Below are 144,179 nucleotides of genomic sequence, written 5' to 3'. Positions count from 1 at the left end.
TATGCTAAAAAAGAAATGGAAGACAGTCTTAAGATATGGGAGGTGATTAAATGCTTGGTGGTGATTCTTTTCATACTGAGGCCAGAAATTGGATAAAATCTGTGATTTTCCTCCTGTAAAATGCCATTTTAGGTAGCAATTTGCTCAGTGTAGGCACAATTACATCATTTCTCCATTATGAGTAACCTAAGGAAGTATTTAAAAGTTAAGGGTTTCTCATTCATTTTAGAGTTTAAAAAAATCCACATGTTCCTTGAGAAAAGTCTAAGAATAAATGCATTCAGGAAAATACAACTAGCTATACAAGAAATGTTCCAATTTAATGTTACTATCCTGATGAAGAAATAAATGTAAAGTACAAATTCAGATTAATGAGGGGACCTTCAAGATGACAGAGGAGTAAGAGGTGGAGATCAACTTCCTCTCCACAAATACATCAAAAATACATCCACATGTGGAACAACACCTACAGAGCACATACTGAATGCTGTTAGAAGTCCTCAGACTTCCCAAAAGTCAAGAAACTCCACATGACACTGGGTAGGGGAAAAGAAAAAAAGAAAAAAGAAACAGAGACAAAATAATAGGGACGGGACCTTCACCTCAGGGAGGGAGCCGTGAAAAAGGAAAAGTTTCCACACACAGGAAGTCCCTTCACTGGTGGAGACGGGAGATGGACAAGGGGAAGCTTTGGAGCCACGGAGGAGAGCACAGCAACAGGGGTGCAGAGGGCAAAGCAGAGAGATTCCTTCACAGAGGATCAGTGCTGACCAGAACTCACCAGCCTGAGAGGATTGTCAGCTCACCCACCAGGGCAGGAGGGGGCTGGGAGCTGAGGCTTGGGCTTCTAAGGTCAGATCCCAAGGGGAGGACTGGGTTGGCTGTGTGAACACAGCCTGAAGAGGGTTAGTGCTCCACAGGTAGCTGGGTGGGAGTCCAGGAAAAACTCTGGACCTGCCTAAAAGGCAAGAAGCCATTGTTTTGGGGTGCACGAGGAGAGGAGATTCCTTCCCTGTCTGCCCATAGAAGGCAGAACACCGCCTAAACGAGCTCCAAAGATGGTTGTGAGCCACGGCTATCAGCTCAGACACCAGAGACGGGTATGAAATGCTAATGCTGCTGTTGCAGGCAACAAGAATCCTATGTGCAATGACAGGTCACTATCCACACGCCCACCCGCACCCAACCCAGGAGCCTGTGCAGCCCACCACGGCCAGGGTCCCATGATCCAGGGACAAAATCCCTGGGAGAACACACAGCGTGCCTCAGGCTCTTGCAATGTTATGCCGGCCTCTGTCATGCAGGCTCACCCTGCATTCCAATTATAAGTACCTTACCCCTCCCTCCACCTGGCATGAGTGATCCTGAGACCCCTAATCAGCTGCTGCTTTAATCCTGTCCTGTCTGGGCAGGAAGAGAAACCTGAGGGCAAAGTATATGCAGAGGTGGGGACTAAACAAAAGCTGAACCCCAGGAGATCTATGAACAAAGAAGAGAAAAGGAAATTTCTCCATCCAACCTCAGGAACAGTGGACTGAATCCCCACAATCAACTTAAGGTACCCTGCATCTGTGGAATAAACAGGTATTGCCCAAAGTTGAGGTGGTGGAGTTTTGGAGAAACTGTAGACTGGGGTCTTGAAACTGACTTGTTTCTGATTTTTATGTTTACCTTAGTGTAGTTTTTAACATTTGCTATCATTGATGGATTAGTTTATTGATTCAGTTGCTCTCTTGATTTTTTTATTATTTTTGATTTTAATGATTTGAACATTTTTTATTTTAATAATTTTATTTTTTTTAATATCATTTATATTTTTTTCCTTTCTTTTTTCTCACTTTTCTTCTGAGTCATGTGGCTGGCAAAGTCTTGGTGTTCCAACCTGATGGCAGGCCTGAGCCTTAGAGATAGGACACCCTATTTCAGAACATTGGACCAAGAGAGAGCTCCCAACTCCATGTAATATTAACCACTGAGAGATCTCCATCTATATATTAAGACCCAGATCCACCTATCGGCCAGTAGTTTCCAGTGATGGAGGTCCCAGGCAAAACAGCTAGCAAGACAGGAACAGAACCCACCCATTAGCAGAGAGGCTGCCTAAAATCACACTAAGTTCACAGACACACCAAAACACAACAGCAGATGCAGCACAGCTAACCAGAAATTCAAGATCCAGCCCCACCCACCAGAACACAAGCACCAGTCCTTTCCACCAGGAAACCTACACAAGCCACTGAACCAACCTTACGCACTGGGGACAGACACCAAAAACAATGGGAACTATAAACCTGCAGCCTGCGAAATGGAGACCCCAAAAACACTAAGTTAAGCTCAATGAGAAGAGAGAGAAACAAACAACTGATGAAGGAACAAAGTTAAAACCCATCAGAACAAATAAATGAAGATGAAATAGGCAGTCTACCTGAAAAAGAATTCAGAGTAATGATAATTAAGTTGATACAAAATCTTGGAAATAGAATGGAGAAAATACAAGAAATATTTAACAAGGACCTAGAAGAACTAAAGACCAAACAAACAATGATGAACAACAAAATAAATGAAATTTAAATTTCTCTAGTAGGAAACTATAGCAGAAGAACTGAGGCAGAAAAATCAATAAGTGACTTGGGAGGTAAAAGAGTGTAAATAACTACCGCAGAGCAGAATAAATAAAAAATAATGAAAGGAATTGAGGACAGTCTCAGGACCTCTGGGACAATATTTAATGCACCAACATTAAAATTATAGGGTTCACAGAAGAAGAGGAAAAGAAAGGGTCTGAGAAAATATTTGAAGAGATAATAGTTGAAAATTTCCCTAACATGGGAAAGCAAAGAGTCAATCAACTCCTGGAAACAAAGAGAGTCCCATACAGGATAAATTCAAGAAGAAACACTCCAAGACAAAACATAATCAAACTATCAAAAATTAAACACAAAGAAAAAAATTAAAAGCATCAAGAGAAAACCAACAAATAATATACAAGGGAATCCCCTTAAGGTTAACAGCTGATCTTTCAGCAGAAACTCGTCAAGTCAGAAGGGAGTGGCAGGATATATTTAAAGTGATGAAATGGAAAAAAAAACCTACAGCCAAGATTACTCTACCCTGCAAGGATCTTATTCAGATCTGATGGAGAAATTAAAAGCTTTACAGACAAGGAAAAGCTAAGAGAATTCAGTGCCACCAAACCAGCTTTACAACAAATGTTAAAGGAACTTCTCTAGGCAAGAAACACAAGAGAAGGAAAAGACCTATGGAAACAAACACAAAGCAATTAAGAAAATGGTAATAGGAACATACATATCAATGATTACCTTAAATCTAAATGGATTAAATGCTCCAACCAAAAGACACACTGGCTGAATGGACACAATAAGAAGACACATATATATGCTGTCTACAAGAGACCAACTTCAGACCTAGGGACACATACAGAGTGAAAGTGAGGGGATGGAATAAGTTATTCCATGCAAATAGAAATCAAAAGAAAGCTGGGCGGTGGGAAAGATGGAGACGCAAGCGGGGAGAGATATGGGGATATATGTATATGTATAGCTGATCCACTTTGTTACAAAGCAGGAACTAACACACCATTGTAAAATTATTATACTCCAATAAAGATGTTAAAAGAAAGGAAGGAAGAAAGAAAGAAAGAAAGAGAGAAAAGAAAAGAAAGCTGGAGTAGCAATTCTCATATCAGACAAAATAGACTTTAAAACAAAGGCTTTAACAAGAGACAAAGAAGGGTACAACATAATGATCAAGAGATCGATCTATGAAGAAGATATAACAATTGTAAATAATTACGCACATAACACAGGAGCACCTCAATTCATAAGACAAATGCTAGCTGCCAAAAAATGGGAAACTGACATTAACACAATCATAGTCGGGCACTTTAACACTCCACTTTCACCACTGGACAGACCATCCAAAATGGAAATAAATAAGGAAACACAAGCTTTAAATGACACATTATACAAGATGGACTTAGTTGATATTTATAGGACATTCCATCCAAAAACAACAGAACACATTTTCTTCTCAAGCACTCATGGAATATTCTCCAGAACAGATTTTATCTTGGGTCACAAAGCAAGGCTAGGTAAATTAAACAAAACTGAAATCATATTAAATATCTTTTTGGACCACAGTGCTATGGTACTACATACCAATTACAGGGAAAAAACTGTAAAAAATACAAACACATGGAGCCTAAACAATTCAGTACCAAATAAGCAAGAGATCACTGAAGAAATCAAAGAGGAAATCAAATATACCTAGTAGCAAATAACAATGATAACACGACCACCCAAACCTATGGGATGCAGCAGAAGCAGTTCTAAGAGGGAAGTTTAGAGCAATACAATCCTACATCAAGAAACAAGAAAATCTAGAACAACCTAATGTTACACCTAAAGCAAATAGAGAAAGAACAACAAGAAAAAAGAAAAAAAGAAAAAAAAGAAACCTGCAGCAGAAAGAAATCATAAAGGTCAGATCAGAAATAAATGAAAAAGAAATGTAGGAAACAATAACAAAGATCAATAAAACTAAAAGTTAGTTCTTTGAGAAGGTAAAAATAAATGATAAACCAGTAGCCGGACTCATCAAGAAAAAAATGGAGAAGACTCAAATCAACAGAATCCGAAATGAAAAAGGAAAAGTAATACATGACACTTCAGAAATAAAAAGCATCATGAGGGATTATTTCAAGCAACTATATGCCAATAAAATGGACAACTTGGAAGAAATTGACAAATTCTTAGAAAAGTACAACCTTCCTAGATTAAACAAGGAAGAAATAGAAAATATAAACAGACCATTCACAAGCACTGAAATTGAAACTGTGATTAAAAATCTTCTAACAGGCCAAAGCCCAGGACCAGATGGCTTCACAGGCGACTTCTATCAAACATTTAGAGAAGAACTAACACCTATACTTCTCAAATTCTTCCAAAATATACCAGAGGGAAGAACACTCCACAACTCATTCTATGAGGCCACCATCACCCTGATACCAAAACCAGACAAGGATGTCACAAAGAAAGAAAACTACAGGCCAATATCACTGATGAACATAGATGCAAAAATCCTCAACAACATACTAGCAAACAGAATCCAACAGCACGTTTAAAGGATCATATTCTATGATCAAGTGGGGTTTATCACAGGAATGCAATGACTCTTCAATATATGCAAATCAATCAATGTAATATACCATATTAACAAACTGAAGGATAAAAATCAAACTTAATCTCAAGAAATGCAGAAAAAAGCTTTCAACGAAGTTCAACACCCATTTGTGATAAAAACTCTCCAGAATGCAGGCCTAGAGGGAACTTATCTCAACATAATAAAGGCCAAATATGACAAATCCAAAGCCAACATCGTTTTCAGTGGTGAAAAACTGAAAACAGTTCCTCTAAAATCAGGAACAAGAGAAGGATGCTCACTCTCACTACTATTATTCAACATAGTTTTGGAAGCTTTAGATATAACAATCAGAGAAGAAAAAGAATTAAATGGAATACAAATCAGAAAAGAGGAAGTAAAACTGTCACTGTTTGCAGATGACATGATACTATACATAGATAATCCTAAAGATGCTACCAGAAAACTACTAGAGATATCAATGAATTTGGTAAAGTAGAAAGATACAAAAGGAATGCAGAACAATATCTTGTATTCCTATACATAATGATGAAAAATCTGAAAGAGAAATTAAGAAAACAGTCCCATTTACCACTGCAACAAAAAGAATAAAATAACTAGGAATAAACCTACCTAAGGAGACAAAATACCTGTATACAGAAAAGTATAAGACACTGATGAAAGCAATTAAAGATGATACAAACAGATGGAGAGATATACCCTGTTCTTGGATCGGAAGAATCTACCCTGTGAAGATGTTTATACTACCCAAAGCAATCTACAGATTCAATGCAATCCCTATCAAACTACCATTGGCATTTTTCACAGAACTAGAACCAGAAATTTCACAATTTGTATGGAAACACAAAAGACCCCGAATAGCCAAAGTAATCTTAAGAATGAACAATGGAGCTGGAGAAATCAAATTCCCTGACTTCAGAATATGTTTCAAATCTACACTAAGCAAGACTGTACGGTACTTGCACAGAAACAGAAATACAGATAAATGAAACAGGATAGAAGGACAAAGATAAACCCATGCACAAGTGGACACCTTACCTTTGATAAAGGAGGTGAGAATACACAATGGAGAAAAAGCCTCTTCAATAAGTGGTGCTTAGAAACTGGAACGCTATGTGTAATATTATAAAATTAGAACACTCTCTAACACCATACACAACAGTAAACTCAATATGGATTAAAGACCCAAATGTAAGGCCACACATTATAAAAAACTTAGAGGAAAACCTAGTCAGAAAGCTCTATGACATAAATCACAGCAAGATCCTTTTTGACACACCTCCTAGAGAAATGGAAATAAAAATAAAGAAACGGGACCTAATGAAACGTAAATGCTTTTGCACAGCAAAGGAAACCATAAACAAGCTGAAAATACAACCCTCAGAATGGGAGAAACTATTTGCAAATGGAGCAACTGGCAAAGGATTAATCCCCAAAATATACAAGCAGCTCATGCAGCTCAATATCAGAAATACAAACACCCCAATCCAAAAATGCTCAGAAGACCTAAGTAGACATTTATCCAAAAAGATATTCAGTTTGCCAACAAACACATGAAAGAATGCTCAACATCACTAATCATTAGAGAAATGCAAATCGAAACTACAATTACGTATTATCTCACATTGGTCAGAATGGCCATCATCAAAAATTCTACAAACAATAAATGCTGGAGAGGGTGTGGAGGAAAGGGAACCCTCTTGCAATGCTCGTGGGAATGTAAACTGATACAGCTACTATGGAGAACAGTCTGGAGGTTCCTTAAAAAAATAAAAATAGAACTACCATATGACCCAGCAATCCCACTGCTGGGCATATACCCTGAGAAAACCATAGTTCAAAAATAGTCATGTACCACAATGTTCATTGCAGTACTATTTACAATAGCCTGGACATGGAAACAACCCAAATGTCCATCAACAGATGAATGGATAAAGAAGATGTGGCACCAATATACAATGGAATATTACTCAGCCATATAAAGAAATGAAATTTAGTTATTTGTAGTGAAGTGGATGGACCTAGATTCCGTCATACAGATTGAAGTATGTTAGAAAGAGAAAAACAAATACTGTATGCTAACATATATGTATGGAAACCAAAAAAAAGAAGAAGAAAAATGGTTCTGAAGAATCTAGGGATAGGACATAAATAAAGACACCGACTTAGAGAATGGACTTGAGGACACAGGGAGGGGGAATGGTAAGCCTGGACAAATTGAGAGAGTAGCATTCATATATACACACTACCAAGTGTAAAATAGATAGCTAGTGGGAAGTAGCTGCACCACACCATGAGATCAGCTTGATGTTTTACGACCACTTAGATGGGTGTGATAGGGAGTGTTGGAGGGAGATGCAAGAGGGATGTGATATGGGGATATATGTATACATATAACTGATTCACTTTTTTAATACAACAGTAACTAACACAACATTATAAAGCAATTATATTCCAAAAAAAGATGTTAAAAAAAGAACAAATTCAGTTTACCATTAACATCCTTCACCTAAAGTACCTAGGAAATTGTATTCTAGTTGTCTTGATCTTCACTCTTCTCTTAATATACTTAATATACTTTCTTGTCTCCCAGTTCCATATATTTGCATCCTCTTTTTCTTTTACCTCACAAATATCATTCTTCAACATCATTGTGCATTTACTTACTTATGTATTCTGACATTCGTTTCCAAGATATTTATTTTTCATCTTGCATTGACTGGAATTTGTGTAAAATCCTCTGGCTATAGAATGTAGCTCTGAAAATCTTACCTTTCTTTTGTAAAATCAGTTGAAACTCCATTTCCTTCACGAAATCTTTGAGATTCACTTTATAAGAATTAATGTCTTCATCACTAACACCTATATACCATGTTTTTATTAATCTCTATTGTTGTGTGTGTGTATTTGTGTGTTGTAAATTATACTCACTATAGTACCTAGTAAAGTTACTTGTACTAATAGGTACTTAATAAATATGCTTGTGAAATAAAATTAAAAGTGGAAAAGAAAAAAAAAATAAAATTTTTGCTAAAGTTGAAGATATCCTGTTTGTAATGTTCCAGTCTACATTTCCAAAAAAGGTCTTATTTCTTAGAGGATTGTACTTTATAATAGTTTACTGCAGCCCTTTTTATTATCTGTTAATAGTTATTTTTTAACCTCAGGGCATAAAGACTCTTTTTTATTTGTTGAAATATTAATTTCCTTACCAGATTTTGTTTGGTTATATTAGATAGCATATTTCTGAGAACAAATATGGCTTCTACTAATTTTATTATTCTTTAATTTTTTGTGGGTGAATAACTATATTACTACTTCTTAATCTTTACATCAAAATGTTATCATTTAAAGGAGTTTTTATAAAAATGGAAATACCCAAGTGCCATCAAAAATGTCAACTCATCGAAAATATTTATTTGAGGCATAGTCAGCAAAAGGTGATGGTTAGGAATACATCTAATGAATACTGTTTTTGCTTACTCAACATCCCTAGGCCCTTCATTTGGTAATAATACCTACATTTTGTTTTTAGGAGTCTCCATTCTATCTCAACACACATAGTTGTGGTTGAGTTACCCTCTCCCCCATTCCCCTAAGCCCTATGCATAATCTTTTTACAATGTTTGGGTGGTCAGTCATAGCACTATGTTTTCTTAATCACAGTGATTGGATAAGGAATGTTCAAAGAAACTAAGCCTAATCAAAGTCCTCTCTGGGAGTTTTGCTGTAGCATATTAGAAAAAAGATACTCTTTGGCTCCAGGGGTTGATAATCTAGTAGAATAAAAATAGTGAGAAATCACATGTAGGGAAAATCTCCCTGAAAATTATGGCAACATGGAGGAGAGCAAGACTAAGAAATGGAAAGAGATAGATTACTGACAACTATTAGTGATCTCTTGGATCCAGTTATGCACTCTGTGTAGGAGATCTTTAAATTTCCCTTTAGATGCACACCACTTCTTTTCCCCCTCTACTTTGTGCCCTGGTAGGGTGACCAGTAGGTATCGCATTAAAGTTCTTCCTTTCCATCATGCTTCTCTTTGAAGCAAAATGTTATTTCTTGAACTGTCTGTATAAAGTAAGATAAAGTATCTTACTAGTCAAAGAAAAAGAGCCGGCATTCACCAAGGAAAAACTGATAAATATTTATGTGTATTAAGCCAACAGTTTGTTCCTTATCTAAATAAGAAAGGAAAAACTTTTGACAAGATGTAGGTAGCCAAGCCACTGATGGATGTAATAAGAGTCTTACATTCCCAGTCATCCTAGGCATGAGCTTAGTTCAGGGTTAGTAGCCTGAAATCTGTTAGCTTGACTTCCTTGCCAAAAAAATAATAAACAAAAAAAAACTAGACTTAACATTTTGAAAAGTACTGGAAATACTTGTCAGTGCTCCAAGAAATGCTATGTGCTAGTGGAAGCACATTCCCTTCAGGGCAACTAGGCTTGCCATTGAAATCAAATCAATTTTCACAAGATTTGTAAACTCTCATAACTTTTGGCTAATATGCTAAGAATTACCTGCTATTTTCTTGTCAATGAGAAGGGAAAGAGGATTTATCAACCACCTACTGGGAAAATCTAAGACTGTAAAATGGACTATACTGCAGTTTAAATGTTTTCTCCCATATTTTTTATCTTCTATAAATTCATATAAAGATTATTTTTAATTGATTTATTTTGTATACAAAGGGTTTACAAAATTTCATAGAATATTAATCTTAAAATATTTTTCAGACATTAATTAGAAATATTTATCTTTAAGATATTACTCATTAATCCAAAGGATTATGAGGCATTTAGGTACCAGGTTATTAATAGAACTATTTAGATACTTTCATTATTTTTATATTTGTCCTGTAGATACTATTATTCCTCCCCAAACATTTGTAGGCATTTCAACACCAATACTCTGTTAAGGGCTAATATATTATAAAAAGACTGATGATTAATAGGTAAAATAACATTTCTGTCACTTTAAAAAAAGTCCTGAAAAATATTACATTTATTTACTATTTTGTGTGTACTAGTTTTGTTTCCTTTATTTTAATTTTTATTATTACATAATGTACAGCATATTAAAATTATAATAAGCTATATAGTTAACTAGTTTATCTCGTCAATACCTTGTAAGGGAAAAAAAGTTAAAAAATAAAATAAAGCTTTGCAAATACTAAGACGTCTAGTTTGTGTTCTTTCATAATCTCTATGCTCCCTTCTACCAGAAAAGTAGCTTCGTATAGAACTCATAACCTGCTTTATATGGTGAATATATCCTTATCTTTATTCTTTTAACCATTAAGCATCTGTTTCTCAACATATGATTTACTTTTTTTCTGTTTTTAAACTTTATACAAATAGAATCATATGGCGTATATTTAACATCTCATTTCTATTTCTCAATATTTGATATGTGAGCTCTGTTCACATATCAAATATCTGTAAGTGTAGTAATTATTTGCATGAATATACCACTATATATATATATATATTGGATATTTGGTGTTTTCAAATTTGGAGCTATTATTAATATCTGCTAAGTATATATCTCTTTCTGCAAATTGAAATTGCTAGACCATATTTCATAGATCTCTTCAGTGTTATTAGATGGTGACAAATTATTTCCCAACTTAGTTGCACCAATTTAAACTCTCACGACAGTATGTGAGAGTCTTGTTTGCTCCATATTTTCAATACTTCTCATGGACAATGGAATCTTACAGAAAATAAATTTCTCTTATTATACCCTACAAATTATATTTGTTTGATATAATAATAATATTTAATTGGCTGAGGTAAGAACATAATGCCTTAGATAATCATTTCCAGGTCACAAAATATAATTGTATTGCTAAATAATTAAATAAAATAAGCAATGTCTGCTACCATATCCTTACCAGATAATCAAAGAAACAATTATTAGTTTTCTTTTCCATGTCTGAGAAAAATTTACATTCTCTTACTTGAAATCCTTTGCAATTCTGACTCAATAGTCTCTATGTCCTTGTTCTTGATTATTTGAAGTCACTTGGCAACAAAATTTTTAAAACACTATTTATGGAGAGGGGTGATGTTTTATGTGGTTCTATACTGTGCATAAATCCACAATACATAAAAAACCTACCTTCTACCCCTAAGGGGCCAACAATTGAACTGAAGAAATTGAACAGGCATCCATGATACTTAAGTTGTTGACAAAGAAAAAAAGAGACATGTTGTAAAGACATATTACATTATGTAACTTTTTTTGCAATATACAGGTAAAAGAATCAAAGTGGAGAAGATCTTGTCAAGGCTCAGCATGGAGAGGTGCTTTGTGAGTTAAGTTTGGAAATAAATACTGTGCACAGTCTCCTTCTGAAGCTGTATTATATTATCATCACTATCATTTGTTGGACACTAGCTGTGAATCAGGAATTGAATTGTATACTATTTTATATATTATTTATTTTAATATTTGCATCAACCCTATAAGATAGCAAAATATTCTCAATTTTTCACAATAAAATAACTGAAGTTCAGAACTGTTGAAAATAAATTGTTCAAGTTCACTCAGCTAGTAAATCATAGAATCCCTTTTCAAACCCAAGCACTCTTTTAAGCAAGCTTTTAAGCCTGCATTAATACTTCTTCTTAATACAGCACAAGAAAGACAATTAATTTTTGTGGACTAAGCACGTTGCTATAAGGTCAAAGGAGGAATTGCATGAAGTCTGATTGGTGGTGCCATGGGTGGCTTTATTTTTCTAATTTGTTTACACATATGTGCACACCTATATTTTTCCATCTTTTCAAATTATCTATATGACATATTACCAAAAGTTTCAGTATCAATCATGTTGTGTTCCAATTCTCAAAGAATGGAGGAACCTGATGTTATGGCTATGCCTAATATAGATTTATATATTGTCACACATCAGCTTGAAATATCATGGAGTAAACATAGCATGAGTGTTTCACTTTAAAAATTCACGTTTTCCAAGAACACATATTAGTCATGAAAACTGCACTAGCATAGTCATTCAAGTATTGGAAAGTAACTGGAAGAAGCTTCAAGGATTTTGGTCTCTCCCTTTCCTCCACCCTATATTTCTCTCCTCCATTTAAATTATTTAAGAAACATGTTTGAGAATGCAAATTTATATTTCCTTATATCGCTTTAACTGTGGCCCATGTGTAGCTTGGTGTCTTCTGCCTGATTTTCTCAAGATTATTGTGATTTTTTAAAAAAATTTAAGTTTGCTATAACATAGCGCAATTTGGAAATTGACTAAGTAATCAAAACTAATGTGAACAGTAAAAGTATAAGCAGATCTCAAAGCAAATTTGTATGGGTAATTTATTTGTATCAAGAATATAAGAGGTTACTTTTCAAATAAAAACATATATATATATACAGATATTGTATATTTTATGATGATGCATACTGATTATTTTAATTTAATTTAATTTAATTTAATTTTATTTTTTTGTAGTATGTGGGCCTCTCACTGTTGTGGCCTCTCCCGTTGCGGAGCACAGGCTCTGGATGCGCAGGCTCAACGGCCATGGCTCACGGGCCCAGCCTCTCCACGGCATGTGGGATCTTCCCAGACCGGGGCACGAACCCATGTCCCCTGCATCAGCAGGAGGACTCTCAACCACTGCGCCACCAGGGAAGCCCCATACTGATTATTTTTAAAGTGCAATATATATACATATACATGCACACATACATACAAAGACACTATATGCTCTTTACTGCCTTAGCTTTAAATTGTATAAACATTAATATGTCTGTAATAGATACATCAGTACCTATTACAAAAAGGAAACTTCAAGTTTGTATTAAAGAGGCAACGCAAATCTTGTAGGTGACTCTTCTTTCAAGATAGTTGAAGGCAGTGTATAGGCATATATTTCACTGAATGCAAACTGTAACTTCATGGAGAAAGTATTGGTTGGTACAACCAAATCAGATTGTGTGTATGGAAGGCACATAGATCTATATGACTGTAAAATTACCACTTTGTGCCTTTTAAATTTTGCATAACATAGACCTATTTAATTTTATATTTTTTAAATGAATGTGAAAATTCCCTCTACCTTTCAATGTTATCTATAATTATTTCAACATATATATTTATACAATCAACCTCTATGGAGAAGCCCTACATATTATATATATATATTCACCATGGATAGTTGAGTGTTCAGGTCATCTGAGAGCTGAACACTTAAAAACTTCTGATATGTTTCATTTTAAATATTTTGATTAGAAATCTTTCTTAAATATGAATTTACATACTTACCCAAAATATATCATATACTCCATATGACACATACTGATTATTTAAAAGTGAAACTTTACAGTTTTAACTGTGTTTAATGGCAGTTCCTCCTGATCTGTGGTCTCGAAATAAATGTCCAAGAACTTCCCATTCTCAAATTTGTATGAATTTCAGCTTATATATACCCACAGCCTCTCCTTATACTCTGATGAAATCTCTAAAGTCTTACTAGAATATAAAGAACTAAACTTGATTTTACTTGTCCTACTTGTTGAATCTGAAGCTTAGGTGAACATCTTTTGAGACTGAAACAAACAAACAAACAAACAAAAAAACCTCATGATTTTGACCAGAAATTAGTTGATTTTAAATTGATCATGGTGCTTTCAGTCCAGGAGAAGAGAAGAATTCTAGTTGCTGAGTGATTTTGGAAGGACTCTCAAAATGCACTCTTCCAAAAAATCCAGAAGAATATCAATGTTGAAAAAGCATCATTTCTACCAAAGAAGTGATATCATAGAAGTTTTTAGAGTGACATGCCTGTCCTTTCTACCTACTACTTACTACTATTATACATTAGATGTTCAACTTTGCCCTGGCCATAGAGAAATTTCTTCCCTTATAGAGTTATCACAAAGGGACTGCTTGCATGGACCCAAGAGTAAACAATGACTAGGGTTCTTTAATTTACATTTGCATGTATTGCATTTGTTTCCAATGCATGTCTCAACACTCACTGTGCTTGTGATTATGCCAGTTCCTGAATATTCTAACGATGGTAATACATTCCCTGGAATTGAGAGTACGTCACCAAGGCAAATTCCCTTTTCTTTTTTGAAGGGTTCTTCTTTGTGAGATTTATTTTCTTGGCATTCCTCACAATCAAACCTCACATCTGACCATCTAATTACATCAAGGTACTTCTATATAAACATGTAGTTAACCTTGACTCCATTCATACTCTCATACAGTATTTCAAATGCATGAAGGCATATTTTTGGCTTTACCTTCAAAATATATCCAGAATCTGACTTTTTATTACCACTTCCACTCTTATTTCTGACCAATCTGGCATCAAATTTTCACCTAGATTATTGTAATAGGCACCTAATTGTTTTACCTTCCTTTACTCTTGACCACTTACTGTTCATTGTCAACATAGAAGATGAAGTAATTTAAAATCTAAGTCAAATAAATTTATTATTTTTTACATAGAGCTGTCCAGTGGCTTCCCATCTTGGTGAGAGGAAAAGCTAAAATTGTTACAATAGTCTACAAGTCCTTACTCATTTTGATCCCCGGCTAATTCTCTGACCATAACTTCTACTAGTCTCTCTGCCATGTATTCTTCTAAACACACACTGGCCTCTTTAAAATTTCTCAAATGAGTCAAGCACATTCCCACTTCAGGACCTTTACATTAGGCATTTCTTCCATCAATAATGCACTCTTTGATATTTAAATGGCTCATATCATCACCTTTTTCAATTTTCTGCTCAAATGTCACTTTTTAAAAGAATTATACCTGATAATCTTACTAAAATCCACCCCTCTTTCACACTTTCAGTTCACCACCACAGCTTTATATTTTCTATAATCTTTATAACCTTTTCTATCTTTGTTTCTATCTATATATCTATATCTATCATCATCTATCATCTACCTATTATCTACTTATCAACTATCTGTGTTTACATTTTACTTACTCTTTTATTTATTGTATTTCTCACCTTACTATAATAAAAACTCTATGACAGCAGAGATTGTTTTCTGATTTTCATTGATGTATTTAAGTATCTGTCATATGACAGATCCCCAATAAATAATTTGATAAATAAATGATCTTTAAAAGTGAAGGAACTAGCATATCAATGTTTATGTTTTATCTGTGAAAAAGACCTTTGGCCTCCTTGTGAATTTTTCTGTTCTCTCTGGAGCACATAGAGAGGCAAATTAAGAAGAGTAGATTTTGTAAACTTTCACACACACACAAAAACACACTTACCTCAGTAGTGCAATCACTGCTGATTTATTGAACATTTAATTAACTCAGAACCAATAATTTTCCCTGAAAAAAAATGACTCTTTTTTTACCACTAAAGTTAAACAAATTGGTAACTTTTAAATGATGAATTATCTTAACAAACAAAAAGGAATGTGTGAAAATTCAAATTTACAAGGTAACCTATTAAAAAACTAAACATTTTAAAGCAATTAATTAATTTTTTTAAAAAAAATTCTATTACATTAAATGTCCTCAAATGGAAATGCTCTCAAATTCCTGGACTTTCTTATTTTTTACCTTTCCTTCTGATAATATCTCTGGTCTTTTCTGAGGTCAGCCAATTGTCTCTCAGTTTTCATTGCTGTTAATGCGCTATATGGAGTACTTGTGTTTCTTTCTTTTAATCTGTAAATTTGCTATTTTAACATTTCATTATAGAAATTTTCCAATATTCACAAAATTAGAGAAAACTGTACAGTGAAACCTCATGGACATATCCTCCAGCTTTAATAATTATTAATATATCACTATTCTTGTTCTATCTATCGTATCTCCAGCATTTTGTTTTCTGGCTGGACAATTTTAAAGCAAATCTAAGGTAATCACAGAATATATCATTTCAACCATGATTTTTTAGTATCTTTCTAATACATAAAGATTAAAAATATTACATACCAAGCTTCACAACATTGAGAATAATGTTCAACATTATCTCAGACCTGAATAATATTCAATTTTCTCTATTGTTACAAATTGTCTTATATAGTCAAGATTCAAGTAAGTTCCACAAATTGAAAACAAATTTGTAACTTATCAAAATGGTCTTGAATAAAGCCAGGCTCTTTAAAGAAACCCTCTACTTTAAACAAAGTGCATGAGCTTTAGACTTTGCAACATAATTTATTGCTGTCCAAAGAAGTATTTTATTTTGTTAATTTCTTGTTTTGAATTTTTATTTTTGTTCCAGTTATGTGCCTTTGCTAAATATCTGAGCTGTGGGTAGTTGAAATAGTACTTAACTAGATGAAACACTATTCTAAATACCTGAGTAGCAATGTTACATTAAGCAGCATATATAGCATACACAACACACACAGAGGTGTGTGCGTGTGCATGTGTGTGTGTCTGTATAATTTTCGAGAATTGTAACTTCCTTCTGTTTTTTCTCATTATGATTGAAAGCTCTGTTAGGAGAAGAAACTGAAAATTTTGTTCTGTAACTACCACTACAAAAGCTCATAATCAGTGCTTATAAATACTTGTAGATATAGATATTTGATACACATATTCTTAGTCATCTATAAAAATCCGTACAGCCTTATGTATCCCAAAAGTTTGGAACCAGACACTTTCTTCTTATATATCAAATCCAGCAAGGTGGCTTAAGATATTCATTTGCCTAGCAAAGTGAGTGGAAACGTCTATCTCATATGAAATAGCTAGAACTTATCATAGGTCTCTTTCTATATATGGGTTCTTAGAGCCCATAGAGGGAATTTTCTTGTTCATAAAACTATAAACTATTATATCCTATGGAACTAGAGATTTAGATAATTAATGTCTAAGTAAATTATAATGCTTTGTGAAGCATACAGTAGTTTGAAGACTTTACCTTGAATGCAATTTGTAGAATTTTTGTATGTACATAATCATTGGCATGACGTTAAATTTGAAAGTCAGATTGTTTAAAGGAGGATTACCATGTTGTAAAAACAAGCCCTGACTTGAGGTTTACACTCTTATTTATAACCATATCTTTGACTGAGTTTATGATTCATTTTTATAGTAATAATGTTTCCTTAGAAATAATTGAAATGAAGACAGCATCTCAAGTGAAGGCTATGTAGGATAGAATGTATAACAGAAGCAATAAAAAATAATAATAAATAATAAAAATAAAAAGCAGCATGCCTGGATGAAACATGCTGTGGTTTTATTAAAACACTTTATCTCCACAGTCCCTGTTTCATAAAATGAATGACTGAAAACTTAAAAATAATAGTATTTGGAGGTCATATGTCTAGACTTTATTAATATCTTGACAATAATCCTCAGAATGCATGAAAAGTAATAAATTAATTTTATATGGAGAGAAAAGGATATATATATACCTTTCAAACATACAACTGATGCAAATCTGAATAATGCCTTATACACACACAGCCCCCCACACAAAATTATCCTAGGTATTAATCCCATATGATGAAGACAAGAATATTGAATATTTTGTCATAAACTGTGTTTTATTTTAATAAATATGAGATGAAATATGTGATGAAATTTAGGCTTTTTCACCATACACAAGATCGAAAACTCAACAAAATATTGATAAGAACTCTATTGTTTTAATGGTGATATAAAAATATTTTTCAACCAACTGTGTGTTTTTAGCTCAATAGATATCTTGGGGCAGAACTGTAGGTTTCAATATTTCTGATCTTTAGCATAATTATAATTTCATTTGGTATCAAACTGCAATTTTGCCCAATTACCTCTCATAATGTGTATGTATGTGTGTGTGTTTCTATTGATGTTATTTTTAACTTCATACTGTTGTACATAATGAGTAGAAATAACCCATATTTTGTTGTTGTAAATTATATCTTTTATGTGAATAAGCAATAAAACTTTACAAATTGAACAAGTTAAAATGAGATCATTTGAATTACATCTATTTTGACAGATAATACATTTGTAGTTTTCTTAGAAAATACAAATATTAAGACACTAAAAATACTTGTTGAAAGAGATATTTTAACATTTTATAAAGACAAGAAATTATTAGTAATTTATAGAAAATTATATTTTCATACTCTTCAAGATTGATTGTTAACTGACAAATTCTCATGTCTACTAAAGTACTTTATATTAATCCTTTCCTTAGAAAATAGTTTTATGAAAGAGGTAACTATTACTTTGACAGTTTCATGCCATATTTTAAATGAGAAAATCAAAAGTATGATGACAATAATTAACGACACTGTACTGTATATTTGAAAGTTACTAAGAGAGTAGACATTGAAAGTTTGCACCACAAGGGAAAAAATATATATAGCTATGTGAGATGATGGCTGTTAAGGAAACATATTATGGTAATCGTTTGACAATGTATACATACATCAAATCATTATGTTGTACACTTTAAGCTTATACAATGCACTATGTCAATAAAGCTGGAAAAAAAGTAAGAAATCATGTCAGAGAAAATGTTTAAAGTTTTAAAGTCATTCTGTTATCATTAGGTATTACAATGAATGAAATTCATCTTTCAACAATATCTATTTTAAAAATTAGGGATCACTATTATTTGAGAATTTTGTATGGCATAATTACGTTTTTCTTGTTTTAATTGTTTCATTCACAGTACATTTAGTCTAATACGAGTCTTAGTTGTTATTGTGATTAATAATTTGAAGCTTGTTAGTTACATTTTTAAGGTAGTAGGCAGTTGAAATGTTATGTGCTCTCTTGAAGAAATTCCTTTATTGAACTTTCTCTAATAAACAAGGCAGAAGATGGCGGAAGAGTAACACGCGGAGATGACCTTCCTCCCCACAGATACACCAGAAATACAACTACACGTGGAACAACTCCTACAGAACACCTACTGAACGCTGGCAGAAGACCCCAGACCTCCCAAAAGGCAAGAAACTCCCCACATACCTGGGTAGGGCAAAGCGGAGAGATTCCCGCACAGAGGAGCGGTGCCGAGTGGCACTCACCAGCCCGAGAGGCTTGTCTGCTCCCCCGCCAGGGCGGGCGACGCTGAAGCTGAGGCTCGGGCTTCGGTCAGAGCGCAGGGAGAGGACTGGGGCTGGCGGCGAGAACTCAGCCTGAAGGGGGCTAATGTGCCACAGCTAGCCGGGAGGGAGTCCGGGAAAATTCTGGAGCTGCCGAAGAGGCAAGAGACTTTTTCTTCCCTCTTGGTTTCCTGGTGCGCGAGGAGAGGGGATTAAGAGCGCCGCGTAAAGGAGCTCCAGAGACGGGCGCAAGTCGCGGCTGAAAACGCGGAGCCCAGAGACGGGCGTGGGACGCTGGGGCTGCTGCTGCCGCTGCCAAGAAGCCTGTGTGCGAGCGCAGGTCACTGTCCACACCGCCCTTCCGGGAGCCTGTGCAGCCCGCCACTGCCGGGGTCCCGGGATCCAGGGGCGGCTTCCCTGGGAGAATGCACGGCGCGCCTCGGGCTGGTGTAACATCACGCCGACCTCTGCCGCTGCAGGCTCGCCCCGCACTCTGTGCCCCTGCCTCCCGCCCGGCCTGAGTGAGCCAGAGTCCCCGAAGAGGCTGCTCCTTTAACCCAGTCCTGTCTGAGCGAAGAACAGACGCCCTCCGGCGACCTACACGCAGAGGCGGGGCCAAATCCAAAGCTGAGACCCAGGAGCTGTGAGAACAAAGAAGAGAAAGGGAAACCTCTCCCAGCAGCCTCAGAAGCAGCGGATTAAAGCTCCACAATCAACTTCATGTACCCTGCATCTGTGGAATACATGAATAGACAACAAATCATCCCAAATTGAGGAGCCAGGAGTCAGTGCTGTGCCTCTGAGGTGGGAGAGCCAACTTCAGGACACTGGTCCACAAGAGACCTCCCAACTCCACATAATATCAAACGGCGAAAATCTTCCAGAGATCTCCATCTTAACACCAGCACCCAGCTTCACTCAACGACCAGCAAGCTACAGTGCTGGACACCCTATGCCAAACAACTAGCAAGACAGGAACACAACGCCACCCATTAGCAGAGAGGCTGCCTCAAATCATAAAAAGTCCGCAGACACCACAAAACACACCACCAGACGTGGACCTGCTCACCAGAAAGACAAGATCCAGCCTCATCCACCAGAACACAGGCAGTAGTCCCCTCCACCAAGAAGCCTGCACAACCCACTAAACCAACCTTAGCCACTGGGGACAGACACCAAAAACAACGGGAACTATGAACCTGCAGCCTACAAAAAGGAGACCCCAAACACAGTAACATAAGCAAAATGAGAAGACAGAAAAACACACAGCAGGAGAAGGAGCAAGATAAAAACCCACCAGACCTAACAAATGAAGAGGTAATAGGCAGTCTACCTGAAAAAGAATTCAGAATAATGATGGTAAAGATGATCCAAAATCTTGGAAATAGAATAGACAAAATGCAAGAAACAGTTAACAAGGACCTAGAAGAACTAAAGATGAATCAAGCATCGATTAAAAACACAATAAATGAAATAAAAAATATTCTAGATGGGATCAATAGCAGAATAACTGAGGCAGAAGAACGGATAAGTGAGGTGGAAGATAAAATAGTGGAAATAACTGATGCATAGCAAAATAAAGAAAAGAGAATGAAAAGAACAGAGGACAGTCTCAGAGACCTCTGGGACAACATTAAATGCACCAATATTCGAATTATAGGGGTTCCAGAAGAAGAAGAGAAAAAGAAAGGGACTGAGAAGATATTTGAAGAGATTATAGTTGAAAACTTCCCTAATATGGGAAAGGAAATAGTTAATCAAGTCCAGGAGGCACAGAGAGTCCCATACAGAATAAATCCAAGGAGAAATACACCAAGACACATATTAATCAAACTGTCAAAAATTAAACACAAAGAAATCATATTAAAAGCAGCAAGGCAAAAACAACAAATAACACACAAGGGAATCCCCATCAGGATAACAGCTGATCTCTCAGCAGAAACTCTACAAGCCAGAAGGGAGTGGCAGGACATAATTAAAGTGATGAAGGAGAAAAACCTGCAACCGAGATTACTCTACCCAGGAAGGATCTCATTCAGATTTGATGGAGAAATTAAAACGTTTACAGACAAGCAAAAGCTGAGAGAGTTCAGCACCACACAACCAGCTTTACAACAAATGCTAAAGGAACTTCTCTAGGCAAGAAACACAACAGAAGGAAAATACCTACAATAACGAACCCAAAACAATTAAGAAAATGGGAATAGGAACATACATATCGATAATTACCTTAAATGTAAATGGATTAAATGCTCCCACCAAAAGACACAGACTGGCTGAATGGATACAAAAACAAGACCCATATATATGCTGTCTACAAGAGACCCACTTCAGACCTAGAGACACATACAGACTGAAAGTAAATGAATGGAAAAAGATATTCCATGCAAATGGAAACCAAAAGAAAGCTGCAGTAGCAATTCTCATATCAGACAAAATAGACTTTAAAATAAAGACTACTAGAAGAGACAAAGAAGGTCACTACATAATGATCAAGGGATCGATCCAAGAAGAAGATATAACAATTGTAAATATTTATGCACCCAACATAGGAGCACCTCAATACATAAGGCAAATACTAACAGCCATAAAAGGAGAAATCGACAGTAACACAATCATAGTAGGGGACTTTAACACCCCACTTTCACCAATGGGCAGATCATCCAAAATGAAAATAAATAAGGAAACACAAGCTTTAAATGATACATTAAACAAGATGGACTTAATTGATATTTATAGGACATTCCATCCAAAAACAACAGAATACACATTTTTCTCAAGTGCTCATGGAACATTCTCCAGGATAGATCATATCTTGGGTCACAAATCAAGCCTTGGTAAATTTAAGAAAATTGAAATTGTATCAAGTATCTTTTCCGACCACAATGCTATGAGACTAGATATCAATTACAGGAAAAGAGCTGTAAAACATACAAACACATGGAGGCTAAACAATACACTACTTAATAATGAAGAGATCACTGAAGAAATCAAAGAGTAAATTAAAAAATACCTAGAAACAAATGACAATGGAGACACGACGACCCAAAACCTATGGGATGCAGCAAAAGCAGTTCTAAGAGGGAAGTTTATGGCAATACAATCCCACCTTAAGAAACAGGAAACATCTAGAATAAACAACATAACCTTGCACCTAAAGCAATTAGAGAAAGAAGAACAAAAACATCCCAAAGTTAGCAGAAGGAAAGAAATCATAAAAATCAGATCAGAAATAAATGAAAAAGAAATGAAGGAAACGATAGCAAAGATCAATAAAACTAAAAGCTGGTTCTTTGAGAAGATAAACAAAATTGATAAACCATTAGCCAGACTCATCAAGAAAAAAAGGGAGAAGACTCAAATCAATAGAATTAGAAATGAAAAAGGAGAAGTAACAACTGACACTGCAGAAATACAAAAGATCATGAGAGATTACTATAAGCAACTCTATGCCAATAAAATGGACAACCTGGAAGAAATGGACAAATTCTTAGAAATGCACAACCTGCCAAGACTGAATCAGGAAGAAATAGATAATATAAACAGACCAATCACAAGCACTGAAATTGAAACTGTGATTAAAAATCTTCCAACAAACAAAAGCCCAGGACCAGATGGCTTCACAGGCAAATTCTATCAAGCATTTAGAGAAGAGCTAACACCTATCCTTCTCAAACTCTTCCAAAATATATCAGAGGGAGGAACACTCCCAAACTCATTCTACAAGGCCACCATCACCTTGATACCAAAACCAGACAAGGATGTCACAAAGAAAGAAAACTACAGGCCAATATCACTGATGAACATAGATGCAAAAATCCTCAACAAAATACTAGCAAACAGAATCCAACAGCACATTAAAAGGATCATACACCATAATCAAGTGGGGTTTATTCCAGGAATGCAAGGATTCTTCAATATACGCAAATCAATCAATGTGATACACCATATTAACAAACTGAAGGAGAAAAACCATATGATCATCTCAATAGATGCAGAGAAAGCTATTGACAAAATTCAACACCCATTTATGATAAAAACCCTGCAGAAAGTAGGCATAGAGGGAACTTTCCTCAACATAATAAAGGCCATATATGACACAGCCACAGCCAGCATCGTCCTCAATGGTGAAAAACTGAAGCCATTTCCACTAAGATCAGGAACAAGACAAGGTTGCCCACTCTCACCACTCTTATTCAACCTAGTTTTGGAAGTTTTAGCCACAGCAATCAGAGAAGAAAAGGAAATAAAAGGAATCCAAATGGGAAAAGAAGAAGTAAAGCTGTCACTGTTTGCAGATGACATGATACTATACATAGAGAATCCTAAAGATGCTACCAGAAAACTACTAGAGCTAATTAATGAATTCGGTAAAATAGCAGGATACAAAATTAATGCACAGAAATCTCTGGCATTCCTATATACTAATGATGAAAAATCTGAAAGTGAAATCAAGGAAACACTCCCATTTACCATTGCAACAAAAAGAATAAAATATCTAGGAATAAACCTACCTAAGGAGACAAAAGACCTGTATGCAGAAAATTATAAGACACTGATGAAAGAAATTAAAGATGATACAAATAGATGGAGAGATGTACCATGTTCTTGGATTGGAAGAATCAACATTGTGAAAATGACTCTACTACCCAAAGCAATCTACAGATTCAATGCAATCCCTATCAAACTACCAATGGCATTTTTCACAGAACTAGAACAAAAAATTTCACAATTTGTATGGAAACACAAAAGGCCCCGAATAGCCAAAGCAATCTTGAGAACGAAAAATGGAGCTGGAGGAATCAGGCTCGCTGACTTCAGACTATACTACAAAGCTACAGTAATCAAGACAGTATGGTACTGGCACAAAAACAGAAAGATAGATCAATGGAACAGGATAGAAAGCCCAGAGATAAACCCACGGACATATGGTCACCTTATCTTTGATAAAGGAGGCAGGAATGTACAGTGGAGAAAGGACAGTCTCTTCAATAAGTGGTGCTGGGAAAACTGGACAGGGACATGTAAAAGTATGAGATTAGATCACTCCCTAACACCATACACAAAAATAAGCTCAAAATGGATTAAAGACCTAAATGTAAGGCCAGACACTATCAAACTCCTAGAGGAAAACATAGGCAGAACACTCTATGACATAAATCACAGCAAGATCCTTTTTGACCCACCTCCTAGAGAAATGGAAATAAAGACGAAAATAAACACATGGGACCAAATGAAACTTCAAAGCTTTTGCACAGAAAAGGAAACCATAAACAAGACGAAAAGACAACCCTCAGAATGGGAGAAAATATTTGCAAATGAAGCAACTGACAAAGGATTAATCTCCAAAATTTATAAGCAGCTCATGCAGCTCAATAGCAAAAAAACAAACAACCCAATCCAAAAATGGGCAGAAGACCTAAATAGACATTTCTCCACAGAAGATATACAGACAGCCAACAAACACATGAAAGGATGCTCAACGTCTTTACTCATTAGAGAAATACAAATCAAAACTACAATGAGATATCATCTCACACCAGTCAGAATGGCCATCATCAAAAAATCTAGAAACAATAAATGCTGGAGAGGGTGTGGAAAAAAGGGAACACTCTTGCACTGCTGGTGGGAATGTGAATTGGTACAGCCACTCTGGAGAACGGTATGGAGGTTCCTTAAAAAACTACAAATAGAACTACCATATGACCCAGCAATCCCACTACTGGGCATATACCCTGAGAAAACCATAATTCAAAAAGAGACATGTACCAAAATGTTCATAGCAGCCCTATTTACAATAGCCCAGAGATGGAAACAACCTAAGTGTCCATCATCGGATGAATGGGTAAAGAAGATGTGGCACATATATACAATGGAATATTACTCAGCCATAAAAAGAAATGAAATTGAGCTATTTGTAATGAGGTGGATGGACCTAGAGTCTGTCATACAGAGTGAAGTAAGTCAGAAAGAGAAAGACAAATACTGTATGCTGACACATATATATGGAATTTAAGAAAAAAAATGTCATCAAGAACATAGGGGTAAGACAGGAATAAAGACACAGACCTACTAAAAGATGGACTTGAGGATATGGGGAGGGGGAAGGGTAAGCTGTGACAAAGTGAAAGAGCGGCATGGATATATATACACTACCAAATGTAAGGTAGATAGCTAGTGGGAAGCAGCCGCATAGCACATGGAGATCAGCTCGGTTCTTTGTGACCGCCTGGAGGGGTGGGATAGGGAGGGTGGGAGGGAGACGCAAAAGGGAGGGGATATGGGAACATATGTATATGTATAACTGATTAAATTTGTAAAAAAAAAAAAAAGAAAAAAAAAAAAGAAATTCCTTTATCCAGTGAGGCATAGGATCTGTGAAACTATATCTACATCTGGTTTCCTGTTTAAAATAAAAATCCTCTTATTATATATTCTTGTAAAAATATAGAGATTCAATCAAAGGACACTAAATCTGCATAACAACATGCTGATGAATTAAATTGCACCTTAAAAATGTTTTAGGTACCTCTGAAATGCTAACATAAAAAGGGGTGTCACTTTGAGCAGAGTCCATTTTCAAAATTCAATTAAAATTAAAATAATTCTGCATGTAGTACAATAGATGACTCATAGGAATACTTCTGCAACCTCTCCTTTGTTTTAACAATTTCTTGAATCCCAGTTATTCATTCTGTAACTGTAAAATGTAAGTCCTGACAAAACACTATGTCCCCTGCCCATCTGTATCTGGCGCTATAAAGTGTCCACTTGTTTTTTGCTTTTTATTTTTTTAATTATTTTTTAAAATTCTTATATTTTCCTTTTGTTCAGTTTAATATATAGTTTTTTTCCCTACTTTAAAAGTAGGTTACTGGAATTTTGTAGTTCCATCTGACAAAAGGAATTTTTTTAACAAATTTATTGTAGTATAATTGCTTTATAATGGTGTGTTAGTTTCTGCTTTATAAAAAAGTGAATCAGTTATACATATACATATGTCCCCATATCTTTTCCCTCTTGCATCTCCCTCCCTCCCACCCTCCCTATCCAATCACTCTAGGTGGTCAAAAACCACCAAGCTGATCTCCTGTGCTATGCGGCAGCTTCCCACTAGCTATCTAATTTATGTTTGGTAGTGTATATATGTCCATGCTACTCTCTCATTTTGTCACAGCTTGCTCTTCCCCCTCCCCATATCTGCAAGTCCATTCTCTAGTAGAACTATGTCTTTATTCCCGTCTTACCCTTAGGTTCCTCATGACCTTTTTTTCCCCTTATATCCCATATATATGTGTTAGAATACTGTATTCATTTTTCTCTTTCTGACTTACTTCGCTCTGTATGAAAGACTCTAGGTCCATCCACCTCACTACACATATCTCAATTTTGTTTTTTATGGCTCAGTAATATTCCATTGTATATATGTGCCACATCTTCTTTATCAATTCATCCAATGATGGACACTAAGGTTGCTTCCATGCCTTGGCTATTGTAAATAGAACTGCAGTGAACATTTTGGGACATGACGCTTCTCAAATTATGGTTTTCTCAGGGTATATGCCCAGGAGTGGGATTGCTGGGTCATAGGGTAGTTCTATTTATACTTTTTAAGACACCTCCATGCTGTTCTCCATAGTGGCTGTATCAATTTACATTCCCACCAAGAGTGCAAGTGTTCCTTTTTATCCACACCCTCTCCAGCATTTATTGTTTCTAGATTTTTTGATGATGGCCATTCTGACTGGTGTGAGATGATATCTCACTGTAGTTTTGATTTGAATTTCTCTAATGATTAATGATGTTGAGCATTCTTTCATGTGTTTGATGGCAATCTGTATATCTTCTTTGGAGAAATGTCTATTTAGTTCTTCTGCTCATTTTTGGATTGGGTTTTTTGTTTTTTGTTATTGAGCTGCATGAGCTACTTGTAAATGTTGGAGATTAATCCTTTGTCAGTTGCTTCATTTTCAAATATTTTCTTTCATTCTGAGGGTTATCTTTTGGTCTTGTTTATGGTTCCTTTCCTGTAAAAAAGCTTTTAAGTTTCGTTAGGTCCCCTTTGTTTATTTTTGTTTTTATTTCCATTTCTGTAGGAGGTGGGTCAAAAAGGATTTTGCTGTGATTTATGGCATAGAGTGTTATGCCTATGATTTCCTCTAAGAGTTTGATACAGCCTGGCCTTACATATAGGTCTTTAATATATTTTGAATTTATTTGTGTGTATGGTGTTAGGGATTGTTCTAATTTCATACTTTTACATGTACCTATCCAGTTTTCCCAGCACAACTTATTGAAGTGGCTGTATGTTCTCCATTGTATATTCTTGCCTCCTTTATCAAAGATAAGGTGACCATATGTGCGTGAGTTTATCTCTGGGCTTTCTCTCCTGTTTCATTGATCTATATTTCTGTTTTTGTGCCAGTACCATACTGTGTTGATTACTGTAGCTTTGTTGTATAGTCTGAAGTCAAAGAGCCTGATTCCTCCAGCTCCATTTTTCGTTCTCCAGATTGCTTTCGCTATTTGGGGTCTTTTGAGTTTCCATACAAATTGTGAAATTTTTGGTTCTAGTTCTGTGAAAAATGCCAGTGGTAGTTTGATAGGGATTGCATTGAATCTGTAGATTGCTTTGGGTAGTAGAGTCATTTTCAAAATATTGATTCTTCTGGTCCAGGAGCATGGTATATCTCTCCATCTATTTGTATCATCTTTAATTTCTTTCATCAGTGTCATATTTTTGTGCATACAGGTCTTTTGTCTCCTGAGGTAGGTTTATTCCTAGATATTTTATTCTTTTTGTTGCAATGGTAAATGTGAGTGTTTTCTTAATTTCACTTTCACATTTTTCATCATTAGTGTATAGGAATGCCAGAGATTCCTGTGCAATAATTTTGTATCCTGCTACTTTACCAAATCCATTAATTAGCTCTAGTAGTTTTCTGGTAGCATCTTTAGATTTCTCTAGGTATAGTATCATGTCATCTGCAAACAGTGACAGCTTTACTTCTTCTTTTCCAAATTTGATTCCTTTTATTTCTTTTTCTTCTCTGATTGCTGTGCATAAAACTTCCAAAACTTTGTAGAATAATAGGGGTGAGAGTGGGCAACCTTGTCTTGTTCCTGATCTTAGTGGAGTTGATTTCAGTTTTTCCCCATTGAGGACAATGTTGGCTGTGGGTTTGTCATATATGGCTTTTATTATGTTGAGGAAAGTTCACTCTATGCCTACTCTTTTCAGGGTTTTTATTATAGATGAGTATTTAATTTTGTCAGAAGCTTTCTCTGTATCTATTGAGATGATCATATGGTTTTTCTCCTTCAGTTTGTTAATATGGTGTATCACGTTGATTGATTTGTGTATATTGAAGATTCCTTGCATTCCTGGAATCAACCCCACTTGGTCATGGTGTATGATCCTTTAAATGTTCTGTTGGATTCTGTTTGCTAGTATTTTGTTGAGGATTTTTGCATCTTTGTTCATCAGTGATATTGGCCTGTAGTTTTCTTTCTTTGTGACATCCTTGCCTGACATTGGTATCAAGGTGATGGTGGCCTCGTAGAATGAGTTGTGGAGTGTTCCTCCCTCTCCTATATTTTGGAAGAATTTGAGAAAGATACGTGTTAGCTCTTCTCTAAATGTTTGATAGATGTTGCCTGTGAAGCCATCCGGTCCTGGGCTTTTGTTTGTTGGAAGATTTTTTTTTTTTTTTTTTTTTGCTGTACGCGGGCTTCTCACTGCTGTGGCCTCTCCCGCTGCGGAGCACAGGCTCCGGACGCGCAGGCTCCACGGCCATGGCTCATGGGCCCAGCCGCTCCGCGGCACGTGGGATCCTTCTGGACCGGGGCACGAACCCATGTCCCCTGCATCGGCAGGCGGACTCTCAACCACTGCGCCACCAGGGAAGCCCCTGTTGGAAGATTTTTAATCACAGATTCAATTTAAGTGTTTGTGATTGGTCTGTTCATATTTTCTCTTTCTTCCTGGTTCAGTCTCAGAAGGTTGTGCATTTCTAAGAGTTTGTCCATTTCTTCCAGGTTGTCCATTTTATTGGCATAGAGTTGCTTGTAGTAATCTCTCATGATCCTTTGTATTTCTACAGTGTCAGTATTTATTTCTCCTTTTTTCATTTCTAATTCTATTGACTTGGGTCTTCTCTCTTTTTTTCTTGATGAGTCTGGCTAATGGTTTATCAATTTTGTTTGTCTTCTCAGAGAACCACCTTTTAGTTTTATTGATATTGGCCATTATTTCCATCATTTCTTTTTCATTTATATCTGATCTGATCTTTATGATGTCTTTCTTTCTGCTACCTTTGGACTTTTTTTTTTTTTTTTGCTATTTGCTTTAGGTGCAAGGTTACATGTTTTATTTGAGATGTTTCCTGTTTCTTAATGTAGGATTGTATTGCTATTAACTTCCCTCTTAGAACTGCTTTTGCTGCATCCCATAGGCTTTAGGTCGTCGTGTCTCTAATGTCATTTTTTTCTATGTATTTTTTATTTCCCCTTTGATTTCTTCAGTGATCACTTGGTTATTAAGTAGTGTATTGGTTAGCTTCCATGTGTTTGTATTTTTTTTTACAGATCTTTTCCTGTAATTGATATATAGTCTTATAGCATTGTGGTCTGAAAAGATACTTGATACAATTTCAGTTTTGTTAAATTTACCAAGGCTTGTTTTGTGACCCAATATATGATCTGTCCTGGAGAATGTTCCATGAGCACTTGAGAAAAATGTGTACTCTGTTGTTTTTGCATGAAATGTCCTATGAATATCAATTAATTCCGTCTTGTTTAATGCATCATTTAAAGCTTGTGTCTCCTCATTTATTTTCATTTTGGATGATCTGACCATTGGTGTAAGTGGGGTTTTAAAATTCTCTTCTATGATTGTGTTACTGTCGATTTCCCCTTTTATGGCTGTTAGTATTTGCCTTATGTGTTGAGCTTTTCCTGTGTTGGGTGCATAAATATTTACAAGTGTTATATCTTCTTCTTGGATTGATCCCTTGATCATTATGTAGTGCCCTTCTTTGTCTCTTCTAATAGTCTTTATTTTAAAGTCTATTTTGTCTGATATGATAATTGCTACCCCAGCTTTCTTTTTATTTTTATTTCCATGGAATATCTTTTTCCATACCCTCACTTTCAGTCTTTATGTGTCCCTAAGTCTGAAGTGGGACTCTATTAGACAGCATATATATGGGTCTTGTTTTTGTATCCATTCAGCCAGTCTGTGTCTTTTCGTGTGAGCATTTAATCCATTTACATTTAAGGTAATTATCAATATGTATGTTCCTATTCCCATTTTCTCAATTGTTTTCTGTTTGTTATGGTAGGTGTTTTCCTTCTATTGTGCTTCTTGCCTAGAGAAGTTCCTTTAGCATTTGTTGTAAAGCTGGTTTTGTGGTGCTGAACTCTCTCAGCTTTTGCTTGTCTGTAAAGGTTTTAATTTCTCCATCAAAGCTGAATGAGATCCTTGCTGTATAGAGTAATCTTGGCTGCAGGTTTTTCTGCTTCGTCACTTTAAATATGTCCTTCCACACCCTTCTGGCTTGCAGAGTTTCTGCTGAAAGTTCAGCTGTTAGCCTTATGGGGATTCCCTTGTGTGTTATTTGTTGTTTTACCCTTGCTGCTTTTAATATGTTTTCTTTATATTTAATTTTTGATAGTTTGATTAATATGTGTCTTGAAGTGTTTCTCCTTGGATTTATCCTGTATGGGAATCTCTGTTCTTTCAGGACTTGATTAACTATTTCCTTTCCCATACTAGGGAAATTTTCAACTATAATGTCTTCAAATATTTTCTCAGTCACTTTCTTTTTCTATTCTTCTTCTGGGACCCCTATAATTTGAGTGTTGGTGCATTTTATGCAGTCCCAGAAGTCTCCGAGACTGTTCTCAATTATTTTCATTCTTTTTTTCTTTATTCTGCTCTGCAGTGTTTATTTCCACTATTTTATCTTCCAAGTCACTTATCCGTTCTTCTGCCTCAGTATTCTGCTATTGATCCTTCCTGGAGTATTTTTAATTTCTTTTATTGTGTTGTTCATTGTTGTTTGTTTCCTCTTTAGTTCTTCTAGTTCCTTTTTAAATGTTTCTTGATTTTTCTCTATTCTATTTCCAAGATTTTGGATACCTTTACTATCATTATTATGAATTCTTTTTCAGGTAGACTGCCTATTTCCTCTTCTTTTGTTAGGTCTTGTGTGTTTTTACCTTGCTCCTTCATCTGCTGTATGTTTTTTGGTGTCTCAATTTGCTTAACTTACTGTGCTTGGGGTCTGCTTTTCGCAGGCTGCAAGTTTGTATTTCCTGTTGTTTTTGGTGTGTGTCCCCAGTGGATATGTTTGGTTCCGTGGGTTGTGTTGGCTTCCTGTTGGAGGGGGCTAGTTCCTGTGTTCTGGTGGATGAGGCTGGCTCTTGTCTTTCAGTTGGGCAGGTCCATGTCTGGTGGTGTGTTTTGTGGGTGTCTGTGGCCTTATTGTGATCTTAGGTGCCCTATCTTCTAATGAATTGGGCTGTGTTCCTGTCTTGCCAGTTGTTTGGCATGGTGTGTCCAGCACTGTAGCTTGCTGATCATTCAGTGAAGCTGGGTCTTGGTGTTGAGATGGAGATCTCTGGGAGATTTTCACCATTTGTTATTACGAGGAGCTGGGAGGTCTCTTGTGGACCAGTGTCCTGAAATTGGCTCTCCCACCTCAGAGGCACAGCCGTGATGCCTGTCTGGAGCACTAAGAGTCTTTCATCCACATGTCTCTGAATAAAAGGGAGATAAAATGGAAAGAAATACAGAAAGAAAGAAAGAGGATCAAATAAAATAAAGTAAAGTAAGAAAAAAATAAAGTTATTAAAATAAAAAATGTTATTAAGAAAATAAATTTTAAAATGTAAACAAAAAAAGAAAAAGAAAAGAAAAAAAAACAGATGGAGAGAACCCTAGGACACATGGTGAAAACAAAGCTATACAGACTATATCTGAAACAGAAGCATACACATACACAATCACAAAAAGAGGAAATTTGGAAAAAAATAATATATCTTGCTCCCAAAGTCCACCTCCTCAGTTTGGGATGATTTGTTTTCTATTCAGGTATTCCACAGATGCAGGGTACCTCAAGTTGATTGTGGAGCTTTAATCCACTGCTTCTGAGGCTGCAGAGAGAAATTTCCCTTCTTTTTTTTGTTCGCACATCTCCGGGGGGCTCAGCTTTGGATTTGGCCCCGCCTCTGCGTGTAGATCATCTGAGGGCATCTGTTCTTCGCACAGACAGGATGGGGTTAAAGGAGCAGCTGATTCGGGGCTCCAGCTCACTCAGCCAGGGGGAGGGAGGGGTACGGATGCATGGCAAGCCTGTGGCGGCAGAGGGTAGCATGACGTTTCTCCAGCCTGAAGAATGCCGTGTTTTCTCCCAGGGAATTTGTCCCTGGATCACGGGACCTTGGCAGTGGTGGGATGCACAAGGTCCCGGGATGGGAGATGTGGATAGTGACCTGTGCGAACACACAGACTTTCTGGTGGTGGCAGCAGCAGCCATAGCATCTCAGGCCCGTCTCTGTGTCTGCACTGTTAGCCGCAGCTGGCGCCCGTCTGTGGAACTCCTTTAAGCAGTACTCTTAATCCCCTCTCCTCATGCACTAGGAAAGAAAGAGGGAAGAAAAGGTTTCTTCCTTCTTCAGAACGTCCAGACATTTTCTCTGACTCCCTCCCATCTAGCCATGGTGCACTAACCCCCTTCAGGCTGTGTTCACGCCACCCAGGCCTCTGCCTGCTATCCGACCGATGCCCGAGCCTCAGCTCCCAGCCCCTGCTTGCCCTGGTGTGTGAGCAGAGAAGCCTCTCAGGGCTGGTGAGTGCTGGTCGGCACCAATGCTCTGTGCAGGAATCTCTCCGCTTTGCCCTCCACACCCCTGTTGCTGTGCTCTCCACCGTGGCTCCGAAGCTTTCCCTCTCCGCCATGCACCGTCTCCACCCACGAAGGGGCTTCCTAGTGTGTGGAAACCTTTCTGCCTTCCTTGCTCCCTCTCACTGGTGCAGGTCCCATTCCTATTATTTTGTCTCTGTTTTTTCTTTTTTCTTTTGCCCTACGCAGGTATGTTGGGAGTTTCTTGCCTTTTGGGAGGTCTGAGTTCTTCTGCCAGCATTCAGTGGGTGTTCTATAGGAGCAGTTCTACGTGTAGATGTATTTCTTATGTATCTGTGTGGAGGAAAGTGATCTCTGCATTTTACTCTTCTGCCGTCTTCCTCCCTTCTCCCTCATTTTTAATATATTCACTTAACTACTCTCATGGCACAGCAAGTGTAGCAGACATATCTAAAGAAGTTGTCTACATAATTTCTACATACTTCTAACTCATCTACATATTTTAGCAAATTGATCAGTAAATTACCTAATTGGCACACTAATAAACATTAGAAGATTTTATGAAAATAATATAAAAAATAGAAAATATGCCAGTTTCTAGTTTTTTTTAAGCTTGTCTATAATATATCTTACAATAATAGAAATAATAATAGCATATATATAGTAATTACTTATTACATGCTAGAAATCAGGTTACTTATATCACATAATCCTCAAATTCATGATGCTGGAATAGTAAATATTATCATGTTTTACAACTAAAGAAACAGACTTTAGGGCTTCCCTGGTGGCGCAGTGGTTGAAAGTCTGCCTGCTGATGCAGGGGATGCGGGTTCGTGCCCCGGTCCAGGAGGATCCCACATGTTGCAGAGTGGCTGGGTCTGCGGGCCATGGCCACTGAGCCTGCACATCTGGGGCCTGTGCTCCACAATGAGAGAGGCCACAGTGGTGAGAGGTCCATGTACTGCAAAAAAAATAAAATAAAATAAAACAGACTTCCTCAAGATTATAAATTATTATGTGGTGGTTCAAAGAGTCAAGTCTAGTTATACTTTGATGTTTAATCTCTTGAAACTCCCCTTCAATATGATAGAAAAATATTTAAAGCAATCTATAAAACATAACAGTTCTTGAGAACCAGAAAGGAATGTCCTCTGTGGATCAAATTTTGGAGGGAGTATGAGAAGTTACATGTGAGATAACATTGAATATATTGAGAAAAATGGAGAGAAAATAACCCCAAATATTAGAGGTAATAGGGATTATTTTCAAATGAACACCAAAGAAGCTACATGCTTAGAATAAACAAAATATTGAGATTAGGAAAAGGAGCAATTATCAAAATAATTTAAAAACTGTTTTAGAACAGTTGACCCCATTGAGTTCATCTCCTCTCCTATGTATGGCTGTCAGCCATGGCTTCAGTGCCCAAGTAAGTCCCCCAAAACCGCTCTTCAAAGAAACTGAATGATGTCAGGGAAAAACAAAATCACAGTGTGAGTGTTGAGGTCTGCAAAAGAAGCAAGTTTGAGAGTGAAATATGCTCAGATCTCCACAAAAATTACTAAGGAAAGATAAAGAAGTGTATTCTGCTCTAAGAAGAAAATATGTTGTTCTACCACTGTACCTCCTATCTTAGACCTTTTGTTCATTTTTGTTTGCAGCAAGGTACAGAGCAATTAAATCAGCAGACTTGCACAACTGTAAATAGCCCAATTAATTTTATGATAATAATTTCATAATAGTTACAAAGGGAATGAGCTCAGCTATTCTTCAGAGCCTTTAAATATGTGGAATAATAAGTGAGGCAATATGAATGAATGGAAATCATGGTTTAGTTCCATGGCTGTGATGATATCAATAGGTAAAATAGAGAGTTATGATTCCAAAGAGATCCCTAAACTCCAAAATTTAGTGTATGTTATTTGATTTAGAAATCATGTTATCTTACTCTTAGTTATCTATTCAAAGTCCACCTAGAGGAGAAATCAAGGTGGTGGAGTAGGAGGATGCACAGCTGACCTCTGCTCACAAACACATCAAAGATACATATATATGTGGAGCAATCCTAGCTGAAAATTAAATGGAGATTGGAAGAATTATTCTTGTACAACCAAGGCTATAACAAAGATCCACAGAGAAACAGGTAGAAAGAGAAGAGTAACAATCAGCTCAGGACCTATGCACCTGGGAGGAGACACAGGAGAAGAGGGGGATTACACAGATTGGGATACACCCTGAGGGGTGAGCAATTCTAGCCACATATTGTGTGCCCCAGCCCTGGGTTATGACACCAGAAATGCAAGTTCACTAAGTTGGTTATAAAAACAGTGGGACTAATCGGAAGGCTATAAGAAACATAGACTCTGTTCATGAAGAGCATGCAGACAATTGATTACTCCTGAAATGAGATGTTTCAATCAATGAGAAGTAGATTGAAACTGCCCAGGCCTCTGTCCAGTTTCCCACAACTACCCTGGCATGCACATCAGCCTGAGCCAAGTACCTGCTCCAACCCCACTTGCGTTGTGAGACAGCTCCACCTTAGGGTGAGGGCTGCCTTGGCTGTGGGGAGTATTCAGTTGTGAGGGATGGAACCTGTTCAGGCCCAGAAAGGAATTTGAACATGGTGGAGACAGCTATTACTGGTACTTACAGAGGCAGCACATAGGGTGTGGTTTGGGACTCTAAGGCCAGAGCCATCACAGCCTGTGCCCTGACACATGCTGAGTGCCAACTCCATCCCCCCTTGCTTGATCACAGCTTTCCTCTGGTGTGTAGGAGCCGATGCTGGGAGTGAGGAAAGCACATACTAGAAGGAATAGAGTCAGCTTGGACCTGAACCTCAGGTGTCCTGCTACTGCAACGTCGGACCCAACTTTACTGTAAATAGGGTGATGTTGGCCAATGAGCAGAGAAGAAACCCCAGCTCACACCTGGATCTAGCTTTAGCCCCTCCATCTCTAGCCACACTTCCTACAAAGGTGACAGCTGCCATCACACACTGAAGAAATACTTGACATATGCTCACATTAGATCCAGCTCTCCCACCAAAGTTACTGGGCACATGCAAATGGTAAAGGGGCATTCTCACAAAAAGACACACCTTTGAGAATGAAATAGGTAACTGTTTCACATAATTCCATAGACACAGAGAAAATTGAGCAAAATAAGAAGACAGAGTAGTTTGTTTCACTTGAAATAACAAGAGAAAATCCTGGAAAAAATAATAAAACAGAAATAAATAATTTATCAAAGAGTTCAAAGCATTAGTAATAAGAATACTAACTGAATTAGGGGAAATAATGGATTAATTTTAACGAGGAGAGAGAAAATATAAAAAAGAACCAGTCATATATAGTAGTGTGTATATGTGAATCCCAATCTTTCAATTTATCCCTCATCCCTTTCCCCCTGGTAACCATAAGATTTTTTTCTACATCTGTGACTCTATTTCTCTTTTGTAGATAAATTAATTTGTACCATATTTTTTTAGATCCCACATGTAAGTGATATCATACAATATGTGCCCTTCTTTGTCTGACTTACATTACTCGGTATGACAATCTCTAGGTTCGTCCATGTTGCTGCAAATGGCATTATTTCATTCTTTTTTATGACTGGGTAATAGAAAAATGATAAGAACTTACTGTATAGCACGAGGAACTCTACTCAATACTGTGTAATGACCCATATGGGAAAATAATCTCAAATAGAGTTTATTATATGTATAATATATATATATATATATATATATATATATATATATATATATATAATATGTATAATATATACATATATTATTATATGTATAATATATACATATATTAATATATGTATATGTATAACTGATTCATTTTGTTGTACAGCAGAAAGTAACACAATATTGTAAATCAACTATACTCCAATAAAATTCTTTAAAAAGCATAAAAAAGAAAAAAAGAAAAAGAAAATTACAGACCAATAGCTCTGATGAATACAGAAGCAAAAATCCTCAACTAAATATTAGCAAACCAAATTCAACAATATATTTGTTTGGCCAAAAAGTTCTTTTGTGTTTCCCATAACATTTTATGGAAAAACCAGAATGAACTTTTTGGCCAGCCCAATACAAAAAAGATTACACTCCCTGATCAATTCCATGGATGCACGACTGGTTCAATATCCTTAACTCAATCAATGGTATATACCATATTAACAAAAGAAAAAATTTAAATCACATGATCATCTCAAAAGATTCAGAAAAAGTATTTGATAAAATTTCAACAGCCATTCATGATAAAAACTCTCATTAAAGTGGGTATGGAGGGAATATATCTTAACAATATAAAGACCATTTATTATAAGTCCACAGCTAACATCATATTCAGCAATGAAAAGTGAAAGCCTTTCCTCTAAAATCAGGAACAAGACAAGGATGTCCACTCTTGCCACTTATATTTAACATAGTACTGGCAGTACTATCCACAGCAATCAGACAAGAAAAAGAAATAAAATGCATCAAAATTGGAGGAGGGCCTTCCCTGGTGGCACAGTGGTTGACAGTCCACCTGCCGATGCAGGGGACACGGGTTCATGCCCTGGTCTGGGAAGATCCCACATGCCGCGGAGCAGCTATGTCTGTGAGCCATGGCCACTGAGCCTGCACATCTGGAGCCTGTGCTCCACAACGGGAGAGGCCACAACAGTGAGAGGCCAACGTACCGCAAAAAAAAAAAAAAAAAAAAATTGGAAGGAAATAAGTAAAACTGCCACTATTTACAGACCACATGATACTATGTATAGAAAAACCCAAAATCTCCCTCAAAAAAACATTAGAACTAATAAACTGATTCAGTAAAGTTGTAGGATACAAGGTTAATATACAGAAATCTGATGCTTTTCTACACTCTGATACTGAATTATCAGAAATAGAAAGCATGAAAACAATCCCACTTAAATTTGCATCAAAGGAAATAAAATACTTAGAAATAAACTTAACCAAGGAGATGAAATCTGTACATTAAAACTATAAAACACTGATGAAGGAAATTGAAGATGATGCAAAGAAATGGAAATATATCCTGTGTCAATGGATTGGAAGAATTAATATTTTTCAAATGTCCATACTACCCAAAGCAGTCTATGGATTTAACACAATCCCCATCAAAATACTCATGGCATTTTTTTATAAACTAGAACAAATAATCCTAAAATGTATATGGAACCACAGAAGATGCTGAATAGCTAAAGCAATCTTGAGGAAAAAGAACAAAGCCAGAGGCATCACACTTCCAGACTTCAATATATACTACAAAGCTACAGTAATCAAAACAGCAAGGAACTCACAAAACAAACAAACAAATAAAAAACAGACACATACATCAATGGATCAGAAATGAGATCCTAGAAATAAACCCATATCCTTATGATCTATCAATTTGTGACACAGGAGGCAAGAATATACACTGGAGAAAAAACAGTGTCTTCAAAAAGTGGTGTTGGGAAAAATGGACAGCTACATGTAAAAGAATAAAATTAAAATACTTTTTCTAACACCATATACAAAAAATGATCAAAATGGATTAAAGACCTAAATATAAGACCTGAAACCCTAAAATTCCTAGAAGAGAACATAGGCATAACACTCTGGCATAAATTGCAGCAATATTTTTTTAGATCTTTCTCCTAAGGCAAAATAAACAAAAGCAAAAATAAACAAATTAGACCTACTTAAACTTAAGTTTTGCATAGCAAAGGATACCATCAACAAAATGGAAAGCCAAACTAATGTTGTGACCAATAAAGGGTTAATATCCAAAATATATAAACAGCTCATATAACTCAATATCATAAAAACAAACAACACAATTTAAAAATGGGCAGAAAACCTGAATAGATATTTTTTTCCAAAGCAGATATACAGATGACCAAGAGACACATGAAAAGATGCTCAACATAACTAATTATTAGAGGAATGCAAATCAAAACCACCATGAAATATCAACTCACATTTGTCAGAATGGTTATAATCAAAAAGTCTACAAATAACATATGTTGGAGAGGATGTGGAGAAAAGGGATCACTATTACATTACTGGTGAGAATGTAAGTTGGTGCAGCCACTATGTAAAATAATATAGAGGTTCCTCAAAAAACTAAAATTAGAACTACCATATGATCAAGCAATTCCACTCATGTGTATATATCCAAAGAAAACAAAAACGTTAATTTGAAAAGTTATGTGCACCCTAATATTCATACCAACATTATTTATGATGCTAAGATATGGAAGCAACATAAGTGATCATTAACAGGTTAATGGTTAAAGAAGTTGTGATATATATATATATATATATATTACTTAGCCATAGAAAAGAGTGAAATTCTGCCATTTGCAACAGCATGGATGGACATAGAGACATTATGAACATTATGCTTAATGAAATAAGTCAGAAAGAGAAAGACAAATACTGTATGTTATCACTTACATAAGGAATCTAAAAAAAATAATATAACAAAAAATAAAAAAAAAAAACCTCACAGATATAGAGAAAAAAGTAGTGGTTAGAATTGGGAGACAGAATGGGGGAGGAGCAAGATAGGGTTAGGAGATTAATAGATGCAAACTACTATGTATAAAATAGATAAGCAACAAGGTTATATTGTAGAGCACAGGGAAATATACCCATTATTTTAAAATAATTTTAAATGGATTACTTCTATAAATATATTGAATGACTATGTTTTACACCTGAAACATATAATATTATAAATCAACTATTCTTCAATAAATAAATGAAATAAAAGTTCTTACATAAAAAACACACAAACACAAATAAACCCTACCAGGCCAAGTGTTACAAAATACAGCATGTGGCAAACCAACTATATTTCAAGAGAATAAATTAGGTACCATAAGAAACTACTTCATTTATCTTAAGCCATCATGATAAAACTGCCGAATAAAATCATGTTCAGCTTTTTATTGCAAAATAAACAAAACCAAAATAAAGTCCATCTAAATGTTATCTGTCCCCCACACACCCAATGTGAAATTAAGGAGTCCACATATAGTCTACCTCTGCTTAATACATTCTTGATTTCCATTCAGTATATTTATTATAACACCATGAGTATAAGGAGGAGGTCTCATATTTGTGACAAATAGTAATCACATTTATTATGTCTATTATTTATCAAGACCTTATTTAGATTCCATCTCTCAGTGGTTCATCACACTTTTATGATTAGAGGGATGTAGAATCTTCTGAGCTTTCTGATATTATCTAACTTATACCATCTCCATATATCAGACACTCATTCCCTTGTTCAATTCATGCAGTATTGTGGCTTAAGTTGTTGTGTATGTGTTAATGGATCCTATGTTAAAGACTGTTAGCTGTCCACCAGAGTCTATTCTCTCCTTATTTTACGATAATAGATTGCTACTGGGTACATGACTGTCCAACATTCTTTGCAGTTAAGTTTGGCCACCACTTGCTGAATAAGGTCATACCATGGCAATTATCCAAATTTGGCCATGTGGATGATGCCAGTACTGAAGATGTAACGAACCTGAGTTCCTCAAAGACTTTGAAGAGAAGAGCTGACTTGCTAAGAGGGTTCACATTATGCCTCTGCTCAAAATTCTTCATTGGATCCCAATATTAGAGTAAAAAACAAAGTCTTTTTAATAACATATTCAGCAATACACTTCTACAGATCAACATGGCTCATTTCTTCACTTCTTTCAGATCTTAATTCAAAATTCACCTTCTTATTTCAGCTCTCTCTAGCTACTATCATTAAAATTGGGCCCCTATCACATTTCTTAGCCTTTGCCCCACATTTTTTTTCTTTATACTTACCACTACCTGAAAATTTTAATATTTTATCTAGTTTTCTTATTTCTCTCTTACCCATAAGAATGCAAGTGCCAAGCAGTTATATATATATATATATATATATATATATATATATATATATATATATATATACATACACACACACATATATATATGTATATATACATATACATGGTACAGGTTATTTGGATTCAAGAAGGCAAAACCAGAAATTGTCAGGATTTCTATAAGGGTTAGGCCTAAAATGGGCACAGCATCATTTGGACCCCATTATGTTCATCAAACCAGTGTAATGTAATGGTCATTTAAAAAATATATAGACTATAATGTCATTATAAAAATATTCATATAGCACACAAATGTATATATGTATACATTTTATCTACCAATCCCATTTTCACTTTTTATAACCATTATTTTGAGCCCAAAGTGACTGTTTGATATATTTCTTCTTAGTTACTTTTTCTGTATATACAAATATAAAACTATAATTTTTAGAAATGCAGACAATGTCATACTATAAATATGATACTATAATACATATTTTAGTTCATATTGGACTTTACTACTTTTTAAATCAGGTTTGTTGGTTCATAATTTATATATAGTAAAAATAACCTTTTTGCAGTGTGCAGTTCTCTAAATTTTGCCAAAAAAATATGATCATTTAACTACTGTCATGATGAATTGAGAAAATATTTCCATCATAAAGATAATTATGAGACAAAACTGTAAACCTAGGAAATAATTGAAAGACTACACACTTAAATCCAAATGAAACAGGTTACATGGTAAAACTTTTAAAAACAAAATATTATAAACACTATAAATTAAGATATTTCTGATTTCCATAATAATAGATTAGTTTGTAGTAGACCAAACCTCCTGCTGAGACTAACCAGAAAACATGGGCATAATAAAAATATAATTTATTTCAATGAACTGAAGAGATGCCATGCACACAAAAAAATGACAGGACAAGATGTCTAAGGAAGTGGAAGACCAAAATAATGCCTGATATTCATCATTTAGTTCTCCTCCCAAGGCCTATGCTGATTCACAAGTGAGAAGCAGAAAAACCAAATAGACCACTGGAAGTCTTATGAAGCTAGCAGAACAAAAAATGCATTTAGGGTTTAGCAAGTTGGGGAAGCATTAGTAAACATCTCATACTTTCTGTTAGGACATCCCAGATCACACCCTAGATGTAGGAATAAAATAGAAACAGAATAACTTTTAAGAAGACTTAAGTCCAACTTTGAACAATTTCAAATTCTGATTAGATTAGTAATCTATTTAACCCTGCCTATCTGCTAGAAACAAAAGTAAACCATCTATGGAGAAAAATAAAACTGTACAGACTCTCTAATTATCACCACAATTCATTCATACTCAGAAAAAATAAATAACTGAAAAACAAAAGAAAAACCATATGAGATTGAAATATTCATGTTATCAGAGCATATGTGTTATCTATTGCCACATAATAAATTGTTACAAAGTCTAAGCTCATACTGCTCACCACACAACAGGCCAATATGTTGAGAGAGAAGGTATTGGGGCAAGAAATATTGACTTTATTCAGAAAACCAGAAAACCAAAAAGATGGCAGGTTAATATCCTAAAGAACCATCTTAACTCAGAGTAGGTTTCTTTTATGTTAAAGGAAAAGAGGAAGTAGGAGGGTTCAAGATTAAAGTGTAAAGGCAGATTGCAGACTTCTTGGAGCCACCTGACCTTCAAGGGAAGTATAACATTTCTTTGTTCTTCTGCTTGCCCATGTAGGCTGGATCGGAGGCTCATGGAGAACTTCAAGTTGTTAGCAGTTATTTTTACTTTACCATTTTCAACTCTGCTTATTCACAAGCTTTCTAGGCTGAAAGCGAAATTATCTACAAGCAATATCCATAGCTAACCCAGGACTGATGGCTGGAAACTTTCTTCAGGGAACTTAATGAGCTATTTGCATGGAAACAGCATTTCTCTAATGTTTAAATATTGAAGTAATAGAACACATAGGCTAAAGAATGAGGGAAGCAGTTTCAACATGGTGTTAATTCTGTTCTTCCTCTGTTACAGAATCACCCCTAAAATGTAGCAGGTTTTTAAAAAAAACATTTATTATCTCACACAATTTTGGTGGGACAGAAATCTGTGAATGGGTTAGTTGGCAGGTTCTTGCTCAAGGTCTCTCATGAGTTATGGTCAAGATTTCAACCAGGGCTGCAGCTATCTTAAGATTTGACTGGGAGTATGGATTTTCAAGGTGGCTCACTCACATGCTTGCTAGTTAGTGCTGGTTATTAGCAGGGGACCTCAGTTGTTCACCACATAAATCTCTCCATAAGACTATGTGAGTCTTTAGAACATGGTAGCTACTTTTACACTAGATGAGTGATATGAAGTAGAGTAAGGCAGAAATTGCAAAGATTTTATAATTTAGCATTAGAGGTCAAACACGATGATTTCCAAAATAGGCTATTGGTTAAAATTATCAGCCCTTATCTATGTGTGAGGGAACTACTAAAAGGTGTAAATGCCCGGAAACAAGTATCATTGTGAGTCATTTTGAAAACTAGCTAAAAAAAATTAATGTGATTAATTTAAAACAAAACAAAATAATTAATTAAAAAATTATACAAAGGAATCAAATGGGAAAATATGAGGCTGAAAACACAATAATTGAAATTAATAACTCAAAAGACATTTCCACTTTCTGACCAGATGGAGTAACAAGGACCAGAATTATCCTCCATCCTAAATAAAACAACAAAAGTAGATGAAATATGTGAAAATAATGGTTTTCAAGATGTACGACAAAGAAGACTGAAAACAAACAAGGTGAAATCTACAATTGTCCCAGCTTACTACTCAGAGAGTTTTTATCTCTAGAAAATTTCTGGATGTAAAAAAAAAAAAAAAAAAAAAAAAAAACATTTAAAATGAAAAGTAAAATGGATGGGATTCATGATATATTAGACATTGCAGTCATAAATATTAGTGGACTTCTAGACATATTAATAAAGTAAAACACAGAGAACAAAAATAATCAAAATCAAATGAAAAGAACACAAGTGAGGTATGAGACAGCTTCAAAAAGCCTGAAATATGTGTGTAGTCGGAATGCTGAAAAGAACAAAGAGACAGAATATATATTTGAAGAAATAATTGTTGACATCTATCCAAATTTGATGACAGCTATTAAACCACAGCTCCAAAAAATTCAATGAATCACAAGCACCAGAAACCTGAATAGACCTGTGTGAAGTTACATCATAATCTCTAAAATGGTCACATTCTCATAGAATCTTCAACATATTAACTTTGAGGGAGACACAATTCAGTCTATATTATCTGCCCTCTGGACCCCCCAAAATTCATGTCCTTCTACTATGCATCACTAACTGCATCATTACCCGCATCATTAACACCCCAAATTCTTAACCCATTCTGAGTCCCAAATATCATCTAAATATCATCTAAATCAAGTGTGGGTGAGACTTGACATATGATTCAACCCGAGGCCAAATTCTCTCCAGCTATGAATCTGTGAAACCATACAAGTTTTCTCTGCCCAAAATACAATGGTGAAACGAGCATAGGATAGGTATTTCCAATACAAAAAGGATAAATTAGAAAAAAAATAAAGGAATCACATGTCCCAAGCAAATCCAAAACTTAGCAGGGCAAATTCTTTTGAATTTTAAGGCTTAAGAATCATCATCTTTATTTCAATCCACTGTCCTTTTGGCCTACCAAGATAGACCCTTCAGCCCTGGGTGGTGACCCTGCCCCCACAGTCCTAGATGGCAACATTGCCACCTCAGCCATAGGGGGCAGCTAAATCTCCATGACCTTGGAGGGTAACCCCATTCCCACAGTCTATGTCCCACCTCTGCCTCTGAGGCCCTAGGCTGCAACAGCCTGGCCTGCTGAAAATAAGGAAATGGTCCTGCCTTCTGAAACCAAGACAGAGACAACCTTGCACTCCCTGGGGCTCGGTCCTTTTGAACCATGTTGGCAATGGTAAAGCTACTTATTTCTGAATCAGCTTTGGGGGTCATCCTTCCCTTTTCTTGAAGAATAATACATGCTTACAGGAGGATAGCTCTATTATCTTATCCCGTACAATCCTAGAAGTCCAAAAGACTGCCTTCATTTTGTTCTGTCTGTCTCCTTTAGTCCAAGCTGACACTGTTTCTTTCATATAACTTCATCTCTATTCCTGGCTACTACTGAGATGGCTACTTAAATCTGTGAGTCTCAACCATAACCTCTTTATCATATGATATTCTATCCATACCCTTGATGTTCTTTCCAAAATATGCTTTCATGTTTTTTGCAATATGGCTAAGTTAAGAATTTTCTAAATCTTCAAGTTCCGGTTCTTTTTTTACTTAACAATTTCTTCCATTTATCTTCCTCCTTTAGCACTTTACTATAGGCAGCAAGGAGAAACCAGTCCAGGCCTTCCAGTCTTTCCTTAGAAATCTCGACTAAATATCCAAGTGTGTCACTTACAATTTCTATTTTCTACAAAATACTAGAATACAATTTGGTCAAGTTCTTTGACACTTTATAAAAAAAATATTATGCTTCCTCCAGTATCCAATAATATGTTTCTGATTTCCTTCTGAGACCAAACCTAAACCACCTTTAATGTTCGTATTTTTACCAACAGTCTCATCAAAGCTATCTAAAATTTTTGTAAAATGCACCAGAAAAACTCTTCATGACTCTACTTTAGGTTTCTTTCACTACTGTTCCTCACCCTTATTATCCATTCCCACACATGTTCCTTGGACTTCTGTCTATATAAATTAGAAAATCCATGTAGTTATTTTGGAGTGTAGCATGCCTCTTCATGGGTAAATTTTGTATCTCAGGCTGGTGGGTCAACTGTAATGTGAGTATAGTAATAGGTTTGGAAGCACATAGGGCTTGCTGAGGAGGGCTTTGCATAGAATTAGCAGTGTCTTGTAAGTCAACTACTTCAGTGGAGACCCTTATAGTTTCCTCAGACAATGAAGGATTCATCCTCTTTTTTGTTAAGATTTTTATTTTTTTTTGATGTGGACCATTTTTAAAGTATTTATTGAATTTGCTTCAACATTGCTTCTGTTTCACACATTAGCCCCCTGGCTATGAGACAGGAGGGATCCCAGCTCCCCGACCAGGGACTGAACCCACACCCCCCATATTGGAAGACAAAGTCTCAACCACTGGACTGCCAGGGAAGTCCCCAGGATTCATTCTCTTGGATGGGGCTGGAAAGGCTGCTTCCACTGGGGGCAGAGAGTTAGCTTCCACAGGCAAAGAAGACTCATCAAAATTTAGGATCTTCCCACACATCCCCATTTCAACTTTCAGGATTCCATTTCTTCCTAATCAATGCCCTTAATTCAAGACACCCTGAGAGGCTGGGAGTTCAACATGCATTTGCAAGATTTAGGGTTTGATTTTTAGTAATATCGGCCCTGAAGCTACATGACATAACAGTCTTCTTCAGGGCACACATAGAAAACTTCAGGTCATCTATGCAGCACTTCAACTATAAATTCAAACCCCTGAGCACATCCTTTTCTTTCCCCACTTTTCCCAGTGACATTAGGGGCAAAGGACCATACTAGCCTGTTAGTTTTTACAAAAATATTCAAAATTATTATATACAGTCACTCAGATCCTTGCTTCTTATAAGTGGTTGACTCAGAGTATCCAATGGTGACATTTTGCATATGTCTGTTGTCAGATCACACCATGAACTATCAGTATTCTATTTACTACAGGAAAGAGTCATTAGTGTATTTAAATCTAATCAGATTAGAGAGCCAATTCCAAACATCCTAGATCCAACTCAGAAAAATCTTTCTTTTTTTTAAATTAGTTTTTGCTTTATAACAAAGTGAATCAGTTATACATATACATATGTTCCCATATCCCTTCCCTCCTGCGTCTCCCTTCCTCCCACCCTCCCTATTCCACCCCTCCAGGCGGTCACAAAGCACAGATCTGATCTCCCTGTGCTATGCGGCTGCTTCCCACTAGCTATCTACCTCAGGTTTGGCAGTGTATATATGTCCATGCCTCTCTCTCGCTTTCTCACAGCTTACCCTTCACCCTCCCCATATCCTCAAATCCATTCTCAAGTAGGTCTGTGTCTTTATTCCTGTTTTACCCCTAGGTTCTTCATGACATTTTTATTTCCCTTAAATTCCATATATATGTGTTAGCATACAGTATTTGTCTTTCTCTTTCTGACTTAATTCACTCTGTATGACAGACTCTAGGTCTATCCACCTCATTACAAATAGCTCAATTTCGTTTCTTTTTATGGCTGAGTAATATTCCATTGTATATATGTGCCACATCTTCTTTATCCATTCATCTGATGATGGGCACTTAGGTTGCTTCCATCTCCTGGCTATCGTAAAGAGAGTTTCAATGAACATTTTGGTACATGACTCTTTTTGAATTATGGTTTTCTCAGGGTATATGCCCAGTAGTGGGATTGCTGGGTCATATGGTAGTTGTATTTGTAGTTTTTAAAGGAACCTCCATACTGTTCTCCATAGTGGCTGTACCAATTCACATTCCCACCAACAGTGCAAGAGTGTTCCCTTTTCTCCACACCCTATCCAGCATTTATTGTTTCTAGATTTCTTGATGATGGCCATTCTGACTGCTGTGAGATGATATCTCACTGTAGTTTTGATTTGCATTTCTCTAATGATTAATGATGTTGAGCATTCTTTCATGTGTTTATTGGCAGTCTGTATATCTTCTTTGGAGAAATGTCTATTTAGGTCTTCTGCCCATTTTTGGATTGGGTTTTTTTTGTTGTTGTTGTTATTGAGCTGCATGAGCTGCTTATAAATTTTGGAGATTAATCCTTTGTCAGTTGCTTCATTTGCAAATAAATTCTCCCATTCTGAGTGTTGTCTTTTGGACTTGTTTATGGTTTCCTTTGCTGTGCAAAAGCTTTGAAGCTTCATTAGGTCCCATTTGTTTATTTTTGTTTTTATTTATATTTCTCTAGGAGGTGGATTAAAAAGGATCTTGCTGTGATTTATGTCATAGAGTGGTCTGCCTATATTTTCCTCTAAGAGTTTGATAGTGTCTGGCCTTACATTTAGGTCTTTAATCCATTTTGAGCTTATTTTTGTGTATGGTGTTTGGGAGTGATCTAGTCTCATACTTTTACATGTACCTCTCCAGTTTTCCCAGCACCACTTATTGAACAGGCTGCCCATTCTCCACTGTACATTCCTGCCTACTTTATCAAAGATAAGTTGACCATATGTGCGTGGGTTTATCTCTGGGCTTTCTATCGTGTTCCATTTATCTATCTTCCTGTTTCTGTGCCAGTACCATACTGTCTTGATTACTGTAGCTTTGTAATATTGTCTGAAGTCAGGGAGCCTCATTACTCCAGCTCCATTTTTCGTTCTTAAGATTGCTTTCACTACTCGGGGTCTTTTGTGTTTCCATACAAATTGTGAAATTTTTTGTCCTAGTTCTGTGAAAAATGCCAGTGGTAGTTTGATAGGGATTGCATTGAATCTGTAGATTGCTTTGGGTAGTAGAGTCATTTTAAATATGTTGGTTCTTCCAATCCAAGAACACGGTATATCTCTCCATCTATTTGTATCATCTTTAATTTCTTTCATCAGTGTCTTATAATTTTCTGCATACAGTTCTTTTGTCTCCTTAGGTAGGTTTGTCCTAGATATTTTATTCTTTTTGTTGCAATGGTAAATGGGAGTGTTGTCTTGATTTCAATTTCAGATTTTTCATCATTACTGTAGAGAAATGCCAGAGATTTCTGTGTATTAATTTTGTATCCTGCTACTTTACCAAATTCATTGATTATCTCTAGTAGTTTTCTGGTAGCATCTTTAAGATTGTCTATGTATAGTATCATGTCATCTGCAAACAGTGACAGCTTTACTTCTTCTTTTCCATTTTGGATTCCTTTTCTTCTGTGATCGCTGTGGCTAAAACTTCCAAAACTAAGTTGAATAAGAGTGGTGAGAGTGGGCAACCTTGTCTTGTTCCTGATGTTAGTGGAAATGGTTTCAGTTTTTCACCATTGAGGACAATGTTGGCTGTGATTTGTCATATATGGCCTTTATTATGTTGAGGAAAGTTCCCTCTATGACTACTTTCTGCAGGGTTTTTATCATAAATCAGTGTTGAATTTTGTTGAAAAGTTTCTTTGCATCTATTGAGATGATCATATGTTTTTTTCTCCTTCAATGTGTTAAATATGGTGTATCACAATGATTAATTTGCGTATATTGAAGAATCCTTGCATTCCTGGAATAAAACCCATTTGATCATGGTGTATGATACTTTTTACGTGCTGTTGGATTCTGTTTGCTAGTATTTTGTTGAGGATTTTTGCATCTTTGTTCATCAGTGATATTGGCCTGTAGTTTTCTTTCTTTGTGACATCTTTGTCTGGTTTTGGTATCAGGGTGATGGTGGCTTCGTAGAATGAGTTTGGGAGTGTTCCTCCCTCTGCTATATTTTGGAAGAGTTTGAGAAGGATAGTTGTTAGCTCTTCTCTAAATGTTTGCTAGAATTCGCCTGTGAAACCATCTGGTCCTGGGCTTTTGTTTGTTGGAAGATTTTTAATCACAGTTTCAATATCACTGCTTTTGATTGGTCAGTTCATATTTTCTATTTCTTCCTGATTCTGTCTTGTCAGGTTCTGCATTTATAAGAATTTTTACATTTCTTCCACATTGTCCATTTTATTGGCATAGAGTTGCTTGTAGTAATCTCTCATGATCTTTTGTATTTCTGCAGTGTCAGTTGTTACTTCTCCTTTTTCATTTGTATTTCTACTGATTTGAGTCTTCTCCCTTTTTTTCTTGATGAATCTGGCTAATGGTTTATCAATTTTGTTTATCTTTTCAAAAAAACAGCTTTTAGTTTTATTGATCTTTGCTATTATTTCCTTCATTTATTTTTCATTTATTTCTGATCTGATTTTTATGATTTCTTTCCTTTTGTTAACTTTGGGGGTTTTTTTGTTCTTCTTTCTCTAATTGCTTTAGGTGCAGGGTCAGGTTTTTTACTCGAAATGTTTCCTGTTTCTTAAGGTGGGATTGTAATGCTATAAACTTCCCTCTTAGAACTGCTTTTGCTGCCTCCCATAGGTTTTGGGTCATGGTGTCGCCATTGTCATTTGTTTCTAAGTATTTTTTATTTCCTCTTTGATTTCTTCAGTGATCACTTCGTTATTGAGTAGTGTATTGTTTAGCCTCCATGTGTTTGTATTTCTTACAGATTTTCTCCTGTAATTGATGTCTAGTCTCATAGCATTGTGGTCGGAAAAGATACTTGATACAATTTCAATTTTCTTAAATTTACCAAGGCTTGATTTGTGACCCAAGATATGATCTATCCTGGAGAATGTTCCATGAGCACTTGAGAAAAATGTGTATTCTGTAGTTTTTTGATGGAATGTCCTATAAATATCAATTAAGTTCATCTTGTTTAATGTATCATTTAAAGCTTGTGTTTCCTTATTTATTTTCATTCTGGATGATCTGTCCATTGGTGAAAGTGGGGTGTTAAAGTCCCTTACTATGAATGTGTTACTGTCGATTTCTCCTTTTATGGCTGTTAGTATTTGCCTTATGTATTGAGGTGCTCCTATGTTGGGTGCATAAATATTTACAATTGTTATATCTTCTTCTTGGATCGATGCCTTTATCATTATGTAGTGTCCTTCTTTGTCTCTTCTAATGGTCTTTATTTTGCAATCTATTTTTTTCTGATATGAGAATTGCTACTCCAGCTTTCTTTTCGTTTCCATTTGTGTGGAATATCTTTTTCCATCCCCTTACTTTCAGTCTGTATGTGTCTCTAGGTCTGGAGTGGGTCTCTTGTAGACAGCATTTATATGGGTCTTGTTTTTGTATCTATACAGCCAATCTGTGTCTTTTGGTGGGAACATTTAATCCATTTACACTTAAGGTTATTATTGATATGTATGTTCCTATTCCCATTTTCTTAATTGTTTTTGGTTTGTTATTGTAGGTCTTTTTCTTCTGTTGTGTTTCTTGCCTAGAGAAGTTCCTTTACCATTTGTTGTAAAGCTCGTTTGGCGGTGCTGAACTCTGTGAGCTTTTGCTTGTCTGTAAAGGTTTTAATTTCTCCATCAAATTTGAATGAGATCCTTGCTGGGTAGAGTAATGTTGGTTGCATGTTTTCTCCTTCATCACTTTAAATATGTCCTGCCAGTTCCTCCTGGCTTGCAGAGTTTCTGCTGAAAGATACACTGTTAACCTTATGTGGATTCCCTTGTGTGTTATTTGTTGTTTTCCCCTTGCTTTTTAAAATATGTTTTCTTTGTATTTAATTTTTGACAGTTTGATTAATATGTGTCTTGGCGTATTTCTCCTTGGATTTATTCTATATGGGACTCTCTGTGCCTCCTGGACTTGATTAATGATTTCCTTTCCCATATTAGAGAAGTTTTCAACTGTAATCTCTTCAAATATTTTCTCAGTCCCTTTCTTTGTCTCTGTCCTCTGGAAACCCTATAATTCAAATGTTGGTGTTTTTAATATTGTCCGAGAAATCTCTGAGTCTGTCCTCAGTTCTTTTCATTTTTTTTCTTTATTCTGCTCTGTAGTAGTTATTTCCACTATTTTAACTTCCACCTCACTTATCCGTTCTTCTGCCTCAGTTATTCTGCTATTGATCCCATCTAGAGCATTTTTAATTTCATTTATTGTGTTGTTCATCATTGTTTCTTTCATCTTCAGTAGTTCTTGGTCCTTGTTAAATGTTTCTTGCATTTTATCTATTCTATTTCCAAGATTTTGGATCATCTTTACTATCATTATTATGAATTATTTTTCAGGTAGACTGCCTATTTCCTCTTCATTTCTTAGCTCTGGTGGGTTTTTAACTTGCTCCTTCACCTGCTGTGTGTATTTCTGTCTTCTCATTTTGCTTATCTTAGTGTGTTTGGTGTCTCCTTTTTGCCGGCTGCAGGTTCGTAATTCCCGTTGTTTTTGGTGTCTGTCCCCAGTGGCTAAGGTTGGTTCAGTGGGTTGTGTAGGCTTCCTGGTGGACGGGACTGGTGCCTGTGTTCTTGTGGATGAGGCAGGATCTTGCCTTTCTTGTGGGCAGGTCCACGTCTGGTGGTGTGTTTTAGGGTGTCTGTTGACTTATTATGATTTTAGGCAGCCTCTCTACTAATGGGTGGGGTTGTGTTCCTGTCTTGCTAGTTGCTTGGCATAGGGTGACCCGCAATGTAGCTTGCTGTTCATTGACTGAACCTGGGTGCTGGTGTTGAGATGGAGATCTCTGGGAGATTTTCGCCATTTGATATTATGTGGAGCTGGGAGGTCTCTTGTGGACCAGTGTCCTGAAGTTGGCTCTCCCACCTCAGAGGCACAGAACTGACTCCTGGGTGCAACACCAAGAGACTTTCATCCACATGGCTCAGAATAAAAGGGAGAAACTGTAGAAAGAAAGAAGTAGTAGAAGTATGAAGAAAGAAAGAAAGAAAGAAAGAAAGAAAAGAGTGAGGGAGGGAGGAAGGAAGGAGAAAAAGAAAGAAGATAAAGTAAAATAAAATAAAGTATGATAAAATATAATAAAGTTATTAAAATAAAAATAATTATTAAGAAAAAACAAACAAACAAACAAACAAAAACGGACAGATAGAACCCTTGACAAATGGTGGAAGCAAAGCTATACAGACAAAATCTCACACAGAAGCATACCCATACACACTCACAAAAAGAGCAAAAGGGGAAAAAATCATAAATCTTGCTCTCCAAGTCCACCTCCTCAATTTGGGATGATTCCTTGTCTATTCATATATTCCACAGTTGCAGGGTACATCAAGTTGTTTGTGGAGCTTTAATTCGCTGCTTCTGAGGCTGCTGGGAGAGATTTCCCTTTCTCTCCTTTGTTCTCACAGCTCCCGTGTCTCAGCTTTGGATTTGGCCCCGCCTCTGCGTGTAGGTCACTGGAGGGCATCTCTTCTCCACTCAGGCAGGATGGAGTTAAAGGAGCAGCCGCTTCGGCGACTCTGGCTCACTCAGGCTGGGGGAAGGGAGGGGTACGGAGTGCGGGGCGAGCCTGCGGCAGCAGAGGCCTGCGTGACATTACCCCAGCCCAAGGTGCACTGTGCGCTCTCCTGCGGAAGCCTTCCCTGGATCCCGGCACCCCAGCAGTGGTGTGCTGCATAGCCTCCCCGGAAGGGGGGCATGGACAGTGACCTTCACTCACACACAAGTCTCTTGGCAGTGGCAGCAGCAGCCCCAGCATCCCACGCCCATCTCTGGGGTCTGCACCTTTAGCTCTGGCTCGCGCCCATCTCTGAAGCTCCTTTAAGCAGTGCTCTTAATCCCCTCTCCTTGAGCACCAGGAAACAAAGAGGGAAGAAAAAGTCTCTTGCCTCTTTGGCAGGTCCAGACTTTTCTCCGGACTCCCTCCTGGTTAGCTGTGGCATACTAGCCCCGTTCAGGCTCTGTTCATGCCGCCAACCCCAGTTCTCTCCCTGTGCTCGGACCAAAGCCCGAGCCTCAGCACCCAGCCCCGCCCACCCTGGCGGGTGAGCAGACAAGCCTCTCGGGCTGTTGAGTGCCAGTCGGCACCGATCCTCTGTGCTGGAATCTCTCTGCTTTGCCCTACCCATGTACGTGAGTAGTTTCTTGCCTTTTGGGCGGTCTGAGGTCTTCTGCCAGCATTCCGTAGGTGTTCTGTAGGAGTTGTTCCACATGTAGATGTATTTCTGGTGTATCTGTGGGGAGGAAGGTGATCTCCACGTCTTACTCTTCCGCCATCTTCCCTGGAAGGCTACTGTTGCTTTTAATTCAGAAAACTCATTCTTAAAACAATTATTCAATTCCTCTGGAATCACTCTCCAGAGAAACAGAATGAATGTGTGTGTGTGTGCGTGTGTGTGTGTAGATAGATAAAGAGAGAGAGAGAGAGAGAGAGAGAGAGAGAGAGGAGATAGATAGAGAGATTTATTATTACAAATTGGTTTACATGATTAAGGAGACTAAGTTCCAAGGTCTGCAGGCAGTATCAACATGCTGGAGACCCACCCAGGAAAGTATACAGTTTACATCTAGTGTGAGTCTAAAGGTGTGAGAACCAGGAGCCCCAATGGTGTAGTTCCTGTCCAAAGTCTGACAGGCTTTTGATCTAGGAAGAACGAGAGTTTCAGTTTGAGTCCAAAAGCAGGAAAAAAAAGCTGATGTCTTAGTTTGAAGAAAGTCAGGCAGAAAAGAAGTCTATTTTACTTGAAGGAAGGTCAGAATTTGTGTTATATTAAGGCCTTCATCTGATTAGATGAAGCCAACCCATGTGTAGGTGAGAAATATGATTCTCTCAGTCTAAGGAACTAAGTGTTAATCTCTTCCAAATACATCCTCACATAAACACACAGAATAATTATTGACTAATTATCTGGTCACCTTGTGGGGCATTCAAGTTGACATATAAAATTAACCTTCAAAACTTGTTACATGATTTACTGTAAATGAGCTTGTGCCTAATTGGTGTTACTAATTACCACAGGACATATGAGGCAGAAGCTGTTAAGTGAACATCAAAGTATTTTCTTTTTCTATAGAATTAGAGTTCTTCCTGGAACAGCTTACCTTGCTAGAGACAGCAATTGCCAGGCCCCCTAACACCTAGGTTTGGTCAAGTAATTAGTCTCTTGTCAATGAAATGTGAGCAAAAGTAATTATGGTAAGTTCTTCACTTGCTTCAATTGTTTAAGAAGGAATTTATGGCCTTGCACTGTACTTGTGATTTTCCTGTTCTTTCTCCCCTTCCCTGACCCTTGCCTGACATAGTGCTGCTCAGTGCAAACTGAGCAAGGAGAAGGCAAACGCAGAGCTATTACTCATGAAGGATTGCATGGTGGAAAGCTGCCCACCACACTAGAACAACTGTCATGGAATGTTATGTGTCAAATAAATTTGTTGTACTTGAACATTGCATTTTAAAAATTTCTTTGTTAAATCTATTTAATATTTTATACATAGATGCCACAAATGATGATGATAATGGTGATAGTTATTATTAAAAAGCTTACTTTACTAATCACTAAGAACAAGGTGCCAGGTACTCTTTCGTGTTTAAGGTGCATTAAATTATTTAAGCCTCACAACCAACATATAAAACAGATACTATTTATTATCTCCATTTTATCAATAGGAAAATATGACAGAAATACATTGACATTTTATAAATTGTGTAGTATCACATAGTTATTAAATGGTGGAAGTGACATTTGAGCCTAGCTGTTGGCACCAAAGTCCCTGTTCTTAACTAGCATGCTTAGGCTGAAAGTTAACAATAGCTATAATTTTCAGATATGAATTAAACACAGAAAGGGTGATCAAACAATGTGCGTGTGTGTATGTGTAAATTGAAAGGCAAATATTAGGCACAGTTTCTCAATTTAGAAGCTAATATTTAAGAGGAAAGTAAGGATTTAATAAACTATTACTTAATACCTTTGTCAGAGGCAAAACCATGAAAGATGCATGGCCCAAGAGGAGTGAATCAGTAGTCATTTTTAGTCTGACATTCCATTGAATTCAACAGACCATAATATCTTCTGTGCTAACAGATAGTTGTAAGATCATTGATTTAAAAATATTTTCTCAAATACAACTACAGCATGATTTACAGCACAGAAGGTCACCCATTAACATATGCCTTATTTTATTATTCCTTAAATTGCAATTTATGTATCTGTACTTCTGTATAGTTATTTATTTTCTAATGAGAAGGAAGTATCTATGAGTCCAGAACCTAAACATTTTATTGAGAATTAATGGTGCATTTTAAGCAGGTTGGTGTATAATCATTCCTTTATTCTCCCTCTACAATTTTTAACAAGTGTACAAATTTGAAACTTTCACTCGAAATTATTTCTTCCCTTTAAAAAACAGGTGCTATCATGTGACATTTGACTACTTAAAATCTATTTCACAGCACTCTTCTGCAGGGTTTCAGTAGTTGCCTGTGACATATCTTGTTGCTGTGATGATCCTGTTGTGATTCCTAGGATGCTTTGCCATCTGTCTGTGCCAAATCCATTTGCCCCCACACCATGCAAAATGGCCTCCTCAGCTCTGGGCAAATTTAACTAAGTCAGTGGCTCATCTTCTCTGAACTGGGAAGGATTATAGCAGTTGCTGGCAAACCTCCACTGCTGAGAGCCCTCCCAAATGAGGCTAAGTTTGTTGATTAAGAAAAAAAAAAACACGCTGAATAACCTGAATATCAGGCTTACAAAGATGACTTCAGTATCTACAACTTATAATTAGAAATTCCTTGGCAGTAGATGTAATCTTGCTGAAAGAGATTTGCCAATTTCTAAGTATTCCCAGTAAACCAGAAATATTTGAGTACCATGGCCTTTTCCCCCTTCATTTATTTACATCTTCTGGAAAGTCAATAGTAGCAAGTTCAGGGGAACTTGATACTCTGTACTTACCAATAAATTAACAGCTCACTGTTATTTCTGTTTGAAAGATCATTATTTTCTTCCCCCTTTTGGATGACTTTAGAGCTATAATTCAATTATGGTTTTGGCTTTATCTCAAATTCTCTTTCAAATTCAACTACAATTTAAAAATCTGATTTACTTATAAAAAAATGCTTGAGAGAAATATTATAATTTCTTTGTGAACTATCCTAACATCTATGTCTATCTCTGCTTGAAAAAAAATTAATCAATTTGAAATTAGATATTTTTGCTAGACTTCATTATTGTCTCTTTCTCTTGAGGCAAATGTATGACCAAGTAGCATGTCTTCTCCTAAACCTGTTCTAATTTCCATCCTCCCCTATATCACTCCAGCAGATTATGAAATTTCAATTTCATTAGTTAATTATTCTAACAGTATACTAAATATTATTCATTTTTGTCTTGGAACTCAATCTAGCTTCCCTGTATTTTTCATAAAGTTTAATTATACTAGATACACTGCTCAGACAATATCCTACAATGCCATCATATTTGACAGAGAGAAAAAGCCTAAGTCCTTATGATGGCCTATAAGACCTTTTGTGACTTTTCTTCCCCACTTCTCCTCTATCCCTTACTATTCTTTCTCTGGCAAACTCTGCTCCATTAGCCTTCCTGCACTTAGTCTTACATGTCAAAAATTCTGCCCAGGAACTTAAATTAGTAGCTCTCCTGCCCTGTCACTCTTCCTCCACGTATCTATATTCAGTCTAAATATTTGTTCACATATCTCCTTCTCAGTGAGGACTCCTCTGATCTCTCAACCCTAGCCCATACTCTCCATCTCCTTTATCTCACTATCTCTCTTTTCTCCTTAGTATTTATCATATATCACATATTTTATAATTGACATATTACTTATTTTTTATTGTTTTCTGCTTGCCTCTCCATTATTAAATATGAACTTAATGAGGGTAGCTATCTTCTTTGATTCTGCACACTGATATACTCCTAGCCCTTTAAACAGTACTGGGCACATAGCAAGCACTCTATATATATATATATATATATATATATATATATATATATATATATATATATATATATATATTTAAAGAGTAAACAAATTCATGAATAAATGCTCTTAGCAAAATTTTAAAAAAGCAGTAAGGTGGGGAATTACTCCCCAGAAATTAGTACTTGTTAACACAATTTTATTTTCTTGATAACCAAAATCCTACCTTTTAAAATTGTTGTTGGAGTATATTTGTTGAATCTAAATGCCTCAATATAATGAAATATCACCTTCTTTCCCTAGCATTTTATTAGTATGATTTCTTCTTTTTTTTTGAAAGTTTAATTGCTTAAAATTCTTAAAATCTGTTACTTCAAATTGGTTAGGGTAGAAAAAAATATAAGGTCTTGGTGTGTTAATACTGCTTAGTTTCAAGGAAATAATCTGGAAAATGATGATAATTTTAAAAATAATTACCATTTATTAAGCATAGATATTGAAGGCTGTTAAATTATTTACATAAATTTTGTCTCATGTTAGTCCACAATGTTTCTATCAGGTAGGTACTCTTATTTTAATTTTGCAGGTGAAGCTGATACTCAAAGAAAATTGATGAACTTTTGTCTGAATCTATATACCTAAATGTATGGTAATGTTGGGTTTGCCATTGTGGCTTTCTGACTACAAAACCAATACTTATATAAAGAAGTAAGCTGTAACTTCTCAGCTCCAAGAGAGGGATATGAAACTTTGAAAAAATTTACTAAATTTGCACTAGGGTACACAACATATACCTTACAAATGAGATATATATTAGGATGATTTCATTCTGACTGAGAAAATAGATTTTCCTCTTTAGGCGCAATTGGACAAATATTGGCTGAGCATTATCTGCTTGTTAAGACTTGTGATAGATGCTGGAAGGAGAGGGACGAGACAAGTTATGAGGATGAATTAGGCATTATTGTGCTCAAGTACTTTTATTTTTACTAAATAGAGAATGAGAGATCTGAAGTGTAGAGATCTTATCCTTGCCTTCTGTATCTCTGCTAACTGTTGTCCCCTTTCCCCAGTTCTCCTTGTGCATAAGAGATAAAACATTTGGGTAAGAGGTGGTAAGAAATAATGTAAAACATACAAAGAATACACAGAAATAATAAACATAGAAGTTCATTAACTGAAAATAATAAAGAACTCAATAACTTAGTATTATCCAAAAGTGATTTAAAAGTACAAATGCTCAAATATGGTTATGAAAGTGGAGGGATATAATTTTAACTTTCTTTCCACTGTTACTCATGTGGCAAGGCTATTCTCTTTTGTCTTCATTCTCTTCATAGCATATTTAAACAAATTTTATTTAATAGTTCATTCAGTTTACATTTGAATATGAATTCCATGTGAATTTGAATTTCATGACATGTGTCCAAACTAACTTCAAACTAATGAAGTAATATTCAACTCCAAAAATGATTTCAGCTATATTTCTTTTGAATGAGTTATTTCACAGTTGAAAATGCAGAATTTGGGGGAGTCATGTTAAATCTTCAGAGATGTCCCTAGTGTACTAGGAGATCAAATTATTTATACCTTACTGGGATTATGAAGTGACATTGGGCTTGTTACAAACATAAGATAGTAATGATTGTAAACACACACACACACACACACACACACAAACCTTTAAATAAAATATCCTTTATATCTTTAAAACACTTGCAGTTTGTGTTGAACCCTTTCTTCTTCATTATGTTTATTCAAGTTTATTTTAGCTCATTAATTAGCACTGTTTTGAGGAAGAGCAGTAATATATACTATGAAGAGAAAATTGAAAAATATAAACTTTCTGCATATTAAAAATAATTTATAGAGTTATGGCTTAACGTCACAATTTTAACATTCTAAATTCTTAGATCCAAATGTTTAGTTGTTCCAAAATTGTATTTTCCTCTATTTACTTTCCAAAACAGTCTATATTTCCTTATATCATATAGTAGGGCTATTTCCAGATGGGAGCGAGGCCTGTGGCAACTAACCTAGGGCAGCTGCCCAAGATAATCACACTTTAAAAAATCTGTATTGGAATCTTTCATAAGATTCTTGTTATATAATTAAAGACTGAAACTTAAAAATTAAATTTTAATTATGTTAAGACAAGAGAAATAAGTTTCAATGCTGCTTGGTCTACTCCCCAGTTTCCACAAGCAGAGGATATAAGAAAGCCATTTTAGCTGTCATGTCCAAAGAACAAACTTGGAATATTGTTTCTTAATAACATAGCTATCATTTTAATCTGGTTAGGAAGTGTTGTGGTAATTAAAACATTTATCTAAAACTCTGGTAAAATTAATAAACAGAAACCTGAATTAAATAGAGTTGGGAGACCAGAAGAGGGAGCTCCCATGCTCTGTGACAATAGCAGATTCCAACAAGAAGAAAAAATAATCCTCTTCTTTTTTGGCAAGGACTCAGCCAATAAAAAGCCATGAATTCTTTGCTTACTAGTACCCTCTCAGTTTCCCTTTCCTCTCTATGCCATGTGAGAACTTGCACATGGTTTGCCATGGTTGCAGACCTCAAATTGCAAATCTGCTGATCTTAAGTAAACCAAATTTTGCTGAAGCAATATCTAGCAGTCCATTTATTTCAGATCAACATTTTAGTAGCCCATAAGGGGACCAGAGAAGACCCGTGATGACTCTAGGACTGGTGAGGAAATAGGTGTGGTATCCACAATTTAACCCATTGTCACTGCTTTCTCACTGACCTTGGGGTTGTTTGAAGGTACATCTGTCTCCTGAATTTGAGCTCATGACCTCTTTGCTTTTGAAGCTTTCCAGGTTTGATTTGGGATCTATTTTAAGGTTTTGTCTTTCCCATTAAGGCCTTGTTCTGTGTATAAGTACTCATTTGGCACTTCATTCTGATTTTGAGGTCAGACTGTTTAAACAAAACTGGCAGAAAATGCCTCTGGCTCATTCCTTCAAAAACAGGGGCTGTTAATCTGAAACTGTGCCAGGTTTACAACCTTCAGTCTATTCCTCTGGAAGAGACAATTCTCCGTTGGCTGGCTAAAAAAGCCTTTGGCCTGGCTCCTCTGAGACCAAGCTGTCTCCTTAGACCTGGCTGGGGTTAGTTTGCAAGTGTTTGAATTGACTGGTTTATGCTGTAAGCTATTTGAATTGTTTGAATATTGATTTTTACTCTAGATAAAAATCTCTGAGATCCCAGTTATCTAAATATTTTGAGGGTACTCTTTTCCTACAGTAACACTGGCCAATTTTTATGTTTGAAAACTGGTCCTTCTTCATGCACATTTCTAACTAAATGGACCAACCTGACCAAAGACAATTTAGAATATTAATGGTCATTGTGGGGAACTTTTAAAATCCCCAAACTTAATTTCCTTAAAACTGATATGGACTACAATAGCCCCAAAATTCTGAGTTCTCTAATTAAATGGACCAACCATTTGGTTGGTAGTGAAACACTTATTTCAATTGGTATTTTGAGGCTTCCCAATGTCATCAGGAGTCTAAAATTGCCTCTGAAAAAAATAAAATTTTAAGATAAACTGAGACAGACAAGGAATTAAAGAAATTAAATTAAAATGAGCCCTGAAGCCTTAGGGTCTTCTTCCTTATCTTCTTTATCTCAGGCTCCACCTCCAGTGCCAGCTTATCTCTCTCCCTTGTCTCCTCTTGGCTAGCCTCTGTCCCAGGCACCATCTTCTCCCTTTCCTTCTACACCACCTATACCTCCACTATACCCTCAAATCCCCTATACTAATTATCTCACCAAACTTTCCTTTTTTTTCTGAAACTCTCCCCACTCCCCTTTCCTCTTATTTTGTCAGAACCTGTACCTTTAAAATTAAGTTTTGTAACAATCCAGAAGCTAAGCCCTTAATTTCTTATATTCCCTGGACTAATGCTAAACTGTAAGCCATAGGTAAAGAGTTTTCAAAGTAACTGAAGATCCTCTCTGATTTGCTGAGGAATTTAATATAGTCATTCATACATATTAACCTGGTTTCTCTGACTTATATCAGCTGGTTCATATGCTTTTCAGTGAAGGCCAAGCTTGGCATTGGGTGAAAAACACTAATTGGAAGAATTCAGAATGGTCTCTAGAATGACAAGTGAGAGACCAGCCCACTGACCTATTATGTGATCAGGCTCAAGCTTTTGCTAAGCAACTACTAGGGCCTCTCCATAGCCTCTTGATTGGATCAAATATCAGGCTTGCATACAAAAATATGATGAACCTATTCATGACTATTACAATCAACTTGTGATTTTTTAAGGAAAAATTTGATCTTCCTTCAGATGTTGTTTTCACTGGATAGCTTTTAACACTATGTTTATTAATGGACTGAACCAGAACATTTCCCTTCTAGTAAAAGGATCAAGAAGGAATGGGAAACTATGTCCACTCCATATTTAGTTAATTTGGCAAAGCAGCTTTCTCCCAGTCTACATTAGTCACCTCAAAGAAAAAAACACTGAAATTCTTTACCTTTAACTCCATAAAATGAAGGCTCCTAAACAAAAATAAAACCCCTCTAATTTATGCTATTATTGAAAAGAGCCAGGACATTGGGAAAAGCATTGCTACAATTTTGAAGTGCCTTAGGCACTTTCAGCCCTCTAACCAGCCTTTCCAACATTCTCCCACTTCTCAATGATGTGGCTCTGAGGAACTACAGGGGCTCTTCCCAATCCCTCCTTTTAATTGTCTTGGTAAAGTATGTCTCCAGATTGGGGGCGAATCTCTTCGAGTTCTAAATGATATTGGAGCCACACTCTCAGTGCTCAACCCCACTACTAGAAAGCAGCTCTTCCTTCAGATGACTAAAACAGTTCCAACAATGCAAATCTCTCATGAATCCAAAGAGATCCCTGTTTCTGAACATAATCTCTTTTGTTTAGGCCATTTGAGGGATATCTATCCTTTTCTCCTTAGTTCCTTTTCTCCTACACATTTATTAGGCTGAGAATTCTTAAAGAAGTGTCATGCCAGAATTTCCTTCTCCCCAAAGGGGGAAATAATTCTATAAATTGATAGTAGTCACCAAAGTAACCAACCAGGTGAATTAAATGACCCTTTGAAATCTTTTATTTGCCTCGTCTCAGAGGGTACTAGAGCAAATTCTAGAAACACTGATTATTTGTTCCTGTTGAATAAGCTACCACCTTCTTAATGGGCAAAATCTCCAACAGATTTTGGCAAAACTTACAGTGAACTCCCCAAGATTCAAACAGGTCCCTCAAAACCTCTTCCCAGAATTAACCAATACCCTTTATGTAAAAAGCCTTCAATATATAAAGCCCATAATAGATGATTACAAGCTTCAAGGCCTCATGATACCTGTACTAGCACCTGTACCACTCCCATTTTACTGGTAAGAAAACCTGAGGGTTAAGGGTGGAGGTTTGTCCAGAGCCTCCAAGCAATAAAACACATTGTTATCCCTTGACACCCTGTTGTTCCTAACTCTCATATGTTACTAACATCCATTCCCACTGTTAGTATTTTTTTTAACTTTAATTGATTCATGCAGTGCATTCTTTAGTATTCCAGTTGATGAAGGTAGCCAATACTGTTTTGCCTTCACTAGGGGAGAAAAAAAATAAATCACCTGAGCAGTAATACCTCAGCATTTTTCTTAGAAACATTCTTATTTCTCCCAAATGCTGAAGGCTCATCTGGATGATATAAATATTCCTAGCTTCTACTCTGTTAGAATATGCGGATGATTTGCTGTTTTGCTCTCTGTCTCAGGCTTCCTCAGAGGAAGACAGCATCCACTTGCTAAAGACTTTAGCCTTAAAAAGACATAAGGTTGCCAAGAAAAATTCCAGTTTACACAAACCCAGTTTCAATATTTAGGGCATCTGATATCAGAAAAAGGGCTACACATAAATCCAGATAGACTTCATGGTGTCCTGTTTCCCAAATCTAAAATTAAATGCCGACTGCAAGGTTTTCTCAGGCTAGTTGTTTATTGCCAATATTTCTGTCTAATGGCCAAACCATTATATTTTTTACACAACAATAACAACCTCAACCCAATTTTCTAAAAAGAACAAGATGACATAGACTTCAAGACCTTAAAAGAGTGTTTGATGCCACCTGCCCTTTGGCATCCCAATTTTCAGACTCTCTTTTTCCTTTTCATATACAGAAAGGGAAAGAAATGCCCTTGGGGTACTCACTCAAAAACACAGGGATCACCAGTGACAAATAGGATATTATAGCCAGCAACAGAACCCTGTGGCATGGGGATAATCGCCTTGCTTTAAATCGATTACAGTCATTGCCTTTTTGGTTAAGGCCACTGAGAAAACAGTTGTGGGATCCCCTTGACCCATTTTTGTACCTCATGCAGTAGAAGCTCTCCTGAATTTTCAGCACACTTAACATTTCTCAATTATCCACCTCAACTCCTATGCAATCCTTTTGTTAACTGCTGCTCACTAACTCTTTGTATTGTAATAACCTTACCCCTGCTATTCTTCTCCCCTCCATCACTGACAAAGTTTCTCATGACTGCTTAGTGCTGATGGATCACCTCCTTACTCCTCATGATGATCTATAGGAAATTCCATTGGGTAATATTTATTTGTCATGGTTCACTGATGGTTCTTATTTAAAATATGGCATTGGCAAATATTGTGCTGGGTGTGCTATTGCAACTCCTTTTGATGTTGTTCAGGTAGCATCTTTATCTATGGCTACTTCAGGCCAACAGAATGAATTACAGGTTCTTTCATGGGCTTGTACCTTAATCAAGGACAAAGCTGCAATATTTATACTGATAGTATATATGCTTTTGTAGTAGCTCATTGTTTTGGAATGCTGTGGAAGAAATGTGACTTCCTTACTTCTGGTGGAAATAAAATTAAAATTAAAATGGCCCCTAAGTTTAGGAATAATGCAATACTTTTACCTGCCACTTTAGCTATTATTAAGATTCCAGGGCATTCTAAACTTGATCCTGTGGAAGCTAAGGAAAATCACCTTGATGATATTTCTGCAAAGAATACTGCCTTTAAAGGACCAACAGCAGCCAAACCTCTTTCATAGTCCAAAGGTATATTTCCTCAAATAATAATTTAGAAAAAATGGAAGCCCAACAGTTGGCCTCAGAAAAGGAAAACCGAGATTGGAAATTCAACAATTCTTGGTTTGATAAAAAGAGAAAGCTCTCCTTTAGACCAAATAAGAACCTAGTCCTACCTACTAAAAAATTCCCACTCCTTACCACTGTACCTATATTAAACCATTTGTCTACTGACAAAATGGTAACTTTAATAAATTATTATTTGTGGGGAAACATTAAAAAGGCTACACAAAGTACCTACCTCACTTGTACCACTTGTCCAAAGTACAACACATGGGAGCCTGTTTGTACTCCTCCTAGACATTTTAAACTGTATCATAAACCATTTGAGGTCTGGCAAATGGATTTCATACAATTTACTCTATCTAATGTATGGATATAAATATGTTTTAGTCATGGTCTGTATGTTTTCACACTGGAATGAATCCTTCCTTTGTCCTTTCTGTGGTTCAAGTCTTTTTGCAAAATATTTTCCCCACCTGGGGAGCTGCCCTGGAACTTCATAGTTATTGAGGAACCAATTTTCTTGGCCAATAAGTCTAAACTGTTTGGCTGGTTATACAACATTTTCACTGCACTTACCACCCTCAATCCTCTGATTTAGTCCAATGCATTAACAGCATTATTAAGACTCAACTGGAACATTTTGTAGAGGCCCTCGAAATACCTTGACCAAAAGCATTGCCATTGGTCCTTCTACATCTCAGATCCACTCCTTTTAGAATTCATAAACTGTCACTCTTCAAGATAGGCAGAGGATTCACTTGGCTCCCGGCATTTTTTTTTTTTTTGGCCCACAACTGATAAAAAAGAGAGGTATTTCAATATTGCAAAGACCTAATTGTGTCTATTAAAAATAACTATGCTTTGGTAGAGTAATCTTTTCATAATGCACCCTCAGGAGACAAACGTCTTACGCATCACACCTTGCAACATGGAGATTTTGCCTATTGAAAAAGGTATCTCCAAAAGAACTTTCTGTAGCCTTCTGGAGAGGCCCTTATCAAATACTGCTAACCAAACCTTGTGCTACAAAACTCCAAAGAATAGACTCTTGGATTCACATGACACACCTAAAAAAATGCACTGAACCCTGACTGGACTTGCACATCATCTGGTGAACTGAAAGTAAAGGTTTCCTGGCATTGAAGCAAACAATATCTGATGAAACATTTTCCCAGATATCCAGAGCAGGCCTGTTGGAAGTTTGTCACCAAACCATTAATGATGACATAACACTTCAGATGATCTCCAATGTCTGTGATCTTGGTAACACATGGACTTTAGACCAGAAGTACCTAAGAGTACTCCCTCATACCCCTTCTTGTTACTTGAATGTGACTTAACAGGTTTCCAATCTGTGCATGAGACAGGACACCCAGGAAATGTCCTTTCTAATACTGAAAGACAAAAAACTTCAAACTCAAAAACTTGACTCTAGATTAGTGAGGCTTTTAGAAAAAGATATTAATCAAATGCAGTTAATATAAAGAAACTAATAAACAGGAACTTCAATTGTGACCAGAAGGAGGCGCTCTCATGTCTTGCAAAGATAACAGCAGAGCCTAACAAGAAGAAGGATTCCTCCATTTTACTGGCATGCACTCAACCAATAAAAAGACATGGACTGTTTGTTTACTTTAGCCTTTCCAAAGTCCTTCTCCTCTTTATAAAAATGTTCTCCTTCCTTTGCTGTGAGGGGACTTGAATGATGATCATTGATCTGATGATCCTGAAAAAAAAAAAAAAAACATCTTTGCTGGAGGAAAATCTAGCTGTCTATTTTTTTTCAGGTCCAGTGTGTAGACTATGGAACTGTCTTTGTTGGAATTCAGGCTCCATTAGCAAGCTGTGTCTGCATTTCATTATTTTACAATGGAGATAAAATTAGTACTTAACATGTACTTTTCTTTAGAGACTAAATGATAAAATACATCTTAATTAGAGTGTCCTACACATGGTAAGTACTCAGTAAATATCTATCAACTGGTATCTATCTATCATGTATCTATATCTCTATCACCTATTCATCTATATTCCTATCATCATCACCATCAGGTTCATCACTGTATGATTGTAGTTTAATAAAAAATATAAAATAAAAATTCTTGCAACAGAAACCTGCATAACCCTCATTGAAAAATATCCCTCTCCCCCAGACATGATACCTATCTTTAGGAAACATTCTCTTGCTTTTATTTTGAATTTTATCATCCACATATTTATGTCTGAAAAATATATTGTTAGGTTTTCTGTGTTTTTGAACTTTGTAGAAATTTAGTCATTTTTTAAATGCATTCTTCTATGACTGGCTTCTTTTGCTCAAAATCATGTTTGTAAAGGACATCCATGTCAATGGGTGTAACAGTATCACTTATTATTCCTTTTCACTGCTATAAAATATTCCATTGACTATAACAAAATTTTGTATTTCAGACATTTCTCTTCCTTATAAACCTAGCAGTAAAATCATTGGGTAACAGGTTAGGAAGATGTTTGAATTTATTAAGCTATATATATATATATATATATATATATATATATATGTATATGTATATATACATATATGTATGCATACGTATATATGTATATATATATATATATGTATATGTATATATTCCATATATGTTTTACTGATTTAATCTTCTACTAGCAGTGGAAGGGCTTCAAATTCCAGCCATCCTTAAGTAATGTCATTGTTTTTGTCAAATAGTAGTTATGTACTGTTTCCTGATTGTAGCTTATGGTAGACTGATCCTCATTACTAATGAGATTATCTTCTTATATGTAATTGACTATTTAGATTTGCTCTTTATAAAGAGCCTGTTTAAAATTTTTGTCCATTTTCCTTTTGGATTATTTTTTTCTTATTGAGTTGTAGAAGTTCTTTATTTATTATGAAAACTAGTTCTTTGTGAGCTAATTTTATAGGTAATTTTTCAGTATTTCTAATATGTTTAAAAAACAGGTTTTTTTAATTTTTGTATTTTATTTTATTTAATTTTTATACAGCAGGTTCTTATTAGTTACCCATTTTATACATATTAGTGTATATATATATCAATCCCAATCTCCCAATTCATCACAACCTCCCCCAAACACTTTCCCTGCTCGGTGTCCATACATTTGACCTGTACACCTGTGTCTCTATTTCTGGCTGCAAACCCGTTCACCTGGACCATTTTTCTAGGTTCCACATATATGTGTTAATATACGAGATTTGTTTTCCTCTTTCTGACTTACTTCACTCTGTATGACAGTCTCTAGATCCATCCACATCTCTACAAATGACCCAATTTCATTCCAATTTATGTCTGAGTAATATTCTATTTTATATATGTACCACATCTCCTTTATCCATTCGTTGGTCGATGGGCATTTATGTTGCTTCCATGACCTGGCTATTGTAAATAGTGCTGCAATGAACCTTGGGGCGCATGTGTCTTTTTGAATTATGGTTTTCTCTGGTTATAAGCCCAGTAGTGGGATTGCTGGGTCATATGGTAATTGTAATTTTAGTTTTTTAAGGGACATCCAAACTGTTCTCTACAGTGGCTGTATCAATTTACATTCCCACCAACAGTGCAAGAGGGTTCCCTTTTATCCAGACCCTCTCCAGCAACTGTTGTTTATAGATTTTCTGATGATGCCAATTATAAATGCTGTAAGGTGATACCAAATTGTAGTTTTGATTTGCATTTCTCTAATAATTAGTGATGTTGAGCAGCTTTTCATGTGCCTCTTGTCCATCTGTATGTCTTCTTTGGAGAGATGTCTATTTAGGTCTTCTGCCCATTTTCTCATTGGGTTGTTTGTTTGTTTGTTTTTTGATATTGAGCTGCATGAGCTGTTTATATATTTTGGAGGTTAATCCTTTGTCCGTTTACTCATTTGTAAATATTTTCTCCCATTCTGGGGTTTGTCTATTCTTTTTGTTCATAGTTTCCTTTGCTGTGAAAAAACTTTTAAGTTTCATTAGGTCCCATTTGTTTATTTTTGTTTTTATTTCCATTTCTCTAGGAGGTGGGTCCAAAAGGATCTTGCTGTGATTTATGTCATAGTGTGTTCTGCCTATGTTTTCCTCTAAGAGTTTGATGGTGTCTGGCCTTACATTTAGGTCTTTTATCCATTTTGCATTTATATTTGTATATGGTGTTAGGGAGTGTTCTAATTTCATTCTTTTACATGTAGCTGTTCAGTTTTCCCATCACCAGTTATTGAAGTTGCTGTCTTTTCTCCATTGTATATCCTTGCCTCCTTTGTCATAGATTAGTTGACCATATGTGTGTGGGTTTATCTCAGGGATTTCTATCCTGTTCCATTGATCTATATTTCTGTTTTTGTGCCAGTACCATATTGTCTTGATTACTCTAGCTTTGTAGTATAGTCTGAAGTCAGGGAGTCTGATTCGTCCAGCTCTGTTTTTTTTTTTGTTTGTTTGTTTTGTTTTGTTTTGTTCCCTCAAATTGCTTTGGTTATTCGGGGTCTTTTGTGTCTCCATACAGATTTTAAGATTTTTTATTTGATTTGTGTGAAAAAGGCCGTTGGTTATTTGATACGGATTGCACTGAATCTGTAGATTGCTTTGGGTAGTATAGTAATTTTCACAATATTGATTCTTCCAATCCAAGAACATGGTATATCTCTCCAACTTTTTGTGTCATGTTTGATTTCTTTCATCAGTTTCTTACAATATTCTGACTACAGGTTGTTTACCTCCTTAGGTAGGATTATTCCTAGGTATTTTATTCTTTTTTTGCAATGGTGAATGAGATTGTTTCCTTAATTTCTCTTTCTGATCTTTCTTTGTTAGTGTATAGGAGTGCAAGAGGTTTCTGTGCATTGATTTCTATCCTGAAACTTTACCAAATTCATTGATTAGCTCTAGTAGTATCCTGGTGGCATCTTTAGGATTCTCTATGTATAATATCATGTCATCTGCAAACAGTGACAGTTTTATTTTTTCTTTTCCAATTTGTATTCCTTTTATTTCTTTTTCTTCTGTGATTGCATGGCTAGGACTTCCAACACTAAGTTGAATAATAGTGGCGAGAGTAGACATCCTTGTCTTCTTCCTGATCTTAGAGGAAATGCTTTCAATTTTTCACAATTGAGAATGATGTTTGCTGTAAGTTTGTCATATAGCGCCTTTAATATGTTTAGGTAGGTTCCCTCTATGCCTACTTTCTTGAGGGATTTTCTCAAAAATCGGTGTTGAATTTTCTTATAACATTTTTCTGCATCTATTGAGATGATCATATGGATTTTCTCCTTCAATTTGTTAATATGGTTTATCACATTCATTGATTTGCATATATTGAATAATCCTTGCATTCTTGGGATAAACCCCATTTGATCATGGTGTATGATCCTTTTATTGTGCTGTTGGGTTCTCTTTGCTAGTATTTTGTTGAGGAATTTTTCATCTATGTTCATCAGTGATATTGGCTTGTAGGTTTCTTTCTCTGTGACATCTTTGGTTTTGGTATCAGTGTGACGGTGGCCTCGTAGAATGACTTTGGGATTGTTCCTCCCTTTACTATATGTTGGAAGAGTTTGAGAAGGATAGGTGTTAGCCCTTCTCTAAATGTTTGACAGAATGCCTCTGTGAAGTCATGTGGTCCTGGGGCTTTGCTTGTTGGAATATTTTTCATCACAGTTTCAATTTCAGTGCTTGTGATTTGTTTGCTTATATTTTCTGTTTCTTCCTGGTTCAGTCTTGGAAGGTTGTGCTTTTCTAAGAATTTTTCCATTTTTCCAGGTTGCCCATTTTTTGGGCATATAGTTGCTTGTAGTAGTCTCTCATGATCCTTTGTATTCCTGCAGTGTCACTTGTTACTTCTCCTTTTTCACTTCTATTTCTGTTGAATTGAGTGCTCTCCCTTATTTTCTGCATGAGTCTGGTTAATGGTTTATCAATTTTATTTATCTTCTCAAAGAATTTTATTGATCTTTGTTATTGTTTTCTTTTTTCTATTTCATTTATTTCTGCTCTGATTTTTATGATTTCTTTTCTTCTACTAACTGTGGGTTTTTTTTTTGTTGTTGTTGTTGTTCTTCTTCTTTCTCTAGTTCCTTTAGGTGTAAGGTTAGATGTTTACTTGACAATTTTATTGTTTCTTCAGTTAGGCTTGTATTGCTATAAACTTCCCTCTTAAAACTGCTTTTGCTGCATCCCATAGGATTGGGATCATTTCATTTTCATTGTCATTTGTCTCTAGGTATTTTTTTTTGATTTCCTCTTTGATTTCTTCAGTGATCTCTTGGTTATTTATTAACGTTTTGTTCACTTTCCATGTGTTTGTGTTTTTTACATTTTTTCCTGTGTAACTGATTTCTAATCTCTTAGTGTTGTGGTCAGAAAAGATGCCTAATATGAGTTCAATTTTCTTAAATTTACTGAGGCTTGATTTGTGACTCAAGATATGATCTATCCTGGATAATGTTCCATGTGCACTTGAGAAGAAAGTGTAATCTGCTGGTTTTGGATGGAATATCCTATAAATATCAAGTAAATATATCTGGTCTATTGTGTCATTTAAATCTTGTATTTCCTTATTAATTTTCTGTTTGGATGATATGTCCATTGGTGTAAGTGTGGTGTTAAAGTTCCCCAGTATTACTGTGTCACTGTTGATTTCCTCTTTTATAGCTGTTAGCAGTTGCCTTATGTACTGATGTGCTCCTATGTTGGGTGCATATATATTTATAATTGTTATATCTTCTTCTTGGATTGATCCCTTGATCAATATGTAGTGTCCTTCGTTGTCTCTTGTAACATTCTTTATTTTTAAGTCTATTTTATCTGGTATGAGTATTGCTATTCCTGCTTTCTTTTGATTTCCTTTTGCATGGGATATCTATTTCCATCCCCTCACTTTCAGTCTGTATGTGTCCCTAGGTATGAATTGGGTCTCTTGTAGACAGCATATATATGGGTCTTATTTTCGTATCCATTTAGCAAGCCTGTGTCTTTTGGCTGGAACACTTAATCCATTCACATTTTAGGTAATTATGGATATGTATGTTCCTATTGCCATTTTCTTAATTGTTTGGGGTTTGTTTTGGTAGGTCCTTTCTTCTCTTGTGTTTCCCACTTAGAGAAGTTCCTTTAGCATTTGTTGTAGTGCTGGTTTGGTGGTTCTGAATTCTCTTAGCTTTTGCTTGTGTATAAAACTCTTGATTTCTTCATTGAATCTGAATGATATCCTTACCAGGTAGAGTAATCTTGGTTGTAGGTTCTTCCATTTCATCAGTTTAAATATATCCTGCCACTCCCTTCTGGTTTTCAGAGTTTGCTGAGAAATCAGCTGTTAAACTTATGGGAGTTCCCTTGTATGTTATTTGTTGTATTTCCCTTGTTGCTTTCAAAAATTTTTCTTTGGCTTTAATTTTTGTCAGTTTGATTACTATGTGTCTCAGCATGTTTCTCCTTGGGCTTATCCCCCCTGGGACTCTCTGTGCTTCCTGGACTTGGGTGGCTATTTCCTTTCCCATGTTGGGGAAGTTTTCATTTATAATCTCTTCAAATGTTTTCTCAGGTACTTTCTCTCTGTCTTCTCCTTCTGGGCCCCCTATAATGTGAATGTTGTTGCATTTAATGTTGTCCCAGAGGTCTGTTAGTTTGTCTTAATTTCTTTTCATTCTTTTTTCTTTATTCTGTTCTGCAGCAGTGAATTCCACTTTTCTGTCTTCCAGGTCACTTATCCGTTTTCCTGCCTCAGTTATTCTGCTATTGATTCCTTCTAGTGTATTTTTCATTTCAGTTACTGTATTGTTCATCTCTGTTTGTTCTTTAATTCTTCTAGGTCTTTGTTAAACATTTCTTGCATCTTCTCGATCTTTGCCCTCATTCTTTTTCCGAAGTCCTGGGTCATCTTCACTATCATTATTCTGAATTCTTTTTCTAGAAGGTTGCCTATCTTCAGTTCATTTAGCTGTTTTTCTGAGGTTTTATCTTGTTTCTTCATCTGGTGCATAGCCCTCTGCCTTTTCATCTTGTCTATCTTTCTGTGAATGAGGTTTTTATCCACAGGTGGCAGGATTGTAGCTCTTCTTGCTTTTGCTGTCTGCCCTCTGGTGGATGAGGCTATCTAAGAGGCTTGTGCAAGTTCCTGATGGTAGGGACTGGTGGTGGGTAGAGCTGGGCCTTGCTCAGGTGGGCAGTGCTCAGTAAATATTTAATCTGCTTGTCTGCTTATGGGTGGGGTTGAATTCCCTCCCTGTTGGTTGTCTGGCTTGAGGAGACCCAACACTGGAGCCTACCCTGTTCTTTGCTGGGGCTAATGGCATACTCTGGGAGGACTCACCACAAGGAATATTTGCTAAAACTTCTGCTGCCAGTGTTCTTGTCCTCATGGTAAGCCACAGTCACCTCCTGCCTCTGCAAGAGACCCTCCAACACTAGCAAGTAAGTCTGGTTCAGTCTCCTATGGGGTCACTGCTCCTTCCCCTGGGTCCTGATGCACACACTACTTTGTGTGTTCCCTCCAAGGGTGCCTTCTCTCTTTCCCCCTGTCCTGTTGAAGTCATGCAATCAAATCCTGATAGCCTTCAAAGTCTGTTTCTCTAGGAATTCTCCTCCCGTTGCCAGACCCCCAGGTTGGGAAGCCTGACGTGGGGCTCAGCACCTTCACTCCAGTGTGTGGACTTCTGTGGTATAAGTTTTATCCAGTTTGTGAATCACTCACCCAACAGTTATGGGATTTTATTTTATTGTGATTGTGCCCCTCCTACAATCTCATTGTGGCTTCTTTGTCTTTGGATGTGGGGTATCTTTTTTGGTGAATTCCAGTGTCTTCCTGTCAGTGATTGTTCAACAGTTGATTGTGATTCCAGTGCTCTCGCAAGAGGGAGTGGGTGCACATTCTTCTACTCCGCCATCTTGAACCAATCTCACAGACAGTTTTAATTTTAATGTAGATGTATCTATCCTTTTCTTTAAGAGGAATGTATGTGTGCACATAGTATTTATCAAATCTTAACCAATTCTGAAGTCACAGAATATTTTCCATTACTCTCTAAAAGAATCATAATTTATTTATTTTTTCTCCTTAAGTCTATGATCTATGTTACTTCTGGTGTGTGAGGTGAGAAAAGTACATAATTTCCTCCCCTCTACCCCCCTATGAATAATAGATTGTTCACAAATGATTTTGTGTAAAGATCATCCTCTTACTCATTGATTTTTATTCTCACTGTTATTATACCAAGGATTCATATAAAATCAAGTCTGTTCTTTCATCTCTAAATTCTATTACTTTAGTCTATTATTATATCCCTAAATCACCATCATATTCTCTTAATAATTATAATTTTAAAAATATAGCTCCAATTATTTTAGTCTTCTTTAAAGATTTGCCATTAATATTTTGTAATTTGCTGTATGAGTATTATATGAATTTGTTAGATTTGTCTGAAAGTATTTCATAACTTTATTATATTATTTTATTTATTAAGCTTTCTATAAAATGTAAACTAATTTTTTAATTGAGGTATAATTGACTTATTGTATTATATTAGCATCAGGTGTACAAATGTAGTGATTTGATGGTTTTATACATTACAAAATGACCACTACAATAAGTCTAGTTATGCACAACATTACATCCTCATGACTTAATTATTTTTTAAATGGATGTCTGTATCTCTTTATCTCTTTACCTATTTCTTTATTCTCCTCATTCCATTCTGGCAAACACCAGTTTGTTCTTTGTATCTGTGAGTCTCTTTATGTCTTGTTATGTTCGTTCATTTGTTTTTTAGATTCCATATATAAGAGAAATAATTTTCTTCCTTTGTATTTTTCTTTCTCTGACTTATTTCACTTATCATAATACCCTCTAGGACCATCCTTGTTGTCACAAATAGCAAAATTTTATTCTTTATTTTATGATAAATAATATTATATATATATATATATTATATATATATATATATATTTATTTATTTATTATATATATAATAATATATATATATATATATATACGCATTCTTCTTATCCATTCATCTACTAATGAACACTCAGGTTGCTTCCATATCTTGGCTACTGTGAATAATGCTGGAATAAACACTGATGCATATATTTTCAAATTAGTGTTTTCACTTTCTCTGGATAAGTACCCAGACATGGAATTGCTGAATTGTATGGTAGTTCTATTTTTAATTTTTTGAGGAAAATCCATATTGTCTTCCATAGTGGTTGTACGAATTTACCTTTCCACCAACAGTGCATGAGGGTTCCAAAGGGAATTTGGAACCCTTCCAACATCCTTGTCAGTACTTGTTATTTCTTGTCTTTTTGATAATAGTCATTTTTACGGCAGTGAGGTGATAACTTATTTTGGTTTTGATTTGTATTTCCCTGATGATTAGTGATGTTGAGCATCTTTTCATGTGTCGGTTGGCCATTTATATGTCTTTAGACAAATGTCTATTCTAGTACATTTTTAAATGCATTATTTGTTTCTTTTAACATTGAGTTGTATAAGTTCTTCATATATTTAGGCTATTAGCACCTAGTCAGATATATAATTTGCAAATATTTACTTTCATTTCATATGTTGCTTATTCATTTGTTAATTGTCTCTTTGGCAGTGCAGAAACTTTTTAGTTTGTTGTAGTCACAGTTATTAATTTTTGGTTTTGTTACCTGTGCTTTTGGTGTCTTATACAAAAAATTTAAAAAAAACTGCCAAGATTAATGTCAAAGAAATTTTCCCCATTGTTTTTCTCTGGGAGTTTTAAGGTTTCAGGTCTTATACTTAAGACTTTAATTCACTTCAATTTAATTTTTTTGAGTGGTGTAATGTAGCGATCAAATTTCATTCTTCTGTATGATGTTATTCAGTTTTCCCAGAACCATATTGAAGAGACTATACTTTCCCCCATTAAATGCTTTTGTCACTTTTTTCAAATATTATTTGACCATAAATATATAAGGGTTTATTTCTTGGCTCTTGAATTTGTCCCATGGATCTATGTGTTTATTTTTATACCAATACCATAATACTTTGATTGTTTTAACTTTGTAGTACAGTTTAAAATCTGGAAGTGTGATGCCTTGGGTTTCTTCTTTTTCAGGAATGTTTTGGTTATTTGAGGTCATTTATGGTTCCATACAAATTTTAGGATTATTTTTTTTGTGTGAAAATAGTCATTGAAATTTTGGTAAGGATTTCATTGAATCTATATATGGCTTTGGGTAGTATGGACAATTTAATATTATTAATTTTTTCTGATTAATTAACATGGTGTGGCTTCCATTTGTTTGTGTCTTCAATTTCTTTCATCAAAGTCTTTTATTTTTAAGTGTACATATATTTCACCTACAAGGTTAAATTTATTCATATGTATTTTATATCTTTTGATGATATTGTGAATGAGATTGTTTTATTCCTTTTTCAGTTTGTTGTTAGTATATAGAAATGCAACTGAATTCTATGCATTAATTATGTATCCTGAAAATTTACTGAATTTGTTTACTAGTTCTAAGACGTTTGTTGGTGGAGTCTTTAGCGTTTTCTCTATTTAAGAATATAATATCTGCAAACAAAGACAATTTTACTTCTTTATTTTTTATTTGAATAATTATTTTTTCTTGAATGAGAGAGCTCTAGCTAGTACTTCCAGTATTATGTTTAATAGGAATGGTGAGAAGGGACACCCTTTTATTGTTCTTGATTTTAGAAGAGAAGATTTCAATCTTTTACTGTTGAGTACGATGTTAGCTATGCACTTGCTGTATATGGTCTTTATCATGTTCCTCCTATAACTAATTTGTTGAGAACTTTTAACATGAAAATTTATTGTATTTTCTCACTGTTTTCTGCATCTAATGAGATAATCATATGATTCTTATCTTTCATTCTAACAATGTGTGTATGACATTTATTGATTTGCATATGTTGAACCATCCTTGCTTCCCAGGGATAATGCCCAATCAATCATGATGTATGATCCTCTAGAAGTGTTGCTGAATTCAGTTGGCTAATGTTCTGTTGAGAATTTTTCTATCTATATTCATCAGGGATAGTGATATAGTTTTCTAGAGTATCATTATCTGGCATTTGTATCAGGGTAATGCTGGCTTTGTAAAATGGGTTGTGGTGTTTCCATCCTCTTCAGGTTTTTGGAAGAGTTATTAGCTGTTATTAACCCTCTTTAAATGTTTGATGGAATTTACTAGGGACACCATCTGGTGTTTGCTTTTCTTTTTTGGGAGATTTTTTATTACTGATTCCATATTCTCACTCATTATTGATATGTTCACATTTTCAATTGTTTTTCATGATTCAGTTCTGATAGGTTTCATTGTTCCAAGAATTTATCAATTTCATCTAGGTTGTCCAATTTCTTGGTGTGTAATTGTTCATGAAGGCCTCATAACTATTTAAAAAATATATATCTTTGGTTGTGTTGCTGCACACAGGCTTTCTCTAGTTGTGGTGAGCAAGGGCTACTCTTCATTGTGGTGCACAGACTTTTCATTGCAGTGGCTTATCTTGTTGCAAAGCATGGTCTCTAGGCACATGTGGTGCATCGGCTTAGCTGCTCCACAGAATATGGGATCTTCCTGGACCAGGGGTTGAACCCATGACCTCTGCATTGGCAGGTTGATTTTTAACCACTGCACCACAAGGGAAGAACCAAACTCTTTTTATTTTGTAGTATCAGCTGTGATGCCTCTTCTTTCATTTCTGATTGTTTTTATTTGACTCTTGCTTCCTATTTTTTTCCAATATCCAGCTCTTAGTTCATTGATTTTTTGTTAATTGCTCTTTTGGTCTCTATTTCATTTATTTCTGATCAGATATTTGTTATTATTTTTCTCTGCAAATTTTGGGCTTAGTTTGTTCTTCTTATTCTAGATCTTTGAAGGATAAAGTTAACTTGTTTATTTGCTTCTTTTTTTCTCAATGTAAGGAGTTTATCACTATAAACTTTCGTCATAGAACTTCTTTTGCAGCATTCCATATGTTTTGGAATGGTTCTATTTTTGTTTGTTTCAAGACTTTTTTAAACATTTTACATTTGATTTCATCTTTCATTCTGTTTTTTTTTCACAAAGGTGTTATTTAGTTCTACATATTTGTTAATTTTCCAGTATTATTCCTCTATTTATTTATTTATTTATTTATTTATTTATTTTACATCTTTATTGGAGTATAATTGCTTAACAATGGTGTTAGTTTCTGCTTTATAACAAAGTGAATCAGTTATACATATACATATGTTCCCATATCCCTTCCCTCTTGCATCTCCCTCCCTCCCACCCTCCCTATCCCACCACTCTATGTGGTCACAAAGCACCAAGCTGAGCGCCCTGTGCTATGCAGCTGCTTCCCACTATCTATCTACCTTACACCTGGCGTATATATGTCCTTGTCTCTCTCTCGCTTTGTCACAGCTTACCCTTCCCCATCCCCATATCCTCAAGTACATTCACAAGTAGGTCTGTGTCTTTATTCCTGTTTTACCCCTAGGTTCTTCATGACATTTATTTTTTTGTTCTTAAATTCCATATATATGTGTTAGCATAGGGTATTTGTCTTTCTCTTTCTGACTTACTTCACTCTGTATGACAGACTCTAGGTCTATCCACCTCATTACAAATAGCTCAATTTCGTTTCTTTTTATGGCTGAGTAATATTCCATTGTATATATGTGCAACGTCTTCTTTAACCATTCATCCGATGATGGAGCGTTGGTTGTTTCCATCTCCTGGCTATTGTGAATAGAGTTGCAATGAACATTTTGGTACATGTCTCTTTTTGAATTATGGTTTTCTCAGGGTATATGCCTAGTAGTGGGATTGCTGGGTTATATGGTACTTGTATTTGTACATTTTTAAGGAACCTCCATACTGTTCTCCATAGTGGCTGTACCAATTCACATTCCCATCAGCAGTGCAAGAGTGTTCCCTTTTCTCCACAGCCTCTCCAGCATGTATACTTTCTAGATTTTTTGATGATGGCCATTCTGACTCCTGTGAGATGATATCTCACTATAGTTTTGATTTGCATTTCTCTAATTATTAATGATGTTGCACATTCTTTCATGTGTTTGTTGGCAATCTGTATATCTTCTGTGGAGAAATGTCTATTTAGGTCTTCTGCCCATTTCTGGATTGGGTCGTTTGTTTTTTTGCTACTGGGTTGCATGAGCTGCTTATAAATTTTGGAGATTAATCCTTTGTCAGTTGCTTCATTTGCAAATATTTTCTCCCATTCTGAGGGTTGTCTTTTGGACTTGTTTATGGTTTCCTTTGCTGTGCAAAAGCTTTGAAGTTTCAATTAGGTCCAATTTGTTTATTTTTGTTTTTATTTCCATTTCTCTAGGAGGTGGGTCCAAAAGGATCTTGCTGTGATTTATGTCATAGAGTGTTCTGTCTATGATTTCCTCTAATAGTTTGATAGTTTCTGGCCTTACATTTAGGTCTTTAATCCATTTTGAGCTTATTTTTGTGTATGGTGTTAGGGAGTGATGTAATCTAGTACTTTTACATGTTCCTGTCCAGTTTTCCCAGCACCACTTATTGAAGAGGCTCTCCTTTCTCCACTGTACATTCCTGCCGCCTTTATCAGAGATAAGGTGACCATATGTTCGTGGGATTATCTCTGGGCTTTCTATCCTGTTCCATTGATCTATCTTTCTGTTTTTGTGCCAGTACCATACTGTCTTGATTACTATAGCTTTGTAATATAGTCTGAAGTCAGGGAGCCTCATTCCTCCAGCTCTGTTTTTCGTTCTCAAGATTGCTTTGGCTATTCGTGGTATTTTGTTTCTCCAAACAAATTTTGAAATTTTTTGTTATAGTTCTGTGAAAAATGCCAGTGGTAGTTTGATAGGGATTGCATTGAATCTGTAGATTGCTTTGGGTAGTAGAGTCATTTTCAAAATATTGATTCTTCTGGTCCAGGAGCATGGTATATCTCTCCATCTATTTGTATCATCTTTAATTTCTTTCATCAGTGTCTTATAATTTTCTGCATACAGGTCTTTTGTCTCCTTAGGTAGGTTTATTCCTAGATATTTTATTCTTTTTGTTGCAATGGTAAATGGGAGTGTTTTCTTGATTTCACTTTCTGATTTTTCATCATTACTGTATAGGAATGCCAGAGACTTCTGTTCATTAATTTTGTATCCTGCTACTTTACCAAATTCATTGATTAGCTCTAGTAGTTTTCTGGTAGCATCTATAGGATTCTCTATGTATAGTATCATGTCATCTGCAAACAGTGACAGCTTTACTTCTTCTTTTCCAATTTGGATTCCTTTTATTTCCTTTTCTTCTCTGATAGCTGTGGGTAAAACTTCCAAAGCTAAGTGGAATAAGAGTGGTGAGAGTGGGCAGCCTTGTCTTGTTCCTGCTCTTAGTGGAAATGGTTTCAGTTTTTCAACATTGAGGATGATGCTGCCTGTGGATTTGTCATATATGGCCTTTATTATGTTGAGGAAAGTTCCCTCTATGCCTACTTTCTGCAGGGTTTTATCATAAATGAGTGTTGAATTTTGTCAAAAGCTTTCTCTGCATCTATTGAGATGATCATATGGTTTTTCTTCTTCAATTTGTTAATATGGTGTATCACATTGATTGATTTGTGTATATTGAAGAATCTTTTCATTCCTAGAATAAACCCCACTTGATCATGGTGTATGATCCTTTTAATGTGCTGTTGGATTCTGTTTGCTAGTATTTTGTTGAGGATTTTTGCATCTTTGTTCATCAGTGATATTGGCCTGTAGTTTTCTTTCTTTGTGACATCCTTGCCTGACATTGGTATCAAGGTGATGGTGGCCTCGTAGAATGAGTTTGAGAGTGCTCCTCCCTCTGCTATATTTTGGAAGAATTTGAGAAGGATAGGTGTTAGCTCTTCTCTAAATGTTTGATAGAATTTGCCTGTGAAGCCATCTGCTCCTGGGCTTTTGTTTGTTGGAAGATTTTTAATCAGTTTCAATTTCAGTGCTTGTGATTGGTCTATTCATATTTTCTATTTCTTCCTGAGTCAGTCTTCGCACGTTGTGCATTTCTCAGAATTTGTCCATTTCTTCCAGGTTGTCCATTTTATTGGCATAGAGTTGCTTGTAGTAATCTCTCATGATCTTTTGTATTTCTGCAGTGTCAGTTGTTACTTATCCTTTCTCCTTTCTAATTCTATTGATTTGAGTCTTCTCCCTTCTTTTCTTGATGAGTCTGGCTAATGGTTTGTCAATTTTGTTTATCTTCTCAAAGAACCAGCTTTTAGTTTGGTTGATCTTTGCTATCGTTTCCTTCATTTCTTTTTCATTTATTTCTGATCTGATCTTTATGATTTCTTTCCTTCTGCTAGCTTTGGGGGTTTTTTGTTCTTCTTTCTCTAATTGCTTTAGGTGCAGGGTCAGGTTGTTCACTCGAAATGTTTCCTGTTTCTTAAGGTGGGATTGTATTGCTATAAACTTCCCCCTTAGAACTGCTTTTGCTGCATCCCATAGGTTTTGGGTTGTCGTGTCTCCATTTTCATTTGTTTCTAGGTATTTTTTAATTTCCTCTTTGATTTCTTCAGTGATCACTTCGTTATTGGGTAGTGTATTGTTTAGCCTCCATGTGTTTGTATGTTTTACAGATCTTTTCCTGTAATTGATGTCTAGTCTCATAGCATTGTGGTCGGAAAAGCTACTTGATACAATTTCAATTTTCTTAAATTCACCAAGGCTTGATTTGTGACCCAAGATATGATCTATCCTGGAGAATGTTCCATGAGCACTTGAGAAAAATGTGTATTCTGTTGTTTTTGGATGGAATGTCCTATAAATATCAACTAAGTCCATCTTGTTTAATGTATCATTTAAAGCTTGTGTTTCCTTATTTATTTTCATTTTGGATGATGTGTCCATTGGTGAAAGTGGGGTGTTAAAGTTCCCTACTTGATTGTGTTACTGTCGATTTCCCCTTTTATGGCTGTTAGTATTTGCCTTATGTATTGAGGTGCTCCTATGTTGGGTGCATAAATATTTACAATTGTTATATCTTCTTCTTGAATTGATCCCTTTATCATTATGTAGTGTCCTTCTTTGTCTCTTGTAATAGTCTTTATTTTAAAGTCTATTTTGTCTGATATAAGAATTGCTACTCCAGCTTTCTTTTGATTTCCATTTGCATGGAATATCTTTTTCCATCCCCTTACTTTCAATCTGTATGTGTCTCTAGGTTTGAAGTGGGTCTCTTGTAGACAGCATATATATGGGTCTTGTTTTTGTATCCATTCAGCCAATCTGTGTCTTTTGATGGGAGCATTTAGTGCATTTACATTTAAGGTAATTATTGATATGTATGTTCCTATTCCCATTTCCTTAATTGTTTTGGGTTCGTTATTGTAGGTATATTCCTTCTGTTGTGTTTCTTGCCTAGAGAAGTTCCTTTAGCATTTGTTGTAAAGCTGGTGTGGTGGTGCAGAACTCTCTCAGCTTTTGCTTATCTGTAAAGGTTTTAATTTCTCCATCAAATCTGAACGAGATCCTTGCTGGTTAGAGTAATCTTGATTGCAGGTTTTTCTCCTTCATCACTTTAATTATGTCCTGCCACTCCCTTCTGGCTTGTAGAGTTTCTCCTGAGAGATCAGCTGTTAACCTGATGGGGATTCCCTTGTGTGTTATTTGTTGTTTTTGCCTTGCTGCTTTTAATATGATTTCTTTGTGTTTAATTTTTGACAGTTTGATTAATATGTGTCTTGGCGTATTTCTCCTTGGATTTATTCTGTATGGGACTCTCTGTGCTTCCTGGACTTGATTAATTATTTCCTTTCCTATATTAGGGAAGTTTTCAACTATAATCTCTTCAAATATTTTATCAGTCCCTTTCTTTTCCTCTTCTTCTTCTGGAACGCCTATAATTAGAGTGTTGTTGCATTTAATGTTGTCCCAGCGGTCTCTGAGACTGTCCTCTGTTCTTTTCATTCTTTTTTCTTTATTTTGCTCTGCAGCAGTTATTTCCACTATTTTATCTTCCACCTCTCTTATCCGTTCTTCTGCCTCAGTTATTCTGCTATTGATCCCATCTAGAGTATTTTTCATTTCATTTATTGTGTTTTTAATCGATGCTTCATTCATCTTTAGTTCTTCTAGGTCCTTGTTAACTGTTTCTTGCATTTTGTCTATTCTATTTCCAAGATTTTGGATCTTGGGAATAGAATCTTGGATCAGCCTTACTATCATTATTCTGAATTCTTTTTCAGGTAGACTGCCTATTACCTGTTCATTTGTTAGGTCTGGTAGGTTTTTATCTTGCTCCTTCACCTGCTGTGAGCTTTTCTGTCTTCTGATTTTGCTTATTTTACTGTGTTTGGGGTCTCCTTTTTCAGGCTGCAGATTCGTTGTTCCCTTTGTTTTTGGTGTCTGTCCGCAGTGGCTAAGGTTGTTTCAGTAGGTTGTGTAGGCTTCCTGGTGGGAGGGACTAGTGCCTGTGTTCTGGTGTTTGAGGCTCGATCTTGTCTTTCTGGTGGACAGGTCCACGTCTGGTGGTGTGTTTTGCGGTGTCTGTGGCCTTATTATATTTTTAGGCAGCCTCTCTGCTAATGGGTGGGTTTGTGTTCCTGTCTTGCTAGTTGCTTGGCTTAGGGTGACCAGCACTGTAGCTTGCTGGTCGTTGACTGAAGCTGGGTGCTGATGTTGAGATGGAGATCTCTGGGAGATTTTCGCTGCTTGATATTATGTGGAGCTGGGAGGTATCTTGTGGACCCGTGTACTGAAATTGGCTCTCCCAATTCAGAGGCACAGCACTGACTCCTGGCTGCAGCACCAAGAGCCTTTCATCTACCCGGCTCAGAATAAAAAGGAGAAAAAGTAGAAAGAAAGAATTAGTAGAAGAAAGAAAGAGAGAGAGAAAGAAAGGAAGAAGGAAAGGAAGGAAGGAAGGAATGAGGGAAGGATGGAAGAAAGAAAGAAAGGAGTGAGGGAGGGAGGATGGAAAGAAAGAAAGAAAGAAAGGAAGAAAGGAGGGAAGAAGGACGGAAAGAAAGAAATAAAGAAAAACAGGAGGGAGGGAGGGAGGGAGGAAGGCAATGTAGAAAAAATGAAAGAGAGAAGATAAAGTAAAATAGAATAAAGTATAAAATATAGAGGCATTATTAAAAATAAAAAAGTAATTATTGAAAAAGAAAAAAAAAAAACAAATGGATGGATAGAACCCTGGGACCTATGGTGGAAGCAAAGCTATACAGAGAAAATCTCACACAGAATCATACACATACACTTTCACAAAAATAGAACAGGGGGAAAAAATCGAAAATCTTGCTCTCAAAGTCCATCTCCTCAATTTGAGATAATTCGTTTTAAAAAGAGGAAAAGGGGAAAAGGTCTGAAATCTTGCTCTCAAAGTCCACCTCCTTAATTTAGGATAATTCGTTGTAAAAAGAGGGAAAGGGGAAAAAATCTTAAATCTTGTCCTCAAAGTCCACCTCCTCAATTTGGGATGATTCGCTGTCCATTCATGCACTCCACAGACGCAGGGCGCATCAAGCGGACCGTGGAGCTTTAATCAGCTGCCTCCGAGGCTGCACAGAGAGATTTCCCTGTCTCTTCTCTGCTCTCACAGCTCCCTGGTCTCAGCCTTGGACCTGGCTCTGCCTCTGTGTGTAGGTCGCCGGAGCACGTCCGTTTTTCACTCAGCCAGGACTGGTTTAAAGGAGCCACTGATTCGTGGGCTCTGGCTCACTCAGGCAGAGTGGAGGGTGGGGCACACAGTGTGGGGCGGGCCTGCGGCGGCAGAGGCCGGCGTGACGTTGCAACAGCCCGTGGCACTCCGTGTGCTTTCCCGGGGAAACCGTCCCTGGGTCCCGGGACCCCGGCAGTCGCGGGCTGCACAGGCTCCCCAGAAGTGGGGGGTGGACAGTGACCTGCACTCGCACACAGGCCTTGTGACGGCGGCAGCAGCAGCCCCAGTGTCCCACACCCGTCTCTGGGGTCCATGCCTTTAGCTGCGGCTCGCGTCCGTCTCTGGAGCTTTTTTAATCAGCGCTCTTAATGCCCTCTCCTCGTGCACCAGGAAACAAAAGGGAAGAAAATGTCTCCTTTTTCTTCGGCAGCTCCAGACTTTTTCCCCGGACTCCCTCCGGGCTAGCCATGGTGCACTAACCCCTTCAGGCTCTCTTCCTGCTGCCAGCCCCAGTCTTCTCCCTGTGCTCTGACTGAAACCCGATAACCGAGCCTCAGCTTCCAGCCGCCCCCACGCCCCGGCGGCCGAACAGAGAAGCCTCTCGGGCTTGTGTGTGCCTGAGGGCACCGATCCTCTTTGCGGGAATCTCTCCGCTTTGCCCTCCGCACCCCTGTTGCTGTGCTCTCCTCCGCTACTCTGAAGCTTTCCCCCTCCGCCACCCGCAGTCTCCGCCCGCGAAGGGGCTTCTAGTGTATGGAAACCTTTCCTCCTTCACGGCTCCCTCCCACTGGTGCAGGTCCCGTCCCTATACTTTTGTCTCTGTTTATTCTTTTTTTCTTTTGCCCTACCCACGTATGTGGGGAGTTTCTTGCCTTTTGGGGGGTCTGAGGTCTTCTGTCAGCATTCAGTAGGTGTTCTGTAGGAGTTGTTCCACGTGTAGATGGATTTCTGATGTATCTGTGGGAAGGAAGGTGATCTCCATCTCTTACTCTTCTGCCATCTTCCCAGAAGCCCCCCTGTCTGCCTTTTAATTTATGTATTTAACAATTGATATGTAATTATTGTACAGTCAGATTAATATATATCATATTGGTTACTGTTTTATATTATTGCCTTTGTTGTTAGTTTCTTTGTCTCCAATATTTTTCTGTCCTTTGTTTTTATTGAACATTTTATATAATTTAATTTTCTCTATATCTTAGGATATCAATTATATGTGTTTTTCTACTTTATGTAGTCATTGACCTAGATTTTGCAGTGCATAGTTTCAAATAATATATATCCACTTTCAAATAACATTATGTATCTTCCTCACTAGTGCAGGTACCTTTTTTTTTTTTTTTTTTTTTTCTTTTTGCGGTATGTGGGCCTCTCACTGTTGTGGCCTCTCCCGTTGCGGAGCACAGGCTCCGGATGCGCTGGCCCAGCGGCCATGGCTCACGGGCCCAGCTGCTCCGCGGCATATGGGATCCTCCCAGACCGGGGCACGAACCCGTATCCCCTGCATCGGCAGGCGGACTCTTAACCACTGCGCCACCAGGGAGGCCCCTGCAGGTACCTTTTAACTGAGCATTCCCAATTCCTCCTTCCAATCCCTTGTAATATTGCTCTCATCCATTTCATTTATACATAAGCTATAATCACTGAATACATTGTTGTTATTATTCCTTTGAACAAACTAATCTATTAGATCAACTAAGAAGAAAAATTAAATATTGTATTTTACCTTCTCCAACCATCTTCCTTTCTTCACGTAGATCCAATTTTCTAACCTATAAGAATTTTCTTTTTTGTGAAGAACTTCTTTTTAACATTTCCTTCAACTCAGGTCCACTAATGAAATTTCTCTCTCTCTCTTTCTTTTCTTTTTTTTTTTTTTTTGGTCTAAGGAAGTCTTTATTTCTCCTTTACTTTTGAATAATAATTTAATGGATATTGACATCTAGTGTGCTAGTTTTTTTTTTTCTTTCAAGCTTTTAAATATTTCACTTTATTTTGTTCTTTTGTGGTGTCTGAAGAGACGTCCAATATCACTTGTAATCTTATTCGTCCATGGGTGAAGTGTTATTTCCCACTCTGGCCTTTTCCAAAAGTTTCTCTTTTACTTTGATTTTCTGCCTTTTGAATATAATATGCCTAGGTTTAGATATGTTGGTATTTTTCTTGATTAATGTTTCTTGAACTTCCTGAAATCCTCTGAAAATAGCATCTATTATTTTTTCAAATATGTCATCTGCTTCTTTTTCTTTTTCCCATTTTGGTATTCACAGTATGTATATGTTTCAGCACTTGTAATTGCCCCACAGTTTTTAGATATTCTGTTCCAATTTTTAATTCTTTTTTTCTTTAGTTTTACATTTCTGGAATTTCTATTGACATATCATTAAAATCATTTACTCTTTCCTAGGTAGTGTATAGCCTACTAATGTGTTCATCAAAGGCATCCTTTATCTATGTTGTTATAGTATTTTAATTTCTAGCCATTTCCTTTTGCTTATTTTTAGAATTTCTCTGTGCTTAAATTACTCATCTGTTCTTGCACATTGTCCACATTTTCCATTAGCACTGTAGCATATTCATCATAGTTATTTAAAATCCCTGATAATTTTAAAATCTGCTGTATCTCAGCATGGTTCTGGGACTTTCTTTGTCTCTTCAGACTGTTTCTTTCTTTTCTGAATAAAGTCAGTTTTTGTTGAAAGCTGGGCATGTAGTATTCAGTAAAAGGAACTGAGATAAATAGGGCTTTTGTGTGAAGGTTTATGTTTATCTCTCTAGGACCTAGGTTTTGTTTACTGCTTGCTGAATCTCGAGGTGTCAGAGGTTAAAATTTTTTAGTGTCCTTGTTTTTGTCTGCACTGTTTTCTTTGTGTTTTCTTAATCACTGCCTCTTCAATATAGTCTGATTCTTGCACTTAGCTGTGAACTTCTGTTATTATACAGCAACTTTACAGATGTGATGCTAATGTATGTAATGATAGGAAAGCATTCTATAACGTTATAGGTAGGTCTCATTCTTTCAGTGAGCATATAACACTGGGATTTGACATTCACAAGTTTTCTCAGCTTTTAATTGCCTTAGGTTAGACAGGAAGTCTAGAGATAGTAGCACTGGGTATTTCACTTCCCACAGGCCAATTTGACTCTGATAAAATAGTTTCCCTTGAGAGCAGGCATTTGTTAAGGAGAACAGAGCACTCTTTATGTGTTTCAAACTGGCTCCTTTTCCTCTTTTCCTGTTAGAAGCAGAAATGAATTTTTCTCTGACCTGTACATTTAGAAACTAGTAGAGCTACTGTATGTAAAACTCATGAATATTTGACCCATCCTCCCAAAGCTGAGCTCCCAGGAGTTTATATATCTCAATCTAATCCTTGCTAAATATCAAGCAATTTTCAGGTATTCTTTAAGAGTTCATAAGAATTGTTGCTTCACAAGTGGCTTTTGCTCTTTGTAAGCTATGAATCTCAGTATTCTCATGTCTCCTTAGTTTTGGGGTCAGTGGTTTGCCCAGTGACCTCTACTCTCTGATGGATCTAAGAAGAAATGTTGATATTCAGTTGTTTTCAGCTACTTTTCCCCTTGTGGTTGGGGTGGGAGTGAAGACTCAAAAACTTTTTATATCGGACGAGAAACTGGAAGTCTACCTAAACGTTTTTAATGCAAATTGTATAATAGCGAAAGACAAATAACAATTTTGAACACTTCTATGTGAATTTTAAATGAATGGCTCTATTCTATGTATATACCTTCTTTTCCTTTGACATAAAATTTTAGAAATACCATTTTTTTTTTTTTTGTGATACGTGCGCCTCTCACTATTGTGGCCTCTCCCATTGCAGAGCACAGGCTCTGGATGCGCAGGCTCAGTGGCCATGTCTCATGGGCCCAGCCGCTCCACGGCATGTGGGATCTTCCCTGACCAGGGCACGACACCATGTCCCCTGCATCGGCAGGCAGACTCTCAACCACTGCACCACCAGGGAAGCCCAGAAATACCGTATTTTTTTTAATATCTTAAGAGGCACGTTTTTCTCCATATTTTCTTGTGTCTGAAATTAGAGTGTAATTTGCAACTGATTGCATCATGTAATGTTTTGGTCAGCCAGAGAGCAGTCTTCAATGACTATGCATGTGTAAACTTGTTCATAGCTGTTCATACTGTTACCTATTCCACTGAATTATGTTCTTCACTGGTGTAGGTGTAACATTTTGAATTTAACTGCCATTTCAATTTTTAGAACAATTACAATATGATAAAACTTTGAAAGAACAAGTTGTGTACACTGAAATGCTTGGAAAGAGAATATTGGTAAATTTTATAATTGTTAAGCAAAAATAATTTTGGTGAACTGACTGAAATTCCATAATTGCTTGCTAAGCAAAAACCAAGATATAAAAATTCTCAAAGTATATGAGGATGGAGCTTGTTTTAATACTGATATATATGCAAAATGATTACTTATGATTAGAGCCATGCTTAAAGTGTGGGAGTTAGTGCACAATTTTGTGTGGGGAGGAGGTCTTGTGTATAAAAATAATTTGATTAAATATTTCTTATAAAATTCATGGACTCATGTTAGATACAATAATTTACTGATGGAGATTTAGAATAATGAGTAGAAATGCTATACTTACATATTGTTCATTGGACAATCAGTGCTGGTAAAGTTTCTTTATAATGTCCAGGCTCTATATATTTCTGTTAAGATATAGGAACCATCTCTTCATGTTCTTCTTGTTGAATATGCTGTTCCTGCCTAATTTCATATGTCCCACTATAAGTAAAAAGTAGCAATGCTGTTATTACAATGCCACAGCACTTCAAAATCTCTTTGTATTGAAATAATACAAATTATCAGCCTCTGATATCTCTAACCTCATTTATTTAATGCTCTTTATATCATTACATTTGGTACTGCATCATTCACTGTGCTGCCTATGAATACTGGCTTTCAGTGATTCTCTAAATGGTTGTTACTGTGTTAAGTTGGTGATAATCACAAAAGCCAGTCTTTTGTAGATTATTCAAGAAAATGTGAATGACAATTAATTTTTTAATTAGAAAATATTGTAGGCATTTCATTTTAAATATAGCAGTGTGTACATGTCAATCCCAAACTCTCAGTCTGTTCCCCCCACGTTCACCCCATAACCATAAATTCAATCTTTAAGTCTGTGAGTCTGTTTCTGTTTTGTAAATAAATTCATTTATATCATTTTTTTTTAGATTCCGCATATAAGTGATATCACATGATATTTGTCCTTCTCCATCTGACTTACTTCACTTAGTAAGATAATCTCCAGGTCCATCCATGTTGCGGCAAATGGCATTACTTCATCCTTTTAAATGGCTCAATAATATTCCACTGTATATATATTCCACATCTTCTTTATCTATTAATTGGTTGATGGATATTTAGGTTGCTTCCATGTCTTGGTGATTGTAAGTGCTGAAATGAACATTGGGGTGCATGTATCCTTTAGAACCATGTTTTTCTCCACATTTAGACCTGAGAGTGGGATTGCTAGATCATATGGTAGGTCTATTTTTAGTTTTTAAGGAACCTCCATACTGTTCTCCATAGTGGCTGTACCAGTTTACATTCCCACCAACAGTGTAGGAGGGTTCCCTTTTCTCCACACCCTCTCCAGCTTTTAGTGTTTGCAGATTTTTTGATGATGGCTATTCTAACTGGTGTGAGGTCATATTTCATTGTAATTTTGATTTGCAATTCTCTAATAATTAGCAATTTTGAGCATCTTTTCATGTGCCTCTTGGTCATCTGTATGTCTTCTTTGGAGAAATGTCTCTTTAGGTCTTCTGACCATTTTTTGATTGTGTTGTTAGTTTTTTTGATATTGAGCTGCATGAGCTGTTTGTAAATTTTGGAGACTAATCCTTTTTCGGTTACATCATTTGCAAATATTTTTTTTCCCATTCTGTGGGTTGTCTTTTCATTTTGTTTATGGTTTCCTTTTTGGTGCAAAAGCTTTTAAGTTTAATTAAATCTCATTTGTTTATTTTTGTTTTTATTCTTGTTACTCTAGGAGGTGGGTCAAAAAAGGTCTTGCTGCAATTTGTGTCAGAGTGTTCTACTTATGTTTTCCTCTAAGAGTTCTATATTATCCTTTTTATCTTGATGAATCTGGCTAAAGATTTATCAATTTTGTTAATCTTTTCAAAAAAACAGCTTTTAGTTTCATTGATCTTTTTCTATTGTTTTCTTTGTTTCTACTTCATTTACTTCTGCTCTGATTTTTATGATTTATTTCCTTCTGCTATCTTTAGGTTTTGTTTGTTCTTCTTTCTCTAGTTGCTTTTGGTGTAAGTTTAGGTTTTTTATTTGGGATTTTTCTTGTTTCCTGAGGTAAGATATTGTTACTATAATCTTCCCTTTTAGAACTGCTTTTGCTGTGTCCTATATATTTTGGATTGTTGTGTTTTAATTTTATTTGTCTCTAAATATTTTCTGATTTCCTCTTTGATTTCTTCAGTGATCCATTGGTTGTTTATTAGCATATTGTTTAGTCTCTACATGTTTTTGTTTTTTACAGTTTTCTGCTTGTAGTTGATTTCTAATCTCATTGCACTGTGATCGGAAAGATACTTGATACAATTTCAATTTTCTTGAATATACCAAGGCTCTCTTTGTGGTCAATCCTGGAGAATGTTCCATGTGCACTTGAGAAGAATGTGTATTATGCTGCTTTTAGATGGAATGCTCTATAAATATCAATTAAGCACATCTGGTCTAATGTGTCATTTAAGGCTTGTGTTTCCTTATTGATTTTCTGTCTGGATGATCTGTCCATTGACAAAGTAGAGTGTTAAAGTCTCCCACTATTGGGCTTCCCTGGTGGCGCAGTGGTTGAGAGTCCGCCTGCCGATGCAGGGGACACAGGTTCATGCCCCGGTCCGGGAGGATCCCACATGCCGCAGAGCAGCTGGGCCCGTGAGCCATGGCTGCTGAGCCTGTGCGTCTGGAGCCTGTGCTGGGCAGCGGGAGAGGCCACAACAGTGAGAGGACCATGTACCACAAAAAAAAAAAAAAAAAAAAAAAGTCTCCCACTATTATTGTGTTACTGTCGATTTCTTCCTTTATGGCTGTTAGTATTTGCCTTATATATTGAGGTGCTCCTATGTTAGATGCATATATATTTACACCTGTTATATCTTCTTGGATTGATCCCTTGATCATTATGTAGTGTCCTTCTTTGTCTCTTGTAGTAGTCTTTATTTTAAAGTCAACTTTGTCTGATATGAGTATTGTTACTCCAGCTTTCTTTTGATCTCCATTTGCATGGAATACCTTGTTCCATCCCCTCACTTTCAGTCTGTATGTGTCCCCAGATCTGACTTGGGTCTCTTTTAGACAACATATATATAGGTCTTGTTTTTGTATACATTCAGCCAATCTATGTCTTTTGATTGGAGCATTTAATCCATTTCTTTAAGGTAATTATCAATATGTATGTTCCTATCATCATTTTGTTAATCGTTTTAAATTTGTTTTTGTAGATCTTCTCTCTTCCTTTCCTATTTTGTTCTCTTCTCTTGTGAATTGATGAATAAATTCAGCACCGCGTTTGGATATCTTTTTCGCTTTTATGTGTGTATCTACTGTAGATTTTTGGTTTGTGGTTACCATGAGGTTTTGATAAAACAGTCTCTATATAAAAACATTGTTTCAAGTTGCTGGTCTTATAATTTCAAATGCATTTCCAATATCCTGCATTTTTGTTCTCTTCTTCTCATAATTGCTGGTTTTGATAGCATATTTGTGTGTGGATGATTTTCTATCTTTTCTGTATAGTTGCCTTTACTGTTGAGCTTTTTCATTTGTAATTTTCCTGTTTCTAGTTGTAACCTTTTGTTTTCTGCTATGGAAGTCCCTTTAGCATTTGTTGCAAATCTGGTCTGTTGGTGGTGAATTCTCTTAGCTTTTGCTTGTCTGTAAAGCTTTTGATTTCTCCACCGAATCTGAAAGAGAGCCTTGCTCGGTAGAGTATTCTTGGTTGTAGGTTCTTCCCTTTCATCAATTTAAATATGTTGTGCCACTCCGTTCTGCCCTGCAGAGTTCCTGCTGAGAAATCAGCTGATAACTTTATGGGAGTTTCCTTGTATGTTATTTCTTGCATTTCCCTTGTTTCTTTTAATATTTTTTCTTTGTCTTTAATTTCTGTCAATTTGATTACTATGTGTCTTGGCATGTTCCTCCTTGGGTTTATCCTCGCTGGTACTTTCTGTGCTTCCTGGGTTATGATAACTGTTTCCTTTCCCATGTTACAGGAATTTTCAGCTATAATCTCTTCAAATATTTTCTCATGTCCTTTCTCTCTCTCTTCTCCTTCTGGGACTCCAGCCAATTTATTTTCTAGTCATGTTGATATATCATCTGGAATTTTTTAGCAAAACTATCAAAGAATGTATATTCCAACCATGTTTTCTCTTCATTTTATTAGGCTGCAATCATTACATTCCTAGAATGTGATTCCTTTCAAAGGTGATTGAACCCCTGTCATCCACACACCATCAGCAGGGGAGGGGATAGATAACAGGTTCATGAGTGGAGCGAGAAAGGCAATCCCATTTATGCAAGGAATGTCCATCTTTCTTCTAGTGCAGATTATTACTGATCTGGGAAAGCACAGCCTCACTACATCAAGGCAAGAGAGGACATTAATTGAGAGGGCCAAAGAAGAAAATATTTTGACAGCTTTCAGATAAGATAAGCACAGTTTAACTTGGAGGAGTGCTTGAGGTGTTGTGCAATGCGTCTGGAAAAGATTAGGCTACCGCCATAGGTGTCAGCAACAGGGGTGACTCCTTCACCCCCACTGACTTCAAGTAATATACACTGACCCTCATGATAGGAATATAGAGGAGTGAGAGCTAATGCATGGGGTCACACATGCATCTCAAGCCCAAGGGTCAGTGGTAGATATTCAGTAGCCTAGAGCCCTGAATTTTAGCCTGTGTTGGATATAAAATCACCTAAACTCAGAGTTATTACCAATCTGTAGTTCCTCAATACCACTTTAGTTAAGGTTCTTTATTTCCTTATTCCATCCATTGTGCTACATATGAATGTTTAATTCCAATGATTCACTCAAATGTTGATACTTAACCAAATTAATAATGACCACAAATGCAATGACATGTCAATCTCATGCAATCCAATAAAAGAAACACTACTCCAGCCAACAAAAGATAATTCATTTGCAAGCCAGATGCATTTTTTGGAACTTAGGCCTGGCCACATGACCCTGGAACTACTCTGTAGACAGTCTTCGTGCTCTTAGGGGCATCTCATTAATCCAATGATTAAAGTATAGGTCTGGCGAGTCAATCAAAATTAGAAGCAGGGATCAAGACCGAAATAGTCCCCATCTGAGCTCAGGTATTCCACTCATAAGACAACTTTGTCCAGGCTCACCTTAGGCACTATAAAGACCTAATTTTTTTAAGGAATATACTACAAAACCTGGGACCAATGAGTTATAGGTCTGCAAGCTCACATCTTGCTTGTCAGGCTCTAAAGGAAGTACTGTGTATTATATACCAAGCAATATAAGTTACATCAGGAGAAATTTTCAAGTCATTGGATGATTTGAATTAAACTCCAAATCAATGAAATGACTGCTATGACTAATTCATGTGTGGCACATGACTATTCTTGAGGACTACTTTTTTTTATTGACACATAAAATAAATATACATTGTGAATCAATGGCATTGTATATTAGTTAAAATTCTCCAAAGAAGTGGAACTGATAGGAAAGAAAATTATATACATATACAAAGTGCATTTATTAAATGCATTAAGATGTATTTAATAAAGTGTATATATATATATATATATATATATATATATATATATATATATATATAGAGAGAGAGAGAGAGAGAGAGAGAGAGAGAGAGAGATTTACTATAAGGACTTGCCACGCATAATTATGGAAGCTGACAAGTCCCAAGTCAGCAAGCTGAAGACCCCGGAGAGTCAATGATACATTTCTAATCAGAAAGTCTGCAGGCTCAAGACCTAGTAAGAGCAGATGTCTCAGTTTGAGTCCAATGGCAGGAAAAAAAATCAAAATCCCAGCTCAAGGCAGTCAAGCAGGAAGAAATTCTTTCTTACTCATGGAAGGTCAGCCTTTTTTTTTTAAATCCAAGCCTTGAACTTGTTGGATAAGGTCCAGCCACATTAGAGAGGCTTATTTGCTTTATGCTTTCTGCACTCCACTGATTCAAATGTTAATCTCACCAAAAACACCATCACAGATGCATCCAGAATACTGTTTGGCCAAGGATCCAGGCACCCTGTGTCCCAGTGAAGTTGACATAAAATTAACTATTAAAGGTAGATTCCAGAAAATATGGTAATAGAAAGTATGGTGTGTTAAAGTCAATCACCCAGGGTGGGGTAGAATCATAGGACTGGTTTCAAGCTAATCTATTGCATATATTTCGTGTAAGACCTTTAGAAAACCACATCATAATTCTAAGCCTCAATTTTTTTGAAGGTAAGATAAAAAATAAAACAATATTCCCTTTCCTAGACTTGTAAAAGTCAATTGGAATAATGCATATGGAAGTTAATCATAAATGTAAAGCAAATTACATATTCAATGTAAAAATTAATAATAATTTCATTTCATCCTTTCACTAAGTCATCTCGGAAAATGCAATTTTTCTTGGCTAATTTTGTCCAGAATATCAATTTTGTAATAAACCCAGTGCCACATACAATGCTTGACACCTAGTATATATTTCACAAAAATTTGTTGAATGAAATATACTGGCTGTGATTTTCTTCCACAGTTCAAGTAACTCATATCTTTTTAAAGAATCAAGTTCATGAGTTACAGAGTATCTGAACTATGAAGGTGTAAAAAATTAAACAAACCTCAATTAAATGAAGCTGGGAGACCAGAAGGGGGAGCTCTCATGCTCTGCAATGATAGCAGAACCCAACAGGAAGAATAGTCTCCTCTTCTTTCCGGGGAAGACTTAGCCGATGAAAAGCCATGGATTTTTTTTTTAACATAGCCCTCTCAGCTTCCTTTTCCTCTCTATAAAAAACATTATCCTGCCCTTGGCATGTGGGGACTTGCACGTGGCTTGTCATTCTTACAGATCCCAAATTGCAATTCTTTCCTCATTCTAAATAAACCCATCTTTGCAGGTGAAATATCTAGTAGTTTATCTGTTTCAGGTCAACAAAGGAAAATAAGCTCATTTTCATCAGATAGAACTATTGTTAAATTATCTTTTGCATGTATTCTGTGTACTGAAATTTCATTATTCTCAATGAACTATTCCTACTATATATGCAAAATATTTTTTATAACTTTGATAACCTTTAAAGGAGTTACCCTCTGGCCTTTATTAAGTTCATCTTAATGGTGAGTTCAGTTTTACAGATCAAATTTAAAAGTTTCCTTAGGTATTTATTCTGTAACACATTAAACAATCCTGCTGTTTATCAATATTATATATAGAAGGGAACAAATAATATCTTCATGTATTTTAGCAAAGAGAATTATAATTTTTCTTATGACTAAGAAGTAACAGAGAATCATAGCGGGTATAATTCCAAACAACCGTGTCCTTAAAAGTCATACTATAATATGTTTCATTTGTTATAGTGTACGAGATTTGGAGCCAGACAGACCTGGGTTCAAATTTCAGCTTACCAACTGTGTGTTCTTAAGCAAGTGATATTATCTCCTCAAGTTACTATCAATTATCTATTACCTCAATATTTTTGCATAATAAATAACCACAAAATATCAGTTGCATAAGACTGAAAACATTTATTCAGTTCATGAGATTGTGGGTTTTAGCTGGATGGAGCTGAGTTTGGCTAATATTGGCAGTGTTTGCTCTTAGGCCTGAAGTCAGCTGTGGGTCATCTCTAAATCTCTGTTGACCTTGGCTGAGCTTGTTCACATGTCTGTGCATCAGCTAGATGTTGATTGATCAAGGATGGCCTCAGATGAAAAGATTGTGATGACTAACATTTGTGTTATGTCGCTCCAATCTGCCATCAATTTAGACTGGAAATGCTCTCATGGTAATCATGGAGGAGAAAAAGCAAGCTAACCCAGTTATGCAATGTTTTTCAAATATCTGGTTCCATCTTATAAGCCAACATCTTATTGGCATGTCATATGGTAATTTGCAGAATCACAGTGAGAGGGTAGTACAGTGTTGCCTGGCAAAGGACATGAATACTGTGAAGGGGGAAATTGGGACCAATATTTCAATAAATCTACCACATAATTCATTTTCCTCAGGAAAACAAGGAAAAGAAAAATATACTTGCTTCATTTTGTCATATGACTTGAATAATGTGTATATGAACACACTAATTGTTTCCTGCAAAGCAATGACAATATGATCACATTATCTCTGAAAAAAAAAAAAAAAGGAAAGGTCAACCTCAACTACCAAGAAGAATTTTGACACTATTTTAGACTGGTAAGAATCAATATTACCAGAGGGGGGGAAATAATTAATTTTGTTAAAGCAACTAGTCTGTATCAGGGGATTTCACATACATTAACTCCTTTAACAAATAACACCTTCGGGGGAGTGTCATTGCCAAAAATCATAAAATTAATAAGTGGTGGGAATAGTATTCTGATTCCAGAATTCATGTATTTTCCAACATCCAAAAATACTTGCAAAGAAGAACTATTTTACGAAGGGCAGATAAATTATGTTGAGGTATTACAACTGGGATTGTGACCACCAAATATATAGTGCCTGTCATAGGGATATTGTACACATTGAAGAAAGAAGACATGATTCCCCTCTTATTATTGGCCCACAGTTTTTTTGTATGTACCATGTAATAATAAATATCAAATGCTTATTGAGCATTATAGGCATTATAAGTGCTATGCATATATTAATTTATTTAATCCTAACAGTACCCTTTTATTATCTTTTAATTATTTTTATTATTATTCCCATTTTATAGGTAAGAAAATTAAGGCACATCCAATAGGTGGCAGAATCAGGATTCAAACCCAGGGAACCAAGTTTCATACTCTTATACACTACACTGCCTTTCATGGAAGATATATTTCTCTATGGTTTTGAGACTGCATAAAATTTCCCTTGCTTCAAGGTCCAGCCCATGAAAAAGAGCCATGTTCCTCTGATTTAAAAAACTGACAGTGACACTATTTTATTGTTGGCTTTCTTAACATTTGAAAATGAAATAGTCTTGTAAAATGCAGGCCATTTAACATTTTAGTATCCTTGTAGTACATAGTGTGTATGTAATAAAATCACTTCTGAGGGAGCTGAATCTCTGGTATGAAGTGGAAAATATTCTACTCTAACTAAGGTTATTTTGGGTGTGCTCTTAATTAATATTTCCTATCAATCTTCATTTACAAAGGCCTACTGATGAAGCTGGTATGAGAATATCTCAAAATGCACAAAGTTGATTTGGCTTTCATCTCATAATTGATATAATTATTGGGTACTAATTTGGTGCTAATGAGTATGAGCTTTCTACCAAAACTTCTTCTCTGATAAATTTATTCATCAGATATCCTAATGTCCAAAATAGGGATTTATAGTTAACTCTATGATATATATGTGGGTATAAATGTACACATATCCATGATCTCACTAAGATTTACTATAATTTGCCTACATCTGTAGTTTTATCTTCCATAATAAAGTGATGTTTCACTTAAATTTTTAGCTGTTGTCTTTTACATTTAAAAAAATTTCAACAAAGAACAATTAGCTCTAGGAAAACCATATATTTTCTATGGTTATAATGTTCACTATCATAAAAGTTGCATGATTGCATGTGCGTATGTGTGTGTGTGTGTACAGGTGTATGAATTTTCCTCACCCATAACCACTTATTTTATTGCTGTTCAATTGGTAAAATTGATATGAATTATTATGGAATTAGTTTCTGTATTTTATAGTCTGCTGTTACCATTACTTTTATTGTTCATTTTTGGAGAAGAGACACGTGGATAATGGTCTACGGAGCTGAGGAAAAGAATGGATTTGAAAATATTAAATGTCAAGCCCAGCCCTGTCAGCATTTTGATAGGTGGCTTTGGGAAAGTTGACTAACATTACCATCTTCCAGGTTCTTGGGAACAGCACCTTTCCATCAGATGTATGGCTTAGTCGCTTCCCATGCTAAGAGGAAAATAAGAATTGATGAGAATAGATATTGTAGCAACATTTGTGTGGTGCACTGACAAGGTGCTTCACATTGATCACTTTGTATTCATTTGATCCTCACACCAATTCAGTACACAGGCAGAACAGGGGTTATTAGTCTGGTGTTATTGTTGAGAAAACTGGTATGAAATGCAACTAATGGCTAATTATGAGTGAGAGAGTACGTGAATTGGAACTATTTTTTCTGGTACCTAGCAGTTTTTCACTCTATGCAGTTTTCTTCTTTAAATGTAGGATGCTAAGACTAAGTCTTGACAGTATTCAGTGTGTGTTCAAGTACTACTGATGGAAGAAAGGCAAAAATTAAAAAAAAAGATATTTTTCTAGCCATCAAATTTGTAAATGTGTAAAAATTGTTCAGATTAAGTGAATGGGAAGATAGAAACACATATATTGCTTATAGGTTTACAGCTAAATTAAAGTATTTTAGAGAATATATGCTCAACATTTATCAAGAAATTTAAATGTGTATATATTTAATTAAAACAATAGAAGTGTGTGTATGTGATATATATATCAGTATAAAATCTTGTCAGTGGATATATCAACCTAGTGGGATTATGGGATTATGAGTAACCTCTGTTTTCTTAATTTCATGTCCTATATTTTACAACAAATGTAAACACATATTACATGATAATAATTTTAAAAATATTTAAATATTCTCAAATTTTGAAAGGGCAGAATTTTTTTTTGCTGTGTTGGAACTTTATTTTTTGTGTTTTAATTACCAAGTTTTCCACCTCATCCTTAAGAAATCTCTGTTATCTTCATACATTTTGTAGCTAAAGAAAAAAATAATAATAAATTGCTCCAAACAGAGAGGAGAAATAAAAATACATACCTACACATATTGTAATATAGTGTAACTAGGTGTTAAATACACCAATTTATTGATAAGGTAAGTATTCATTCTCTTACACAGAACAGGCACCAGTTACTTCTCCCTCAATACCTCAGATAATTTGTTTTATGTTATGCAAAATGTTCAAAATTCAATATGTCAGTTGACAATATTTATCTGCTAGATGTCATTTTAAAATAGGTTTTGGGGCTTCCCTGGTGGTGCAGTGGTTGAGAGTCCGCCTGCCAATGCAGGGGAAACGGGTTCGTGCCCCAGTGAGGGAAGATCCCACATGCCACGGAGCGGCTGGGCCCGTGAGCCATGGTCGCTGAGCCTGCGTGCATCCGGAGCATGTGTTCCACAATGGAAGAGGCCACAATGGTGAGAGGCCCACGTACCGCAAAAAAAAAAAAAAAAAAAAAAAAAAAAAAAAGGTTTTGAAACTACTTTGGAGACTTTCAGTTGAACACAGAGAAAAGATTCCTAATTATCTTCTTGTGCCTATGGGCAACACACCCTGGTTGCCCTGGATCATATGACTACAGATATGCTTATACCACAAATGTGAAATTCTCCTGCTTATCTTATTAACTAAACCCACAAAGAGGATTAATATCTGAAAGAAAAAAGTATACAATATGTAAAGATTTACTATTTTTTTTTTTTTTTTTTTTTTTTTTTTTTTTTTTTTTTTTTGCGGTATGCGGGCCTCTCACTGTTGTGGCCTCTCCCGTTGCGGAGCACAGGCTCCGGACGCGCAGGCTCAGCGGCCATGGCTCACGGGCCCAGCCGCTCCGCGGCATATGGGATCCTCCCAGACCGGGGCACGAACCCGTATCCCCTGCATCGGCAGGCGGACTCTCAACCACTTGCGCCACCAGGGAGGCCCAAGATTTACTATTTCAACATAACTGAGCCTCATAAAATATTGATGGTATTGTGTGTGCATAAGTGTATGTGTGTTACTTACTAACCCTATGAGGGGTATCAGAATAGTAGAAGAACATAGAACAGGAATTATAAAAGGCATATATTCCAATTTTATAACTTTTTATTTTGTATTATAGAGGAACAAAATTTGCCACCCCGAAATGTCTCTTTGGAATGTGGATTATTTTTAGCTGAAAACAATCAAGGCCCAGAAGACTCAGGAAGAAATTTTGACTTTCCCCTAATTGCTTAAAAAAAATGTAGATAGAGGATCTGTTCCAGGAAGGGAGCTATCACCATAGATAACTATAATATGAACTAGATGTGTAGATAGCAAAGAACCTTGCAAAGTCTTTTCTTTTTTTTTTAATCCTTTTCTTTATACCATTGCCTCTGCATGGCTCCCAAAAATGTTTACCAAACACTTGCTTTTCAGTCTTCATGTGAATTGCCTTCCTCCCTTTGAAGTCCCAAATCACTACCCGCAATATCCTCTTTTGATTTTAGCTGAAAATGGTATTTAATGTAGGACTTATGCCTTTTTGTGAGTTATTCAGTTTTCCTGGGGTTCTCCCATACATAAATGTTTTAAAATTTTATTTTCTCCTGTTAATCTGTCTCATACCAATTTATTTCCTAGACCAGCCAGAAGAACCTAGAAAAGTAGAGGAAATTTTCTTCCTCCTCAACAGTGGTATTGGTAACGACCCTGTCAAAATGAAGTTATTTAAAGGTAAGTATTCTAGGGGGCCCAAAACATATTTTGGTGAGATTAGAAGTGGTGAGAAAGATTAGAAATGTGGAAAAATGTTTGTAGTTTCATTTTGACTCATTATCTCATATTCGCTCTCCCTTGTTGACTGCATCTTGTTCACCTTCATCCTAGTATTGGCAGAAACCTATACATTTGGTATTATTTATTCTTCTACTTTCTTTGCAAACTTGATTGCTAACATACTGACAACTAAAAAATTTTTGCTTGCATCTGGTTCTACAAGAATTAAGTCACTAGCCACTGCAATTGTTGACCTTTAACATACCCTGAACTGACTTCAGGGTGGAGATCAGGACTGAGGCACCCTGTGCTCTAGGAAAAACTAGCAGAACAGGCCTTCAGATAGATATTTGAGGAGAAAATTTTATGAACCCAATTTCTTGCATCTTCTCATACCTAGAAAAACACTAAAATTGTTAATAGAGACATCTATTCCTCATGACTAGCAGCACCTTTCTACTGAGATGTGTGCTTGATCGCACGTACTCCCTTCATATATATATATATATATATAATCTCACCTATATATATTATATATATCACCTATACATATATATATATACACACACATGTGTATTGATATATGTGTATATATGTATGTATGTACATGTATGTATGTGTGTGTATATATATGTGTGTATATATATATATATACTGACCTCGCCCACCACCTCTTCAAAGCAGCACCTCAGAGCCATTTGAGAAGCTGTCTCCCAGGTTATAGTCCTCAGTAAGTCCCCAAATAAAACTGAACTCACAGCTCTCATATTGTGTTTTCTTTCCAGTTGACAATATCAAAAATTCATTAAGTACCTCCCTGGTGGCGCAGTGGTTAGGAGTCCGCCTGCTGATGCAGGGGATGCGGGTTCGTGCCCCGGTCTGGGAGGATCCCTTGTGCCGCGGAGCGGCTGGGCCCGTGAGCCGTGGTCACTGAGCCTGCGCGTCCGGAGCCTGTGCTCCGCAATGGGAGAGGCCACAACAGTGAGAGGCCCGCATACCGCAAAAAGAAAAAAAAAAATTCATTAATATTGTACTCATATATCCCCACAGAGGAAAAGGTGTCAATTAACATAGGGAATTTATTCAAAATAACATATACAATTTAACTTGGCTCTTTTTAAGAGTAAGCATCTAAATTTAATGGTAAAACATTCAATCCAAAAAGCTAGGCACAACAAAACAAAACAAAACAAAACAAAAAACAAAAAATAAGCCAGTTGTGTGAAGAGGTTTACAGACAGTTTTAACTTGAATGTGAATGTGATTTTTTTTTCTTATAGAGAGGGCTGATATATTGGTTATATCTGATAAACTATAATACAAATTATGATAGGGCATAAGGAATACCTACAAGAAATGTAGTGCCAAATTTTTAAAGTAATTGATCTTACCCGTGGAAGAGAGTTCATTAGCATAATGTTAATATTCTGAGGCTAAAGGCCACCCTAAATAAAGACAGGCTATGAACTTGAGCTGACATTTTCTATATATCAGTGGATCAAAATAATTATGAATGGACCAGTAATAGGAAAAATTATGATATGCTAAGTCCCACTAAATGAAGCTCTGATAAGTGCCAGGTGCTTTACCTACATTATCCATCATAAATTCCAAGATAGTCATAAAATGAAAAATTAATATTGCCCCAAATTTAGAAATGAGAAGAGTGGAATTTTTTTTATTAGTTTCTTCTTTATAACAAAGTGAATCAGTCATACATATACATCTGTTCCCACATCCCTTCCTTCTTGTGTCTCCCTCCCTCCCACCCTCCCTATCCCACCCGTCCAGGCGGTCACAAAGCACCGAGCTGATCTCCCTGTGCTATGCGGCTGCTTCCCACTAGCTATCTACCTTACGTTTGGTACTGTATATATGTCCATGCCTCTCTTTCGCTTTGTCACAGCTTACCCTTCCCCCTCCCCATATCCTCAAGTCCATTCTCAGTAGGTCTGTGTCTTTATTCCTGTTTTACCCCTAGGTTTTTCATGACATTTTTTTCCTTAAATTCCATATATATGTGTTAGCATATGGTATTTGTCTTTCTCTTTCTGACTTACTTCACTCTGTATGACAGACTCTAGGTCTATCCACCTCATTACAAATAGCTCAGTTTCGTCTCTTTTTATGGCTGAGTAATATTCCATTGTATATATGTGCCACATCTTCTTTATCCATTCATACGATGATGGACACTTAGGTTGTTTCCATCTCCGGGCTATTGTGAATAAAGCTGCAATGAACATTTTGGTACATGTCTCTTTTTGAATTATGGTTTTCTCAGGGTATATGCCTAGTAGTGGAATTGCTGGGTCATATGGTAGTTGTATTTGTAGTTTTTCAAGTAACCTCCATACTGTTCTCCATAGCAGCTGTACCAATTCACATTCCCATCAGCAGTGCAAGAGTGTTCCCTTTTCTCCACACCCTCTCCAGCATTTATTGTTTCTAGATTTCTTGATGATGGCCATTCTGACTGGTGTGAGATGATATCTCATTGTAGTTTTGATTTGCATTTCTCTAATGATTAATGATGTTGAGCATTCTTTCATGTGTTTGTTGGCAGTATGTATATCTTCTTTGGAGAAACGCCTATTTAAGTCTTCTGCCCATTTTTGGATTGAGTTGTTTGTTTTTTTGCTATTGAGCTGCATGAGCTGCTTATAAATTTTGGAGATTAATCCTTTGTCAGTTGCTTCATTTGCAAATATTTTCTCCCATTCTGAGGGTTCTCTTTTGGTCTTTTTTATGGTTAAGTTCCTGTAAATTGCCCAAGGACACAGAACTAATAAATGCCTGATCAAGAATGTAATCCAGTTCTGTCCTGATCAAGAGGCTATCTTCTTTTTTTTTTTTTTTTTGCAGTATGCGGGCCTCTCACTGTTGTGGCCTCTCCCAATGCAGAGCACAGGCTCCAGATGCGCAGGCTCCGTGGCCATGACTCACAGGCCCAGCTGCTCTGTGACATGTGGGATCTTCCAGGACCAGGGCACGAACCCGTGTCCCCTGCATCGGCAGGCAGACTTCCAACCACTGCACCACCAGGGAAGCCCCTACCTTCTTTTAACTGGACCTTACTTCTTACAACTTCCTAAACATGAGTTGTGAGACTCAGGTTGTGGTAAATAGTATTTGTAACTCTTTTATGGAAAGATTGAATAGAGCCTTATGGAATTGTTGAAAAAAGTCCTAGAAAGTTAGGTGACATTAATTTTTTTTCCTTTTTTTCTCATCTATAAAATGAGAATGTTTAGATTACCTTATATTATTTATGATTTTTTCTCACCTTGAACATTCTAGGATTCTATGATTCAGGGAATTTTCATAACTTTAAGTAGAAAACTACAATTTGTGCTAAATTTCATGTTATTCATATGTTTTTACCTCACTTTATGATTAAGGGGGGGTGACAGAGATTGTCATTAGTCTTTAAGTACAATATTATTATAAAAGCAGAAAAATCAAAGCATTCTGTATGTTGTGCTAAAGAAAAAGAAATTAAGGGTGAAGAAACTAAACTTAGAAACTAGGGTATATATTTAAAAGGATATAACAAATATCATAAAACATATGAGACACACACATTTTTATCTGTTGAGTTGCCTTATAATTTTGTGTTAATACATTGACAGAAAAATCACCCCTAATTCCCCAAACATATACATATACCACACACACACACACACACACACACACACAAATGCATACACACAGAACAAAAATGAGCAGAGTTAAATCTTTATTTTTTCTCTATCTTTATAAACTTTTAAAAGGAATTTATAGGTTTAATATTTGACCAATGATTTCTAAAAAGCTTGAAAACCACATGTTGTTCAAATTACCGATTTTTGTAAGAGTACCTGGAAATTTGTCATAAATAATATTTTTTTACTTATTATATTTGGAGTGTTTAATGAATGGACACAGTCTGGTGTTTTAAAACTTTCTGAGGTATTATTTATTTATTTATTTTTACCTTGTAAAATACTGAGCTTCATTTATGATTAAACTTATAAATTTTTTTCTTAGAAAATCATTTCAGTAGCATCTCAATTTTTATTATTTATTCAGGGTGTTGCAAGGGCTTTGTTCAAAGACTCAAATATATAAAAAAGTATATATATATATATATATATATATATATATATATATATATATATATATATATATAATAAGCCCTTCTAATAAATAATACTTTGATATAAATTTAGAAGGTGTGAAGATAAATTTTCCCACGAATAATATGCTGGCTCCTACTTTTCTGATTTTTTTTTTAATTGAATGAAAATCTACATAAAATAAAATTCACCATCTTAACCATTTTAAAGCATAAAACCCAGAGAGTTTTTAAGTATATCCATTTATGATACTGTGCAACCATCACCACTATCTAGTACCAGAACATTTTAATCACTGCCAAAATAAATGCTGTATTCCTTAAGCATCAACAAGCCCTTGCACCACCCCCAGACCTTGGGCTCTACTAATGTACTTTCTGTCTCTATTGATTTCACTATTCTGGAAAATGCCATTATACTATGTATTGCCTTTTTAAATCTGGCTTCTTTATGTTAGTCTAAACTGTTTTGAGCTCATCCATGTTGTAGCAAGTGTCAGTACTTCAGTACTTTTTATGACTGAATAATATTCAATTTATAAGTATACCACATCTTGTTTATCCCTTTATTGGTGATGAATATTTGGGTTGTTTCCACTCTTTAGCTGTTATTAATAATGGTACTCTGCACGTTTATGTACAAGTTTCATGGGAACATATGTTTTAAATTTTCTTGAGTATACACCTAGGAGTAGAAGTGCTATATCATATGATACCTCAGTGTTTAAGTTTCTGAAGAATACACAAATAGTTTTTCACATCAGCTACACCACTTTACATTCCCACCAGTAATATATGAGGGTTCCCATTTCTCCACATCCTCCTGATCACTTGTTATTTTCTGCTTTTTTGTTCCCGGAAGAGGGATTTCTTCCAGGGCCTGAAAGTGGGTTCTTGTCTAACACTAGGAAATTAATTGTCTGAGGAGGCACACATACTGACAAAGCAAAATACTTTATTGGGAAGGGGTGCCTGGGCAGAGAGAAGAAGGTTAAGGGAACCCAGGAGAACTTCTCTGCCATGTAGCTTACAGTCTCAAGTTTATGGTAATAGAGTTAGCTTTTGGGGTTGTCTCTGGTCAATCATCTTGCTTGTGTCCATATTTGATCTGACTCAGGGTCCTTCCTGGTGGTGCACACATCTCTCGGCCAAGATGGATTCCAGGGTGAGGGCTTTTGTTAGGTTAGCAGGACATATTATGGGCTGGCATCTCCTTCCTCCTCTTGGCTCCTCCCAAATTCTCCCGGTTAGTTTTCGGCGGCAGCACTGTGTTTCTTATTGGGGCCTCCTGTTATGAGACAACTCAAGTAAGTGGTTATTCTCATGCCTGGCCAAGGTGGGGGGTTTTGCAAGGTGGGGGGTTTTGGTCAGCTGTTCCCTAATATTTTGATTCTACTTATCCCAGTGAATGTGAAGTGATATGTCATTGTGGTTTTGATTTGCATTTCCCTAATGTATAATGATGTTGAGCATTTATTCATATGCTTTTTGGCCATCTGCATATCATTTTTGTATAAATGTCTATTTAATTATTTTGTTTATTTTTAATTTTTTTGTCTTTTTGTTACTAAGTTTTGAGAGTTCTTTATATATCTGGATACTAGACTCTTCTCAAATATATGATTTGAAAATATATTCTTTTTATATTTAGATAGCTTTTTCCCTTTCTTGACAGTGTCTTTTGTTGCACAAAAGTTGTTAATTTTAATAAACCCTAACTGATCTATTTTTTCTTTTATTGTTTTTGCTTTTGCTGTCCTTCTAAGAAACTATTACCTAATCCAATGTTATGAAGTTTTACTTCTCTGTTTTCTTCTTAGAGTTTTATAACATTAGCTAATATGCTTAAGTGTTTGGTTTATCTTGAGTTAATATTTGTATAAGGTTTGAGATGGGGTACAAATTTATTATTTTCTATGTGGATATACAGTTGTCCAGCACCATTTTTTGAAACACATTTTTCCCCCATTGAATGATATTGACACCCTTGCAGAAAATTTATTAACCATAAATGTATCTGACATTGTACTTTTTGCTTTCATAATATATATTTGTAACTGCTGCTTATGATTTATCTACTGATGCTCTATTGGTATTCTCCATTTACTGACTGATACTGTCTCTTTCATAAAACATTATTCTCATGATTTCATTTAGATCTTTGGACATGGTTTACTATAGCTGTTTTAACTTATTTAAAACAGCTGATTTTAAGCCTTTGTCTGGTAAGTCCAACATCAAAGTTTCCTTGATAAAGTTTCTATTAATTGCTTTTGTTCCCTGTGTAAGAGCCATATTGAAGCCCAGCAGGACCCTGTAGGGCCATCCCAGGTACAAAAGCCTTTTGTTTGGGCCCCATTTCTTGTTTGTGGGAAAAAGGTTTCAGCCTCCTAGACCTTCTCTGAGTTCCAAAGGGCAGATTCAAACAGTTACTAACTAGAGGACTGAGGGAATGCAGAAACAAAGGAAAGGCAGTCAAGAAACAATTGTGCAGTGATGGGGCAGGATACAGTTCCTCCTCAAGAGATATAAAAAAAAAACATGTGATACACATCTCTGAGTTCTCTTACAGGAACTAAGCCCCACCACCCCGGACCCAGGTGGAGGATGGTAACTTCAGGCTGAGCACAAGCACACAGACCCCAGATTGGTTGGAATCAGAAGGCTGATGATTGAGATTCCTGGAACACCACTCTTACCTTACCACCAACCAATCAGAGGAAGGTCACACACCCCTCAGACCTCTCCCAAAATTATTGCCTATAAAAACTCTTCTCCAAAAACCATTGGAGAGTTCAAGTCTTTTGTGCATGAGCCACTCCGTTCTCTTTGCTTGGCCCTTGCAATAAACCTTTCTCAACTCCAAACTCTGATGTTTTGGTTTGTTTGGCATCACTATATGCCCAGCACACAAACGGATTTGGTGACAATTCTTTCTTTTTTCTTTGCATGCTTTGTGCTTTTTGTTGAAAACTGGACATTCTGTATATTGTAATGTAGAAACCCTGGAAAGTATTCTCCCCACTCCCAGGATTTATTGCTGCTTACTGTAGCTGTTTCAACTTGGCTTGATTGTTTAGTGATTTTTCTAAACTAATTTTGTAATGTCTGTATTCTTTGTCATGTGTGGCTACTGACGTTTATGTTCTGTTAGATGAATAGTCAGCTAATAATTTGACATAGGTTTCCTTTAATTTATGAAAGCAAAAAAATTTCAGTCTTTTCAGTTGAGCTATGTGTGTTGTGGCACACTTTCAACACTTAGCAGACAATTTATGATTTGCTTTAGCTTTCACATACTGCTTGCACAGATCCTGAAGGTCACTCAAAGGTGAGAGCTTAGTACCTTCTCAGGTCTTTCCTAATCCTGTGCACAACTGTTGGCGTGTCTGTAGCCTTCTAAGTTTCTATGAATACCTCTGAGTTTTTCAAAGTCCTTATTGCCCAAAGCATCCCATGCTAAGCCTTCTCTTCCAAGTTTTTATTTTTATTTATTTTTTATTTTTTGTTTAGTCTATTGTTTTCCTCAACTGTTATCCATTGCTCCAGGCAGGAGTGACTAATACATCTGACTCTTAAATTTTTTCAGGATATGCTCTTCCAAGTAGCCACTCCATCTCTGAGAGATTCTCAATTAGGTAATAGTAGTCTTACTGAGATTCAGCTAATTTTTCTTGATTAAGCATTCTCCTGGTTGCTGCAAGTTGTTGGTTAGCTTCCAGAGACTAAACATATTGATTCTGACAGGGATTTTTTGCCAATTTTTTATTACTTTTATGGAATTTTGAAATTCCTTACTCTAATATTTTGACTAACATTGCCTCTAATAAAGCTTTGCAATACCTTTCCATCTTTTTTGGTAGCTTCATAAATTTCTTCTCCAAACTCATCTTCAGCAACTTTGTTATTGACTTCATTTTATTTGCCCTTAGACTCAGGAACAACCCTGAGAATACTTAGGATGTAAATGTTACCTATGATAATTTGCCCTATTCACATTAGAAAAAAATAAACAAAACTTTTTTTATCTGTAATTTTCAGCACTTACATTAAAAAAAATGTGAGTTGTGAGGAAGATACAGAGACAATTTTTTTGAAGAGGGTCTTAAATTTCACCATATAGTCATCTGTTTTTCTATATTTTCATTTAAATAAGTGGGAAGTGAGCTAACAATTTTTGAATATTTTATACAAAGAATTTTATATAGGTGATACCTCACAACAATCTTGAAGTCACTATTATTATTCAAAAAGTAGTTGTAGGGGCTTCCCTGGTGGCGCAGTGGTTGAGAATCTGCCTGCTAATGCAGGGGACACGGGTTCGAGCCCTGGTTTGGGAGGATCCCACATGCCACAGAGCAACTGGACCCGTGAGCCACAACTACTGAACCTGCGCATCTGGAGCCTGTGCTCCACAACAAGAGAGGCCGCGACAGTGAGAGGCCCACGCACCGTGACAAAGAGTGGCACCCACTCGCCACAACTGGAGAAAGCCCTCGCAAAGTAACGAAGACCCAACACAGCAAAAATTAATTAATTAATTAATAAACTACTACCCCCAACATCAAAAAAAATTAAAAAAAAAGAAGTAGTTGTAGGGCTGCCCTGGTGGCACAGTGTTTGAGAGTCTGCCTGCCGATGCAGGGGACACGGGTTCATGCCCCCATCCAGGAAGATCCCACATGCCACGGAGCAGCTGGACCCATGAGCCATGGCTGCTGAGCCTGTGCTCCACAATGGGAGAGGCCCACATACCGCAAAAAAAAAAAAAAAAAAAAAAGTAGTTGTACTAGTTTTCTATTGCTTCACATCACACTACCCAAACTTTAATGGATTAAAATAGCACTCATTTATTACCTCATGGTGTGCTCAGAGTACCAAAAGACTAAAATCAAATAAAAGTAAGCTGCTGGGTGTTGATGTGGTCAGTTAAATCAATGAGTCAAATCAAATAAACAATTAAGCTTTAATTCACTTACTGTGATAGCAAAAGCAAGAGGCCAAAAAGGAAACTAGTGTTAATATTCTCTCACTCCGTTTTTCTCTTCAGAACTGCACTGGGTGAGGGTCTGGTGACATCCAAGTAGGGAAAGCTGACTCCCTCATGAAAGTGCTGAACAGAAGAATCTGCCACTTTATGGTCACAGGGGATGATGAGCAAGAAAGGGGGAAAGGACTAGGAGTGGAAAAGTTATCAGATAGATTGGCTAAGGGTCCCGATAAGGAATTCTCAGTGGAGGTGATTGAAAAGTACTTAGCTAGGTCCTCTCTCAATAAGGAGACTTCTAGAAGGAGGTGTCTGGGCTAGAAATGTATACAGTAAGTCCCCTAAATATGAACCTTCAAGTTGCGAACTTTCAAAGGTGTGAACATGCATAAAAGTAAGTAGACAGGCAGTGAGTGCAGATAATGTAGCTGTCCTGGAATTTCCTGGAATGCACTGAGAAATTACTGATGAAGGTGCATACTTACCCCAGCAGGTTTTTAATGTGGATGAGATAGGACTGCACTGGAGGAGGATGCCAGACCAAAGTTACATCAGTATGGAGGAAAAGTTGATGCCAGGCTATAAAGCAGCAAAGATAGGCTAACACTGTTGTTTGGCGTCAATGCTTCCAGTCAGATGAAGCTGAAGTCTCTCTTAGTTTATTATTCAGAGTACCCAAGAGCCCTTAAAAACATAGCCAAGGGGTCTCTTCCTGTTGTGTGGAAGAGTAACCCCAAAGCCTGGGTTACACAGGCCATTTTCCAGGACTGGTTTTTCCACCACTTTATCACAGTGGTAGAGAAATATTGCTTGAAGAAGGACATCCCATTCAACATTCTTTTGCTGCTTGACAGTGCTCTGGGCCATCCCCCATTGATGGAAGACTTTCATCCCAAGGTCAAAGTAATGCATCTGCCACTGAATCCTACATCGCTCATCCAACCTATGGACAAGGGATGTGATATAGTCACTATAATATAGCGACTTTCAAGAAATATTATTTACGGCACACTTTTCATCAGGCAGTAAAGGCGAATGACAAATCAGGAACAACCTTGAGACAATTTTGGAAGGACTATAGCATCTACAAGGCCATAAAAATCTTTGACTTTGCTTGGCGTGAGGTTATGGTTATCACCAAGAATGGGGTTGGGAAGAACATTTGCTCACAGTGTGTTCACAATGTTCGTGGATTTGAGAAGGTGGATGAGGAGTCCAAAGAGGTCTTCAGCAACTTCGTGACCCTCATGAGAGAAGCTGGAGCTGGATCTGCAAGAGGACTTCATTGAACTCCTTGCTGTACAACAAGAGGGGCTTACTAATGAAGACCTGATTGAATTGGGGGCGTAGAGAAAAGACGAAGAGAAACAAGAGGAAGAAGACGTAACTGAAGAACCAAAGAGATTCATAATGTAGGAAGTGGCAAGGATATTTTCTTTATTTGAGGAGGCACTGTTAGTTTGTGAGGCACAGGACCTGAGTGTAAAATGGTCCACGAAGGTTGCAGCAGACGTTTAGAATGCAATCCAGTACTACCGTGCCATCTATGATGAGAAAAAAAAAAAGCTACTACCCAGACATCACAGGATCATTTTTTCAAGAGGGTAGATAGAATTGAATTGAACAAGGAACTAGAACCTCTGTCATCAACGTCAGGCGTAACATTGCAGCTTGTCCTCCATCTCCTGTTGCTGACGATCCTTCAGCTGTACCATCTCCCACCTCCTCTCCCTCCTCCAATCAGTAACTCTTCTTGCCTGTTCACTCAATGCCAGCCCCTGTATGCCAGCTATTGTACTGTACTACTGTACTTTTCAAGGTACTGTACTGTAAATTTAAAAATGTTTTCTTTATTTTTTGTGTTTGTTTGTTTTTATGTATTATTTGTGTGAAAAGTATTATAAACCTATTAATGTAGAGTACTATATAGCCAAGTGTGTTAGTAGGGTACCTAGGTTAACTTTGTTGGATTTATGAACTCACTCTCATAACAGAACTCGTTTGCATGTAGGGGACTTACCATACAATCATGGCTAGCTCAGGAGCCCTCAGCCCTTGACTGCAACCTCCTCTAGAGACTGTAATGCACTGGCTGTGTACCAAAACAGAGGTGAGGAATGCAGCTCTTGCCCCATAAGACCTACCAGTAGAGTCCTTGTAATTTCCTATGACCCTACCTGAAAATCACACATAGGATATTGGCTTGGAGCCAGAATCCTCATCAAGGTGTCAGCCAAATTTTCACGTGGAGGCTCTGAGGAAAAATATGCTTTCAAGCTTATTCTCATTAGCAGAATTTATCTCCTTGCAATTATAGGACTGAGGTTACTGTTTCATTGCTGTCTGTAAGCCAGGGACCACTCTTAGTTCTTAGAAACCACACAGATCCCTCTTCATGTGGCCCTCCATTTTTAAATGAGCAATGGCACATCAAATTCTTTTCTGCTTCAAGTGTCTACTTTTCGATTTTTAAACTGTCAGAGGAAACACTTCTTTTAAACTGCCAATAAGATTAGGTCAATCCCTTTTGGTTAGTCTCCCTATTTTAAGGTCAACTGATTTGGAACCCTAATTACATTGGCTAAATCCCTTCACAGTAGTATCTAGATTAGTGTTGGACTGAATAATTGGCAGAGGTGTGTGTACACCAGGGTCTGGGAATCCTGGGAAACCATCTTAGAATTCTGTCTATCACAACAGTGGTGTATCTATTTTATGGTAGTTAAATTTTCTAGTAGCTCTGAAATAAACAAACATATGGAAGATGCCACCCATTAGTCCTGAGAGTAAGGTCAGCCCTAATTTTCAAATACCTTAAAAGATGCCATTTAATTATAAATGCCAATATCTAAAATATATTCAGATAAAGACCATTCACAAAAGGAGATATACAAGTTTTCAAGAAATGTAAGTATTAACTTGCTTATAATTATGTGAATATAAATTAGAACAACAATATTATGTTTTGTTTTCACCTTTACACATTCCCTCTGTTTGATGTGGGAATATTCTTATAGATTGATTTTGGTAGTAAAATTTTGGCAACTTTGAACTTTGCATCTGTAGTCATATTGTCCATAGAATATGATCCACTAATTGTATATTTAGGCTTCTTTTTCCTGAAGAAATAATCAGAGCTAAGCATAGATATTTACATAAAAGGATGTTTATCCCAATATTTTTACAGTAGTAAAAACAGTTACAATATGATGCTGTGTAGAAATAAACTAAAATTTGAATGCTAGAAATTGGTTATATAAATTTGACCATATACTAACAATAGTACTATGTAAGGGATGGGGAAATTAAGAAGAGTTAAATGAAGTTGTTGTTTACAAAGTTAAATTAAGGCTTAAGAGAAACCATCAAGGATTGATGAAGCTTCCTGGCACCAAAAACATCAGGAAGCCATTACCCGAATGTACAAGGTAAGGGAGAATTTCCCAGAACCCAGAGAGAGGAAGAGAGAGAGAGCTATACCTAGAGGAAAGAGGCACTCAACAGCAACTATGTCCATTGGTTGAGGAAGGAGGCTTCTTGCCACCTGGAGCCTGGTATGGGGAACATGAAGAGGCATACAGTCCAGTCTCATTTCCTTCTTGCTCTCCAGTATCCCTCAAGTGCCTCCCTTTGTTGAAATCAAACTAGAAGCCAGAGAACTAGATAAAGATCATATATGGCAGGTTCCTGGAGGACAGAGAATAATGATAACATTTGGAGAATAGGTCTGAGGGAGGAAATAGAGATTATCCAGCAAGGTAAATATTTTTAGCCCTCAGCATGCACTTTTGTTCTTTGTCCAGTGGAAACATTTATGTCCACTACAAAAGAGTCACATAAATTCCATCAGCTACATTATAATTTATTGAAGGTATCAATCCATTTATACTTGTATGTTAAAGCTAAAACATTAGCCATTACCAGTGCTTTCCACATAGCATAGAATATAAAAATGGGGGTGGAAGGCAAATACATGACAAGTGGCTGCTATAATTATTGCTTTTGTTTCTGGTCACAAGGCCTAAATTGATAATAATACCTCATTTATTTCAGTTTTTATCCTGCAATTCCTTCTCTTCCTTTTCAGCTGACATAATAAGGAGGCCGCAATTGCCAAGGGGCAAACTCTGCTTCTAAAATAATAGATCCAGTATTTTGTTTCCTGATGGAATGTTCCTTTATTTGGAACCTAGTGAGCTCAAAGTTATTGTAATGTGAATGTCACTGGAAAAGGAAGTGAGAGCAATAATTAAATGAGTGATTTGGTAAAATAATGAAGGCCTAATTCTAGCCCCATATTTTGATTCCCAGTCTTTTGTATTATTGCTATGGGAGATATAACACTTTGTGTTAACTAGTGGTTTAAGGCCTACACTTCATACATTTGGTCAACATAGGGTGTTATCTTCTAGGTTTTACCATATATGAGCCTTTAGAAGTCCCTTCCACAACTCTATCAAGCAATACTTTTTGGTTGTAGGTTACATGTTACAGCAAGTAAAATATATTATATTTGAAGCTATTGCTGTACTTCTTTTTACCATACCATACAATACCTTGTAAAAGATGATAGTGTGTAGGATATTGTGGTAATTGATAACATATTCTATAAGCAATTAATATTTGTTCTAGTAGATGTGTTCCAGAAATGGAGGGCAAGTATATATCTAAAATACATTTTTATTCTTAATGATGCTTCTCATCATTACTTCTAAATGGAAAGGGCCTATGTTTGCATTGTTTTATTTTATTTGGGTTGACTGGGCTTTTAGGGATTTTTTTGTTTATTTTTACTTTAATTTTATTTTGATAAGAGTACTAAACAGTAGATCTACCCTCTTACCAAAAATTTAAGTGTGCAACCGAGTATTATTAACTGTAGGTACAATGTAGTACATCACATCTCTAGAACTTATTCATCTTGCATAATTGAAACTTTATACCCATTGATTAGCAACTTCCCATTTCCCCCATCTCCTTCAGTCCTTGGTAATTACCATTCTACTATTTTATTATGAGTTTAAATATTTTAGATACTTCATATAAAAGGAATCATGCAGTATCTTTCTGTGACTGGATTATTTCATATAATATGACTTCAAGTTTCATCCATCCATGGTGTCCAATATTGAGCAATTGTCTTCTTTTTTAAGGCAGAATAGTATTCTGTTTTCTGAATGCAACACTAAAAACAATTCATTCATCCATAAATGGACATTTATGTTGTTTTCACATCTTGGCTTTTGTGAATAGTGGTGCAATGAATATTGTGGTTCTAATATTTCTTTGAAATCCTGATTTTAACTCTTCAGAATAAATATTCAGAAGTGGAATTTCTGGATCTTATGACAGGTCTATTTTTAATTTTTTGAGAAACCTCCACACTGTTTGCCAATATTTTGTTGAGAATTTTTGTGTCTGTGTCCGTCAGGCATATTAACCTGTAGTTTTCTTTTCTTGTAGTGTACTTACTTGGCTTTGGTTTTAATGGTAATGCTGGCCTTGTAAAATTTGGGGGAGAGTATTATTTTTTCTTTAATATGTGAAATAATGATGGAAGAATTATCAATGGGTAATAATAATAATAATGAAAGAACTTGAGAAGGATTAACATTAATTCTTCTTTAAATATATGGTATCATTCACCCATGAAGTCATCCGGTCCTGGGCTTTTCTTTTGGGGGAATTTTTTATTACTGATTCAATCTCCTTACTCATTACTGATCTGTTCAAATTTGCTATTTCTTGATTCTTAGTAGGTTGTACATTTCTAAAAATTTATCGATTCCTTCTATGATGTCAATTTGTTAGCATCTGTTTAGAGTAGTCTTTTATGACCCTTTATTTTTATGTGAGTGATAATGTGTCCTCTTTCATTTATGATTGTATTTTAATTGTCTCTCTTTTTTATCTCATTACTCTTGCTAACACTCTCAATTTTTAAATCTTTTCAAAAAAACAACACAAGATTTTGTTTTGTTTTGTTTTTCTTTTTTGTTTCTATTGCTTTTCTGGTCTCTATTTTATTTATTTCTGCTCTAAGTTTTTTTTCTCCCATCTGCTAACTTTAGGCTTAGAATGTCTTTCTTTTTCTAGTTCCTTGATGTATAAATTTAGGTTGTTTAATTGAGATCATTTCTATCAAGACGTTCTTAAATTTCCATCTTCATGTATTCTTTGACTCACTGATTGTTCAGGAATGTGGTGATTAATTTGCACCAATTTGTAAATTTTCCAGTTTTCTTCCTGTTATTGATTTCTAGTTTAATACCATTTTTGTCAAAAATGTTACTTGGTATGATTTTAGTCTTCTTAAAATTGCTAAGACTTGTTTTGTGATCTATCATATAAACTCTCCAAGAGAAGGTTGTGTGTGTGTGTGCTTGAGAAAAATGTGAATTCTGCTACTGTTGAATGAAATGTGTATATGTCTTTTAGGCCCTTTTGGTCGAAATATGGTTGAAGTCCAAAATTCTTTTTTATTTTATTTTTTAAATCTTTATTGGAGTATAATTGCTTTACAATGGTGTGTTAGTTTCTGCTTTATAAAAAATGAATCAGTTACACATATACATATATCCCCATATCTCTTCTCCCTTGCATCTCCATCCCTCCCACCCTCCCTATCCCACTCCTCTAGGTGGTCACAAAGAACCGAACTGATCTCCCTGTGCTATGCAGCTGTTTCCCACTAGCTATCTGTTTTACATTTGGTAGTGTATACAGGTCCATACCACTCTCTCACTTTGTTCCAGCTTACCCTTCCCCCTCCCCATAACATTGAGTCTATTCTCTATTAGGTCTGCTTCTTTATTTCCGTCTTGCCCCTAGGTTCTTCATGACCATTTTTCTTTTCTTGGATTCCATATATATGTGTTAGCATACAGTATTTGTTTTTCTCTTCCTGACTTACTTCATTCTTTATGACAGAACCTAGGCCATCCACCTCACTACAAATAACTCAATTTTGTTTCTTTTTATGGCTGAGTAATATGCCATTGTATATATGTGCCACATCTTCTTTATCCATTCATCTGTCGATGGACACTTTGGCTGCCTCCATGTCCTGGCTATTGTAAATAGAGCTGAAATGATCATTGTGGTACATGACTCTTTTTGAATTATGGTTTTCTCAGAATATATGTCTAGTAGTGGGAATGCTGGGTCCTATGGTAGTTCTATTTTTAGTTTTTAAGGAACCTCCATACTGTTCTCTATACTGGCTGTATCAATTTACATTCCCACCAACAGTGCAAGAGTGTTCCCTTTTCTCCACACCCTCTCCAGCATTTACTGTTTGTAGATTTTTTGATGATAGCCGTTCTGACCAGTGTGATATGATATCTCATTGTAGTCTTAATTTGCATTTCTCTGATGATTAATTATGTTGAGCATTCTTGCACGTGTTTGTTGGCAATCCGTATATCTTCTTTGGAGAAATGTCTGTTTAGGTCTTCTGCCCATTTTTGGATTGTGTTGTTTTTGTTTTGTTTTTTTGATATTGAGCTGCATGTGCTGCTTGTAAATTTTGGAGATTAATACTGGTCAGTTGCTTAATTTGTAAATATTTTTCCCATTCTGAGGGTTCTCTTTTCATCTAGTTTATGGTTTCCTTTGCTGTGCAATAGTTTTTAAGTTTCATTAGGTACAATTTGTTTATTTTTGTTTTTATTTCCATTTTTCTAGGAGGTGGGTCAAAAAGGATATTGCTGTGATTTATATCATGGAGTGTTCTGCCTATGTTATCCTCTAAGAGTTTTATAGTGTCTGACCTTACATATAGGTGTTTAATACATTTTGAGTTTATTTTTGTGTATGGTGTTAGGGAGTGTTCTAATTTCATTCTTTTGCATGTACCTGTCCAGCTTTCCCAGCATCATTTATTGAAGAGGCTGTCTTATCTCCACTGTATATTGTTGCCTCCTTTTTCAAAGATAAGGTGACCATATGTGCATGGGTTTATCTCTGGGCTTTCTATCCTGTTCCATTGATCTATATCTGTGTTTTTGTGTCAGGACCATACTGTCTTGATTACTGTAGGTTTGTAGTATAGTCTGAAGACAGGGAGTCTGATTCCTCCAGCTGCATTTTTCTTTCTCAAGATTGCTTTGGCTATTTGGGGCCTTTTGTGTTTCCATACAAAGAGCAATATTTTTTGTTCTAGTTCTATGAAAAATGCCATTGGTAGTTTGACAGGTATTGCATTGAACCTGTAGATTGCTTTTGGTAGTAGAGTCATTTTCACAATGTTGATTCTTCCTATCCAAGAACATGGTATAGCTCTCCATCTATTTGTATCATCTTTAATTTCTTTCATCAGGGTCTTATAATTTTCTGCATACACGTCTTTTTCCTCCTTAGGTAGGTGTATTACTGGATATTTTATTATTTTTGTTGCAGTGGTAAATGGGAGTGTTTTCTTAGTTTCACTTTCAGATTTTTCATCATTAGTGTATAGTAATGCAAGAATTTCTGTGCATTAATTTTGTATCTTGTGACATTACCAAATTCATTGATTAGCTCTAGTAGTTTTCTGGTCGCATCTTTAGGATTCCTTATATATAGTATCATGCCATCTGCAAACAGTGACAGCTTTACTTCTTCTTTTCCCATTTGGATTCCTTTTATTTCTTTATTTATTTTTACTCTTATTGCTGTGGCTAAAACTTCCAAAACTATGTTCAATATTAGTGGTCAGAGTGGGTAACCTTGTCTTCTTCCTGATCTTAGCAGAAATGCTTTCAGTTTTTCCCCATTGAGGATGATGTTGTCTGTGGGTTTGTCATATATGGCCTTTATTATGTTGAGGAAAGTTCCCTCTATGCCTATTTTCTGAAGAGTTTTGATCATAAATCGGTGTTGAATTTTTCCGAAAGCTTTCTCTGAATCTATTGAGATGATCATATGGTGTTTCTTCTTCATTTTGTTAATATGTGTATCACATTGATTGATGTACATATATTGAAGAATCCTTGCATTCCTGGGATACACGCCACTTGATCATGGTGTATGATTCTTTTAATGTGCTGTTGGATTCTGTTTGCCAGTATTATGTTGATGATTTTTGCATCTATGTTCATCAGTGATATTGGCCTGTAGTTTTCTTTCTTTGTGACATTTTTGTCTGGTTCTGGTATCAGGGTGAAGGTGGTCTCGTAGAATGACTTTAGGAGTGTTCCTCCCTCTGCTATATTTTCAAAGAGTTTGAGAAGGATAGGTGTTAACTCTTCTCTAAATGCTTGATAGAATTCGCCTGTGAAGCCATCTCGTCCAGGACTTTTGCTTGTTGGAAGATTTTTAGTCACTGTTTTAATTCCAGTGCTTCTGATTGCTCGGTTCATATTTTCTATTTCTTCCTGGTTCAGTCTCAGAAGGTTGTGCATTTCTAAAAATTTGTCCATTTTTTCCAGGTTGTCCATTTTTTTGGCATATAGTTATTTGTAGTAATGTCTCATGATACTTTGTATCTCTGCAGTGTCAGTTGTTACTTCTCCTTTCTCATTTGTATTTCTACTGATTTGAGTCTCCTCCTTTTTCTCCTTGATGAGTGTGACTAATGGTTTATCAATTTTGTTTATCTTCTCAAAAAACCAGCTTTTAGTTTTACTGACCTTTGCTATCATTTCCTTCATTTCTTTTTCATTTACTTCTGATCTGAACTTTATGATTTCTTTCCTTCTGCTAACTTTGGGGTTTTTTTGTTCTTCTTTGTCTAATTGCTTTAGGTGTATGGTTATGTTGTTTATTTGAGATGTTTCTTGTTCCTTACTGTAGGATTGTATGGCGATAAACTTCCCACTTAGAAATGCTTTTGCTGCATCGCATCAGCTTTAAGTCATAGTGTTTCATTGTCATTTGTTTCAAAGTATTTTTTTATTTCCTCTTTGATTTCTTCAGTGATCTCTTGGTTCTTAAGTTGTGTATTGTTTAGACTCCATGTGTTTGTATTTTTTACAGATTTTTTCCTGTAATTGATATCTAGTCTTATAGCATTCTAGTTGGAAAAGTTACTTGATACAATTTCAAATTTCTTAAATTTACCAAGGCTTTATTTGTGACCCAAGATATGATCTATTCTGGAGAATTTTCCATGAGCACTTGAGAAGCAAGTGTACTCTGTTTTCTTGGATGGAATATCCTAGAAATATCAAATAAGTCCATCATTTTTAATGTATCATTTAAAGCTTGTGTTTCCTTATTTATTTTCATTTTGTATGATCTGCCCACTGGTGAAAGTGGGGTGTTAAACTTCCCTACTATGATTGTGTTACTGTGATTTCCCCTTTTATGACTCTTAGTATTTGCCTTTTGTTTTGGTGTGTTCCTGTGTTGGGTGCATAAATATTTACAATTGTTATATCTTCTTCTTGGATTGATCACTTGATAAATATGTAGTGTCCTTCTTTGTCTCTTCTAATAGTCTTTGTTTTTTTTGTCTTTTTGTTTTTTTAATAGTCTTTGTTTTAAAGTCTGTTTTGTCTGATATGAGAATTGCTACTCCAACTTTCTTTTGATTTCCATTTGCATGGAATATCTCTTTCCATCCCCTCACTTTCAGTTTGTATGTGTCCCTATGTCTGAAATGGATCTCTTTTAGACAGTATATATACAGGTCTTGTTTATGTATCCATTCAGCCAGTCTATGTCTTTTGGTTGGAATCTTTAATACATTTACATTTAAGGTAATTTTCAATATGTATGTTCCTATTACCATTTTCTTATTTGTTTTTGGTTTGTTATTGTAGGTCTTTTCCTTCTCTTGTGTTTCCTTCCAAGAGAAGTTTCTTTAGCATTTGCTGTAAAGCTGGTTTGGTGGTACTGAATTCTTTTAGCTTTTGCTTGTCTGTAATATATTTTTAAATTTCTCCGTCAAATCTGAATGAGATCCTTGCTGCATACAGTAATCTTGGTTGTAGTTTTTTTCCTCTTCATCACTTAAATATGTCCTGCCACTCCCTTCTAGCTTGTAGAGTTTCTCATGAAAGATCAGCTTTTAACCTTATGGGGACTCCCTTGTATGTTATTTGTTGCTTTTCCCTTGCTGCTTTTCATATGTTTTCTTTGTATTTAATTTTTGATAGTTTGATTAATATGTGTCCTGGTGTGTTTCTCCTTGGATTTATCCTGTATGGAACTCTCTGTACTTCCACGAGTTGATTTACTATTTCCTTTCCCATATTAGGGAAGTTTTCAACTATAATCTCTTCAAATATTTACTCAGTCCCTTTCTTTTTCTCTTCTTCTTCTGGGACACCTATAATTCTAATGTTGGTGTGCTTAATGTTGTCCCAGAAGTCTCTGAGCATGCCCTCAATTCTTTTCATTCTTTTTTCTTTATTCTGCTTTGTGGTAGTTTTTTCCACTGTTTGGTCTTCCAGGTCACTTATCCCTTCTTCTACTTCAATTATTCTGCTATTGATTCCTTCTAGAGAATTTTTAATTCCATGTATTGTGTTGTTCATCACTGTTTGTTTGCTCTTTAGTTCTTCTAGGTCCTTGATAAACGTTTCTTCTATTTACCATTCTATTTCCAAGATTTTGGATCATCTTTACTATCATTCCTCTGTATTCTTTTTCAGGTAGACTGCCCATTTCCTTTTCATTTGTTTGGTCTGGTGGGTTTTTACCTTGCTCCTTCATCTGCTGTGTATTTCTCTGACTTATTTTGTTTAACTTATTGTTTTGGGGTCTCCTTTTCACAGGCTCAAAAATATTTGTAGTTCCCATTGTTTTTGGTGTCTGCCCCCAGTGGATAAGGTTGTTTCAGTGGTTTATGTAGGCTTCCTGATGGAGGGGACTAGTGACTGTATTCTGGTTCATGAAGCTGTGTCTTGTCTTTCTGGTGGGCACGTCCACATCTGGTGGTGTGTTTCCCGGTGCCTGTGACCTTATTATGATTTTAGGTTGCTTCTCTGCTAATGGGTGGGGTTGTGTTCCTGTCTTGCTATTTGTTTGGCATAGGGTGTCCAGCATTGGAGCTTGCTGGTCGTTCAGTGGAGCTGGGTCTTGGCATTGAGATGGAGATATCTGGGTTTTTGCCATTTGATATTATTTGGAGCTGGGAGGTCTCTTGTGGACCAATATCCAGAACTTGGCTCTCCCACCTCAGAGGCAGAGCCATGACATCTGGCTGGAGCACCAATGGTCTGCCATCTACAATGCTCAGAATAAAAGGGAGAAAAAGAAAGAAAGAAAGAAAGAAAGAAAGAAAGAAAGAAAGAAAGAAAGAAAGAAAGAAAGAAAAAAGGAAAGAAATGAAGGAAGAAAGATAAAATAAAATAAAGTTATTAAAATAAAAATAATTATTTAAAAAATTAAGTAAATTAAAAAAAGAAAGAAATTAGAGACAATCTAACCAAAAATCAATCCACCAATGATAACAGTTGTGAAAAACTATATTACAAAAACAAAAACAAATAAAAAAACAGACCGACAGAACCCTATGACAAATGGTAAAAGCAAAGCTATACAGACAAAATCACACACAGAAGCATACTCATACACACTCACAAAAAAGAAAAAGTGAAATATATATATGTGTGTGTGTGTGTGTGTGTGTGTGTGTGTGTGTGTGTGCATACTTGCTGCTAAAATCCCCCTCCTCAGTTTTGGATGATTCATTGTCTATTCAGGTATTCCACAGATTCAGGGTACATCAAGTTGATTGTGGAGATTTAATCTGCTGCTCCTTAGACTGCTGGCAGCGATTTCCCTTTTGCTTCTTTGTTTGCACAGCTCCTGGGTTTCAGCTTTGGATTTGGCCCTGCCTCTGCATGTTGGTTGCCTGAGGGCATCTGTTCTTCACTCAAAAACGTACAGGGTTAAAGGAGCAGCTGATTCTGGGGCTCTGGCTTACTCAGGTCAGGTGGTGGGAGGGGTACAGAGTTCTGGGCTAGCCTGTGGAATCAGATGCCCACGTGATTTTGCACCAGCCTGAGGTATGCTGTGTGTTCTCCCGGGGAAATTGTCCCTGGATCACGGGACCCTGGCAGTGGCAGGATGCACAAGCTCCTGGAGGAGAGTTGTGGATAGTGACCTGTGCTTGCACATTGACTTCTTGGTGGCTGCAGCAGCAGCCTTAGCGTCTCATGCCCGTCTCTGTGTTCTGTGCTGATATTCGTGGCTTGTGCCTGTCTCTGGAGCTCCTTTAAGTGGAACTTAATCCCCTCTCCTCACGCACCAGGAAACAAAGAGGCAAGAAAAAGTTTCTTGCCTCTCCAGCAGCTCCAGACATTTTCCCGGACACCCTCCCAGCTAGCTGTGGTGCCCTAGTCCCCTTCAGGCTGTGTTCATGCCACCAAACCCAGTCCTCTCCTTGGTGTCTGACCTCAGAAGCCTGAGCCTCAGCTCTCAGCCCCCACCCACCCCAGTGGGTGAGAAGACAAACCTCTAGGGCTGGTGAGTGCTGGTTTGCCCCAATCCTCTGTGCGGGAATCTCTCTGTTTTGCCCTCCACAACCCTGTTGCTACACTGTCCTCCATGGCTCTGAAGCTTCCCGCCTCCACCACCCGCAGTCTCCGCCCATGAAGGGGCTTCCTAGTGTGTGGAAACCTTTCCTCCTTTTAAGCTCCCTCCAACTTTTGCAGGTCCCGTCCCTATTCTTTTGTCTCTGTTTTTTTCCTGTTTTCTTTTGCCCTACCCAGATACGTGGGGAGTTCCTTGCCTTTTGGGAGGTCTGAGGTCTTCTGCCATTGTTCAGTAGGTGTTCTGTAGGAGTTGTTCCACATGTAGATGTATTTCTGATGTATTTGTGGGGAAGAAGGTGATCTCCATGTCTTACTCTTCTGCCATCTTGAAGCTCCTCCCAAAAATTTCTTTTTGATTTTCTGTCAGGATTATCATCCACTCCTTAATGTAGGGTATTGAAGTTCCCTACTATTATTGTATGGTTGTCTATTTCTCCCATTGGATAGGTTAGTATTTGTTTAATATATTGGTTTGGCCACAAAGTTCATTCAGGGTTTTCCATAAGGTATTAATGAAAACCCAAATGAATTTTTTGGCCAACCCAGTATTTAGGTGCTCTAATGTTAGGTGCACATATATTTATGATTCTTATACCCTCTTGATGAATTTCTCACTTTATCATTATAATAACTTATTTTTGTCTATCATTATAATAACTTCTTTTTGTCTTCTCTTACAGATTTTCAGTTAAAGTGTATTTTTTCTCATACCTATAGGAGTTATAGCTATCCCTACTCTCTTTTGGTTCCCTTGTTTAGAATCCCTTTTTCTATCCTTTCTACATGTGTCCCTAAAGCTGAAGTGAGTCTCTTGTAGGCAACATATTGTTATATCTTATTTTTCTTTTTATCCATCCCATTATTTTATGTATTTTTATTCCTGTCTCTGGACATTTCTGGTAAGCCATCTCCCTAGTGATTCTGTGTGGTTAGCCTCCATTTTTGTTGTTTTTGTTGTTGCACTATGTAGCTGTAGGTTCTTAAATGGACCCTTGAACCCTGCAAATTTTCTTTCATGGATAATTATTTAAGTTTTGTTTTCATAGGGGGACAAAGACTGGTATCTTCTACTCTGCCATCTTGTCAATTTTACTCACATCTAACATTTTAACAACTCAGCAGGGCAGCCTAGTGAGATTGTGTTAAAATCTCCACCTATATAACTTTCAAGTCTTAGATGGTAATATTTGTAATTCTATAAATAATAATATATTTCTGTAGATTTACAATTTTTACAGGGAGATAAGAGACAGTTCCAGGTGCTTCTACCTGGCCCTTCATAAAATAATAATCCTCACTTCATGAGTCACAAAATTAATCTGAAATTTCTATCATTTACAAATTATAAAATTTACTAATTACATATTTTGTTTGAGGGGAAAATCACAACTGTATGTGGCTACAGTCACAATAAAGTGTTTACATCAACCAAGACTCTGGCTACTAACTTCCATTAGTTTCCATCCTGACCTCTGCTACACAGGGAAGTTTTAGATCTTGAAAAAGTAACTAATGACACAGAGCCTTCACCACACCTAGATAAAGTAATGGTGACTGGTGCCCAAAGACAGACCCACAGTAAAAATCTTGGAAGAGAGAAAGGTTTAGAGTTGGAATTTAGACCCTGGGAAAAGTTGAAAAAGAACATATCTGGAGGCTAAGGTGGATGGAGCACTTCCAGGAGAGAACAAAAATGCCAAGTATTTATTTTGCTGAGTAAAATACTATGTACAGTATGATGAAATGTCTATCCTCTATAGTTCCTTTAAAAATATTCACTGAGCAATTTACGTCATTAAAAAAAGATTTGAATAGTGAATTTTGGGAGAATATGTGGAGAGAGTTGATATTTGTAATATCATTATATTATATGCCTTCTAGAATTATTATACATTTAAATGCAATATGTAGTACAGGTAAGGAAGTTAAAAATCATATATCATAATAATGACTTTTTGTAATATGTATCATCATGTTGAATTGGAAAATAGACATTAAAGCAGAATGAAAGCCAACTTAAAGAGCTCCCAATGAGCCAAAGCTGGAAAAATTCAAGGGGAAAATAAAGTAGCATTGTATCATAACCCAAAGTATAAAATAATTATGCATGAATCCTTACTGATATAAATAATATAATATATTAATAAATAGTGTAAATACACACATCTCCTGTTTAGAAGAATTCCAAATAATGTATGTATAAGAAACAGAACATAATCCTCTCTCTTTAAGTGTGAACTGTGTATAATGACACCCTTCCAAATCATAACAGTATGGAAAGACATTAAAAAAGAGCTGGAGAAACCTGGCAAAGACTACCTTAAGCAGATGACCAAGCTTAATATTCATAGTAATAAGTAATATTGATAGTATATACCCTTGATATGATGGTATAAAAATGGAAATTAACCTCTGTTTTATTCCTCTGCAAAACATATAACCACAGTCTAATCAGAAAATAATCAGAAAATTTATTGTGATTCTACAGAATACTTGTGCAATAAAAAAACTACTAAGGTCATCAAAAACGAGGAAAGTCTACTAAACTGTCATAGTTAAGAGCAGTGTAAGGAAGCCGTTCTATACACTAACAACAAAATATCAGAAAGATAAATTAAGTAAACAATCCAACTTACCATTGCATCAAAAAGTATAAAATACCTAGCAATAATCCTAATTAAGCAGGCAAAAGACCTGTACTCCAAGGACTGTAAGACACCGATGAAAGAAATTGAAGACAATGGAAAGATATACCATGTTCTTGGATTGGCAGAATCAATATTGTGAAAATGACCCTACAACCCAACACAATCTACAGATTCAGTGCAATCCCTATCAAATTACCAATGGCATTTTTCACAGAACCAGAACAGAACATTTTTAAATTTGTATGGAAACACAAAAGATCCCAAGTACTCAAAACAATCTTGACAGAGAAAAATGGAGCAAGAGGAACCATGCTCTCTGACTTCAGGCTACACTACAAAGCTATAGTAATCAAAATTGTATGGTATTGTCACAAAAACAGACACATAGGTCAATGGAACAGGATAGGAAGCCCAGAAATAAGCCCATGCATTTATGGTCAATTAATATATCACAAAGGAAGCAAGATCATACAATGGAGAAATGGTGTTGGGAAGACTGGACAGCTACATGTAACAAAAATGAAATTAGAATATTTCTCTCTAATACTGTATAGAAAAATAAACTCAAAATAGATTAAATATTTAAATATAAGACTGGATAAAATTTCTAGAGGATTACATAGGCTGAACACTCTTTAACATAAATTGCAGCAATATCTTTTTGGATCAGTCTCCTAGAGTAAGGGAAATAAAAATAAAAGTAAACAGATGGGACCTAATTAAACTTAAAAGCTTTTGTACAGCAAAGAAAACTATAAACAAAATGAAAACACAACATACAAAATGGGAAAAAATATTTGCAAACAATGCAAACAACAAGAAATAAATTTCTGAACTACACAAATAGCTCATACAGTTTAATATCAAAAAACCAAATATTCCAATCAAAAAATGGGCAGAAGACCTAAATAGACATTTCTCCAAAAAGGACATACAGATGGCCAACAGGAACATGAAAAGATGCTCAACATCGCAAATTATTAAAAAAATGCAAACCAAATCCACAACAAGGTATCACCTCACACCAGTCAGCATGGCCATAATGAAAAAGTCTACAAATAAATGCTGGAGAGGGTGTAGAGAAAAAAAAATCTTCTTACACTGTTGATGGGAATGGACATTGATGCAGACACTATGGAGAACATTATGCAGGTTCCTTAGAAAACTAGAAATAAAGTTACCATATGATCCAGCAGTCACACTCCTGGGCATATATCTGGAGACGATGCAAACTCTAATTCAAAAAGATACATGCACCCGAATGTTCATAGCAGGACTATTTACAATAGCCAAACTTGGAAGCAGCATAAATGTCCATCCACAGATAACTGATAAAGAAGATGTAGTATATTTATACAGTGGAATATTACTCAACCATATAAAGAATGAAATAATGCAATTTGCACTGATATTGATGGAACTAGGGATTAGCATACTAAGTGAAGTAAGTCAGGGAAAAACAAACATCATATGATGCCACTTTATGTGGAATCTAAAAAACAATACAAATGAACGTATTTACACAACAGAAATAGACTCACATACATAGAAAACAAACTGATGCTTACCAAAGGGAAAAGATGGGGGGTGGGAGGGATAAATTAAGAGTTTGGGATTAACATATACACACTACTATATATAAAATAGATTAACAACAAGGTCCTACTATATAGCACAGGGAAATAGATTCAATATCTTATAATACCTATAATGGAAAATAATCTGAAAACATACACATACATATATATATATATATATATATATTATATATACATAAATCACTTTGCTGCATACCTGAAACTAACACATTGTTATATTATTAATCAACTATGTTTCAATTAAAAAATGTATTTCTAATTTTTTTTTAAATGTCGTTGTAAGGACACATGATGACAAATATACTATGGTATCCCTGATTGGATTTTGGTTCAGAAAAATGATATTAGGCTAAAGAAGTATGAATAAGGTATAAACATTAGTTAATAATCATATATCAATATTGATTCATTAATTGTGACAAATATATTGAATTTCAGCAGGACCCAATGGGACCCAGGCAGGTGTACAAGAACCCCTTCCCCATGTCCCCCATGTTGAAGTAAAAGGCTTTGCTTTAGTCTCTTAAGCTTCCCCTGAGTCTCAGAAAGGCTTGCTCAAAAGTTAAGGATGTGATCATCTAGAAACAAAGAATAGCAGTTGGGCTGGAAAATGGTAACAAATTAGACTATAAATCAGCTACATAGCAGAGTCACTGGATTCTCTGTTTCCTGAAAGATATAGATAACAAGGTTTGACACTCATTTCTAAGATGTTTTTACAGAAAAGAGGCCCCCACCAGATAAATACTGCTGATCACAGGAGCAGTCGGGTCCAAAAAATTGATGATGTTGACTCCCAAAACATCACTCTTTTACCCCACCATCAACCAATCAGAAGAACATCTATGAGCTGATCAGGCATCCTGCAACTCACACCCCTATTGTTGCCTTTAAAAATGCTTCCCTGAAAGCCATTGTGGAGTTTGAGTCTTTTGAGCACTAGCTGTCCATTTTCCTTGCCAGACACCCTGAATTAAATACTGTATTCTCCTTCACCACAACCCTGTGTCAGTAGATCTGGTTTGCTGAATGTCAGGAGAGCTAACCTGAATCTGGTTTTGATAACAATTTTAGAGACCATGAAGGGACTACCATCCCAAGTGGGCATCTCACCCATGTCACACTGACCCCTCACTGGTGGTGGCTCTTGAATCCTGTCCAGCAGCTTCCTGAGCACCTTTGTCTCAGGGAAAGCCCAAATCACTTGATGCTGACTAGGCATTGTTTGCCTATAGTGCTTTTGGTTTTTGTGGTGAAGGAAATAAGGCACTTTCATTGGCTGGTTAAGATGTCTCTAGTAAGTAGTAGAGTCTTGCATGTGGCAGCACCAGGGTATTCCTCCCTTTGTGTTGCCTTAATTAGAAGTTTCCTTTGGGGTTTGGGAACCAGCTATTTGGCACTGCCAGGCACAGTAGGGCTCACTTGGCCTTTTGACACCACCAATTGGGCTGTAAGAGGAAGCTCTCCACTCTCATTCTAGGGGAACTCTGACCCTGAGAGACCACTTAGGATTGGTTTGCTTGTTTCTGGTAGTGTGAATAGTGAATAAGGGATAATGGGTCATCAGAGTTCTGTTCCATCTTGTAGCCATCTGGGATGTATTTCACAAAATTGAGAAATCTTTAGTTATGCTCCTATGAAAAGAATGAAAAAGATGATAATTATTTTGACATTGAGTAGCTACAGTGTTCTTTAGACTTTGGAGAAAAATGGCCTAGATGAAACTATTTTGACATTCCAAAACTTGTTCTTTTTGCATGTGCAGTTAGAGAAAGCTGGCTTGATAAAACAACTTTTCAAAATTCTGACCCTGAGAGAACAAAATTATTCCTAGGAGAAAGCTTGAAGTTATAAATCTTATCATGTTCTTGAAATGCAAATGCATCCCACATTGCCTGAGACTACCACCATAGATCAATTAGTAGAATTTAGAATTGAAAGGGAAAAGAGGCTATTTAAACTCAAGTGAGTAAACTTACCTTATTCCAGTTGTTATTTATAAACTAATACATTGTATGTTGAAATACCTGATTCATTAATAAGTTTTAAAATGAACCATAAGGGCCTCCCTGGTGGCGCAGTGGTTGAGAGTCCGCCTGCCGATGCAGGGGATACGGGTTCGTGCCCCAGTCTGGGAGGATCCCATATGCCGCGGAGCGGCTGGGCCCGTGAGCCATGGCCGCTGGGCCTGCGCGTCCGGAGCCTGTGCTCCACAACGGGGGAGGCCACAACAGTGAGAGGCCCACATAACGCAAAAAGGAAAAAAAAAAAAAGAACCATAAGATCTCTGGTTTTGTCTGTTTTTATGTAAAAATTAATTTGCAAATGAGCTCTATTTAATTGTCTTAAAGGAAAGTAAGTGAATACAAATCAAACGTTTCTAAATATAACAGAAATTAAACCAAAGTTTAAAGGATCAAGTGATCCAGGGCTAACATTTTTGTCAATGAAAATAAATTTGTTTCTTGGTTTAATTAATACAGACGGATCTTTAGTGTCATTAAGTATAATACTTCTATTGTAACTAGGTTTACTGAAAGTCAAATATGTTCATATTTTTTTCTATTGCAAAATTTGTCAAGAAAAAATTAATTTGGGATGATGACATTATCATAAGTAATGACATAGAGACAAATGGAATAAAAGTTTTTAGGTGAACTCTTTAAGAATAGTTATGTTTTAGTTTTTCCAGATTTTTGGTAACTTGAAACTTTAGAGTTTTGATAAATTAGGTTAAATGAGGAGAATTCATTAAATGTCTGGAACATTTTCAAATAAGATAAAATACTGGCACATCATTACCTGCTAGACAAGTCTAAGTTTTTTGACATTTATGTACTTATGAGAGGAAAAACTAAAGATATTTGGGTTTTTGGACACCAACCTTGTACCACATTGATGAAATAAATTATGCTGTGAAAAAATGTATGATTTTAGAGGTTATAAAACATGTTCATAAGTTTTCTAATCAGGAAATGCTAATTAGAACAAACAGTTCAATTATCTGCTTTTTGGTTTTTGCTAAAGATTAAGGTTTGTAAGGATTAAAAGCTAATATCTGTAATTAAAACTACTAGAAACACTAAGGGTAACATTTCAGTAAGTAAAGAAAGTAGAATGAATGTTGTCATTAAGAGAAAGTATAGAGAATGGAAATATTTTGTTAAGAGAAAGGAAAGTAATTTTGTACTGAAGCTGGTTATTTCTAGATGAGAAGGGATATAGGGACAAATTAATATGGATACAGAAAGTTGTGGAAAGTTTTTGGAAAACGAACACTGAAAAAAGTGTTTTATGCATGGTCAATACTGGCTAGCATTAGATTGAATTTAATTGAGTAAATGAATTTTGTTATTAAAAGTATGCTGTTGCAAATCAGGAATTTGTTTTTCTCTCTCTGTTAAGAGACCAAAGTTTTCTTGGAATATGGAGCTGATTTTGATAACAGACTGTAAGTTTCTTTACCATTTAGTAATCTGTAATTACCTAATGTAACTTTCTGTATTTGCCTTTGAAATATTTTATTGTCACTTTGGTTAAGTGAATAAGTATTGTTTCACAGTAACCTCTGATTCTATTTGGCCAGGTATTTTAAAAAGCTTTTGATAATTTTGACAAACTTCTTCAAATTAAATTCTTTTGACTTGTAGCTAATTTGAAGATGCTTCAAAGGGCCCCTGAAGGATCTCAGAGAGAAATATTAAAATATTTAGGATTATTTGGTTGTTAAGTTACATTGGAAGCATTGTCAAATGAGTGGTGATAAACCTTCTTAAGTTATATTGCAAAGGTAAATGTCATTAATATGTGTTTTAAAATTATATGAATTTCCTAAAATTTGAAAATATCCTGGTATAATGTTATCAATCATAATTCTAGCTATTATCTTAAAGTGTTGTATGTCACAACAACTTGGTTAAGCTTCTTTGTCAATTGCATTGTAATCAGATCTTTAACTGTGCCTTTAAAGTCTTTTGTTATTCATAAACATTTATCATTTCAGTCTGATAATTTTGCAAAAATGCTGCATCTTTTAAGAAGATTCATAGAAAGGACTTTTTGACAAGTGCAGATATCTGATAACTTTCAGATCATCTTGTTGAACTGGGTAAGAACTGAAATAGTTCAGATGGAAACCCTGATGGTTTCATGAAACTGTTAAGAAAATATTAATATCAAGGATTAGTTATATAGGATTGAAATATTACTAACTTTTAATCTGTGTTTTCCAGATATAAAGAAATCTTTCCCTTAAGCTATGAAGTATAACAGCTTGCTAAATTATACCTTTGTAAGTAGAATTGAAACATTTACCTTTTCTCTCTACCCAATCCCTCCAGAATTTGGAAAATCTTAGTGGGTACTCCTATTTTCATGAAAATATAGTTATTTGCATAAGTTCAATAGGAATCTGTTCTCCTTATAACAGAACACAGTTGGAAATATAGGTTATGTTGCCATGGCTTTAACTGAAATGCCATATTTGAAAAATATATGAAATCAAATATGACCAGACAGCTTCAAAGAACTAAGGTGGACTTTATGAAAACATAAACCCTTTGGAGGGGCAGCCTTGTACCTTGCAGTCTTTCCAGGTGAGTAAATAAGGCCACTTCCTGGCAGGTGCAGGAATTTCAAGATATTTTGGGAATATCAAGAAGAGAGGAATTTACTCAAATCTATAATATCATAGGCAGAGTCTGTGACAAGCCCTTGGTGTGGCATTCCTAGCCTTGAGAAGCCTTTAAAAAGTCCAGTCTGAGATTCCTTATAAAAAGTTCAAGCACAGCCAATTTAAAATAACCTATAAAATCAGTTTCACTTATGTAAATTATCAGGTAAAGAGTTATTTTGCAAACAAATTAGTATTAATTTGACTAGATTTAGTAGAAATGAAGATAATTTAGAGAGACAAATTATGTTTCAATAATACATCTTTGTGGATATTAAGTTTTTATACATTCTGAGGTTTTGAATTTATTATCTACATCTAAGATGATGCCTTGTTGCTATGTTACATTATTATAAAGTTTAATTGTTATTAAAAAGACATTCTAAGCTTGTTTCTGAAATTGATCACGGTAATGTATCTTTGGGTGAAGATCATGTGCCCCATGACCTGCAACCAAGAGATTATGTGTACTGCAAAAGGCATCATCATTTAAAGGACTGTCTTCAACTAGATAAATGGACTCTTATAATGTACTCTTAACTAGCTCACGTACAGTGAAACTGAAGGAAATTGATTCTTGAATTCATATTTCAGACTTAAGAAGGGCCTTTACATTAGACTGGCCTATAGAAAGTATGCTGACCCCAAATGATACTCATGCCAAGATAAGAAGGAGATGATGATAGCAGTGGTAAGCAGCTGACCCAAGAATCTGGACTAAGCTTGTAAGTAAAACCCATCCTACTAATTCAATTGAACTGCTTACCAAATGTTTGTCTCCCTATCAAAGTGAAAATAGAAAGTTATTGTTTTACTTCTAACCATACTTTTGACCCAGTGTTCAGGAGAGGAAGAAAATTCTCTAGTGAAGTTGTCACAGAGTATAACTACTCATGATCTGTATCATTGTTTGCTTTAAGTCTACTGCTAAAAGCACATGTACAATGTTTGTGTGACAGTTTTATATGACTTATAGAATGTATAGCCTATAAAATGTTTTCTCATTAGCATATCTCTGAGCTTTTTCACTATGTCTGATTAGATTTCCTTCAACGTGGATAACTAAGCAAATATACATATAAACAAAAAGTAGGGCTAGCAGCAAGGGACATGATTCATCCAGGGAAGGTAGCAACTACCCTGGCATTGAGGGACAAATATTTTGATCATCAAAGATTTCTATTGAAAGATTTGCAAACAAAAATGGGAAATGATAGAAAATTTGTTTTCACATATTGAGGTACAGGAAAGTCATTCTGGCTTATACATGATTTAACTTAAGCTACAGCAGCCTATTTTGTGGTCTATCAAGTATACATTGTATATCTGCTGTAACCATTAAGGAAAATGATACATTTGAAAATCAAAATAGGGTAACTCTGTTTCAGGCATCCCAAATAGAGCTGGGTGCCCATTGTGGATGTGGTTTCAGATGTGTTTTTGTATTAATGAGAATTTAAATTTTCTGAACTATGTCAGATTCAAGGACACTACCAGCCATTCTCAAGACAATATCTGCTAGCAGCTACCAACTGCAATCTTATGGCCTCAAGGTCTCTTTTTTGTAACTATGAAACTTTTCTTTTACTTTAATAATGGTAGTAGCAAACAAGACAGTTCAATCCATAGCTTCCCAACATAAGGCACTAGATTCTTTAGTCATAATACTACTAGACAATAAAATTTCTTTCGATTAAATTTTAACAGAGAAAGAAGACATATGTGCAGTGGTCAATAGCTCCTGATATATAAATATAACTTCACATCAGAAGGTAAAACCTGCTTAAATGAAATTGGGCAACTGGCTACCTAGCTAAAAGTCTCCCCAGAAATGCAAAGTTCATAGTGGTTTTCAGGTTTATTCTCTCGAATTCCTTAGGGATTGAAATCTATTTTCCATGATTTATTAAAGTTTGGGTTGTCACTCCTCATCCAACTTCTAACTGGGTCTGTTGCACCAGAACAGTGGACCAAGGGACTAAGATCTTAATCATGCAAGACTTGGATCCAAGACTTGGAATTTTAGAATAATTCCAACTTGGCATCCATCCCCCAAATTGAGTCAAGACTATGCCCTGTTTCAGCAGGAAGTAGCCAAAGAGGTTGTAACTCTGTTCCCTCAAAGATTTGGTGAAATTTAAAAACAGGAGTGGGAATTAAACTTTTTCAAGTTTATAATTAATCTCTCTCTATAAAAATGTATTCCCCTTATTTCCCCACCCCAAGTATCCTCAGGATTGAAGAGTAACAAAGAAGATGGAGGATTGAAAGCAAGCAGAGCCCTTCAGGACCCTCTCAGGTAAACATGATGCCCCTCTCCTGTGTCCCTCATTTCTTGAAGTAAAAAGCTTCACTTTAGTCTCTTAGGCCTCCCCTGAGCCTCAGAAAGTCTGGTTCACGTTTTAATGATTAGGAAATGTGACCATCTAGAAACAAAGAAAAGCTGTTGCCTGGAAACTGGTAAAAATTTAGACTATAAATCAGCCACATAGCAGAATCACAGAACTTTCTGTTCCCATGCTCCCAGGAAGATATAGATAATAAGGTCTGACACACATTTCTAAGTTGTTTTTACAGAAACCAGACCCCACCAGATGAAAACTGCAGACCTCCACCAGATAAAAACTGCTGATCACAAGCACACCAACCCAAGACTGTTTGAGACCAGAAAGTTGATGATATTGACTCCTAAAAACTCACCCTGTTACCTTACCACCAACCAATCAGAATATATGCTCTATAACAGATGGATAGAAAATAAATCTATATGGGCTACAGTGAGCATTTATTATGGGAATAATAAGCAATCTGAACGATTTTTCCCTACATCTGTATGTAAGGTTATCCATGAAATAGTCTTGCTTTTGTCTCCTCCTTTTCAATAACACTTATTTTTTGGAAAAATTATTTTTTAAAATACTTTTTACACTGTGTATTTTAAATAAGAATTATTGATGTATAATTTGCATAAAATAAAATAACCCTATTTATGTGTACAATTTATTGGTTTTGACAAGTATATATAATCTTGTAACCATAATAGAAAAAATAAAATAATTCCTCTTCTTTTAACCTTATTTCATTAAAACCCACCCATTTTGTGTTTAGATAATTTCTGGCTGATTATAATACATATAGCATAGTTTTTAAATTAAACACTGTAAGTACTGTTTTCCAATCTCTTGAGTTGAGACTATCATTCTAGTATGCATTCATTCATTCATTCAGTTAAAATATATTTTTCAGTAGCTATAGAAAGTAAACTATAAAATGCAAAGTAAACTCTTCATGCTTACCTGCATATCATAGTTTTTCCATAAACTTTTAATGACTAGATGAAAATTAATATGTCCCTCGCTTTGTCATTGGCTTCCCTCACAGCACATTGGTGAGCAATTCTTTTCACATGCAGGTAAGTTCAGAAATGTAAAAATGTTCATAGGCCTTTTTCTCATTCAAAATAAAAATACCTTTATTGAGTCCTATGCATATTCTTAGAACTTAGACTGCATCCTATATAAAACTTAAAAAGCCAATGAAAATGTAAGTACTGCCTTATAGCCACTAAAATATTAATGTGTAGGCATAGGTGAGAATATATAATACAGACATACTTCTATATTCTTTAATCCTGAAATTATGTGGCTAAGCCGTCTGTAGTCTTTGAGCTATAAGTTGCTCATCACTGCTTCTTATAGTCTCTTTGTTGCTTACACCTATCTTACTGTGTACTATATTTTAACCTGTAAACTATTGGAATGCCTCTTCTGGCTAATTTCAAAATAAGAGAAGGGAAAAAGGCAGAGAAAGGTGGAGAGGAATGGTAGAGAAGAAAGGAGTTTATCTGCAGTTTCTCAAAATAAACTTCACTGTAAAATTCTTAAGCTAAAACTTATGAGTCTCCTAGAAAGGAGAACCAAAAGACTAAGAGATGAAAGTTAGAGAGAATAAGCAAAGGACTGAGAGGATCACATCAGGAGGTCTAACATTTGACTAATAAGAGTTTCTTGTAAGAAAAAGGGAAAAATCAGAAGGGAGAACATAACCAAAGAAATACTATAAGAATATTGTTTTCAGAACTGAAGGACACAAGCCTCTAGTTTAACAGTGCATATAAAAACCCTAACAAAATGAACAGAAAAATATTCAGAAAACAAACAAAAAACATCATCATCATCATTAATAACATCATCAACAACAACAAAATAATGCAAAACACAGAAAGCCTTGAATACCAATGAATGAAAAGCAGAATGACATGGGATTTCTTAAAAGTCACATTATATTATAGAAATCAAAGCAATACTTCCATGTTGTAATATCTGGAATTTAAAACATCAGTTAACATTTAGGTATGATGGTAAAATATAGATATTTTTAAACAAGCAAAGACGCACACATTTTGAATTCCAGAGAAGCTTTTCTTAAGGATCTACTGAAAAAGGTGATCCAGCAAAATCATGGAGCAAACAAAGAAAAAGACATGGAACACTGAAAACAGTTCAATAGTGAAACGTTAGAAGATAACATTAATGTAACAGGACGAGAAAGCAAATAGTTTACATTGGAGCAGGAGGACAAAGGACTACAGGAGTGAGATCAAGAGGAAATAGAGTTAATAAATTATTTGACATAATAGAATATTATGAAAATTCACATGTAAACTCACATGTTTATCACAGTTTGGTGAATCATTTAAAATGTAAATATATATTTGGAATATTATGCAGGTGAACAAAAAAGACAATTATTAACTTCAGGATAAATAAAACTTGTACAAGAGAAGAAAATCAATCATAAAATTCTAGTAGGCTCTGATGTGAGCAATACACAAATATAAAATGTTAAACTTGGGGCATTTTATTACATTTTTTTCTTATATCTGCATTTAGAGGATCAGACAGAAAAGTAAGTAATATTTTAAAGTAGTATATCTATCACTAGAGGAAGACAACTAATAATGGCTAAAACTGATACATTAGTAAAGAGCCATATAATATATAATAATCCAAAATATGTGTGTCAATATGTAAGAGCACTAAAGAAAGAATTTGCTTTTTAGTCTACATAATTTTTTATTTGAGGGAAGTTTAAGCAGAGAAACTCTCTCCTCTCCATATATTTCTCTCTCACACTTTTGAAACCTGGATACCAATTTACTTGTTTTAATATTTTTTGAGATAACTGTACATTCACATGCAGTTATAATAAATAATACATAAATATTAGGCATGGTTCTTACCCAGTTGTCACAGTAGTAAATTCTTGGAAAGAAAAAATACAACATGATATTTTTATTGATATAGTGCAGATACAAAACAGTCTCATTACTACAAAGATCCCTCTTGTTATCCTTATATTGCCACCCTCATCTCTTTTCCTCCCCCGAAATCATCCCTAACCCCAGGTAATTCCTAATCTGTTCTCTAAATCTAACATCTTACCCTTTCATGAATATTATATAAATGGAACCATACAGTGTGTAACCTTTCAGGATTAACATTTTTCATTTAATGTAACTGCCTGGGAATTCATTCAACTTGTTGCATGATGGTTCAATATGTATTAAAATCATTTATTTATTTTTTGCCAAGTAGTATTTCCTGGTTTACTTGTATCATAGTTTGTTTAACCATTCACCTATTGAAGGACATCTGAGCTATTTCCAGGTTTTGACTATTATGAAGTGGCTATGAACATAAGTGTGAATATAAATTGCCATTTCTCTGGGATGAATGCCAAGGAGTATAATTTCTGGGTCATGTGGTAATTGCATAGTTAGTTTTATAAGAAACTGCAACACTTTATTTTTTAATTATATGTGATACTTTAGAATTTAAAAAAATCTTTAAAAAGGCAAAAAGCTTCAACAATTATTTTTAAATGTCAAAATTCCATGTTTCCATAGCTCTGAGGCAATGTCATCCTTATATTCTCTTGAAAAATTTTGCAAGAATAGAAAGCAGTATATGTAGAAGATGTAGTGAAGTTGATGTATAGTTTTGACATTTACTCCATTTCTTCCTTCAGCAGTTAACCCATTTCTCTGCCTCCCCCAATTTATAACATGGCTGTTCAAAAAACATCTATTCTTAGTGTCTTCATTTTATGTTTTCCAAATATATTTTGAAGCCAATTCATTTATGGTTTCATCTGAATCATGCCACTAATTTTGCTCTTTTCCAGGTCATGACTTTTGCATTGCTAAATCTGCTAATCAATCATCACTCTTCCATGTATATATATCAAGCTCATTTAAATAAAAATGGTGGATGAGTTTTATCTTTCTTGCCTTCAGTTTAACTCTTCAGAATGGACTTTTAAAATCAATCTTCACACAGTAAATAACTGATTATTAATGTTTATCACATGAAGAACTGGCAACCACAGATTTTAAAAAATAACAGTTAAGATTTAAAAAAATCTTGTCTTGAAATACAGTCAACCAATAGGCAAATGTAGATGTGTAGTTGTGAAAAAAAAATACAGCTTACACACCTTGGTACCATTCTATTTCTGAGCCTTGGGAAACTGAAGAATTACATATATTTTTTTCCCCAGATTCAAATGTACTTTTATGTAATTTGTCCCTGGAGTTGGGGTTTACTTTCTACATGGCCTGATGGACTGTGTTGTGTTGACTGAAGACATTCTTTCTGTGGTATTTTTCTTTACTTAAAAAATGAGCTAAAGAGTGTCACAAGCAGGTTTTTCACAGTGCCCTTCTAAAAGTGAATGGAGCTACCTGAGATTTTGATTAAATTCATGTTGTGTTCCTTTTCCCTTCCCATGCCTACCCCTTTTAGAATTCAGTCAGTTTGCTGAATTTCCTGGCGTGAGAAAGCAGGGGATTATTTACCCCATGAGTACACTTTCGATACATGGAAACGGGAAAGTGTTGTCAGGACAAATTGATACTTTGCGGAAGTAAACTTAACATTTAAAAACAGCAAATAGGTAATTTTCTAAGGGCTGTGAACTAAAAAACCCTTATTAGAATACAGCTTGTTAAATGCTTGAAGTTACTACAAAAATTTTTCAAGAAAATTTATGTATCAAAATTGGAATAGTTAAAATGAACCAAAATGTTTACCCCTACTTACTAAGTGTTCATCAGGAACAAAAAGACGATTGCAATTATAATCACAATAAACAATTTAACTTATTTTTGTTTGGAAATTCTTGTATATTTTAAGTATAATCCTCAGTTATTGCTATCATCATTATAATGACCACTTGAAAAATAGTGAACATTTTATTGGGTACTATAATATGACAAAAATAAATTCAGAGAGATAGTTGATTATATGCTTGGTTTTGCATCATGATTTATTTTGTGCTACTATCTCCTTATAAAATACAGACAACTTTCAACTAGCCCATGGTGATAGTGGGAGCAGGTTAACAGAAACCTTAAAAAAATCTAAAAAATATTATTTATTTATTATATGCTATTAATGAAGAATATCATTTTCTTTCCTTACCAAACTTTTTGAAGTAAAAGGATGTAGTTTAACCTCATCCATTTCCCTAGACAAGTAACACTTAGGACTGATAAAAAGTATCAGGTAGAAGAAACATTTTAGGGGTCACTTTTTTTTTCAGAATTGTGACTTCATAGTTTAATGTCAAAAGGGACCTTAGATCGCACCTGCTGATGCTATACTTTTGTGTGTGATAAAAAGGAATCCTTAGAGATTAAATGTTGTATCCCAAATTACACATCTAAGTGGTTGCTGATGTATAATAATGTACAGCAACTACACTTCAATTTTTTAAAAAAATTAAATAGAAAAAAAACCCCAGGTCTCCTAGCTCCTGGTTGAATATTTTGTTTGTTTGGTTCAGCCTCATGGCTTCTAAAGCAGTTAAAATATTTTTTGACAAAACTTCTGATTTTCTTAATTATGCTGTCCAAAACCAATTAAAAAAAGAAGACTTTATTTTATAGAGCAGTTTTAGGTTCACAGAAATTTGAGCAGAAGGTACAGAAATTTCTCATATGCCCCTTGCCCCAACATATGCACAGATTCACTCATTATCACTTCCTGAATAAGGGTAAAACTTCTGTTACAATCAATGAATGTACATTGGCACATTATCATCCAAAGTTATCATTATCACCCAAAATTTACATTAGGGTTCATTCTTGGTGGTGTACATTCTATGGGTTTTAACAAACTCATAAAGACATGTATCCAACATTATAGTATTATCCAGAGTAGTTTCACTACCCTAAAAATCCTCTGTGCTGCACCTATTTAGCCTTCTCTCTCCCCTAACACCTGGACCACTGAAATTTTACTACCTTCATAGTTTTGCCTGTCCACAATGTTATATAATTGAAGTCATATTGTATGTAGCCTTTTCAGATCGGCTTTTCTTCACTTAGTAATATGCATTTAAGTGTCCTGCAGGTGTTTTCATATATTGATAAATCACTATTTTTTAGTACTGAATAATATCCCTTTGTGTGGATATACTGCAGGTCTATGCATCTGCAGAAGGAAGTCTAAGTAACTCTCAAATTTTGCTAATTATGAATTATTAACAAAGCTTATGTAAACAATCATAAGTAGGTTTATGTGGGGACAAAGTTTGCAAATCATTTGCTTAAATACCAAGAAGTGTGATTGCTGGATCATATATAAAGATTATATTTAGTTTTGTAAGAAACTGCCAAATTGTATTAGAAAGTGGCTGTAACATTTTGCATTTAGTGTTGTCAGTGTTGTGGATTACGGCCACTCTAATAAGTGTGTAGTAATATCTCATTGTTTCAATTTGCTTTTCCCTAATGACATATGAGAATGAGCAGCTTTTCATATGTTTATTTGCCATCTGTTTATCTTCCTTGATGAGGTGTCTGTTCAGGCCTTTTACCCATTTTTAACTGAGGTTCTTATTTTTCTTACTGTTGAGTTTTAGAGTTTTTTTGCATATTTTGTATAGCAATCCTTTATCAGAAATGTTTTTATGAATATTTTCTCCCAGTCCCTGGTTTGTCTTCCCATTCTCTTAGCACTGTCTTTTTCAGAGCAGATTTTTTATTTTATTTTAATGAAGAACAGCTTATCAATTATTTTTTTCCATGGACTGTGTCTTCGATATTGCATCCAGAAAGTCACTACCATACCCAGGTCATCTAGATTTTCTCCTGTTAACTTCTATAAATTTCACAGCTTTGCATTTGAAATCTAAGCCTGCGATCCATTTTTGGTTAATTTTTGTGAGGGGTGTAAGGTCTGTGTCTAGATTAATTTTTCTTTATGTCGATGCCTAATTTTTGCTGCACCATTTATTGAAAGGAGTATCTTTACACCATTGTATTACTTATGATCCTTTGTCAAAGATCACTTGACAATATTTATGTGCCTCTATTTCTGGGCCTTCTATTCAGTTCTATTGATCAAATAGTCTATTCTGTAATTTTATAATTTCTTAAATTTGGGTATTTTCAGTCCTCTATCTTTGTTTTTCTCCTTCAGTATTGTGTTGCCTATTCTTGATTATTTGCCTCTCCATTTAAACTTTAGAAGGAGTTAGTCAATATACACAGAATAATTTCCCGGGATTTTAACTGAGATTGAATTGAATGCATAGGTTAAGTTAAGAAAGGATGACATCTCGACAATACTGAGTCCTTCTGTCTGTGATCATAAAATATTTCTCCATTTATTTAGTTCATCTTTGATTTCTTTCATCAGAATTGTATAGTTTTCCTCATATAGATCTTGTCATATTTGTTAGATTTCTACCTATGTATCAATATTTCATTTTTGGGGTGCTAATGTAAGTGATATTGCTTTTTAAAAAATAAATGTATTTATTTTATTAATTTATTTTTGGCTGCATTGGGTCTTTGCTGCTGTGTGTGGGCTTTCTCTAGTTGTGGCTAGCAGGGGTTACTCTTCATTGCGGTGTATGGGTTTCTCGTTGTGGTGGCTTGTTTTGTTTCTGAGCACGGGCTCTAGGCATGCAGACTTCAGTAGTTGTGGCATGTGGGCTCTGTAGTTGTGGCTCGTGGTGTCTAGAGTGCAAGCTCAGTAGTTGTGGCACAATGGGCTTAGTTGCTCCGTGGCATGTGGGATCTTCCCGGACCAGGGATCAAATTCATGTCCCCTGAATTGGCAGGCAGATTCTTAACCACTTTGCCACCAGGAAAGCCCCAGTATTGTGTTTTTAATTTCAGATTCTATTTATTCATTGTTGGCATACAGGAAAGTGATTGCCTTTTGCATATTAGCACTGTATCCTGCAAATGTATTATAATTGCATATTAGTTCCAGGATTTTTTGGTCTATTCTTTTGGATTTTCCATATAGGTAATCATGACATCTGCAAAGTAAGTTTTCTTTATTTCCAATTAATATACATATACTTTATTTTCTTGTCTTACTGCATTACCTAAGACTTCCAGTATGATGTTGAAAAACAGTGGTGAGAGGAGACATCCCTGAATTTTTGCTTACCTTAGTAGGAAAGGGTTGAAATTCTAAACATTAATTATAATGTTTACTATGGGGTTTTTTTGCACATATTTTTCCAGTTTTATTAAGATTTAATTGACATACAGCACTGCATAAGTTTAAGGTGCACACATTAATGATTAGAGTGGCATCCATCATGAAACGATTACCACAATAGGTTTAGTGAACATCCATCATTTCTTATAGATTCCAAAATGGTGCTTATCATCACCAGTGTCCTCATGGTGGGATGAGCTCTCAAAACTGGTTGCTGCCAGCATCTACATCCTCAGGGTGAGTTATGATTCCCACCTGCCTCTCTGGGAGGCTCTCTGAGATTGACAAGTGGGTCTGACTCAGGGTCCTTTTAAATTACTGCTTCTGCAAGCGGCATTATTTCATTCTTTTTAATGGCTGAGTAATATTCCATTGTATATTTGTACCACAACGTCTTTATCCATTCATCTGTCAATGGACATTTAAGTTGTGCCCATGTCTTGGCTATTGTAAACAGAACTGCAATGAACATTGGGGTGCATATATCCCTTTGAACCATGTTTATCTCTGGCTATTAGTCCAGGAGTGGGATTGCTGGATCATATGTAGGTAGCTCTATTTTCATTACTTTAAGAAACCTTCATACTCTTCTCCATAGTGGCTGTTCCAATTTACAGTCCCACCAACAGTGTACGAGGGTTCCCTTTTCTCCACACCCTCTCCAGCAATTATTATTTGTAGACTTTTTTTGTTGTTGTTGTTGTTGTACGCAGGCCTCCCACTGTCGTGGCCTCTCCCATTGTGGAGCACAGGCTCCGGACACGCAGGCTCAGTGGCCATGGCTCATGGGCCCAGCCACTCCATGGCATGTGGGATCCTCCCTGACTGGGTCATGAACCCGTGTCCCCTGCATTGGCAGGCAGACTCTCAACCACTGTGCCACCAGGGAAGCCCTATTGTTTGTAGGCTTTTTGATGCTGGCCCTTCTGACTGGTGTGAGATGATATATCATTGTAGTTTTGACTTGCACTTTTCTAATAATTAGCACTGTTGGTCATCTTTTCATGTTCCCCCTGGAGATTATCATACTAAGGTAAGTAAGTCAGATAGAGAGAGACAAATATCATATGATATCACTTACATGCAGACTCTAAAAAAATGATACAAATGAACTTATTTACAAAACAGAAACAGACTCACACAGACTTAGAGAACGAATTCACAGTTACTGAGGGGAATGGTGGGAAAGAGGGGTAGATTGGGAGTTTGAGATTGACATGTA

The sequence above is a fragment of the Mesoplodon densirostris genome, chromosome X (genome assembly GCF_025265405.1).
Source record: "Mesoplodon densirostris isolate mMesDen1 chromosome X, mMesDen1 primary haplotype, whole genome shotgun sequence".
Lineage (NCBI taxonomy): Eukaryota > Metazoa > Chordata > Mammalia > Artiodactyla > Ziphiidae > Mesoplodon > Mesoplodon densirostris.
Note: the sequence above shows the minus strand (reverse complement) of the source record.